The sequence below is a fragment of the Akebia trifoliata genome, chromosome 5 (assembly GCF_017979445.1).
Source record: "Akebia trifoliata isolate Shusen 1 chromosome 5, ASM1797944v1, whole genome shotgun sequence".
NCBI classification, from domain to species: Eukaryota; Viridiplantae; Streptophyta; class Magnoliopsida; order Ranunculales; family Lardizabalaceae; genus Akebia; species Akebia trifoliata.
The window spans coordinates 5,817,235-5,933,926 of record NC_141379.1 but is presented as its reverse complement, the minus strand read 5'-3'; the positions used below and the strand labels follow the sequence as shown (position 1 = coordinate 5,933,926).

The 116,692-nt window shown below is 34.6% G+C and overlaps 6 protein-coding genes and 3 pseudogenes across 24 annotated transcripts; 3 read left to right on the top strand and 6 right to left on the bottom strand.

The window, feature by feature from the left end:
• Positions 1–9,130: 9,130 nt before the first annotated feature.
• On the bottom strand, positions 9,131–10,888 carry LOC147401245 (pentatricopeptide repeat-containing protein DOT4, chloroplastic pseudogene; annotated as a pseudogene).
• A 6,570-nt stretch (positions 10,889–17,458) lies between these two features.
• On the top strand, positions 17,459–23,080 carry LOC147401244 (putative methyltransferase PMT2). Its single transcript, XM_086442449.1, has 7 exons — positions 17,459–17,684; positions 18,577–19,231; positions 19,541–19,751; positions 19,894–20,185; positions 21,208–21,597; positions 21,792–21,869; positions 22,560–23,080. The coding sequence occupies exons 2-7, from the start codon at positions 18,584–18,586 to the stop codon at positions 22,792–22,794; spliced, it is 1,854 nt and encodes a 617-aa protein (XP_086298575.1). The 5' UTR covers positions 17,459–17,684; positions 18,577–18,583; the 3' UTR covers positions 22,795–23,080.
• A 9,478-nt stretch (positions 23,081–32,558) lies between these two features.
• On the bottom strand, positions 32,559–41,183 carry LOC147401243 (GDP-mannose transporter GONST3-like). 8 transcript variants are annotated; one of them, XM_086442441.1, is made up of 6 exons: positions 40,951–41,152; positions 40,602–40,726; positions 40,486–40,518; positions 38,660–38,929; positions 34,051–35,201; positions 32,572–33,420 (listed from the first exon to the last, which is right to left on the bottom strand). In XM_086442441.1, the coding sequence occupies exons 4-6, from the start codon at positions 38,685–38,687 to the stop codon at positions 33,388–33,390; spliced, it is 1,212 nt and encodes a 403-aa protein (XP_086298567.1). In that variant the 5' UTR covers positions 38,688–38,929; positions 40,486–40,518; positions 40,602–40,726; positions 40,951–41,152; the 3' UTR covers positions 32,572–33,387. The 8 variants fall into 8 exon arrangements, 7 of the variants coding, with proteins under 7 accessions (XP_086298574.1, XP_086298567.1, XP_086298568.1 ...); XM_086442442.1 differs by having other exon boundaries at positions 40,602–40,716; XM_086442445.1 differs by having other exon boundaries at positions 40,602–40,637.
• A 1,619-nt stretch (positions 41,184–42,802) lies between these two features.
• On the bottom strand, positions 42,803–51,608 carry LOC147401242 (ATP-dependent 6-phosphofructokinase 5, chloroplastic-like). Its single transcript, XM_086442440.1, has 14 exons — positions 51,347–51,608; positions 49,914–50,268; positions 49,743–49,827; positions 48,535–48,608; positions 47,877–47,988; positions 46,900–46,995; positions 46,705–46,806; positions 46,514–46,588; positions 45,478–45,618; positions 45,233–45,349; positions 45,041–45,145; positions 43,707–43,790; positions 43,400–43,528; positions 42,803–43,305 (listed from the first exon to the last, which is right to left on the bottom strand). Exons 2-14 carry the CDS (start codon positions 50,228–50,230, stop codon positions 43,138–43,140), a joined length of 1,605 nt encoding a protein of 534 aa, XP_086298566.1. The 5' UTR covers positions 50,231–50,268; positions 51,347–51,608; the 3' UTR covers positions 42,803–43,137.
• A 15,216-nt stretch (positions 51,609–66,824) lies between these two features.
• Positions 66,825–68,821, top strand: LOC147401241 (protein PHYTOCHROME KINASE SUBSTRATE 1-like). The gene has a single exon (XM_086441562.1). The coding sequence runs from the start codon at positions 67,227–67,229 to the stop codon at positions 68,628–68,630; it is 1,404 nt and encodes a 467-aa protein (XP_086297688.1). The 5' UTR covers positions 66,825–67,226; the 3' UTR covers positions 68,631–68,821.
• Positions 68,822–72,422: 3,601 nt separating this feature from the next.
• LOC147401240 (sphinganine C4-monooxygenase 1-like) lies at positions 72,423–75,215 on the bottom strand (annotated as a pseudogene).
• A 7,376-nt stretch (positions 75,216–82,591) lies between these two features.
• On the bottom strand, positions 82,592–85,804 carry LOC147401239 (origin of replication complex subunit 6-like; annotated as a pseudogene). The gene is made up of 10 exons (XR_015178379.1): positions 85,506–85,804; positions 85,372–85,418; positions 85,188–85,292; positions 85,030–85,110; positions 83,936–84,047; positions 83,754–83,816; positions 83,560–83,647; positions 83,326–83,417; positions 82,761–82,855; positions 82,592–82,676 (listed from the first exon to the last, which is right to left on the bottom strand). The product of XR_015178379.1 is annotated as an origin of replication complex subunit 6-like (transcript).
• Positions 85,805–92,799: 6,995 nt separating this feature from the next.
• On the top strand, positions 92,800–105,256 carry LOC147401238 (NAP1-related protein 2-like). The gene is made up of 10 exons (XM_086442436.1): positions 92,800–93,027; positions 93,664–93,786; positions 93,923–93,973; positions 94,200–94,271; positions 94,422–94,535; positions 94,630–94,691; positions 100,867–100,927; positions 101,141–101,197; positions 101,349–101,393; positions 104,783–105,256. The coding sequence occupies exons 1-10, from the start codon at positions 92,899–92,901 to the stop codon at positions 104,843–104,845; spliced, it is 777 nt and encodes a 258-aa protein (XP_086298562.1). The 5' UTR covers positions 92,800–92,898; the 3' UTR covers positions 104,846–105,256.
• Positions 105,257–106,811: 1,555 nt separating this feature from the next.
• LOC147401237 (1-deoxy-D-xylulose 5-phosphate reductoisomerase, chloroplastic-like) lies at positions 106,812–113,627 on the bottom strand. Of its 11 annotated transcripts, XR_015178372.1 has the most exons (6): positions 113,041–113,410; positions 111,172–112,901; positions 110,175–110,261; positions 109,958–110,072; positions 109,170–109,244; positions 106,812–107,384 (listed from the first exon to the last, which is right to left on the bottom strand). XR_015178372.1 is itself a non-coding variant. In XM_086442438.1 (5 exons), the coding sequence occupies exons 2-5, from the start codon at positions 110,195–110,197 to the stop codon at positions 107,351–107,353; spliced, it is 243 nt and encodes an 80-aa protein (XP_086298564.1). In that variant the 5' UTR covers positions 110,198–110,261; positions 113,041–113,615; the 3' UTR covers positions 106,812–107,350. The 11 variants fall into 11 exon arrangements, 2 of the variants coding, with proteins under 2 accessions (XP_086298564.1, XP_086298563.1); XR_015178371.1 differs by having other exon boundaries at positions 109,170–109,322; positions 111,172–113,414; XR_015178373.1 differs by having other exon boundaries at positions 109,170–109,322; positions 109,962–110,072; positions 111,172–113,414.
• Between the last annotated feature and the right edge of the window lie 3,065 nt (positions 113,628–116,692).

The following is a 116,692-nucleotide window of genomic DNA, read 5'->3' as shown; positions in this document are numbered from 1 at the left end:
CATCAAAAGAACTTGTTTTTGGATTGTAGTATTTCAATTCATGTGATATAAAAGGGGATTTTCTCGTCTCATAGGCAGGAGTGAGCTTTCTCACTATACAATTACCAACCACTATGAATGAAGGGCCAACGACGATCTTGGAGGAGAAGGAGGAGTAGGAGGAGCTAATTTGGACTCCATCGAAGCGAAACAATTTTGAGTTCATGCCATGACAATCTATTTTATATTCCAGGGGAGTTGGCATTTTAATAATGCATTCATATTCGAGGAAAGTAGCATTCGATGAAACTTTTTCTCACCTTCGAGCGTGCGGACGGGACTGAAAATGGCGATAGGTTCTCTTGTAGATCCTTGTTTCCATGCCAGAAAGACCCTATGATTCTTCAAGTGGGTATTTTGTCTGATCAAGTCCAATAGTGCAATCTAAGTTAGTTAGTGAGGAAGAGTCTCTTACTAATATCATTTGACTTGGGAACAAAATGAGCATTATTGCTCAAACAGCCCAGCCCAGAAAAATTAAAATTGTGAAATCCACGTCTAAAGAACTAGAATTATGTATATTCTTGGAGTTATGTTTATCTTGGGTGAGTTTTGTTGGGTTTATTAGTAACAAGATGAAGAAAAATGATTTTTTATTAAGAATTCTTGGATGAATATCACGTAAGGGTATTTATAAACATTACATCAATCAAGATATATGAAACTAGCTTAATATAAATATTCTAGAATATCCTGATTGATACATTTTAAATATATCATCCCCCATGATAACCTTCCATTTGTGATGAGGTACAGTGGATCTCATGCACTTTAAGACAATGCCTTTTATCCTTTAACACAAGATACATGTTGAGTTCCTTGATAGACGTTCACTCACCTTTTGAGGATTCTACATAACACAGCAAAGCTTATACCTTCATTGATTAATTTTGCACTTTTATTTTCATATGAGCATAATAATTTAATAAGGAAAGAAATTTAGTTAAGAAGGTGGATGAAACAACATATACTTCACAAAGAGCCAATATTTTGTGGCAAATTTTGGAAGATTTTGTGGGTGGGTACTTTAAGCATATTCGTTGGGTTTTGATGAATATTTGAGATACCTCTGAGTTTTCAAACTGCCATGCCTCTTGACCTTGTATAGTAATTTAAAGAGTCGTGATAATCTGAGGGTCTGTTCTTTACAGAAGTCAGCTCCAACTCCAAAAATTGACTTCTAGAAAAAGCATAAGCCAAGAGCCAGAAAAGTCATATTTAGTAGAAGCTTGTTCATTACAAAAGCACAGAAATCAGAAAAACATGTTCGTTTTACAGTTTTTTATTACTGGATTCTGGTAAAATGATCAGAATACCCTTAATGTTGATAATGCCCCAGAATGTATAAAAATGACCAGAATACAATAAATATATAATTACATTAATATATATATATATATATATTAAAATAATTATTTTTAATTTAAATAAATTTATAAATTTTATGATTTTATCGAAATTTCGGCAACATCTCCTCTTAAAAATAGACATATGAAATTTTCCTAATAAAGAAAATACCTACATAATACACAATCTAATAGTATTAAAAATTTGCATATGATTATGAGTGAATAAGTGCATCATTAGCAATACCTCTCAAGCAAAGTTCATCCTAATGGATTCCAAAAGCCAATGAGTATGCCAAACACTAAAAAAAAAAAAAAACCAACAACTCCATTTTTCTTGATTATGGATTTCACTTATCAAAAACAAATAAGCGCATTTTACTTTTGCAATAGTTTGAGAGATAAGATTGAGTTCTGTAAGTTTAATAGAGTGATGGACTAATGGCAATGATTTTTAAATTGACTAGAGATACTTCAGCTCATCAAGTCACAAAACTTGAACCATGCTGACAATCCCATGTAAGACATTTTTGTTTCCATTTCTATTATAAACAGGTAACACAACTTATCAAAAGAAAACATACACATACAACACATGCAATACACTCATTCATTCGGACATACTCATAAGAACTAGGCACAAAATTCTCCATTTTTTTTTTCTAAAAATTCAAAATATTTTTGACTAAGGGACTACCCGATTAAATTGGTGAATCGGCGAATCAATCAGATATTTGTCGATTAATCGTCAAATATTATAATATTTTTACCCTTCACCCTCAAATTTTATGTTCATTCAATAACAAAATCTCAATAACGAGATAAGGTTTTTAGGGAGGTTGAAGATGATGGGTTTTGGTAAGAAACTGAAAAATAATATTCATATCCCCTGACAAAATTTTCACGAAACTTTCCCAAATTTACTAGAATTAATCGAATTGAACCCTCTCTTAATAAATATCAAATCCTAACTTTGTCACCATAATAAGAACCTGCCAAATGGAAAGATTACATCAATGAGATAGGCACTTCTTACAACCAGCTGGAAGAATGGTTAACGCATAATCTCCATTATTATCAAGGAATATCATGTCAGTCAGTCATTTCATCGAACATATAGATAGTATACACAAAGGGGAAACGAGAGAAAATCTGAATTTAACAAATGGGGTAATCTCATATTGGAAATCTAGAATATAACGCATTAACAGATCCAAATATTTTGGCATATTGGTTTGGCTATATATCATTTCCACTAATCAGTCATCTCATCTGATGTATCCATCAAAATATGAAATTAACCAAAATACAAGCTAATAATTAACCAAATAAAAAATCGATACCTTAAATATGAACTCTTCAAAATTATAAACAATCAATCAACTAAACAGGATCCAAGAACTCCCAAACTTGATTCCTAAATTAACTTATCAAAAAAAAAAAAAACTAAAATTACATTACACACATAACTCTTCAAAATTAGAAAAGAAAAAAAAATTAATTAAACAAATAACCACCAAACAAAATGGGAAATAAAACTCCATATCTGAATCCCAAGTTGCAATCCTAAATAAAACCTTTCAAAATACTCATTCAACACTAAACCCCAACATAAAATTCCGAGACATAAAAAATCGATACCTTAATTGGTTGTTAATGGCGAAGAGCAAGAGACGAGATCTGTCTTCTGCCGTTATGACTTTTCGTTTGGTTAGTTGTGAGGAAAATATGAGAGAGAGAGAAGGAAGGGATCTTTACGACAGAGGGAAATATGAGAGAGGCGAGCTGTGACAGTCGATCAACGAACTTGCAGGAGATGAAGAAGAGAAACATAAATTGTTTCCCGATTTCTTATAATGTGAGGGAAAGATGAGAGAGGGGAGAAGGGATCTTGACTGCCGATCGTTTGGGCGAGGCCCTTGTAGTAGACGAAGATGAGAGAGGCGAGAAGGGTCATCACAGTCGATCGATTTAGGTTATATTTTGGTGGGAAATTCGATTAAAGGTGGGGGGCATTTAGGTAATTGTACTTGAATTATTTTTCCTTAAATGGCTTCTCGTAAGAGCCTTACGAAGAAGCGCACACGAGGCGACTCTAAAAAAGAGCCATTTTTTGACTTTTTTTTAATCTATTGGCATGAAACGAACGTAAATGATCAGGGTTTTTATGCTTAAAAGTCAAAAAAGCGAAAAAAAAAAAAAAAAAAAAAAAAAAAAAAAAAAAAAAAGCGGGCTTCAAAAGCCCAAACGAACAGCCCTGACTACCCCATGTGGCACACTCAAGCCACTCTCTGATGTGAAAAGTTCAGGAACTATAGATTTGTACGTCTCAAGATACACAGTTCCCTCAGGATACACTTTTTATGGGGAAGTGCAATTGTGTATCTCGAGGTGCACATATCTACAGTTCTAGAACTTGTCACGTCAGGAGAGTCGATTGAGTGTGCCACATGGGTAGTCAGATTTTCGCGGGCAAACAATATATCCTTGATCTCTCTCTCCTAAAAAAAAAAATTTATCTCCTCATGGTTTAAAGAGCAATTTGTTTTAGTGGCATCATCACTCAACCATCCATGCCAGTCTAGTGTTTTTTTTTTTTTTTATAAAGTCCCATTTGGAGAATTGAAGGTGGTAGAATCTTGAATTGAAGAAGAAAAAAAAATTAGTAGATGTGGAAGACGACATGACTTTTGCTAAAAAGTGTGGAGGGCTTTTGGGGAAAATAAAAAATGAGGGGTATTTAGGGAATTAATATTTCATTACTCACCACTCTCATTACCTTCACCTTTATAATGTGAAGGTGGAGAAAAGGGAGCGGATGCACTATAATTCTATTTTCCAGTAGTTCCATCTAGTGCAATTAGGCGGTTGAGAAACACCACATGTCAACGACATCAAAATTCCTTTATTAGAATTTTTGTTGTTCAATAACCATTCATTTTCAAAGTCTCTAATTTGACTTTATTTTTTATTTTTTTTCCTCAAATTTGATACCACGTGGAATTACAGGAAAATAGAACTACAAAAGATCCATACCCGTAAAGTAGAGGGTTGTTGACACCAAAATTATCTTTCAAAAATACCTATAATATATGAGTCATGATAATTTGACTACCCCATGTGGCACACTCGATCGTGATATGACAAGTTCAATAATCCTAGATTCGTATGCCTTGAGATACACAAATACACTTTCTTATAAAAAAGTATATCCCAAGGAAACAATGTATCTCGAGGTGTAAGAATCTATGATTCCCAAACTTGTTACGTCAAGAGAGTCGATTGAGTGTGACTAGTGGAGTAGTCAAATTATCACAATTCAAAATATACTTAAACTTACTAGCTACTTATCATAATCTTTTAGCCAAAATTAATAAAATTGCAAACAACATGATTTTTTTGCAATTACATACATATATATCGTTTTAATCTTTGATAAGAGTCTCATGCAAAATTAATTTGTGAAAAATGACCCCATCTTGACTTTTATAATGAGAAAAGGAGGAATAAAGGGTCATTTTGGCAACTAAATTTTCTTCTTGCAAACGCATATATACCCACAATAGTTAATTTGTTGAAATTATAAAAACATCCTTTTCATCTTAAATATTATTATAAGAAAAGGGTTAATTTGATGCAAATTCATTGTCCTAAATAATATTTTAAATTACAAATCATCCTATAAAATTAGTTTTATCTATTTTAAATTTCTAAAATAATTGTTTAAATTAATTATATTAAAAAAAAAAAAAAAATTGATCTTACATAATTCCTTATTTTGTTATTACACATGTTTGCTTGCGTACATGTCACCCACAAGAACAAAGATAATTAGCAAAATAAAAAAGCTCAGATTCAACACGAGGAACTAACTATAAATCCTTCCATGTCCATAAAATGATCGAATTCCGATTAGAAGCACACTTCTATAGAACAGCAAAACTCATCAATTTCGCTAGCTGTCATCGACAAAGATGATAGCCAAATCTCATCAATTTCGCTATCTATCAACAAAGATGATGGCCAAAACTCGTCAATTTCACTGTCTGATGAACAAAGCTCATCAGTTTCGCTCACCGAGGATGAGGACAATGAAGAAGAAGAAGGTGTAGAAGAATCCAAAGTACGTTGAATTTCATTTAACTGACAATGAATTTGAAGTAAATCTTGCATTACGTCCTTGAAGTCGTGGATGAATCCTTGTAGTTCCATTTGAAAAACCTTACTTTCTATCAATCTAAATTGTTTCCACAATATCGTAAGCTCTTCCGCCACCTCGATACGTGCCTTCTCTTTCTTGATCTCCCAATCATTATTGAAGTTCTTCTGATCAGTCAATTTCTTTGATCCTGCACTTGCACCATCATTGCTTTCTCCCATTTCGATGTCGAATGATTTCTTTCTCACCAAATTGAAAATAACTGAGAGTTTTTGTTTTATTTATAGATAGTTCTTGACCAGTTGGACTACGTTTAGGATACCAACTCTACACGCTTCAAAGTTCAGTTTCTTTTCTAATTTAATTGAATTTCCGACTTTTTCTAGTATTGGTAAGTAGTTTTAGAAACGAATAATGATTTTCGAACTAGAAAGTCTTCACTCGGTCAATACTCTGCTGACGTGGCACAGAATTATAAATCTGTGTTTTTTTTTTAGATATACAATTGTATATTTTTTATTTCGATTTATACTTGTGTATCTCGAGGAAACAGATCTATGGTTGCCATGTATGTTCTATGTTATTAGAGTTTTTCTAGTTACAATATCAGCACTGTACCAATGGCATGATGCCATGTGTGTTTATTGGTGGATAGAAAATTGCAGGGAGAAAATTTTACGGCTTAGATTTTACTTGCTCTTTTTTTAAGACACGTAGGCTTAGCACATAAATTTTTGAATAGCAAATCTACGTTTGTAATTTTATATGAAAAACACTTCTTTACTATTAGAGTCGTGCCGGAGTGACCTCAAGTTGGAACCTCATAACGCACTTCTTGACTTGAAAGTGAATAGGAACAGTTGATGCTTTTTCACTTGTATCTCGATGAAAAGTATTTATGGTTTCCATACACTTTCACATCTAAAAGTGCAATATGAGATTCTAGTCTGAGGTCACTTCAGTATTATTCTTATTATTATAATGAGAGAAGGTATAAGTGGTTCGACATCAAAATTAGAGTCATTTGCACATGCCACCTTCCAAGGACGGATTTAAAGTGGGGCCAAGGGGGTGGAGTCATGATTTTCTTTTAGTGGGGGCTAACTTATAATTAATTGGAGGGGGAGGGAGCAAAAATTGTAGGGAGATGAGAGAGTGGGGGCAACAAGGTCAAATGGGGCATATTAGTAGTTCAAAATGCAGGGATATCTCGAATTTAAGCATAAATTCAAGGGTATCTAAAATGCTCAAAAAAGTTGAGTGGGGGCAATTGCCCCCAATGTCTCCTTACTAGCTCCGCCCTTGGCGGGGGCATTCTCCTCTATAAGAATTTTCAAAATTTATAAATTAGTGAAATATTGCAATAGATTTTAGTGATGGATAAAAAAAATATGTCACTATTGCCCCTACAATTTTTTTTTCAATCTTAGATGCCATCCCCACAACTTTTTTTTTTTACTCTTAATTCTCCTCGCAAAAAATTTATACTCTTGATTGCCCTCACATGGGCAAAATCATGGCTCTGCCCCTGATATCACCCCTGAGTGGAAGTGGTTCAACACCAAAATTTGAATTTCAAAAATGACCTCAAAAATTATTTTGGTAAAAATTAAGAAAAATCGTAATTCCATATCCATACCCCTAAAATCATAATCATGTTAGTTAATTTTCAAAATTATAAATTATCATTTTTTACTATATAATCTTTTTTTAATTAATATTTTAAATTTCAAATAAACCCTTTTACACTTTCCTTATTAATAGATTTTAAGTCTTACTAATGGTTGGTTTGCTTAAGTCTCTCTTCCCAAAGACTCTTGAAAAGGTTTGTCTATTCATGGACAGCAAATAAGTATATTTATTCATAAAATAAAACATGTATCTATTCATAAAAATTGAAAGGTTGCGACTTTCCATAAATAACCAACCATTGCACCCTTAAAAAAATAGTTGATCAAACACAGATTTTATAAATAAAATCCCAACAGTAGGCTAAAAAAAAAAATAGTTAAATCAAACATAGATTTTATAATTTGACATTCAAATACACTCAACTTTCATACACGAGAAAAAAAATTATGGCTCTGTGCACCTTCCACATCTGTTGAGCATCATTTTTTTTTTATTCAATTTAGCACGGCTACAATCACACTTTTACATACATTGTAAAAATACAGAAAATACTGAAGTAACATTGAAATTGACATTGTTTCACGCACTGCTGGCGTGGATGTGTGTACAGAACCATAGATGCTTTCATCGAGATATGAGTGAGAAGCATCTATGGTTCTATGCACACCAATGTGTGAAACGATGTCAATTTCAATGTTACTCCAACACAATTCTAAAAATATTTACGTGATTCGTTTTTGTAAGTATATAAGTATAGTATTTGACGCATACAAATTATAAGGGAAAAAATGCAAATTTACTTTTATATCCCTTTGGCTTGATTAGAGTAAATGATCACTAGCACTTAAAATGGTATGGATTTTATCCAAAATCCGAGTGATCCGAATCCGAATTTAGCTGGTTTGGTTTTATCAAGGATATCCAAATTAAAATATGGTTCGGATATGAGTTAATGTCCCTTAACCCGAGTCGAATTCGGGTTAGATACGGTTCCATCCCTATATCTGTCAAGATCCGAATTACATATTACTTTACAAGTTGTATGATTTTATTTTTTAAATTATCTTTTATCAACCAATAATGGTTGGGTGTAATGGTCAAGACTTCTCTTTAAAATGGAAAGATCTTGAGTTCAAGTCACCATTTAATCACATTTGATTTCATATTATCCAATTTGATTAACTCAAATCAATTAATTTGATTGAATCGAATTCGGACAAAAAATTTGGATGTGGATATGGATATGAACACACTTATATCCGACCCACCCATTATTATTTTATTTTAAATTTACAAAAGTACCATTTGCAATGGCATTCTCGTTATTATCTTATAAACTAAAATTTTAATGATTAGCATAAGGATATTTCGATTATTTCATATAAAATAATGTATTTTTCAAAATTTATTTTATTTTTTGTGTAAAAGGATAAAGTAAATAAATAATCTATCCTTTTATGAAAATATTTTCAAACTGCATTGGATATGTAAATTCATGAAGATTTAAATCCATTTTCTGCATTCTACCTACGAAAAGAAAATGGCTAAAAATCACTAATAAAATATCTCATTATTTGGGTTCAATCAGTTTGATGACTTTCATCTACTTGATGCATGAGATTTATAGATAATCTGGATCAAGCAGTTCTCCCTTTTTTTTAATATTATTTTTCACTATTTTTGTTAATAATACACACCATTAGAAAAAAAAAGACCATACAGAAGACACCATTACAATAATGGAATGAACTTGGCTGATCGAATTGGTAAACCAGCCACCTAAATGATCAGAGCTGAAATCAACCAAAAATCTGAAATTTCTACATTCTATCTCCAAAAACTGGATTCTTATTGGGTTGGTTCGATTTCTCTGTACATCGTCCAAGATTGTGACGGGAAGTTTAAAATCCCATACTATACAGCTATAATCACGCAACATGAAAAAAAAAATGTCTCACTCTGTTGCATCAGAAATTGAACATTTTCCTGGAATTTTGAGGATTTGTCGGGCTACCATCAATCTTCTTGCACGTAAAACATCATCCCACCTTCCTGCTTCAGCAAAAATGTTGGAAGAAATTACATAATCTTCAGGACCCTGAAACCTATTCAGCTCTATTAGTCCACCAACCAAGCTCAAGCCAAGACCAACATCCCCATGAACCCTACATGCACCAATTAACATCCTCCACACAACTGCATTCGGTTCAACTGGCATGTTTTTAACAAACTCATGGGCAGCCTCCAACATTCCAGCCCGTGCAAGCATATCAACCATACATCCACAATGCTCAATCTTGGGTTCGATACAATAGACATTGCACATAATATCATACAAGTTTCGGCCATCGTTGACCAACCCAGCATGATCACAAGCTGACAGAACTCCAATGAATGTGACAGAGTTAGGCTTGATGCATGCATCGCACATTTGGTGAAAACAAACGAGAGCCTCCTTCCCTTTACCATTAATAGCATAGCCCACGATTATTGACGTCCATGAGATAACATCTCTTTCAGGCATCGTATCAAACATTCTTTTAGCCCCGCTCATGCTACCACATTTTACATACATATCAATAAGAGCATTACACACAACGAGGTCTCGATCAAGGCCACTTGTCACCAAATACGAATGTATCTGTCTGCCATGATTTAGTTCTCCAGAATTTCGACAAGCTGATATCAATCCCAGCATTGTTACTTCATCGGGTTTTAACTTTTCTAATTGAATCAGATCGAACAACTTCAAAGCTTCATCAAACCTCCCACATTCAACATACCCATGAATTATAGAATTCCAAGATACAATATTTTTATCTTGTAATTCATCAAAAACTTCCCTAGAAGATTCTATCAATCCGCATTTGGAGTACATGTTAATCAAAGTGGTCCCGACAGGACCCGTAATCTCTATTCCTCTCATCTTCAAATAAGCATGAACTGCCTTCCCTCTATCAAGATCTCTACTTTGAGCACAAGCAGAAATCAAACTACTTAGACTTAACCCATCACATTCTATATCTTTCGATCTCATTTCTCGAAACAACAACAAAGTTTTTCCATAATTGTTATTCTCTGCATACCCCGCAATCATCGTATTCCAAGATATCAAATCTCTTTGAGGCATTTCTTCAAACAGCCTCTCAGCTTCATCTATACATCCAAATTTAGCGTAAAAATTTATAAGAGCATTAAAAACTGCAATTTGAGAACCTAAAAGTGTTTTGCAGCAATAGGAATGAAGGGTTTTTCCAATACGCGATTCCCCGAGTTGAGTGCAACCTGAGATCAAAATCACTAAAGTAACATTGTTGGGTTTTAATCCAGAGTCATAACAACTACCCAAAACTCGATTAAATAAACTCAAACCAGATTCAAAAAGCTTATTTTTCATAAACCCAGAAATCAAAGAGTTAACCGTGACAATGGTTCTTTGAGGAATTTTATCAAACAGATTGCAAGAGCTTCTAATTGAGTTGGTGGAATTGGAATAGAAGTGAATAAGAGTGTTGAGTATATTTATATTGGAATCAAATCCAAGCCTAAGAACTTGACAATGAACTGCTTTTCCTTCTCGAATTGCTACAGATTTTCCACAAGCTTTGATTGCTGAAGCAAAGATGAAGGGATCAAAATGGGGGTTCTCTCTTATTTTCTGAATGTCTCTGAAGAAAGACAAACACAGATCCGGAGCATGTCGCCGAATCATTATTCGACACGTGGAAACATGGGCTGATGGAGCTCAATCAAACATCAGTCATTTTTTTTTTTTTTCTTAAGTTTACCCGTATCCCTACCCGGCACCTACAGATCTATTGCCACACCACCTTTTATTTAAGGCATTCCAATCCTTCTTGGGATGTTCTAAGAAAAATTTGGTGGAAAAATAAAGATTTATCACAGAATTCTGGGTGTAGTGGTCGGGACCCCCTTTCGAAAGGGAGAGGTCTTGAGTTCATGCCTTCTTGTTGGCACAAGGATTTAGTCCAACTTAAATGTATGTACGATTTTTGTGGGGTATTGCATATACCTAAGGAATTAGATAAGGTATGCTAATCGCTACTATTTGGGCCTATAGTTTAGACACCCCAGTCATCAAAGAAAAAAATAAGATATAATGACATTTGCATTGCACTAACAATGCAAATTTGTCTCAGGTTCTGGTTTATGAGTACTATACCAAATGATTTTTTATATAATGGTGGTTGATTTTTTTTTTTTTTTTTCTTTCCATTGATTTTAATCTTGTAAAAATTAAATCACCTCAAATATTTGAATAACAATTATTGTATTGTAAGATTTGACCTTATCAAGGTGGTCCAATGCATTACGAGTCAACATCCATCAAAGGCATTTCTTATTTGACATATTTTGCAAGCATGTACTATCAGCTTTAGGGTGTGTTTGATAAGAGAAAGTTGTGTGTGATAGTTAGCATAGTAACAAAGTTTGGATTCAATAATTATTCGACAAGGGTTCAATTAGAGAAAGTTTTGTAAAAATATTGGAAATTTTTTGAAGATTATACAAAATATTTTATTCGATTTGTTACCGAAACCTACCATCTTCAACCTCTTTCTTAATCCTATCTTCTTCTTGATGTTTTTGAATGTTGAAAAAATTAAAATCTTGGAAGTGAAAGGTAAAAATGTTACCATATTCCATGATTACTTAAAGGATCGTCGATTAATTTCTCTCTTCACCAAATTAATCTGCTTATTCTTAATTTGGAGAATTTTGTGACTATGATAGTTTGTAACCCACACACATTTCTAAATTTTGTGCATTTGGAAAGGCAACTCACGCAAGTTAACAATTTGCCAACTTTCGAAATCTCTTGTCCTATGCATAGTTCACCATTCACTTTGAGAAGTGAATGTAACAAACATTTGTCATGAAGGTTCCAATGACTTTTCATCTTCATCGTAACATGTACTCTCTCTCTCTCTCTCTCTTTCTCGCATGAGCACGCACCCTAGTCCCAACTCCAACTCCGTCCGCAACCTTCCACCCTCCTCTCTCTCTCTTTCTCTTAAAGAGTTCTACCATGGAAGAAGCATAGAAGTTCTAGGATTGGAAAATGCTTTGAAACAGTCATGGAATTAGGGTTTCGCCATGGAAGAAGGAAATGAGTTTCATGAATCATGATTGATCATGATTTAGGATTTGGAAAGGAAATATGAGTTGGGCCAAGGAGATGATTATGAAAGAGGACTAGGGTTTGAAAGAATTGAGCAAATTGAATAATTTGAAAGGAACATTATAGATTCTTACGAATTTTCTTTAATCTCTCAACAATGGAGTTGAATTTCTTTGCAACTCCACTTTGAATCATTGAAGCTAACCAAACACTAAAGTTAAAATTAACATTCACCTAACAATTTTTTAGTGTTAAAACTTCAAAGACTTGAACTCCTAAAAGTCCAACTTTCAAACTCAACCTTTTATTTTCTAACACACCTTAAGTATTTTACCAATAGTTTGGTAAGAATGCATGTAATCACCATTCGTTAAAGAAAAATTAGTTCTCCAAAATTCTATATAATTTTGACCAAGGAATTATTTATTGGATAAATAATTATTTATGTTTACAAGGATTAATTTACCGGGATTTAAGTGATTTAATAGATCTTTTAATGAAGTCTAGTGACTATAGACCGAACGTATCCAATTTTTAGAATGAAATAGTTGATTCTCCACGGTCCAATTAATTGTACCTCAATGTCCTATATGTCCTATGATAATCAATCAAATTCTATCGTGATGGATGAAAATTCGATAGAGCAAAACTGCAAGATCGCAATAAGCCAATCTCACTATGCTACATCACATTTCTCATTATTTCTCATTGACTAATGTGATCAATCCATTATTTATGGTAGTCTCCCACATACACCACAAGTGGTACGGTACCAAATTTTCACTTACTAGGATGATTTTTATTATTTGGTGGTGGATCACTTTCGAGTGGGACCCTATGCCCATTAGTCTTCCAGTAATGCAAGACTAAGTCTTCTTTGCAATCCAACTTGATGTTTATTGGAAAAAAATAAAAGAAAAGGAATCAAAAGTCCTACTAATAAAATAACCGGAAATTATGGAGTATGGATCTGAGTAGCACAAATGGCAAGTTGTACAGCTAATAGATCTCTTAAGCCACTCTCCCCACAAAGAAATTGAAAATAAATGGCATAAGAAGTTATACAAATTTGCTATATTTCTCCTTACTTTGTTGGTAGGGAGCAGCATTGTACACCGATGATGATCGGGTCAATATGAATTCCCATATAGTGAGGACTTAGTTAGAGAAAATGGCATACCTTCACATTCAAATGGTCTCTAATTTTTAGTCCTCCTTATAGAAATTTGAGTTTTATTAAGAATTTTTGGATGATCATTACATGAACCCTAATAGGGTATTTGTAAAGATTAATTACGTCAACTAAGACGGTAAATTAAGTCTAAAAATCTTAATTAACATAAATTATTACTAATATTTAAATTTATAAATATATTACTTACCAATAATTCTTAAAATAGAAAATACTAATTGATATATTCTAAGTATATCCATCTTTATCACAACCTTCCATTTGTGATGAGATGAACTGATAATGATCCATTGTATCTCATGCGACTTAATACAATCCATCTAATGCTCTAATACTCCTAACCCATGCCTAGGTAATGCAAGCATTTGTCAATGTGTTAATACACCATATCCTAGATAGATTAGCTATCTCAACAGGTTAATTAATTTGCATTAGGATCACATTGTTTGTTAGCATCAAATCGTGTGTTCATGGTGAGTCAATCACTCCTTATTAGAGTTGTGGTGACAGTATTTACTAATGAGTGAGTACCTCCAATCATTTGTCGGGATGACAGTTTTTCTATCACAACGTTAGGGCCCCTTCATTAATACATTGGACTCGGGGCTTCAATTCATCCGAGCCAAGAACACTAGGGATTGTTAGAATATTAGAGTTAGTGGGTTCGATTGAGGCGTTAGAGGAGACCAAACATTTTTCACAGCTCATTACGTGAAAAAGGGATAAATTCGACGTTAAAGTCTATCAATTTAACTAAATCCAAGTAGATTCAACAGACCTTGACATTGAATTTATCATTTTTTCACCTAATATACAACTACAACATATCAACCATTTGTCATTAGACACTATCCCTAGTAAAAGAAGAACAGTTAGTTTGAAAATCACGCCTAATGTAAAATATATTTTGTACCACATTGCAAACTTGAAATGCCTTTGCAATCAAAACATTTATTCAGAAGATCACAATTTCAGAGCACATCATGTTTTCTAAAAAAGAAATTAATTGAAATCCTTTTCTTTTTCCCTCAGTTTAGATGTATCATGTATTGTTTACTGTGCTGAACCGGTCGTCTAGGCCCTACATCATCATTTTCATTAAAGAAAAACATATATTTCTTTATTTAGATCGTGATGTCTATTCTTTAATTCGAGAACAGAATTTTGATGTCTTTACGGTGCTTCAAAGCAGATGTCTCATGAACACGTCCATTTACGTGTTCCACTTCTTGGTATTTATGCCAAAAAAGCAAAAATGCTCCCATGGCACAAATACATTTACTTTCGGGGAAAATTACTTGATAGACCCCAGTGGGCAGTAGGGGACATCTTTCTAAATAGACCCTGAGTTTTATGTGGTATCTTAACATCTCATATTTACTTGCTTAATGACCCCTTAACCCACTGAAACGACGAACACAAATAGTCGAGAATCATTTGCTACCAAGGCGATGATAGTGAAAATGAATGGAAAAAATAAAAGAATGGTTCAAAATGGGTCATTAAATTTGTCGTGACTCCGACCTAAATACACAAAATCAATCAAGGTATTGGCCTGAGCACGATTGACCAATCGTTACACTAACCCATGGCATAGTGTGTTAACTTGGGCACACTATTCAGACCACACAAACATGTCCAAGATAAATTTCATATTAAGGCTATACTTGGTACTATGCAAATCATTTGCAAATGTAAAAGATTTGCTTGCACTAGAAATGATTTGCAGTTTTTTTTGAACTAGAAACTATTTATTGAAATTTATGAAAGACTTAAGAAGTTGATGCAAATAATTTGCAATGCAAAAAAAAAATTAAGAATGTAACCAAGCATCTGTAAATTAGATTTCAACAAATCATTTGTATTTGCAAATGATTTACTTCGTACCAAGCATAACCTAAGTGTTTATTGGCTATGCCCTTGAGCACCAAACTACACACGACCTAGGGAAGAATCGCAAAATCAAGCTTTTACCCAAGTTGTAGTTGCCCTAATTGTAACAAGGCAAAATATGATGAGCGTGACAAGGAAAAAAAAAAAAACTCAATATAATTTGGTTGGTTGGGGGGCGAGGGGAAAAAGGGACAATTCAACAAGTTAAATGTTGATCTCGATGATTCGTGTTCAACGGTCAAGATCAATGATCGACGATTTACAATTTCTGATCTCAATAATTGAACAAATATCGAAGTCAATAATTTGAATTGTTCATCTCTACAATTTAAATAATCGATCTAACCAATTGAAATGGAGGCAGAGACCATTAAAAAAGGAAAAGAGGACTGTTTAAGTTTCCGTGAAAAAATTAGGGACTTTTTAACCTTCCCAGGGGATCTAGTAAATTATTTTCACTTACTTGAGTGGACCCAAAATCATAAAATGTATTTTTACGAGGGATACTTCAATACTTTGAAGTATCTAAGGAACATCAAATTTTTTCTCCAGTCACACCGACTTAATGACACAACCCAAAAAGTCGTACATCTCTACGCGTCACATATAATAATGAACCAAAATCTCCAACATAACCTTTGATTTCGCAGAAATCTCAGCTTTAAATATTAAAAGGTTAAATAAAGCAATTAAAGATTCCTATATAAGAAGAATGCCGATCTTCAACTTCCAAGAGAGGCATAGCTATTTAACTACCTATCTTCATTATATGACGCGTGGACTACAGCTCACGAATATTTTAACTACCATTTGAGAAAGAAAAACCATACTTAACCGCAAGAATTTTAAGAAAAAATTATTTTCATTAAAAAAAGGTTGTTAATCCTAGAAGGCTAATAATGATCTCTAAAAAATGTGTTTTTCATCGAATTACAATTTTTTATTTGATGGAGAGTCAGTTGTGACTAGAAAAATCCCTTAATGATTGATCGTGTGCATAATCACTAAATTCTCCAAATAAAAGATTAATCGATTAAATAAGTTAATCAATGAATAAATTAATGATTTATCAATAATTGTCGAATATGATATAGATATATATATATATACCTTTCAACCTCCAAATTTTCTCCTCTTCAATCTTTAAATCTCAATTATAAGAAGACGATCTTAGGGAGGTTGAAGATGATGAATTTTGGGAAGAAATCCAGAACATCATTTGCATAATATTTATAAAAAAAACATCAATTGTTCATGAAATTTTATCAAACTTATCGGGATTGATAAAATTGGGTCTTTGATGAATAATTTTTCGAGTAAGCATTTGATTGGGAGCAAATCCTTTATAGCTCATTTGTTTCTTCTTATGTAGATCTCTATAGCTATTTTAACTGGTAGAGTTATGTGCTACATCATCAAGATAGTTACCTTTAATAGTTTAAATTTTGAAGTTTATTTACACTTCACCTTGCATTTTCAAACACTTGATTATATAATTTTTTTTTTCTTCCAAAAATGATCTAAACCATGAGAACAAAATGACTAAATTGTAATTTTCGTTAAATATGATGTTCTACGGATCCTAAATCAATAGCTATAGAGAAAATAAACTACAAAGGAACCACTCCTATTTGGTTACTATATTTTGAGTGATGAAGATGATGAAAGAGAGAAAGAACTTCTATTGACATCCCAACTTTTATTTATTACTTAACGACTTAGTAAAAGAAGCGAATGAGAATAGTCATTCTATCAGTTTCGCAAAGACCACAACCTCCTTCTCTTTTGCTCATGAGACAACTTTGCTTCTTCTTGGGAGAGAATACAAGTGTGAAAACGTTTTTCTCATTTTATAACTAATATGCTTTGAGATGTGGTAGTGTTGTGCTAAGTAAAGATAGGGTGGCAATAGAATCTCTAAAAACCAGAAATAAGATAACTATACAACTCCCTAAAGTATAACATCAACATTCCTTATAGAGCACCTCTTTGGCTCTCTCCCATCTCTTCGACGTACTCATACTTGTCTTATTATATTATACAGGTTTTTCTTACAGACAATAATCCTTTTAATCACTTCTTCTCCTCTCTCCTCTCTTCTCTCTTCTCTCTTCTGTTCTTCGAAAGCTAGGGTTTGTTGGGTTTCTTCGTCGCTCTCTCATTTTCTTTTCTGTTCTATCTGTTATTCTCGATTACATAGGAGCGATTGTCGGAACCTAAATGAACTAGGTGCAATTCGTTCTGATCCAGAACCGACTTTCCTCTCTGCATCTGAGTTTGGTAAGAGATCTGAGCTTATTTTACTGATCTAATTATTTTCTTGATCTTTTTTCTCGTTTTTGATTCTTTCTTTTTTTTTACTCCTTATTTTTATTTTTGCTAGAGTTGATTCGACAATGTGTTGTTTAAACGGAAAATTTGGTGTCTTTTTTCGATTCAAGTTTAATTTTATTTTGTTTCCTTGATCTATAGATTCACTAATCTTTTATAGGCTAGATTTGCTTTGTTAAATCAAGATCTTTCAAGAATTAAATATTTCTATCAGATTTTTTCTTTTATTTTTTGATACTTGAATGATTAATCTGAGGAAATTCTTTAGTTCTATCTGTAGAAGCTTAAAAAGGGCAATCCAAGCTAACCCTAACTCTGATGGACAGATGCCATAGTTTTGTTTTTTTTTTTTTCATTTTTATTACTCTCATGGGTAGTTATTGGTATTGTCTTTCTCTCATAATTTTTTACTTGCTTTGAGTTGTGTATTAGCTTTTTTTTTAGTGTGGACATTAGCTTAAATTAATCAAATTATATTCTAATTCCTTGATCACCGTGTTATTTTAATTTACAGATCAGATCTATAAGAATTAGAACAATCATCCCTTAATGGGTAGGGATTTAAAAGAAGAAAAAAAATGTTCCATGGGTTAGAAAGCAATATTCATAATGGTGGCTTAATGGTATTGTTCTAGATGATCCTTCAGAGAAAAAAAATGTATTTTTAATTCTTTTTAAAATACCAATTTTGGCAAAGCCCTATATGAAGATTACTTGGAATTTAAATTTAATCACATTTTTTGCCCTTCATAATTATACCCACTTTGCAGTATTGCACCGAAGTTTTATTCTTGTTTTTTCCCCATATACTTGTACTAAAATAGGCTGGTAATTGTTTTAGGTGCACCATGGCTACAAAAATGAACTCCGGTGACAGTCGTACTAGAAGTTCGGTATCTATATTTATTGTAGTTGGTTTGTGCTGTTTCTTCTATATTTTGGGTGCTTGGCAAAAAAGTGGATTTGGTAAAGGAGATGGCATAGCGCTGGAAATAACCAAGCAAACAGACTGCAGTATTGTCCCAAATCTGAATTTCGAAACTCACCATAGTGGTGAAACTGGAGCAACAATCGATGACACTGAATCAAAGGTCAAAGTGATTGAACCATGTGGTCCTGACTACACTGATTACACACCTTGCCAAGATCAAAGGCGGGCGATGACTTTCCCTAGAGAAAATATGAATTACAGAGAAAGACATTGTCCTCCAGAGGAAGAAAAGCTTCATTGCCTTATCCCTGCACCCAAAGGTTACGTGACCCCATTTCCATGGCCAAAGAGCCGTGATTATGTACCCTATGCAAATGCTCCATACAAGAGCTTGACGGTTGAGAAGGCTGTGCAGAATTGGATCCAATACGAGGGCAGTGTATTTAGATTCCCGGGTGGAGGAACTCAGTTTCCTCAAGGGGCAGATAAATACATCGATCAACTTGCTTCTGTGATCCCAATTGAGAATGGGACCGTTAGAACTGCTCTGGACACTGGTTGTGGGGTATGATAAAGTTTTCATAATGTCTGCTCAATTTTTTTCTCCTCACACATATTGACGGATGACACTATATGGGTTTAAACCCATATCTCAGTTGCTTCGACACATTGCAAAGCAACTTTGAGGTCGTGGGTTCAAGTCCAGCTTACCCATTAAAAAAATCATTATTTATAATATTTTCTATGACTGATCAATGCCTGCGCACAATCTTTGTTTTCACTTTCTATTCATTTCCAGTTTGTTTTAGTTGGTGACCACCTTATTACTTAGATTTTCTATTCGATCCACTAAGAATGGGAAAAATATGCTCAGGTTGCAAGCTGGGGTGCGTACCTTCTAAAAAGAAATGTAATAGCTATGTCATTTGCACCAAGGGACTCACATGAAGCACAAGTGCAGTTTGCTTTGGAAAGAGGCGTGCCTGCAGTTATTGGTGTGCTTGGAACCATTAAGGTCCCATACCCATCAAGAGCATTTGACATGGCTCACTGTTCCCGATGCTTAATTCCATGGGGGGCCAATGGTGAGTATAATTAGCAAGCTTCTTGATATGTGAAAGAATAATCTTTTTCATTAGTAGATAATACTGAACTGTTAACCTTGGAAATCTTTCAGTTGAGTTTTCTGGATTTTAATGGCAGTATTGAGCTTTTCTTTCTTTGCAGATGGCATGTACATGATGGAAGTGGATCGGGTGCTCAGACCTGGTGGTTATTGGGTTCTTTCTGGTCCTCCGATTAATTGGAAGAATAACTATAAAGCATGGCAGCGTCCTATGGAGGAGCTTCAGGAGGAGCAAAGAAAGATTGAGGAGATTGCCAAACAACTTTGCTGGGAAAAGAAACACGAGAAGGGTGAAATTGCTATCTGGAGAAAAAGAATAAATACTGAATCATGTCCTGGTAGAGATGATTCTCGCACTAATATGTGTGAAACCACAGATGCAAATGATGTCTGGTAAGTTATTGCAATAGATATTTCAGTGGAACCAATTTTGTTCCATGTCTACTTTCGCTATTAGATGTTTATGCCTTGTCTTCTGTTGGAGGTGGCTTTGGATGAAGGGACTTGTATATCAACAATGGATTTTTGGGTTTTTTTTTTTTATAAAACCAAGTTCATAATTATCTGCCCTATGGAAAAATATGGTATTTTGGGAAGGAAAAGAAGTTGGTTACATATTGGGTAACCAAAAGGGAGTTTTTTTTTTTTTCCCGGATTGTTCCACCTATACGGTTTTATTAGGGCTGTATTCTTTATCAAACATAGTTAACCTTTCTCATCTCTCATCCATGAAAGTAGGCATAACCGAACCACGTAAATCTTGTGTGTTTCATTAGTTTCTTGTCTATTTGTTATATACATTGCTAGATCTAGGGATCTGCACTCACATAACTTATACCAGAGTATTAGGAAAAAGTTACATCATTATCATCTCTTGTTCAATCTTTCTTCCAAATTGTGTTTTCTGTACCTTTTATTACCTCAAGCGAAGAATCTATTAAAAGGTCTTAATGCCATAGACCAATACGTATCAGGGTGGGATCCACTGCATGTGTGCACATTATTAGTAGCTTCTCCTAGTTTACTGTCCCATCAAGTATCAGGTTTTCCATTCTGTGGTATAGATGTGGAATATCAAGCACATTTAACAAAATGTTATATATAACTTGAGATGGGATCCACTTCATATGTGCACCTTATTTCACACTAGTAGCTTCTCCTGGTTAAATGCTACTCCTATGCAATACCAGGTTTTTCATTCTGTGGTACAGATGTGGAATATCAAGCACATTAACAAAATGTTACATGAGAGAAAAAGAGAAGAAAAAAAAAAACATTTAAGGCTCTTAGTTTTTTTTGTTTTTTTGAGTTGTCTGTTGGTTGAGCATCATCCACATATCATATTTCCAATTTAGGTTTCCTTTTTTATATCATCCACGTTGCAAACCTATGTTTTATCTCTTGTGATCTTGTAGGTACAAGAAGATGGAGGCATGCATAACTCCTTATCCTCAGGTTAACAGTCCTGATGAAGTTGCTGGAGGGGAGCTGAAGGTGTTTCCTGAGAGGCTCAATGCTGTCCCTCCCAGAATAACTAGTGGATCTGTCCCTGGAGTCTCTGTTGAGACATACCTCGAGGACAACAAATTATGGAAGAAGCATGTAAAAGCTTATAAGAGGATAAATAAGATCATTGACTCAGGGAGGTATCGCAACATTATGGATATGAATGCTGGATTGGGAAGTTTTGCTGCAGCAATTGAATCTTCCAAATTATGGGTTATGAATGTTGTGCCTACTATTGCTGAGAAAAGCACTCTTGGTGTTATATATGAGCGAGGATTGATTGGAATATATCATGATTGGTATGACTTTCTAAACTTTAGGCTATTTAAGCTAAAAACGCCATATATGTTTGTTTTGTTTCAGGTGTGATGGTAGTTTATTATTCTTACATGTCCCAGACAATTTAATATTTTTGACCTGATCGTGTTGATTTACTTCATGTTACTCACATAATTTTATTATTCAATTAACTGTGTTTCTTGTTTTGTTTCAGGTGTGAAGCCTTCTCAACATACCCAAGGACCTACGATCTTATTCATGCTAACGGTGTTTTTAGTTTGTACAAGAACAAGTACGTTTGCCAAGGATTTCGGTTTTGCATACATACTGCATCCTTTACATTTGTTTTAATTATTAGTAGTACACAGATTATTGGGTCTAGTTTATACCATTGTGAACAGCAATACCGGCCGCATAACACTGTCCAAGGCCAACCATATACTGGGGTTGGATTCACCATACAATTGTTGCAACTCTGAAGATCTATGCCAAATACACACACACACAAACTTTAGGCTCTTTTTTGGATGATTTTCCTTTTTCAACGTACATTTCCAAAGTTGCTCTTTGAGATCCCCCCTAGCTACCTTGCATGATACGTCTATAATATCTGAGACATTTGTAGACTGGAATGATCAATACCAAGGTTTAAAATATCGTATCGATTGAATGTTTTGGTTAATGAAAAACCCGATACATGGTATTGGCCAATACATTCAATACAAACCAATACGTTCCTATGGCATACCCGATACATTCCTGTCACATTCATTGTTTCAAGTCTGTTTTGTATCGGTCTCTGTCGATACCAGTACGTATCGACCTATACATTCCAATATTTTAAACCATGATCAATAGCATACTTTCAGAATCTTGGATTGCTAGATATCTTGGTTTTTTACTTTAGAATATTAGCTGCATGTACATTTTTTATTGTTACCCCTACCACCACTCTTACATCTATGTAAAAAAATCAAACCAGATGTAATGAGGAAGACATTCTTTTGGAGATGGACCGTATTCTGCGACCAGAAGGGGCAGTCATATTCCGTGATGAAGTCGACGTGTTAATCAAGGTGAAGAAGATTGTGAGTGGCATGAGATGGAGCACAAAGATGGTTGATCACGAGGATGGCCCCCTTGTCCCAGAGAAGATTCTGGTTGCTGTCAAACAGTATTGGGTCGTCGGTGGAAATAACTCCACGTCTTCAGAGTGAATATTGGATGAAATGAGAGGAAAAGGAGGAAGTCCAGCCTTTCAAGCAGGCAATCCTGTTCTCTGGAAGCGGTGGTTGCGAAGCATGAGATTTATTTATTTTATTGCAGAGCATTTTTTCTCAGAGTGCGAGCGCTTGCCCAACCAAGGGTATCTACAGTCGTCTTAATTTACTGAATTATTAAGTAGGCTGATTTTCAGTTGTACGAATAGATAAGCTACACTATCCATGCTTTTAAAACCTTTCTATTGTGAACATTTCTTGTATCCATATTTTGTTTTTTTAAGATCTGATGGTTGATGCCTTTATGAGATTTATTTTTCTTGTCACACTGCAAACAAGAGATTAAGAGTGCAACAACTTTTCTTTCTCTTCTTGAAACAACTAATTTGTATACGTCCTCTTCCACTGTGTTTCCAGCTTTAATAGATTCAGTTTCATGGTGTCACCAATTTGAAAAACAAGTTTCTAAAAGAAACAAGCAAATAGATAATATTATAAACGTGTTTGATTGGATGAGATTGTCGGAAGGCAAACCACGTAGATGCAAACCAAGTATGTAGAGTTGAATGAAAAAGCAAAAGGTGCAAAAGAATACATACATATTGGGAGGTGTATGTGTACTTCATAGAGTAATCTGGCAAATATTTAAACCTAAATTACAATTAGGGTCGCAGATAAAGAAATTTAGGGATTTGATCTCGTCCACGGGTAACTGTTTGCAACACCAATTGTCAAAGGTGTTGCTGAAAATACTTCCAACGATTCAACTGCTAGAAATGGCTCAAATTTTGTATTAATTTCTAGTTTCTTCAAACCTCAAGACTAGAATGAAATGTTAACCCAAAATATTTAATGTTCTGAAATATTTTGTTTAATTTTGTTTTTCTCTCTTGATCAAAATATTGCATAAAAAAAAAAGATTGTAAATGTTTCTGGAAGACTTGAATTTGTTGCTCTCCTATATGTAATAATACTTTGCTGCTATTGCTGTTTTATAAACAAAAACCATATTCTAGACTCTAGACCTATGTACCCTGGTTCCTTGGGCTGCTCAGTTCGAATTTTCTTTTTCCTGTTTGCCATTCTAGAATGACCTTGGTTTGTGGGGTAGGCAAAGATAATTTGTTTCTTTGGTTCATTCGTTAAGATGGTTGTTTATATATATAATTCAAGCACGAGTACAACCATAAGGATAACAAAAATTCTTAGAATACGAAGAGGCATAATTGAGATTTGGCCATTGTCATCATATTATACAGAAATTAGTTTTAACTATCAAAGAAATGTAATTAAATCAAATGGCTAAATATATTATATGCTCATCCTTTGTTTATTGATCCACGGCGGGAGGATAAAAAGGGTATAAACGATCCATATGCCCTAACCATTTGTTTTTCTCAACAACCGGGTATCCCTCTAGACAGTGGACCGACCCATATCTGGGCATTGCCCAGTTCATAGACCATGGTCTTTTTCCAAAGACTAGTCTCAGGGCACGTGCAATGCCCGCACATCACACGCCCAACGTAAGTGAGAGTGCGCCCTTGCAGACAGCCTTTAGGAATTAATGCTCATACCGGTAATTGAACTCAAAACCTCGGACATTGACCGCTTATCGGTCTGAAATTGCCATTGATCCAACCCCTCAAGGTTATGCCCTAACCATTTTTTCCGTGGGCCTTTATGGAGTCATGAACAACCAACGTCTTCTAAGAAAATTACTCAATTTTTCTAGTAATCTTAACATATCCCGAAGCTTCAGTGGAATCAACAAGGCAACAAAATTCTCTTTTGCTTCGCCGCCCATCGAGGTTTCAATGAATTTGGCATCAACGACTTCCTTTTCAATGTTGTTGGTTTCCTTGTTCATATGCATTTCAAGCTGTTTGTAGTTGTTCCTACTCTTCCCTTGTGCTATCAAGTGACTCATGAAAAGAAGGCATGAATGAATCCCATTGGGCCATGATGTATTTTTCATGAGTCATTGTTAGTAAAAACAACGGAAATATACCTGTCATCCTTGTTTTAGATAAGACTCTTATGGCTAATACGCCTCACTTCAAATTTTGCTAAATGAGTTTTAGTTATGAATTGGATTACTATTTTTTTTTTATCACAGTATTTTCACCCGAAACAATCAAACAGTGGTGCTCCAATTGAATGATGGATTAGTTTGCTTGATTGACCTATAAGAGAATAGGTAACATTACATTTTTTGTTTGTAGTAACATAACATTTAGGTGCAAGCTTCATACTATTAGCCTTCTTTTCGAGCAAGACCACCATTAGCCTTAAATCAGCCATGCAATAATAGTTCAAAGAATTTCACACACTACTCTTGAAAAGACAAGAGTGTTCATGCATAATTTTCCTTACCCCTTTATTTGGTAGTATCTTTTTCTTATAAATTATCAGACTTCATTTAATTTTATTGTTTACCAAAGAAGATGATAATTTTATCATAAAAATTTGAGACATTGGAGTATACCAAAGAAATAAGAGAATGTTAAAAATGTGTTGATAACAAGATCAATAGTGTTGATGTACATATAGTTAGGGGTGTCAATGGGTCGGTTCCAAAATAAATAGAATCGGCACCGGAACCGTAAAAAATCATGATAATACATACTCATTTAGCAAAAAATAAATAAAGGGTTAGGATACTTGACTCCTAAGTATCTCAGAGACTTGTGTTATCAAGATATTCATAAAATACATAATCCTAGCACTTTAAATGCAAAATCCGACGATTGAGATTTATCCTCAAGATAAGTATCTCAGAGACTTGTGTTATCAAGATATTCATAAATTTAAATGTTGTTTGAAAGGTTGGGATCGTGTTTTTTTCATGAGTCATTATTAGGAGTCAACGGATCCCAATCCATAAATAAAATAAAACAACCATATTGTTACAATTCTTGATATATACAAGTATATTCTTCTTGTCACTCCCTTTTCTTATTTGAATTCTGTCTTCTTACCTATACTAATCTTCTCACCCTAATATAATGTCCCGAGATAGTTGAGAGAGATGGTTAGATAAAAACATTTCTTGCTTGCAAGAGAAATGCAAGCTAAGTTATTATCATAGATGAGTATACTCCATGGAACACATATAATATTAATGATTTCCATACTCTTTTCTGATCTCATAATTTATAATGAGACCATTTTAAGGTTAAAAAGACCATTGCATTAGGGATGGTGAACTAAAATGGCAGCACAAATTCTTTATAAATACTGATAAAAATTGTATATCAAGCATACTAGTTAGTGGTGATGGATCGATATATGCCATTCTATAGGACACACATCTCTTCTCGTATAGCAAAATTCTGGTTACAATCAAATAGGTGGTTGCTGAACTTTGAAATAGTGAACCAAGTATCACGTTCCCATTTTTTTCTAGTGCCAACCACCCAAGAAGTTGAATCTTTGGTGCCTAACGGATGAAATTTCAAGAATATCCTAGCGTGGGATAAGAAGGTGAAAAACTTTGTAGCACACCATTAAAAATCACATGTAAGATGCCACAGAATTTAAATCACTAATCCATAGCTTCGAATTTTGATTTTGATTTTTTTACATAAACCATCCCAGATCTCAGTCTCTTGGTGATCTCAAACTCTCTTGTCAACATGTTTCTATAAATATTTGGGAGGGGATAAGTTGCCTTCACAAACTATCTATTGTGTCGAAGGCTCTGAAAATGGATTATAAATGAAATCCCAAATTTAAGCCAAATGATTTTACTTCAGGGGGTTCTATTTGCACACTTAAATGTCTCATTGTACCCACTTACTCGCGATATCCACCTTAAAGACAAAATGACTCATTGCACACACGTAATTCATTAATTTTTTTGTCTAGTTCTCATTGTACCTACCAAATAGCCTACCGAACCCATTTCTTCTTCTTCTCTCTCTCTCTCTCTCTCTCTCTTATTTCTTCTTCTTCTTCTTTTTTTCATCTTGAAAAGTTTCAATGAGGATTTTAAGCTTTGATCTTACTTGTTTTTCTTACACTAATACCTCCAATTAACTTGAAGTCATTCATATGAGAATGTTTTGTTCAATAGGGTAGTATGTACTTACCGAATTTGCTAAAATAAGTTCAGTTTGAATTTACCGAACAAAATTTGTCAAAAAATCTCTGAGTTCTTCAATTTAAAATCATCATTTTACCATCTTCCTTAATGATTAAATACAAAAAAGAAAATAAATAAAGATAAAAACAATTTTTTTTTTTAAATGAGATAATTTGAAAAAAAAAACCCTAAAACTTAATCTTCATTGTGATGAGATATACTAATAATGATAGAATGTATTTCTTGTAATAGAATTGCATTTAGTTATCTTACATCATCTCACAATTGCATGGTCCTTTGAAGAAGGAATGCGCATTTGGTTGCATTGAATAATTATTCTTGATCTTATAAGTGACATGCTTATGAATGATCAAAAATTCAATCGTGCTTGTTAGTGATTACCATCTGTCTGTGAAGTTCATCATTGTCGCATCTCGATCAATTTTTAGTCTGTCAGAGCCGATGGCTCACTAGATCATATCTATCCTAATTCTCCTAAGAACATAAGAAGTAGGATGAAGTGGCTTAAAAAGAAAAAAATCTTGTCGGAGAGATATCTTAATTGCTATTGCTACATATATTATTCTTCATCACTACCTTCTTTTTGTGATGAGATATATTGACAATGATACATCCATTTTTGCCAATTTTTTTCTCATAAGGTGTTTGGAGAATAACTAGAAGAATCTTGTGGGATTTAACCAAGTTCTACTCTACTACTGTATACAGCAAATAATATAATTATTAATTAGTTATTGATATATATTTGGGATAAGAAGAAAAGAGATCTCTAGAGATTGATAACCCTATGAAATAAACTCCTACTATACATTTACATCTTCACGATTATAAATTTATAATAAGAGAATGTGGGGAGGGTTATTGACAATAAATTTTTTTTTCTAAAACCTCAATACATTTAAGCTTTACCCATTATCAGGTCTTTGTGGTCAAAATGAATAAAATTGGAACAAATTAACTATTGTAGTTAAAATTACCAAAATATCCTTTTTAATCTTTAATAATATAATATAATGAGAGATAAAGGTGCAATTTCAAAATCTCAATAATTAATATTTTAAATTATAAAATATGATATAAAATTGGATCATCCATCTAAAATTTATAAAAATAATTATTTAAATTAATGATAAAAAATTTAATCTTACATAAATCTAAATTTATGTAATACACATGCAGTTGCACAAATTGTTTTTTACTAAGCAAGCAAAGAACTACATATATTTAGATGAATACAAAAAGGAATTGGGAATAACCCCAATATAGGCTCTCCCCTATGTGACATATGCAACCTAACAAATGTCGTTTTGTGAATTTGGGGTTGCCTCAATACATGAGGGTTGTAAACATCAAAATTTGAACGAGCCCCACGTAAAAACGTCAAAAAAAATACATTAAAATCAAAATGGGCTCAAAAGCCCGCACAAAAAAAAAATATTTGTTTTATTTTAAATAATGGCTTAGGGCCTCTTTGCTTGGCCTATAGGTTAAGAATGGACCACCTCCCACCATAAACCTAAACCCTTGCCACATCATTTCTCAACCCAACCCAATCCTGTACATACCCTAACCTAATCAAATCCAACCCAACTTCTAAGTCCATTAGACCTAAACTAATCATAAATCCAACCCAACATAAACCACTATCCTAATTTATAACCATTCTCCCAACACATTCCTTAAATCACTCCACCACCCTATCCTACTCTACCCCCTACTTTACATTTAATTTATTTTCCACATATCATTCTCACAACCAACCTCCCAAAATTCTAATATAAATTTCATTTCTATGCTCATACAATTGAAAATTTCAAAAGAGAAATAAAATAAAAAAATGATATTTCCATTTATTTTTTGAGTTGGACTCTTTTATCCCCAAAAATCATCCTCTAACTTTATATAAACCCCATAGTCTCACAAATCCAAAAAAAAAAAAGCATACTCTCAACCCTCCCTCTTAACCTAAAATCTCTACTCACCTCAATTTTCTCACATATCTCTTCATCTTCATAAATCTCTTATCCTTACACTATCCATTACTCAACTCCCATATTTACAAACAAGTCCGAAGAAATCAAAGCTCCTTCATTGAAGATCCAAAAAAGTAAATCAAGCTTCAAGGTAGGGTATAGTAAGGATAACGTAACCCCCCTTATCCTTGCACCCTCTTCTTTCTTTCCCCTCCTCTTTTAGGTTTTTTTTTCTTAGTGTCAAAAATATAATTATGCCTCCTTTTCTCAATGAGGGAGACCCCCATGATATGAACCAAAATTAAAGTCCATTCATTTAAGGACATAAATAAAAGGTTTTTTCTTAAATTTTACTTTTTTTTATTTTCCTTTCATCAAAATGGCCATGTTTATAAGGTTACCATCTAAGGTGGAGAAGGAGGGAGGGGTGCCTAACACTTTTTCCAACTTCTAACTGAATCACTTACCAAGATCTCTAGGTAGATTAGTTTCCTTATCCAAACATCGAAGTCACTAATTGCTTAAAAAAATGAACTTTTTAAAATAATTAATCGGGTGATCATTCCCACCATTTTATAAAAAAGAATGGTGACAACTCCAAACCAATATATCATTTGAGGTTCACTCGATAAATTTCTCAAGTCTACAAGGGCTTATGTGATTGGTCAATCTTGGATGTTGTAAGCGCTGTGAGGATTCCACAATTACAAGATTCTAACATTAGGAAAACTCATGTGCATTTGCACATGCCATCTATAGACATTCCATTTTAGCCTAAATCGAGCTCGAGAGTACCAAAAATCTTCCTAAAATGAGCTTGACCCAAGGTATTTCAAGAAAGCTTTAAAACCTAACTTTCAAATAGCCATAGGGCCCAAGGGGTCATTTTAAGTTCAGATTCCAAGCCTAATTGTGGGTATGGTCAGGCCATATTTTAGCTTGGGCGTACCTCACCTATGGCCAAAGTATTTTTTTTGTTTGGCCAAGGGTGACCCATGGCCAAAAAGATATTTTGCCTAGTATGGGGGTTGCCAGGCATAAATTTTTTCTGGCCTTGGCTCACCCAAGGCCAATTATGTTGGTCAGTTACAAGCCCATGTGTACTCGAATTTTTTTTAAGGGAAATTACATTTTAAACCTTCTCCTTAATAACTTTTTCCTCAATAAATTATTTCTTGTAACTCTTTTACCCTTTCTTTAACTCTCTAATAATCCCACCACTTTGGTCTTCTTGTAATTAGTCAATTCTTCTAACAAAGATCCTTGATCAAGTATTAGTCCCCACATGAATGCTACTACCACCCTAACCTCGTCATGTATAGCCTAAATAAATGTGTTTTACTCTTGTGCTCATCGTCCTTAGTTTTAATTCAAGAAAATTTCATGACATTCAATGAAATTAGACTCAATTCAAGAGGTTTTGTGATAATTTTGCCCAACATATAAAATTCTCTAAAACTTGTAAGCAAAACCTCTCTAAACCCTAGGTTGTTAGAGAGCTAGCTCAACTAAAAGTCTAGAATGTTAAAAATCCTATTACCTAATTACAAGTCATCCAATTTAATATTCTAGGATTTGACCTAAAGCCAATGCCTTAGGACCTTTTTAATCCTCCCAATAAAATCTAAAACTTTTTATTTTTTTACAATTATATCATTTGATCATTATGATTGTTTAGACTCATAGGATTGTAAATGACAATCAATGACTCTTTAATGGGGGGTATTTGATATCTTTCATTGAGGTTTTGTTGAGAATACTGATAACTTTAGGATTTAAGACAAGTTTATCCCCAAGGATCTCCCAAAATCATATAAATAGGAAACTCATCCAAGTTAAAGGGGAAAAACTCAAGTGATATAAAATTTTATCATTTTCTCTTCTCAAAACCCTATAGCCTACCAAAACTAGATCCAAATTTTTTCTCAAACACTCAAAAAACTTTAATCAAGAGCAAGAAAAATAAAGAAAAAGAAAAAAAAAAATCAAGGTGGGGTTTAGTTGTAATTTTTTGATTTTTCTATGTAATTCCCCCTCTAAACCTCCATCTTCTCCATATTCCCCTCTTTATATTCAAGCAGATTTACTTTTAAGTTCTCCTTATTTTTAGCAATGTAAATTTTCATCTTCTTTAGCTTGAGGCTTGGGGTAGAGAGTAAAACCTCTTAAAGGTAATCTCCCCCCATAAGCCCCCAAATAGATTTATAAGAGTGTTAGAGTAATTGTTTTTTATTTATTTACTTTTTTTTTACAAGCTTTAAATTCTTAGTATATATGTTTTTTACTTTCTTTTATTCCTTGCAAATTTAAATTCATAAAATAGACATTTTCTTTATTTCTTTCATAATGGCTTAAGAACTAAAGAGTAATCCCTCCTTAGATGTAATCTTCTTTTTTGAAGTTCATTAGATGCATGCATACACCATATGCACACACATCACAATGTGCTTCTCTAAAATGACTAAGGGTCAAAGGTGGGAATCTACCTAGATCTACACCAAACTCTCTAAGTTAACATAAAGCAATCCCAAAGAGGACACAACTTATGCGTAAGGTCTCTAGTCTTTCTTTGATGGTGTTTAACTTATAGACATATCCTAAAAGTTAAACCAACAAAAAGATGCTCCCAAATGAATACATAACCTTCTAAAAAAGCCTTGAAATCTAATAAGGTGAAACTCATGTGAATTTTCACCAAAATCCTAAACTTACAAAAAATTTCAACAAGCAACATTTTCTGATTTAGCTTGTTAATTAGTTTAAATCTTTCATTTCCTAAAACTAGACTATAGTTCTTTTGCTTTCTAATTTTCTCTATAACTCCATTTATTTTCAAAAGCTTAAAAAGAGTTTTCTAACATCACCATTTGGTCAACTATTGGTAACTATCTTAGGATGGGAGGGACAAGGTACGTAACACCTTTCATGTCTCTCAACCAAACCTTATTACCTTAGTTTTCTAAATAGACATTTCCCTCTTTATCTTTTGAATATGTGAGTCACTACAATCCAAGAAAGATAGATTTTAAAAAACATTTTTATAGTGTCCATTCACACTTTAATTGAATAATGACGACTCTTAAACCTACATAGATAAGCTAAAACCTCCCCAAAAGTTTTGAAGCCCACGTATCTATACTATCTACTATACTTTCAAAATCAAATCCTTCATCTTGGTATTTCCATATTAATTCTAGATTTAGATAATCATCATCTAATATTCTCATTTAATCCTACATATTAGAATTTGTACAGATATACATTTGTATGTGTGTATTCTATATCATATAGACCATGAATTTGGGATATATATACATATGTAGAAAGATACCTTGTAAAACTTCTTTTCAATCATTCATTAGCTCTCATCTCACCAGGACAAGGTGAGTTTTCCACAATTCAAAATTTTTTTATGATGTAAGAGCGAGTGAATTTTTGCTCACACAGCTGTGAGCAACCCATTTGACATATTGCACTAATGAAAGCAATAAGAAAGAAAATTTCTCTCTTGCCCATGGGTAAAAAAATGAAATTTCTTGATTAAATCACCTTGTCGCATTTAAAAACGTGATCCAATACCACGGTATTGTAGATGATGAAATTCCATGAATTGCAAAATTTTAAAAAAAAATTAAAAATTAAAAATAGTTATTTTTCCCCGTTGAATTTTAATTTTTAATTTTGGTGCTCGGGAGCCATCTATTTTCAACACCTTGAATCAAACTCGAAAAAACTTTGTTTTATAATTTTTTTTTCTAACCATGATTTTTTAATGAAATCTAAAAGGCTGTGGTGTTAGATTTCCAATATGATAATCCATGTGAGCCTCATATGACCCTTTTCAAAAATTGAAATCTTAAAATTAAAAGTCGTGAGCAGAAGATGTGAGGGTGGGAGAGAGAATTTTTCTCTCTATTGCTTGCGTCATCCGCGCCATATGTCAATCGGTTGTTGAGTTGTGAGAAAAAAAATTACTCTATCAGAGCTCTATGATTTACCTCCATCTCTTACTTGATCCTCTTAAGTATAGCTTCCTCCTCCTTTTCAACCAACTCCTCTCCCACAGCTCCTCATATCACCAGCATCAGCCATCTGGCTAATTTTCATTAAATTGGATGGCCAAACTTATTTCCTATACAAAACTCAGTTAATTCTTCTTTTAACAGGTATGAGCTTGAGAGCTACGTGGATATGGGCTCTTGCCAGCCCTCATTTTCCCTTCCCAACATATCGAGATAAATACAGCTTTAACGTTGTCTATACATCTCGGCAGGCACAAACAAGACCAAATCCTTAGGATGGATAGTTCATCTCTCTCTGAACTTGCTCTTGCCTAAGTTGTAGATCTCTCTTGATCTATATCTGTTTGGCCATGCATTGGAAAGCCAACTTTGTAGTGAATTTGGAGATACATGTTCAACACCATTACAAAGAAAAACAAGAAACAAATTAAAAAACACCAAGATTTACGTGATTCAACAACGATGCCTACATTCACATAGGTCCAGCTCAATCATATAATTTAAAATTCAGCCCTGCAATCTACAAAACAAAAAACTCCCTGGTTGTCACAAGATGACCATCCTCTGTAGAATCTAAAATTTACAAGTACACATACAACGTAGCTTGTTTTTTTTAAGTTATTGAGAAATTAAACAATTGAACTTCTCCCTATAAAACTCCCTGTTTTTTCATCATAATTCATACTAGATGAGAAAATCACTTTCTAGGGTTAAAGAAATGTAATTAATCAAATAGCTATAACTCATATTTCCTCATCCTTTGCTGGTTAATAGCGATTAAAAAAATGCATTTTTCCTTATTTTGGGTCATGGAGTCATAACACACCCAACAACCTCAACTCCATTGTCTTCACCCTAAATTATTTGGCAAAGTTTTTGAGGATTAAAAAAAAAAAAAAAAATCTTCATTTGAGTTCTCATTGATTCCTTTGTTACTAATCCCAACCAGCATATAACCCATTCATTACACCCAAGCGAAATCCATAAGGCAAGAACAGTTATTTGTCTCCACCATCCATCCCCTTGTTCGGATGGACTAAAGAAATCTTTAGAAGAACCCACGAAAAAAATAAAGTAATAATCACTTTCGAGATTCAGATGAATTTGAAAATATAGAAAAGAAAAAGAAGGGCAACTTCCCTCATTTCACCTCTACAGAGTCGACAACCTCCCTTTCAGTGTTGTTGCTTTCTTGGTTCGTCTTCATTTCAAGAAGCTTTAGTTGTTCCTCCTCACTTCCTTGTGCTTTCGCTTCCTCTTTGACGGTCTTAGACTTGTTACTCGTGGACTGCTGATACATAACCCCACCACCCATACAGATCAACAACCCCACTGTCCCCATCACCGTAGAATGCTTATCCCAAATAATCAGATTGATCACGACTGTCAATAGCTTGTTCACTATACCCAACACTGTAAACCCTGTAGCCGATATTGCCTTGCGACAAGAGAACCCGAAAAAAGAGATGGCTAAACCAAACAAGCATGACAAACCCACCGGAAGTACAACTCCAAATGAATACCAATCCGACTCATCTGATATCTCATGTTTTATCTTCTTCAACTCCCCCATTATAAGCAACTCCAATGGGAACAAGAAGAGGGCCTCGAGATTGTTGTAGAGAACAAGACCCCACGTGTTGAGCCCAATCGTCATGACCACATGCTTTATATAAACAAAGTCCACTGACATACTGATCAGGTATGCAAGGGCCCAACTATAGGCGGTCATTGTGAATTGGTAATCTGTTAGGACATAAAGTACACTTCCGCCAAAAATGGTCACAAGCGAGACCCATGTTCTTATTGAAGGCCATGGCTGGTGCAAGTAAAGGGCCTCCCCAATTGCAACAAAAATGGGTACCACAGACCGGAAGACAATAAATGTATCAACATTTGCATGCAACAGTAGCTCACTGTTTGTAAAGAGGGAAATGTAAAATATCAAAGCTGCAGGTAGGAAGCGCCACATGGTTCGTGGATCAAGTGTGTCATGCTCCACGAGCTTGAGCCGCCCACAGAGAAGAACCCCAGCAGCACTTGTGAAGTACTGCAAGGCAGTCAAAGCCCCAGGGTAAGGGAATTTCATGACTGCCCATTTGTTGATGATTGAGAGCAAAGATGCTGAGATGCAGTAACCAGTAGCTATACCATATATTGATGCCTGCTGAAGTAAACAATCATACAAGGTTGGTTTGATTTCACTGGACGACAAAGGGGCAACCACCGAGCTTATTTGTACCTCACTGCCGCATTTGGGATTCTCCTCATCATTCGACATCTGTGAGGTGTGAAAAGTTCCTGTTGTGTGGGTAAAATATATTAGACGACATTTTATGAAAATACTTGACTACTTTACAAGTAAACTTCGAATAGATTAGACTAACTTTATGTTACTCTGGATTTTTTAATAAATCACTGTACAAAATAGGATTTGGAGCATCAAAACACCAAGGCATGTAATATTTTTAACCAAGAAACTATCTAGCTAGGGTAGACTAATCACAGCATGATAGCCATGATAAATTACTTCATTCCAAAGGAGAGGGGAAAAAAAAAAGGACAACCATTTCATTGGCAGTTAGTGAAGCATTTGTGCTTCATGACGACTGAGATGATGAAGTGTTTTATGAATTTGCTTCCTGTATGAATATTATATACAATGGTAAGACCGGATTGCAACTAAAGCAGTTATATACTTGTATATGGTTAGTTTTCAACAAGAACTTGCCTCAGAGTTTAGTCCATCAATATTATTGACAGAGGTAATTCATGGTTTTGGTTAAGCTAAATAAATTTCATAATTGATGATGCACAACATGTAAACAGCTCTAGCGCACGGTCACCAGAGTTTCCCTATAACATGTAAGTGCTAGTTCACAATGTTGTAAGTCTTGGCTGAGCCAACTTGGATTTCAGCTAGTACCGGATCTTATATATGGTTAGTTTTCTACAAGAACTTGCCTCAGCGTTTAGTCCATCAATATTATTGGCCGAGGTAATTCATGGTTTCGGTTAAGCTAAATAAATTTCACAACACCAGAGTTTCCCTACAAAATGTAGTGCTTGTTCACAATGTTTTTTAGTCTTGGCTGAGCTAACTTGGTTTCCAGATAGTACTGGGTCTTAACTATGGGTTTGTCTGATGTGTCTGCTGTGACCCATGTTTCAAATAAGTGCCTCAGTAGTTGATACTCGTGATGGTAATTTCTCTACTAAAAAACCACAAATTTGTCTGAGAGTTGGTCCAAAGAACCATCACCCTGTTAGGTCTTCTCGAGGTGGGAGGAACTATTTCTAATTACAAGTAATATTATCATATTTGACAACCCCAAAATGCACAAGGCGAGTTTAGAATAGGCATAGGATCAGAGTAGGCAATGTTTGTAAGGTGCACTTTTGGGAGGAGTGTTGGTGAGGAGAATCTCCTCGATGCGAGCAATTTCCAGCTCTTTTAATATTTCCACCAAGAAAAACATGTAAATTCAAAATCCTTTGGTAGAGATAGAAATGAATCTTAGGACCTCCGTTTCATAAGGAATTTGAATGATTAGAAAGTGAATTATTTAGCAGCTCTTATTGGATGCATCTCTGACACCCAAAGATGCAACTCCAATAAGGAATCTTGGATGTGGAAGAGGAAATAGATGGCACTTTCTATGCCAAGTCCTATCATATGATTGTCCATCCAAGTGATCTTTTTTTTTTTTTGATAAGTATAATATATTGAAAAAGAGGAGAAAAAGATTACAAGAGGCCGAGAAAGCCTCACAAAGAGCTACACAAAAGAGAAGCAACACAAAGAAAAAGCAAAAGCAAAAGCATCAATGATTACAAACAGAACTCCATCTAAAGACAAAGTCATCAAAAGTAGTCCCTTTGAAATCTAAATTCTGTTTGGCCCAAAGGAACAACAAACCCAAAATCTCCAAGTAGCTGTCACGAGCACTATTCATCTTGCTTTTGAAAACCCCATTATTTCTCTCGGTCCACACCCCCCAAGCAATAGCCGACGGAAGCATAACCCAAAGGAATCTTTTTTTGTGAGAGAAATCAATATTGGCCCACCCTTCAACCAACGAGGAGAACTTACAAGGAAAAACCCACTGAATACGAAATAAACCCAGAAAATATGACCAAATATTATGAGAAAAGGAACAATGGATAAAAATATGATCGACTGACAACAGTTAGGCGTAATCCACCCCCGAACAATCAAATTATCTAATGTTAGAATTTTACCAGGAAAAGCCAACCACATAAAAAATGAAACTTTAGAAGGAATTGAATTGGACCAAATAATGGTTCCCGAGAAGAATCGATCTGCAAAAGGATTGAGTAATATATGAAAAGATTTGACAGAGAATCTTAGTTTCTCTTAGTTTCTCGGTTTCCATAGTCTGGGAATCCAAAGTCCTTACCAAGGTGGCCTTTTTTGTTTGGACAACCGCTCTCGAAATTATGATGTTTGACCATCTATCCCACAAAACAATTGTAGTTTAATTCTGCCCGTTATGCAAAGCAAGTGGTGGATCAACTAATCACTTACTCATGGTCATCAAAACCCCATCTCTGGTCTCATTCCCTTATTTCTAAGGGAAGGGGCTCCATGGTTCATGATATCATCATCATCACTACTAAAGTTCATATTTTTCTTCCTGCTTAAGTTTCTAAAAGAGTTTCTAGGTCTCTTCCTAGAAAACTTTGTTTTTAGATGAGAAAGAATAACCTTGTAACTCTAGTTGAGAGATCTATTTTGTGGTTTTCCTTGTTATAGCTTTTTGTATTCCATGATAGGCAGGTCTTCTCAATCCCCTCTGGTTTTTAGTTTGGATCTCTTCCTATGAAATTTTACAAATCACAAAAGAGAACTACCAAAGAGGGAAGGGGAATACTTATAAAGCATGTGGCAAAAGGAGATGTAGGCAACAACTCTCCATAAAAAGGGAAGGGGGATACAGTACAAAATCGAAGCTAGACCAAATCCAAGATATTTGATGAAAATACTCTTGTTACATAAATATCAAAGTTATGTGATGTTAAAGCAAGCCAACAAGGGTGACATTAGACCTAGTGAGGATTTTCCTTCCTACAAGAAGAATATGTTGCAATTGAATCAAATAATCATACTTCCAATTTCTTTAGTGATGAAATCACTGACATTGTATCAACTACAAATGATGTTGTATCATACAAGCCTTTTTGCTGTGATGCATGGTATATCAATCCTAAAATACAAAAATAAAATGAACACATGTCCAATTCCTTGAGTGATGAAATCACCTACATTGTGTCTTACAAATGATATAGTTTTATACAAGCCTTTGGTTGTGAAGCATGGTATGTCATATCCTAAATCAAACAATAAAATAAGGAAAATAAAAAAGCAAGAACCTCAAGAAATTAATCTAGCATGGAAGAATACAACCCCTTTTTTTTTAACGTGGTTTCCCTGTTGATAGCAGACCGGGCTTGAGCCAGTCATACCCGTCAAAACTAGACAACTGTCACATGCACTCAACACATGCACCATTAATTCAAGAGGTGGTACCCAATTTCGAACTCACGATCAAGAGGAGCACACTCTTGTCACTATGTCTTACTGCTGAGCCACACCCCTGGTGGGTTGAACAATATAACCTTGAGCAGTAGAAACAACAGAAGTGGAAAAAAAAAAAAAAGAGAGAGAGAGAGAGAGGATTCTAGTCCTAAACCAAGCAATGCATATTGAATCTATATAAAGATCTACGGTCTCATACCTTCAACGGTCTCACTTCTTGTATCCATTCACTGCCTTGGCACCATCCCAACCGTCCGAGAGAAAGATTACTGAAGGTATCCCTTGACTAAGTCACACAAACTTTGAATTCTTTTTCAATTCAAATCTTTTTGTCTCCATCTTAGAGGATCAACTTACATTGTCGTACTGCATACTCATCAAAGTTGTTGATAGTCCTGACTAAATCTTAAAATCTTCGGTAATACTAAACTTTAAGGTCAAAAGCTTCCAATCTCTTGATGAGGGTTCACTGGTAGAATCACAAACATCATAAAACAAAAGCTTTATGCACTTCAGTGTCATTTAAGTTGCAAATATGCCCTTAACAGTTTTATAATTCTGAAATTTCATCCATTAAAATAACAACGCAACACAAATAGAAAGCTAATAAATGTACATAGCAAGATCCTACAAGTTCAAACAATCAGTTCACAACCCAAATCTAAATAATAAAATTCTGTTGTTCATGGTTGGTTTGATTTTGTAGTTCTCGGTTCACCATGTGTTTTGGGTGGAATTAAGTGACAACCACCTATATATACACTCAATTTCTATGAGGGAAGCAGTTTTATATCAATAGTTATTAAAACTTCACCTAGGCCTCGCCTAGCGACCACCTCCCATAGCGAATGCCCCTAACACCTAGGCCAACCCTAGATGGGAGCTAATCAATTAGTGAAGACGTAGGTGAATCTAGGTGCTGTAAGACTAGGCGTTAAAGTGCTCACCTACGTGATGCATGCAACTTAATATAGAAAGTCTTGTAAGCTTAGCATTAATAGCTCTGATAGATTAGTTTTCAACCAATTTCTTCCTTTATACAAGTTAACCTTAAGTACAAATAACTTCAATAAATTATATTCAACCCCTTTCTCTTCCATATTCCCATTATAAAGCCCTAAGCCCTTAACTATTTCATTTTCTATTTTAGGAGGGATTGTCTGAGCAACACAAAAAGAGTTAATTATCTTCTTCTTCTTCTTTTTTTCATTTTTGATAGGTAAATAAAATATGGGCAAAGACTCTTCTCTCACTCTCTTTATTATAGTTTAAACAGAGGAATTGTGTCTGCAAACACAAAAGTAGTCCTAGAACTATTTTCTTAATTTCAATTAGCCTTCTTATTTTGCTATTCCATTCTACTTCGGCTTCTTATGGGTAATTTATTACTGTTTTCCACTAATCCTTCAGACATTTTATTGCCATTCTCTGATACTTATGAAATAAGTTATCAATTTAGCATAGCCTAAGCTTCTCCGAGGCATCTTCTTCACTAAAGGACTCCTATTGACTAAGTGTCACCTAACGCTTTTGATTACATTCCTTTATATACATCTCAATGTGGATAAATTATAGTGTTTTTCTTGTTTTCCAGTACAAACAAGAAGTAATTATATAATTCTTTTAGATTTTTATTTATATAAAAATTAACCATAAATTACACTGTTACTGATAAAAAAAAATTGCACTCTAATGCATTATCTTTTATTTCTAATCAAGAATCTCCGAATTATATCAAAAAAATGTATGTATGAATAATATCATTTTGTCGGATTTCGGAACCCCCCCACATATATATTTCCAGTTTTCATAGAAACCCATTAAATAAAATCACCATTAAAGAGAGAGAAAGAGTAGTCCCATTTTGTTTCTAAACAAAAGAATTTCAGTTTTACATAGTAAAGTAAAAAAACACAAGCACTGCAGAAACAAAGCCAACTATCAAGATCTACAATGGAAAAAAGACCTCATTTTATCTGTGCAGGCTTACTTGCGAATCCAAAAGAAGTTAGAAAGGTTTCTTACCCATCCAAAAGAACAATGACACTCCAAAGAGATCTGAAAATGTAAAATTTTCCAAGTTATAAGTAAAACTGATTTCAAGAACCAAGAATTACAGGTTTTAGGGTTCAAATAAATACTTGAAGATCTGGGTTTAGACTGTGTGGGATTGTGCTCTGAAAAGAGATGAATCTCATGTGTTAATTTCTCAAGAGATGGACGTTCGACTGGAACTTCGGATCAGGCGCCGAAGAACTATAAGAAACTAAACAAAGCGAGGTAAAATGAGTTTTAATGGAAGACTCAGTGGGCAACATCTATATATTCTTGTTTCAAAACTCGAAAAATCAACACTCCAAGTTAGATAAATAATTATTAAAATATAATAAATATCTTAAAAATAAGTTAAAAATTAGAGGAAAAAAAAAAAAAACTAATTTAGATTTGATAGTGAACAAGAAGGAGAGAGAGAGAGAGAGAGAATCTCACATTGGATTCCATATACCCATTTTCCATCCTAAATCAGACGAATCCGCTTCAGTCCTCCAAGATTTTGGTGAAGAAAAACGATTTTGATGTTTCGGTAGAAGAAAATATTCTTTGGGAACAAAAATCTTTAAAATGAGAAAAGATGACTCCTTTACGACTCAAGTGTTGTTTACAGACCCAAAACAAAATATTGTTATATTTTGACCCAAATAACCTTTATTTTGAAGAAAAAAAAATTGCAAATCTCCGGAACAAATCGAGTCGACTGGACTTGATGAAGTGGCTGAGTTAGTGAGTCAACTCGCCTAATCATACCAGGACCTCGAGTTTCAAACCAATCGAATTAGATATTCCACGATCATGTGCTCTTGTTAGATACTTAGGTGGAGACCGATTGATAGGTTCCACTAAACAGATATCTGGGAAAATTCCCTTTATATATACTCTAAATTTTGGATTCACAATTTATAAAGCTTTTTTTTTCCTTTAATCTAGCTTTTCATCAAGGATTGCAATTCATTCCAACGATTTGCATAATAATGTACTCATAATTTCAAAGATTTGGATGGGACTCTTGAATGATTTATAACAACAACAAAAAAATGATCAATGAAGAACAAATATAGTCATGATTTTAAAGATTTAGCTATAATTTATTATTTGAATGTTCGTTTCCTATTATTATATATGGACTTTGGGTAAAATTTGTAGGTGAGATCAATGCTTGAAGAATAAAAAAACGTTATATACTTAGTGCTGGAAGATTTTGAAAGCAACAAGGTCATCTCTTGGTGCTTCTAACACACTGTTGGACAGATCTACGTGAATACCCAAAATATGTATATAATAATAATAAAACAGGCACTTGAATTAAAAGTTATATACTGACTAAGATTATCAAACTCCAATCTTAATCAAAGTGAAACTTTTGATCCAAACGTCCATTTCTTTATTATTATAAATGCATTTTAAGTAACTTATGTCTAGGTATTTCAGGTCATCAAGTAATTTTTTAAGATCTGTCCAATGGCAAGCTTAACACTTCAACAAGAAACCACCTTGTCACTTATTGATTTTTCAAACGTCAAACTCATCATTAGATAAAACTTTATAATAAAATAGCTAAGATGCATATTGTGCGGTCAGAATCCGATGGACGGCTTTGATGGACTCTGTCACACTGATCTGAAGTTGCTCCGAGCACCTCTCTTCTCTCGACGGTGTGGTACCTACCCAAGTCACGCTGACGCTCAAGTTAAAGAAATAGAAGATTAGTCTGAGAAATAGAGGATTAGTCTAAGAAAACTGATTAGACCTTTGATCCCTCCAAAAAAGATCCTTTAAATAGTATTTACTATATTATTTATCATCCCTTGTCGTAAATCAGGGTTTCTCGCATTTTAGGCAGTAATCATGGGATATCCATTGACTCTGCGGAGTTATTCACCTAACGAAGATCTTTTGGATTGATCGTACTAAACTGCAAAAATCTCCTTCGAGATCTCTGGGATTGACGTGCGGATATCAATCTTACAATTATTCTATGACCTGCAAATAAGTTTTGTAATTTCAATGTGCAATTTATTTTACATTAATCACTAACTGATTTGGGAGAGTTCGTAAGCCATTCATATTTTCTGTTTTTCATAGATCAGTTCAAACAAATAATCATGATCACTCCCAATAGTTCTATCATTTTTCAGCAACTCCTTTGAAGATTTTACGATCAAGATATCACACAACCGTCATTCTATCAACCAAGATTAATAAAGAAGATTAGGTCTACCAATTTGCCTTTTCTAACATCAAATATTTAGCTGCAAAGGCTTCAACATCAAAAGTAAAGATCAAATTAGAAGGATGAAATTTTATTACTCAAAATGGTAATAATTTTACAATCACAAGGAATCCACATGTTCTTGTGCCATCGACCACAGTTTTTTCACATACATATATATATATATATATGAATCTAAAAGAAGTATAAAAATTGCTAGACTTATAAAACGATCCTTATTTGTGCTCTGATGTCCGTTGCACCAAATGATCTCTCCCTCGAAATTGGTTAAATATAGATCTCCCCGTGCTTAGCGATGTCAAGGGGTAAAAAAAACGGGGAATCGATGATTTATTTGTCAATCGATTCACTGCAATTGAAAATCAGAAAAAGAGATTTCTTTGGGGGCCTTAAAGGAAGTCAGGTTGGCCGGTGGACGTCAAGCAACGATGCCACATTCGACTATTGGGATCCACACGCCTCGGACACGTGATGACTTCTGGAATGGGTAAGTAGACATAGTGAGTGTTGCATATTCCAACACTAATCCCACTGTATCCTGCGAATGCACCATGGACCTGCAAGGATCATGCGCGCCTCAAGATTATATAAATAGGCGACTCAAGCAACGTCCATAATAAACAGAATCAATGGAATTAGATAAACACTTACAGCATTTTGGCCAAGAACAGTGCAGAGGATAGCATCAGAGGCATTCGCACGACACGCTCGAATCATGTAAGTTGGATCAATATATTTTACGTCAGCTGGAATACCAATCTCCTTGAAATGTCTTTTGATCTGTTAAAAAATGTTGATCAATGTTTGAATGTAAGAGGTGCAAAGCAGTTACATAATTTGTGAAACTAGGAATTAGAAAGTAAACCAGCCTTGAAATGGAAGAATAGACGTGTTTAGCCGAACCCCAAATCTTTAAAATAAGGCTTAATGAGGGGATAAACCAGGGAGGTAACCTAACCTGTTGTTGGATGTGCACCCCAATATCTCCGAGTATTACATTCCCAGATGGATCGGTTGCATTTGTCTTTTTTTCTAGCAAATCCTGGATTTAAAAAATAAAAAAATAAAAAAAGAATAATGCTACAATCCAAGCCAATAGATATTTAGTTCCAGGTTACAGTAAAGAGTGAACATTCATATGTAAATTATGCAAATATTGCTCCAAATTAATATAAAATATGAATGCTGAGACATGTACAAATGTTTAATATGGATACAGATATCCCAAACCATGTACTGATGTTCAATTTAATGGTTTTGTTTTTAGGTGGAAGGATTTAGCTTATCATATATCATGCTGTACATTTTCTTTTTCCAGGGATTTGTGTGACTGAGAAACTCTGTAAGATTATCAAATTCTCATTGCTTATCAAGAACAAAGTTACTTCAAAATGTTAGATTTACGTTTAGACCAAGTCAGTTAATTCCATTCAGGACTCCATTGAAGTCCTTGTAGTGTGATACAACACACCTGTTTTACTGTCCCTATACTGCTCCTATTGAGATGACTCTGTAAACCTTCCAAGTAACAGCCTGAGTTGAAGATCCATGCAATTATGTGCTGCTCTAGCAATTACGTTCTGAACTCCAAAGTATGAAGTCGAGAAACTAAAAAGTAGAAAGATGGACAGATTAATGCCACCTAGGTTTTGCAAGTTCAGAAGCTTATGAGTAACAACATTCACTCAACAACAGCAGAACCAGTATGCGAAATCCTCTTTTTAAGATGAGAAATCCTCAATGAGGATATTCTCTGTGTTTCAGAAAATTAAAGCAGAACCCACAGACCCTAGAAACTACTGACCTTCTCCATCAAGAAATTTTTTCGTAGATGTGGCGAGATTGAGGTAAGTGGTTCCTTTTTTTATGTAATTTTTTAATTAATGCCACCTAGAAAGCCAATACTTGAGAGCATATTATTCTTGGGTTCATGTTCTTTTGGTTGATCAATTAGAGAAGTTTAAGGGTGATTTGCTTTGCATTGTTTTCTAGTTTCTTGCCATGTATTCTTCTTTGTTTAAGGTAGGCATTCTCAAATTTTCTCCTTTTGATAGCACACACACACAGTACATAGGAACTTCATTTCGGGTCAGTTTAGATTCTCTGAACATGTGCATCTAAATCCAAGGAAATAATTATAAGTAACACAGTATCACCAAGTAAGAATCCATGAACATTTATGTTAATTGAATTGGAAATACACCTTATATAATGTTAAATCTAACAAACCAAGAAAGATCATAAATGATCGTTGTTGCAATATTGACCAACACTAGGAAAGGTCTCACTTACTTGTCCTGCTCCTTCGGCAACACAAACAACAGCTGATCCTTTAGTCTTTATCAGATGCTCTAAATGCTGTAAGACACCATAAGGCCCCTCTAAATTGAAAAGTACCTACACTTCATCAAGAAATTATCCCCCTAGTAATGGTTACAAAAGAAAAATAGAAAGAAAGAAGTACATATCACAAATGTTACACACCTCGGGAATCAAACACACATCAATCTGCCCACTGGAAAGTGATGCATGCATGGCAATAAAACCACTGCTTCTTCCCATCAATTTTACCACGCCAATGCCATGATATGCACTATGTGCCTGAATAAAACAAATAAAATTCATTGAACATGTCTTGAGCTCAATAGAAGATTCAAGCACATTACATGGCAAAAGAGATCACAGTTTCTTGGTGAATAGCATTACGTAAATGAGGTACACTTGCTTACCTCAATATATGCAGAATTGATTGCTCGCTGAGCTTCTTCAACGGCCGTATCAAACCCAAATGTCTTATCCATTAGAAGTATATCATTATCAATTGTTTTAGGGACACATACAACAGATATTTTCAGTTTCCTCTTGCGGCACTGCATGCAAAGGAAGTATTATGTGGGTCACGTTAGAAAATCATATAGAACAAGAACCATATTAACAAAAATTTATAATAATAATAATAATAACCTAGAGAACTGCTATTGGCACCCCAACTTTTACTTATAACACCCCAATTTCTCCAATTATTATCACACCCCAATTAAAGATTAAAACACACTCTTCAAACGTTACAAATGTTTGGCTCAAATTATAATCTCCATATTACAAATCATTACAACAATCGTTCAAAAAATTTCAATGGTTGTTTACAATTACGATTAGGCTCATATAAAATCCTAAACCCAAAAAATATAAATCTAGCAAAGAGAGAGTTAGAGTTCTATTGGCACCCAACTTTTATTTATTCTCAACCATTCACTCATTTTCTTTATTTTTAATTGGGGTGTAATAAGTAAAATTTGGGGTGCCAATAGTAGCTAACTATCTATCAAAAACTATTACAAGTATTCAGCTATTATGGTTTTCTGTTTTTTCCCCTAACCTGAAAATGAATGTTCAAAGATATTCATCATGAATGACCCAAGGAGAAAATGATAGCAATAGGAAGACCCTTAGTTCCAAATTGGAGAATGACAGGATTCTTTCCCTAGTATCAGCAGCTAATGCCATATTATCATGGCAGTGCAATCATTATTGTAGAATGCGTGTTTAGTGTCAGACATTGTAACCTAAAAAATCAAAGACATGCTGACAAATCAGCTAATGAAAACCATAAGAGGCATGCCCTAGATGGGTATCTGACACAAAAAGGCCTTTTGAAGAAAATTGTCTATGTTTTAGACCCTACAAGGGTATAAGAGAGACGAACAACGAGTAGAATGACATTTCTGAAGTGAACAGAACAGGAAAAAAAAAAGATCTAAATACCTCATTATGTATAGCATCTGCTCCTGCATGAGTGCCATTCCCACCAAGTATAAAAAGCATATCAATTCCCCTGGCCTAAAATAATCAATTTACAATGTGTAACTACTTGACAATTCAATGCAAATACGACAAGAGAAAATAATAACACTTTGCTAACCAAATCATATTATTAAGTAGCAACCATATTTTACCTGAATACTATCCACGATGTCACTGACACTAGCACTACCACGAGAAACTCCCAGCAAACTTCCACCATTAAGATTAATGTTTTGAACCACTTGGCGAGAGAGCTGAGAAATGAAACAAAAAATTCAAGACTCAGAAAAAAAGTATGGCATCAACAATATGACTTCGTGTAATGTACCCAATCAGGCAGTTCTTACCGGTACTTCAGGCAAGCCATGATCAAAAAATCCACGGTAACCAAATGGGATCCCAACAATCTTCTTAACCCCGTATATTTCAAGCGTAAAAACTATCTGCACCAGCATGAAAGGTATGAGAATCTTTTACCCATATATATCTGCACCGCCACAACTCAAAAATAGAAAAACATCGATACTATTTGGCTATTGTTTCTTACTAAAAAATCATTCAACTAACAATATGAAGCAGTAAGTCTGATGTGTAATTATGCAGATTTGGAGAAGGAAAAACATGCTTATAACCATCAAATATATTATACCGATAAAAAAGATATCAAATGTCTTGCACATTCAAGTGTTTTTCATGTTGGCTTACAGTGGAATTCAAGAAAAGAAATGGCACCTTAGTATACTTTATAGAGGATGGAATGGGCTGGGGAAGATATTGGTAAATCCAATGTTGACTTATACAACAATGAAGTGTAGTTACAACAAAAATGTCACCCAACGTAAGATAAAGTCACTTATGAAAAGTGAGAACTATTATAACCTTAAGACCGTTAAACTGACTTCTACTTCTAACAACTAGGACTTTTATGGAGGCAAAGTAAACAAATGTGACACGCAAGGTTCAGAATTCTTCACCCTTTTTACAAAGAAAGAAAATAAAGGCCTATGATCCATGCAGATGATTTGCTCCTAGTTTGAAATTACAAAAATCCAAAAAATAAATAAAATAAAAATAGTTCCACTAACTGACTAGATGTAGCTTATATTTTTTCATTGTTATAGTTGTCATTAATGAACATAAGTTTTCATAGTATCGTTACAGAACAACGGTTTTCATTTTCCATTGTGAGACATGAACAGATGACTTAGCAAGATACATTTAGTCATTTGCTTGAAGGTATCAGACACTTGAAAATGAATACACAAGGATACACTACTACCTCGCAAAAGAACACTATACTGTCAATATTTATAAGCTCGCTAACCTGTCTGATGACATCATTAAGACCAGGACACAGTCCTCCACAAGTAACAATTCCAGCTTTGACTTTCCCAGGTTCAAAGTATATCTGCTTACGTGGCCCCGCACGATGCACCCTGGTAAGATGAAAATGAGTAGTCAATAACAGAATTACTAGCAAGGATACCCGTGATAGTAAAGCATCTACACTCTAGTGAGAGTGTCCCACATTTCAACCCAAATCAACAACAAAAAGAAAAGCATTACTTTACACACTATATACTGATTAAACCAAAATCATAGAAAAGGAAAATCCATGGCAGGCACCATATGCCCTTATGAAGAAACATACGTTACTTTTGACTTGGGTTGTCATACACTTCAACCTAAATTAAAAGAAAAGGCTATATAATACATTGTATGCTCATCATTTATCAAGCCAATTTCATAGAAAGTGTGGCCTTTAAAATATCAACAGAATTTTGTAAAATAATTAGTAATGCTTGAAAAACCATCTAAACCATGCAAAGAAAGACTATTTTCCTGATTAATAAATACTGAAATCATAAAAAAAGAAACAATTAACAAGGACATAACCATCAATGTAAAGTGATTCTTCAACATACAATATCAAAAGGGGGAAAAAAAAGAATAGAGAGAAGGAGAACAGAAGAAGACCAAACCATTGCTCGACCCAGCTACAATCAGGATCAATGCACTCAGCTCCAGCAGAAGTTGGTGAAGAATACTTGATGACCTGATAAAAACCACAAGCAGATAATATGGTACCAAACAATTTAATTTTATGCTTAAATGTAACCATTTATCAAGGAGATCTGGCAAAGACCACCAAATAAATAAATAAAAAAGGTAGGAGATATTTGAAAAGGTCAAATCAAAGATAGTGCATGGCCTATACAATCCTAACAAACAACCAATAACTTCTTATAAAAGCAAGAAAGCAACCCCAGTTAACAACAAGAATGCTTCCTGGAATAGCAATATCAAAAGCAGTAAAACCATTAAAAAGATCTTGTACATGGTGATCAATACAAATGTAATGCTTCCTCTGAGCTGCAAAATCTTTTACATGCCAATGTGTCTTCTAATGAGGTTTTCACATCACCATAGCATATGATTACATGAATAAAACTGTGTTGATTGATTCTTGTGATATCCAATTATTGCTATATGCAATCTATGTCTATTTGAGAAATGTGAAATTGCTTTTTAATTTGTTCCAATTACAGATTTACATTAAAATTAATGGCAAGTCTTCAGTCTTGACATATCTTTCTCCCACCTGTCAGTTCATAAACTGGAATCTTAGAGAATATCAGAGACAACAAATACATATTACTGAACTTGGTGAGCTGATACTTATCACGCAACAAATACACATATTTTTTAGTTAATGCACATGATGATAGTTTGTGTTTTCTAATTTATTGTTTTTTTTTGTGGGTCGTCTAGTTTATTGTAGCTAGCACCAATATTTCATTTTCTTCAATGTTTCAAAGCTGAAGTCTGAAATGTAATAAGATTGATTGATTAAGCAATCCAATTTCAAGTGAGCAAGGACTTCAAGCATCGTTGAGTCATTAGAGTTTCAATCCTTGGTTGCATCCAATATTGGGAATTGAAAGAAAATATAGCTTTGTAATTACATTTGAGTATTTGACATTAAAAGGGATAGCTTTGGATATCACGAAATCATATTATACTGCATTGTTTGGATGGTAAAACATAGTTGTAATCAACTTAAAAAAAGTAATAAGCAGCCAAAAGTAATAACAGCACATTGTATACAACATTGGATCTGAAAGAAATATGTCGTCAATGAGTTAAAAAGAAGGGGAAAAAAATCATTCTGCTCAAGCACGTAACAGACCTTTAAAAGTGCCCTATCTTCATCATTTACAAAGCCATTTTTTCTCTCCACCGGTGCACTTGCACCATCTACTACTTGAGGACCTCTGTGACAACAAACATGGTATAGCAGTTACTATAATGTTACATCATACAAAAAACAAATATTACGTAGACAAATGTGAAGGGTCACCTATTTTTGAGAGAGAATGTAGTGGGGATTGGTTTTAAGTCGAACACATCCCTTAAATGCGGCAAATTGAACCGTTCATCAAAATCACGTTGAAAATGTTGTTTCCAATCAGGATCACTGAAATTGATCTCTGGATTTGCTATAGCACTTCTAACCACCATTGAGGAGGAGCTTTTGTTGTCTGTTTGTTTTTTTGGGGTTTGGAATCTTAAATAATTATAATTAGAGATAAAACAAGAATTGCATCCCTTTGGATGCAAGCTATGCTGCTTTGGATTGATGAAACCAACCCCATTGATTGAGGAAACAAAGGCCATTTGTTAAATGGCCTGACAACTCAGGTCTCTTAATTAACCTGCAGTAAAGGAGTTAAAGGAATAAAAGAAAACATAAGCACCTCAAGATATCTTCCCATAAATGAATTAATTAGGTTAAATTACCATTTCATGCATTGAATATGCGAAAATTCCCATTCCAGTACACTGTTCATTTTAATTCCCAAAACATACTTTTAGCGAGATCGTCACTTTTATAAACCAGCAAGATTGTCACTTTACAAATAAATATCAGGCAATATCACTACTTTTTATCAGCAATCAGTGGCAGATTTGGAGTGGGGGCGCTTACCCCCACAAGAATTTTCAGTCTATGGATTAATGAGCTATTGCGACAGATTTTAGCGGCGGATAAAAAAAATCTGCCACTATTGCCCCAACAAATTTTTTTCCACTTTTAGTTGCCTCGTAATTATTATTTTTCACTCTTAATTGTCCCCACAAAATTTTTTCTATTCTTGGTTGCCCCCACATGAGCAAAATCCTGGATCCGCTCCTGTCAGCAAGATCGTCACTTTAAAATCCCTGCAACCTAGCTTTGCATGTTTTCAAAATTAAAATGAACAGTGTACGGATGGGAATTATAACAAAAGTTGTGCATGTTTTTGGAATTTTCTCAATTAATTACTTGTCTCCAATGTAATTACGCTAGTTGTACGGCTTGAATATTGACTTAAAATCGTAATTTACAGAGGAACATGAGTTTATGGAACAGTTTAGTCATCAATAGAAGCGACGAGAAATTTGAAATTAAGCAAAAGCTCGTTTTTTGATTTCTGAAACACAAACACATAGGCATATAAATTTACACTCAATTGTTTCTCCTAAATTAAAATATTTATGTTAATCGTTCTCTTGCTATCAACTAAAGCCAAACTTCTTCGAATTAAAAGAAAAAAGGAATTTTTTCGCTGTAAAGAAAATTGACCTCCAGCGATAGATCCTTACAGATGAGAAATATGAAATATCTAATCAAACAACACTAAATTGAGTGAAAATCGAACTCACGTCACATATACTCCAGATTCCAGAAAAAAAAGAAACAACAATTGAAACAGAGGATGAAGAATTGATCGAATTGGAACTACTGCACAATACCTGATCGGTTGCGAAGAATCGATGTGAATCAGCAACAGAAGAATCGATCGAATCAAACAAGAATTCGAGATTAAAAAAAATTGTTAATTAGTCGAAGATAGAAACAGAGATGAGTAGCAGACGAATTTGACTTTGAACTCTCCGCTTGTGTTTCGGTTCCTATTGGATATTTTAACAGGCGGCACTGTCTAAAGTTGAAAATAGACCAAAAAGGAGTTGGACTCCTCTTTGGTCAAACACTACTCTCTATGAAAACTCCGGCTTATTTGGAACAAAGGAAAGTCTCGCTTTAGTACTTCTACGAGAATGGAAACACGACATCTCTGTTAATCAAGACCGCTGATATTCTTCGAGATTATAACAGTATATTCGTGGACGATGAACGCTCATGATATAAGTCTTGTTTTTATTGGTGGGAAAGCGGGAAAGTTATTTGGGAAACGGTTTGCACGTTGTTCACGCGCCCTTTGTACTTTTTTCTTACGAACTCGCGCGTCTTTAGTTGGAGCGGTACAATGGTTTAAGGTATCGATCCAGATCCGGATCCGAAACTAGACCCGACGAACCCATACATCAATGTGAACCCGGATCAAATCCCATATATCAATCGTGATTTCAAAACTCATCCGAGACTGAGATGTATCACCTGATTCGTCTCAATATTAGGCATAGACGATACAGATGGAGAAGGTTTTTTAATGTTTGTAAAATCTCATGAGATGAACGATACGTCTCGAATAAGATATAGAAAATCTCGTCTGAAATATTCGAAACGAACGATTTTTACTAGTTTTCATGATTGAAACCATATCATTTCACCCCTAAGTCAAGTTTTGTTCATCTCTTGAACCAAGTGAACCGGAAAAACCAAAGAACAAAAAGTTTGAATCCAAATGGGATAAAAAAAACTTCATCTTCTTCTCAAAATTTTCAGATTTTTTAAATGATTAAAATCCATTGTCTCAATGTCGAAATGAGACGAGACGTATCGTCCGAATCAACTCGATATCAGGCATGGACAAGGCAAGACGCAAAATCAAGTTTTAAAATCATGATATCAATGGTCCAAATCCCTTTAACCGGAGCTAAGGGTGGAATGTCTGGTTTAGTTACAGTAAAATTTACATACTTTTTATGTAGGAATAAATCTTTATAAAGCATATGATTTGCTAAAGTACCTTGATTCAAAGGTATGAAAGAAAAAAAAATGAAAACTTTTGAGAAAAGTATTAATGCGTGCATTGTACTCTAACTTTCCTGTATTTGATGTGGTATAATACTTTTTGTTGTCCCAAAATTATACGAATTTATTTGTACATAATTTATTTACCCATTTTGATTATGTTAAATTTTTTAGTCTCAAAATTTTAAAGTGAAAAATTAAAAAGCTTGAACAAAACTTCATTACATTCGTCTGAAATATCCAAAACGAACGACTTTTACTAGTTTTCATGATTGAAACTCTATCATTTCACCTCCAAGTCAAGTTTTGCTCCTCTCGTAAACCAAGTGAACCGGAAAAACTAGAGAACAAAGGGTTTGAATCCAAATGGGATAAAAAAAACCTTCATCTTCTTCTCAAAATTTTAAGGTTTTTTAAATGATTAAAATCCCTTGTCTCAATGTCGAACGAGACGAGACGTATCGCCCGAATCAACTCGATATCAAGCATGGACAAGACAAGACAAGATGCAAAACTGAGTTTTAAAATCATGATATCAATGGACCAAATCCCTTTAACTGGTACTAAGGGTGGAATGCTTGGTTTAGTTACAGTAAAATTTACATACTTTTATGTGGGAATATATCTTTATAAAGCATATGATTTGCTACAGTACCTCGATTCAAAGGTATGAAAGAAAAAAATGTAAACTTTTGAGAAAAGCAATAATGCGTGCATTGTAGTCTAACTTTTCTTGTATTTGATGTGCTACAATACTTTTTGCTGCCCCAAAATTATACAGATTTATTTGTACATAACTTATTTACCCATTTTGGTTATGTTAAAAATTTTAGTCTCAAAATTTTAAAGTGAAAAATTAAAAAGCTTGAACATAGCTTCATTACATTTGTTCATCTCCCCCCGCCCCCCTTTTATTTGACAAAAATAATTTTCTATATATTTCATGTCCATACTGAATTATACTCGAACTTATATTATACCTTTTGGACATTATAAACACGATCCTCCCAAAATGATCAAACATCTTTATTATTAGAATGATGAGAAAAGTGTACATGCGGGGCGGAGTTAGGATCTTCATATGGAGGGGCAAACTATAGTTGCCTGGTAAGGTTGAAGGACATGAAGATGTGTGGTTTTGAGAGAAAATTCTAGAACTTTTTGTTAGAGACTGAAGAAAATGACACTTAGGTCATTTTTAAGTAATCTATGAGAGGAAGACCTAAGTCAAGAAGTAATATCTTCAATGGGGGTTCGGCAACTGCCAAAAATTTCCTGGGGCCAACATGGGGGAAAACTCAAAATATATCAAATTATCAAGAGGACAATGTGATCTTTTTTAAATTTGTGGGGGCAAGTGCCCCCACTATAAATCAGTCACTAGGTGGATGATTGGAAATAATTTATCAAAATTTATTAGTTTTTAAATTATAAAAATTATCTTGCACATTATGTCTATATCTCAGGTTAACATATACTTATTTTAATTAAAATGGTCTTATATATCTTTACTATTAAAATGAAAGAAGGTGGAGTAAAAGTGGTTCGACACCAAAATTTTAGTGGCCATAAATGCCCTCACTTCTATTAATATAATCAAAGTGGTCATAAGACAAGGTAGGATGGTGCATGAGGCTCACAAAAGCAAAAAAAATTAATATAATCGAAGTCATTTTGGTAAAAAATCAAAAAAATTCAACATAATACCATATAATCATGTGACTAATTTTCAAAATTACAAAATATCATTTTTATAATGTAATCTTCAAAATCCCTTTAATCAATATTTTAAATTACAAATAAGTTTGTTTGATTCATGTGTATTTGCACAAGTCACCTTCTATTTATCAAAAAAATATATTTTTTTACATTTAGGGAATGTTTGATTGCAGGAAAAATATAAAGTGAGTACTAAAGAGTTCATATTTTTTTTTTAGATGAGACTGTTTAGTACATATTTTCAAAAAAATAGGTATTTACGGTCATTGACCCTAATTTATTTAATGTGTATATATAATATATATATAGGGTCCCGTTCGCCACCCTTAGTTTTACCACACACTTTAACAAACGCGTTTTGTCTTTCATGGGTTAGAAGTTTCGGAATGAGCTGATTTTTGGTGAGGATGATCTCTATGGTGAGGAGATCATCCTCACCAAAAATCAGCTCATTCCAAAACTTCTAACCCCATCAAAATTGATTTACAAAAAATGGACGGTCCACGATTTTTCAACTTGTAAACATGGGGCTAAACATTTCGGAATGGGCTGATTTTTGGGGAGGATGATCTTCTAATCATAGAGATCATCCTCACCAAAAATCAGCTCATTCCAAAACTTCTAACCCATGTAGGACAAAAAACGTTTGTTAAAGTGTGTGGTAAAACTTAGGGTGCTGAACATTTTCCATATATATATGGGTCAGGTTAAGCATCCAATGTTAGGGAGTCAATATGGAGCCAACACGTTTGTCCTATCTGGCTTAAAAGTTTTGGATTGAGCTAATTGTTAGGGAGAATGATCTCTATGGTGAAGAGATCATCATCACCAAAAATCAGTCGAAACTAAAACTTCTTAGTCCATCAAAAGTGATTTAGAATTATGAATCATTGATTTTTTATTAAAAATTTATAAGCCATTTTTGATAAACTTAAAATTTTCAATTTCTTCTTATTTTTTATGAGGATGATCTCCTCACCATAGAAATCATCCTCACAAAAAATCAACTCAATCCGAAACGTGTTGGCCCCTAACATGTGTGTGTGTGTGTGTGTGTGTGTGTGTGTTTGTGTGTGTGTGTGTGTATCATAAAAGCCCAACTACTTACATTTTCTTTTTTATATAATCTTCCATCCATCCATATCAAAGCTTCTATGTTCAAGCTATAAACTTGCTCACATGTTAATTTAGGAAGGATGAGCTTATAGACGCTACTTGTACTGTTTGTTAGGTAGCACGATTCATAGAAATTATGAATCATCAAAAATTGAATCAGATGGTATCAAACACATTAATTGAATTGGTCGGGTCTTTTAGGGCTATTAACCTAATGGAACACAAATTATTCCATTAAAATCTTATTAGGGTTCCATAGGATTGATGGGTCCCTAATAAAACCTCAACTGACTTAACTAGCACAATAGTGAACAATAATAGAACCATTGAAGTTCAATTTGGGTTCCATTAGAGTTTTTGGCATCCTAATGGAACCTCATAAGAAGAGAAAAGAAATAGAAGAGGAACAATTAATGATAGAGGAGGTGGTATATGGGTAGAAAAAGGATCTTGATTATATTCTTAGCTCTATCAGAAAATAATTTTTTCAATGACTGAAAATAGTTTTGCTCGCCCTCCTATGTGTGCTTGGCTTTGGGGGCGGAGCTAGAATGTTTTTGTCACTGGGGCAAATTGTAATTAATGGTACACTTAAAGACCTTGAAAATGAATAATTTTAGAGAGAAATTCAGAGATTTTTTTATTGGAAGTCGAAGAAAAGGATATTTAATTCATTTCTAATTAGTCTATAAGAGAAGGCCAATCAAGAGGCAATTTCATCTTCAAAAAAATTGAGGGGGGTGGGCAAAATTTGGAGCGAATTGGAGAGGGAGATGAGGGAGTGGGGGCTAATGAAGTATGAGTTAATTGGTATCTCAAAGTTCTGTGTGGGGCAAGCACTACCTCCACCCTCTGCTTGGCATCCTCACACAAGCCCCATTATAAAGCCCATTAGTAGAATGCATGGACAGGTGAACACATGCAACAAAACATTAGAAGCTCCACTGAATTTATAGGTTTGTTGTTTGTCATAGCTCCAACATTACAATAGATTGACGACATGGTTTGATTTGACGAAGTTACTTAGCATGAAAATTTTGAATTTAAGGGTGTTTGAGTGTAAAGCAAATACAAAAAGTGAGGAAATTGATTTTCCATACGCATGAGATTTGTCACACTGCACTAAATTTGGATCTCATAACTTCCTTCATTTTTACGTTTAAACTTAATACAAGTAATGTTATTTTGGTAAAAAGCTAATAAAATTGCAATTAACAATCTTATAATCATGGTGGTTAGTTTTCAAGACTACAAAAATATTTTGTTTATCATATAATTTTTGAAAAACCTTTAACCAGTATTTTAAATTACAAGTAAACCCTTTTGATACATATGTGTATGCTCATACCACCTTCTAATTTAATTATAAAAATGAGAAATATTTTCCTTACCAACTTAGTAAGATTTAAAATCTCGCCTAGGATCGTCGAACAAATGGATTACCAAATTGGCAAAATCCAATACCATTTCCCACTAGATTTCATGGTAAAACTCAAATTAAAAATATATATATATTGTTTTTGGACTTGATCCAGGGTTTTGAAAATGGACGGGTATTGAGAACTCCCACCAAACCCCCATGTTTAAAATTACAAGTTAATGGTGACAAATAATCTTATTAAGTATATATTTATGAAATTCATAGAATTTTGCCTTCTACATCCCGGTGGCATCGGATCATGTCTTTGGATGCCACAAGGTGTGCTCAACGATCCTTGTAAGATTTGAAATCTAACCAAGTTAATAAAACTGGACTTATTCAAAAAACTAAAAATAAACAACAACAACAACAACAACAAAAATACACTAGGGTGCTTTTTGTTAAACTGAAAAAAAATAAGTGCTGAATAGCATTAAGCGCTGAAACTTATAAGCGCTGAATTTAAGTGCTGAAAAAGTTGTTTGTTTAGATGCTGAATCATGTTTGTTAAACATTGCTAAAGCTGGTAAATTGTCTTTGTTACCCTTACAATCATATTATACATTGTTTGCATGTTTCAAATGCCTATTTCTTATCAAACACAATAAAATATATTATTTCTTATAAAATTAAAATACAATTCATTTTTAAATAATAAATAATACTCAAATCTTCAATTTATAAATAATAATTTCTATTTATAAAAGCCCACAAATTTCAAATTAAAAATAATAATGTCATACAAGTTACGAAAATTTGAAATCAACATTAAAAAAACTTAATTTTGGATGAATAATTTTCGATGGAAATAAAATATGTATAATTATAAAAGCACCCTATGAATTAATAAGGGCAACCCACGCCATAGTCAATTTTTTTTGTTTTATATGGGTTAAAGTTTTTAGAATGAGCAAATTTTTAGTGAGGATGGTCCATATGGTCTAGAGATCATCCTCATAAAAAATCAATCCATTTAGAAACTTCTAACTCGTCAAAAATAGTTTTCAAAAAAAAAAAAGACGATTTACGGTTCTTGAACTTGTTTTGATAGAGTTAGAAGTTTCAGAATGTGCTGATTTTTTGTGAAGATGATCTCCTCATTGTAGAGATCATCCTCATCAAAAATTAACTTATTCCAAAACTTTTAACCCATATAAGATAAAATAATTTAGCCATGGTGTGGGTTTATTAATTTGTGGGGTGCTTATATATTAATGAGGAGATCATTCTCACCAAAAATCAATTCATTCCAAAAAATTTAACCCATATAAGACAAAATAATTTAGACATGGTGTGTTTATTAATTTTTAGGGTGCTTATATACTTATCCATGAGATATAAGAGGTAATATCATTTTAAGAATAAGGGCATACTTGTCCGTGTCGAAAAAAATGAAGTGCTTACCGCTTCAGCACTTTTTTTCAACATTAAAATAGTGCTGAATTTTTTTCACTTATTTTCAGCAATAAGCGCTAAAAATATAGAGTAAACAAAAGCGCTATTTTGACAAAAAGTACTGAATTAAATTTTTTTCAGCAATAAGCGCTGAAAAATAGCGCAAACAAACACTACCTAGGACGCAATTTAAATGAAAGAGTACAAAGAGATTTACAATGCAATTTTCCATAATGTACTCAAACAATGAAGAAGTATTTGTCAAGTAAATATTTGGGACCGCAAAGACCTATTTTTTGAAAATATGTACCAAAAAGTCTTATTTAAAAAAAATATGGACTTACTCACTTTATCAAATATTAGTCTAAAATGAATTTTTGAAGCCAAAATGTCATAATTACCTATTCAACTATTTTTTAGGTTTAAGAAACATGTTTATTTGAGGTATTCCTATGTTTTAAAATCAATGACATGCTCCTTGACCATGATTATCTCTTTTAGATCAATGAAAAAAAGATCTAAACTAAAAATAAATAAAAAATAAAAAATCCTTATTTTCTCTTCTCAAAACTCGTAATCTTATTCACATAGATGATGATAACTACAACAATGATGATGATGATAATGATGATGATGGAGATGAATATGGCAATCATCATCAAATTGATTTAGTCTACATGTGGACACGGGGTTTCGAATGTTTTTCAAACATCCCTCCACTTTGGGGTGTTTTGGAGTCGCCACCATTCAAATTGGTAAAGGGGTGTGAATGGTCACCCGGATTTATATTTTTTGAAAAATCATGTCATTTTGCCATTTTTTGTTGACTCTCGTAAGATAAGGTGTATGGTCCAACCTTTGATTCGAAGGTAAGGGGGTCCATTTATGGAGTAGGGAAGGTGTTAGGCACCCTACTCCATCCACGTAATGTGGTAACCTCGGATTCGGCCATTTTTAAAATAAAAGAAAATAAAATCGAAATTGGTTTGAGGTGTGCCCTCAAGTATGAGGGGCTTTGATATAGATTTAGTCCATTGAGGGCACCCTTATTGAAAAAGGGGCCCTTGAAGGACTCAAATCATTGTGGTGTGTGCAAAGTGTGGGAAAAGGGGAAGTAGAAGAGGGGATGTAGAGGGGGTGTTCCTTTTGTTGAACCCACCTTGACCCTTCCTTGATTTCCTTTGACCTTCCTTTGAGTTGGCTCGGACTTGCTTGAAGTTGTAGGAGAGTGAGTTGAGTTGAGGGTGAGGTGTTGAGAGTAGAGTAGAGAATTTTGATTGTGGAGGATTTTTTTATCAAGTTTTCATTAGGTAGTGTAGGAAGAGAATGGAGGGGTTTTTATAGAAGTTGGGATGTATTTTAGGGGTATAATAGGGTGAGGGTTTAGAATGGTGGATAATGGCATGGGTGTTAGAGGAAAAGGGTATGAAATTTGAGATGAGAATGAGGGTATTTTTGTAATGATGGAAATGGGTTGTGTTTTAACCCAATGGTTTGGATCTTACCCAAATCCATTTGGGTAGAGTGTTTGGTGGGATGAGATGAGTGCTGGTTGATGGGAGGAGTGGTGGTGTAAGGCGTTGTTTCGCGCAAGAGTGTTGAGCTGGTTGAAGAAGTATGGTGTTTGATTTGGAGAGCTGAGTGGTGATTGGTTTGATTTTGAGAGGCTTGAAGGGCTGCTGCCTGTGGCAAATGGAGCGCTGGAGAGATTGGTTGCTTGGTGATGGTGGTTCGATGCTTCGAGAGCCGAGTATGGGAAGTCTGGGTTGAGGTATGGGTTGAGGTGCTTTTCTGGGCGTGTTTTAAGGCCAGTGATGGCTCGCTCTGGGTTGTGCTGTGGGTGGTTCCCCCTGCGGGCTAGGTTAGGGTGTATCGGGCCTGGGTTGCGTTGTGGGTTGTGATGCTGCGCGGCTGGGGGATCGGTTAGGTTAGGGTCGGGTTATGGGTTGAGTTGCTTCGCTGCGGGCGGTGGCCGGCGCTGATGCCCTGTGTCATCTCTTGGTGATTGGTTTGATGAGCTGCTGCTGGGTTAGATTGCGTTTGGGTCCTGGATTAGGCTTTGGGCTTTCGTACTGGATAATGGATTGGGTAGGGTTGTGGGCTTGGATAGAATAGTGTTGAGTTGGGTTTATGTTGAATTGGGCTTGAGTTGGATGGCTTTTGAGAGCGTGGTGAGGTGTGCGGGTCCATGGGCCCGTGAATGGCCTCGAACATTTATTAATTGAAACGTATTGGATTTCGTGTAGGTTTGGGCTTCAGGGCCCATTCCAATTTTCGATTTTTGGGGGCATCTTACGTCGAGGGCCCGCTCAAATTCGGGTGTCTACACTACATATATTATATTTATTAAAATATAAAATAATTTAAATAGTTAAAACGTGATTTTAAAATTCACTTGAATATTCATCGAATTGATTCAATTCAAAAATTAGCAAGTTAAGTCAAATAAGATTATATTGAATTCATGAATAATTTTTAATAAATAAATAAATTATTTTTATTTTTCAAATAAATAATCAAATAAATTGAACAAGTTTTTTATTTGACTCGGTACATTTTTAGATAAAACCACCTTGTAAAATTATTAAAAGGGTATTTCAGATATTTTCCTTGAAATTTTTTTCAAAAGATCCTTAATAGACTAATATTTTATTAAGTAGGACTTAAATGATCCGTATTATTTACTAGAGGGTTTACATGGACTATTTAGTTCAAAAGATTCTCTTCTATTTGTGTCTAAGTAATAAAAATCTGACTCTTTAGTAGCCACATTGCTCAAGTTACCTAACCTAAATATAATGCACCTAACATTGCTACCAAACCACCACAGGTTAGCGAAGTTGGTAAAGTTGATTGGGTTTGCTCCCCAAGTTATGCCTTTGAAATTTTATGTCCTTCCACTAAAAGATGTCTATTATTGTTGTACACGTGTCAGGTGGGATGTCACATGCGGCCCGCCAAAGCAAAAAAACATTGCATAATCAAAATTTCCACACAAGCTCACCACTTTTTAGCTGAAAATAATACATGGGATTCATATCCACAAGGGGAAAACTCCATTTCAAAGGAAACTATTATACAAGCCCATTATGCCAGTAAATTGGCTTCATGAGCACTATTTTTCCTTTTTCTTCTGTGGGGTTATATAGGTGCTGGGAAGAGAGGCAATAGTGCACAGAAACTATAGATTGCATCAAATTTAAGCCTCAAAATCATAAATATGAATGAAGTATTAAGTTCTAAGAGGAGTGACTTTCAGCAATCCATATTAATTTCATGATGAGAATGAAGTGATCAAAGTCCATTATTCTTACTTGATCTCTTAAAAACTCTATATATCTAACTTAATTTATCAATTTTCTTATAAATCACTTGGTGAAATGCTCTGGAGATTAAAGGTTCTTCTGTGGTCCAAGATGTGTGTACTTCTATGACCAACAACCCACGAGATGAGTGACTCATCACCTAAGAAAATAATCAAATTTCACTGGTTACTTGATTAGAAATGACAAGACACTATAACTTCTCCTACACAAAATACAATATGGGGTAATAATTATAGTATCAAATTCTGTTTGACACACAAAATGTCTGCCGCCATTCCATGTTTGCCTTTGCATGCCATATGGCACTCAATTTGGCCCATGACACGATAATATGTGGTTTGCTAATCCCGACAGGGTGGTTCAATGGAAATTTTGGATCCAATAAGCAGTACTAATCCGTAGGTTGTGAGTTTGATATCCAGTATGAGCAATATTTCCTCGGGGGCCAACCATGAGGGTGCACCCTCACTTACCTGGTGCAAGTGATGTTTGGGCGTTGCACGTGCCCGAGGAAGGAACTCATATACCTTGGCTCCGAACCTGGCTCTTTTGATTCCTCTAGATAGACGTAAGTTCGGAAACCCTCATCATAAAAATATATATATGTGGTTCACCAATAGTATACAAATGCATAAAAGTTTAATGTTTCCGGCTTGGAACTTACTAATGTATTAGTATAGAGCCAATTTTTAGACGTGCTTGAATCCAACAGATAAAAGTTGGTCAATTAAACTTAATGGAATTGGACTGTTTGTGTCCAACATCACTGGATCTTACATTTTATTTTTGTTATGTTGTACATGAATGTATTTGAACTATTTGACAATAAATAGTATTGTAAAACTCACTCCAAATGATAATTTGTAATGAAGTTGATTAGTTTGAGTGTGAAAAGAGCTGTGAATTTCCGGAAGAATATGTATTTTGTGGCCATGTATGGAGCCCACCCTATAAAAGACTCCTACTCTTTTTGGTGTTTATGGAATCACAGGACTATGTTGGCTTTCGAAAATGAGAGCTTAGATTTGACAAATGATATGGCGAGCGAATATGATTTTTTTTTTTTTTGTTGTTGTATTTTTCTTGATTGAATTGTCAAGACTTCGTGTGGAAAGAAAATCCGGACAAGGAGACAAGGAGGGCCAGGGGAATCGACACCCCACCTCTTTCTATCCTAATAGATTACATCGAAATCAATCATATTGGCTAGGGGAAGTTGTTATATCAATGTTGTCCTCCAAATGGATCAATTATCTCGCTGTGAAAAACGCACAATTGCCTGTAAAAATAAAATTATAGAGCAATGAAAGAATGAAAAATATAGTATTGAAACACATTATCTGGCCTTTTTTTTAATTTTTATAATCAAGTGAGTTGGTAATTAGAAAGAAGTTGATGCAGGTGAGTTTTGAATTCAGGTTGTGGTATCAACACTTATAGACTTTAATCAACTTTGCAAGTTAACACCTTGGAACACATTCCTTGATTGCCAATGCAGTGTTCACTATATTTGGTTCATTTGGGAGACTAGGACAAGATATTCTATATGGCCCTTACTAATTAAGTTTATTTTATCACTCATGTCATTGGGGTTTTCTTCAATTGGTTCATCTTCTTTTTTTTCTTTTCTTTTTTGATAAAAAAACAAATACAAGAGCATTTATTGGATGTTGGTTTATTTTTATTTTCAAAATTCAAGCTTAAAATTCGATCATGTTAATTGAGAAAACTTTGACCATAGTGAAATGGAGGAACAAGATTCATTTAAGCTTTGAGATAAGGTTTTCTTATAATAGTCAACTTTCTCAATCAATTTATTCAAATCAGTGTCCGTGCATCATGCCTCAATGAAGCATCAATCATCTGCTTTGATATTGATATAATCTCATTCCATCATATGTCATGACAAAATTTAAATTAAAACAATAGATAAATAAAAATGATCAGTTAAGAAAATAGGTGTAATCAAATCAAAAACCAAATAAAAAAACAATCAGAAGATAAGATGCAATCACATAAAGAAACACAAATTTTACATGGTTTCCTCAAAATTGAGGTATGTCCACGGATCATACTGATTTCACTATAAAGAAAAAACCCACAATTACATATTACACCTTTTCGTCAAAACTAAAAAATATAAATACCTTAAGAAACCTAGGATTTTACATACTACTAGTAAAAGCGTGATTTGATTTACAATAGTACCTCTTTGCTCACTAGTACTATCAAACTCCACAAACCACAACATGATCATCCACCAAAGTTAAAGCCATATTCTTCCCTTCTTAAAAATTATTTATCAAATTCACATAAACTTGTAAATTAAATGCCCAATAAACTTAGTACCCACTAGGCCTTTGTACTGTCGCATCAACCTTACGTTGGAAAAATATTTAAAATGAACAAAAGAAGATAAAATTGTAGCATATATGGCTGCTATTTGTACAGAGGAGAGATTGTTGACTATCTACCAAACGGTAAACCTGGATGTTTTCTTGTACCACATGCTCCAAAACACCAATTGACCCACTTGGCTCCACAAAACCATTTGCCTATCAAATTTAATTAGTCTTAAATTTTGATTTAGGAGTACTAGGGCCCATGGTTTTAAATTTTGGTTTTAAAGCAATAGGGCTAGCTTAGCTATAAGGAAAATTTTCCCAAATTTCTAAAAGTTATATTTTCCCAAGATCCTTATTTGATACCCGAATGAAATAAAGAAATGATTATTCCAACCACGGGTTTGCATTTTCCATAATTCTATTTTTTTTTTTTTTCTTTCTTGAGTGTTGAGTTTAGTCCAACATCGGACACTCATTGCCTTGTCTCTCTCCTTATAAGTTCGTAGACCTCTCCACTCAGTGCCAATTGATTTTGAGTTGAACTCCCAAACTTATCATGGTTTCACATGCTTTGGCCCAATCCAACCCACACGTGTGTAGGCATAGTGAGTTTAGTCTACATTGAACACTAATTTCCTTCTTTCTCTTTATAAACTTTTGAGCCTCTTCACTTATTGTCAATTGATTTTTTGTTACACCCCCAAACTTATTGTAGTATTAGAGTGGGCATTTCTCTCCTTCATATCACCTAGTTCATATCTCCATATACTTTGGCTCAATTCAACCCACGCATATAGGAGCTTATAAGGAGAGAGACAAGGCAATGAGTGTCCGATATGAGACTAATCTCAACATGCCCTTGCACGTGTGGGTCGGACTGGGTCAAAGCAAGTGGAGATATGAATTAAGTGATGTGAGGAGGAAAATGTCTACTCTAATATCATGAGAAATTTGGGGGTCCAACTCAAAAAACAATTGGCAATTTGTGGAGAGACTCAATAACTTATATAAGGAGAGAGACAAGCTAATGAAGTGTCCAATGTGGGACTAAACTCAACATTGAGGAAGGAATTTTTTCCTCATCTCAATCATAATTGTGGGGACATAATATTATATAGCATCTAGCAGAGTGTGTATCTCCTTGTTACACTTGATCTAGTATAAATTGGTATTGGTTAGCACGTATTTCATTAACAATAAGGGGGAGCTAGATATTGGCCCTTGGGCCTCAGGTTTCAAAATTGGATTTAAGCCCAAAACCAAAACTAATGTTCACATTCAACATTTATAAATCACCAATCAAACTTATTTTTAGCTAAGATAATCTCATACAAATAAGCATCTTAAGCACAAGATCAAAACACCAGCCACGCGTGTAGAGGTTGAGGGCCTGACATTGGATTGTTCTCACCTAACCAATTATTTGGGTCAAAACGTAACTCAGTCGGATGACAGCAGACCCCTTTCTTTGGATCATTCACTAAGATTGTTTCTCTTTTGGATTTTGTCATTAATACATGTCCCCCTTTGGTCATAAATATATGTCCCCTGTCAAACATTGCCAAGTCACCTTATGAAAATTTGACCCACCACAAATTTCATCGATGGCTTAAGCCCTAAAGTTTTTCACTTCGGATTCAAAAATATTTCTTAGATGCCGACAAAACATTAGTTGTGTGTAGGTCCACCAAGAAGTGGGACAAAACTAATGGGTCAGTGAGCCAAAAGAGCACACTGTTGTATAAGATATCTTCCATTTTGTTTGGGCTTGGGCTGCAAGAGACAAAATTAAAGAGGACCTTTTCAGAAGTGAAGTGGGCTTGATCTGAATTAGAGGAAAAGGCCCCGGTCAGGCTTCTCAACTATGCCCATGCAAGGGTTTGTGGGCACCACTCCTTTGGCAAAAAATTTCAGTTTTTTTTTTTTTTTTTTGCTCGGGAGGTATAAATATGCGTTCTTTAGGGGAAAGTCGTAGGGTTTCTTTCTTTGGGAATAAGGAGAAAAAATTTTCTCTCTTCTCATTTTGCTAGATATCTCTAAGGATATAACTTTAAATAATATAGTGTGATTAGATTTCAATTTGATTCACAGGCGTAGGCACACTTTTGAACCATGTAAATTCTTGTGTTTGTGTGAGATTCTCTTTTTTTTTTTTTTTTTTTTTCACACATCTCACATAATCTAAGAGAGAGTCAATTGAGATAGTTTAGAAGTGGAATAAAGGCCAACTACAATCCCAACTTTTTTTAAAAAGTTTGCAGATCGTTAAGAATTAGTGAAAGATTCAAACTTTCAATAACATAAGTTGTGGAGCTTAGACCCAAAGCTCAGTTGGTTTGATGACTTGCAAAGCAAATTGGAGATCGTTGGTTCAAGTCTAGCTTACTTATAAAAAAAATAAAAATAAAATAATAGAAGTAGTGGCTCTAGGAAGAATGGATCAGAAGAACAAGATTCGTTTAGCCAACTCCAACTCCTTGGGATAAGGTTTTGACGATGATCAATAATCATTGGGGACTTCTTTATGACCCGTTGATCTCCTCTCATCGACTGGTAAGCCGAAAACCTTTCATGATGACTTTAACCATAAATTCTATGGGCCCATGGAATCCTCAATCCTAATCCCCTGATTGTGAGCCACCTGTCATGATGCGTGATTACAGACAATCATTTCCTGTATAAAAATGAGATACCAAATTTACCATATAATGTGCTATAGTAATTAATATTAATAATTATTTCTATAAATAAATACTTCAAAATTCAAATTTTATATGAAATGTTTGGGATGATTAAGATTATGGCTAATGAGATCTATCAATTTCCTGTTGAGAGAAAAATAAATGCCAATTTAGCCCCAGCCCCCAAGCATGTGTCCCTAACTTTGTAATGTCATACATTTGATTCCACTACAAGCCTATTTATAGAACCCATCCTCATGAAGACAACTAATCTCAACTCTCAAGACCTCTCCCAACTCAAACTTTCTTTCCTCTTCTACCATTAAATTGTTTTTTTTTTTCCCCATTTTTAGATTGTCTAAGCTCCTTCACTATCAATCTCTCTTTTGCATCTTTGTGATTTTCCCCTTAAATAAGAGGACCTGGTTTTGTTAGAGCCTTTCAAGCTTCTTATAGCAAAAAATCTTAACTTGGGTCCCTTTTTTCTTGGCCTTTTACAGAGATCTTGTTCTTCTCTCAAATCAATATTCTTCATGAGTTTCTCAGTCTTTTCACCATCAAATATCTTCTTTTGGGCCTTCTCAATTTTCATTTTTCTTCTTGTTGTCTTTCCGGCTTCTCTAACTCTAGTTTCTTCTCTTTAGTCTTCTTTTTTGGTTTTTTGTCTTATAGAGATTACTTCCAACTTCAATTCCATGGATACAATCACATTAATATCACCTTACAAAACAAAATTCTCCCATACCTTGGCTCATGAAAACAATAGTACCCATCTTCATGATGCCTCATTTTCTTCTAATCTCAACAGCGCCGAACCCACCACCGGAAAGAAGACCAAAGATGGTGAAATCAGTATCTTCGATGCTGAAAAGTACTTCAATGGAGGGATAGACGAGGAGAAGAGTGGAATTACCAAGAAGGGTGGAACGAAGCATCAGCCTAAGAACGATGAGAAAATCGATCTAAAAAGCAAGAAACCGAAAATTAAACCAGGAACTCCAAGTAATAATTCAGAAGCGAGTTGGAACAGCCAAAGAGCATTATTGCCTCCAATTCGACGAAACAAGGAGAAAGGAATAAGACTTTTCACCATTTTTAGTTGCAAGTGTTCTTGTTCTGATGACAAATCTGTTGACATTAAAGAAACTGATGGAAAGAACAAAAGCTCGAGCAATTACAAGAAAGCGGACGATTATGATGGAGTTCATAGAAAAGAGATTGCAAAAGTACCCGTTAACATTGATAGTGATCCAATCAGTTTGGTTGGAACTAAGCAAACCCAACCGAACTCCCAGTTTAAAGATGAGATTCTCAGCATTGGGTTACAAAGAGAAGACTGTTTTAGCTTCCCAGTTTTAAATTCTGGAGTGGGAAATATGACAATTGAAAGGGAGTTTAAAGAAGAAAAAGATGAAGAAGAAGAAGAAAAGGCGCGAAACTCATTGGAGGTGTTCGGGTCCCCTGTCGTGGACAAAGGAGACAGAGCTTTGAGCCTTGAGAGGAGGCTGACAATGCTGACTAGGGATCCCAATCCAAGAGTAGACGACATTCAGGACATCGAGAGTGATTCAAGTTCGGACTTATTTGAGATCAAGAGCCTCTCAAGTAACACCCAACCATTTTTCAGGTATCGAGCATCTGATGGTGTGTCAAGCTGTGTGACACCTACTACATGTTATGAACCAAGTGAGGCAAGCATTGAATGGAGTGTCATCACTACTATTGCCCCCAATTGCCCAGCAGTGTCAGATTACGACGAATGTAAGTCAGATGCAATTGTTACAAGTCCTGAAGCAGTGATGATTAGAAGTACAACTACAACCAAGGCCATGAAAGTGCAAAAATGCCGTCCTAGTGCATTGTTGGGATGTAGGAGTCGTGAAGCGGTGAGGGTGGCAGGGCAGATGTCTAAGAAGGCCAAGTCTGACACACGAAGGCGTCATAGATCATCAGATTGCTCCATGCCAACATTGGAAAATTTGCAAGCTGAGACTATGATGACAGATTTCAAGTTTGCACATGGGCAACCAACCTTCACCACGCGCTCACTCTCCCGATCATACTCTGCTCGTGCATCACGCTCTCTCCGCATTAACTAGAATATGTGTTATTTCATGAAAATTGTATGATTTTCATGGTTAATCATGTTTGGGTATGAAAGAAGATTGGTTTTTGGGTAGTGAGAAGCCAATCCTAAGTCCCATTATGAATTGGGAAAGAAAATTTGTTAAGATGTTCTATTTCTAGTTGATTATGTAATATTTTGTGCCCCGTAAATCATTTTGTGCATTTATACCAAATATGGTAAAGATTAATTACGTATCAATATTATTAAGAATATTAATTGCAATTGAAAAACCGAAAAAGAGAAATGTTTTTATCAAAGACAATTCTCTTTGTAATGGTTGTATACTTGTATTCATGGTTCAATGTTTCGTTCTGTTTCTGGATGTTTTAGAAGAACATTTTCGATTTTGGCCAAACCTTCCCTCCACCTCCCAGAGCATCCTATATAACTAGCTAAATGAACAACATTACACAGATTTACGGTGCACCAACAAGGGTTATGCCCATGAAGTCATGAACAACTATGTGAACTAAAAAGAGAGTACTAAATAACCTAAAACAATGTTTTATTAAGTCCCAAACCCTAATTCTAACTCAACATGAAAGTAATTTTAATCATCATAAACATGGTCTCGTCAAGGGTAAATTCAAGGCCAGCAATGGGTGCTTCGTCTTTCTAGCATTGTTTATGCAAGTTCACTCTTACCAAAAAAAAAAAAAAAAACATATTTCCCATTGCAACAAAATGCCCCTAATTTATGCTTTAAGTGCACCCCCCACCCCCACTTCCCTTGAGGGACGTGGAGTAGTCCAACTGGACCCGTTGATTCACAGGGGTCCATAGTGAATTGTGAAATAAATTTCAATTCAGGACACCCAACTCCCATTTAACAGTTTGCACAGGACGAGAGCTTTAGACCCATATCTTCGATGTTATTTAAAAGAGAAACAGCCCTAATGCATCAGTTAATCCACTAGACATTAAAGCCGATTTACAAGGAAAAAATTGGACCCATTTAGGATTTTGGGTGCACAATCCATGTGACTCTCAGCATCCCCTTAACTTGTTAGATGTTAGAGCAGATATTTAGACCCATATCTACCATGTCATTTAAAAGTGAAACAACACAAAATGCATCAGTAAAGCAAGCTAGACATTAAAGACAATTTACAAGGCAAACTGGACCCATATTGGGTTTAATAGCACAAACCCATGCCCACCCTTGTCTAACCCATCTCCTTTCTTTGCTTAGACCCATTTTCCTCTTGTGCAGAAGATTCCATTTGTGGACTTATAAGCCAAAGTTACTTTTTAGACTTACACACTTGTCTATGGACATGCATACAAAGCTGCAAATCTATAGCTTTTAGGTTGGCATGTACATTATGATGATCTAAACCTGAGAGCCCTACAATCTAGATTAGTGCTTTAGAAACACACTTGCAACCATCTGAAATTGCTTCATGGCAATGTCATCGATATTGTGTATGTGACCCACCAACAACACAAGGGATCAGTAGATCAAAAGTCCAAGACATTCGTACTATTACAAGCAAGAAGACAATTACTCAAAAAGATTCACTACATCAAGAGAATGATTCAATGTAGGATTTTTGTAAGTTCTTATGAGAAAATATGGAGTTTGTTGAATGAATCATGTGTTAGCATAGTCCCACATAGCTCGGGTACTCTTGGGTAGCATAATGTATAAAGCGGGAGCAATTCTCTCCTTGTAAGCCGGTTTTCAAGGATGAGTTAGGCCCATGGGCTTTAACATGATATCAAAGCAGGTGTACCTCAGGGATGGGTCAAGTTAGTATCTCCAACCCTATGTGGAGGGGGAGAGCCGAGTGTCTCCAGCCCTGTGCTAAGGGGGAGTGTTAGCATAGTCCTACATTGCTTGGGTACTCTTGGGTTGTGCAATGTATAAAGCAGAGCAACCATCTCCTTGTAAGCAAGGATGAGTTAGGCCCATGGGCTTTAACTTCGTGCTCCTCCATTCAATTGTCTGAAATCATGTCTTATATTTTTGAAAGTATGTTCATATCCGCTTTCACCATCTCAATCCAAATTCTTTTGGATTTGTCTCTCACTCTTTAATAATATTTGTAGCAACCAGATCCTCAGTCAGGGCCCACATTCCATGGTCTTGTTCTTTTGGTTCTCACCGATCTATTGCTATTGGGAGTTGTATTATGTTTGGAGTTGCCACCAGTCAATTGGTCTAGGTGTGAATGGTGACCTATGTTTTTCGATTCTATGGGTCATGTTGTCGTACTATGTTGAGTTTGGTTGAAACTCTGACTAATTTGTCTCTCTCCCTTCAAATTATTTTTCTCCTCAAAATTATCTTTCATCACTCATTTTCTCTCTCCTCTCTTCTAATCATCAATTCGCTTTTCTTTGGATTCTTCGGATTCTAGATTCAAATGTCGTACAATTTTGGGGTGTCTACTACATCCAAGTTGCAAGTTCCTTCTAAGGTTGTAATCAAACTTAGTTCCAACCCACAGCAGATGAAAGGAGAGATGTGTTGCAAAGTCAGGTTGAGGTTCGGTTTTTGTTTGATGATGAGAACTATAGAACAAGGAATGACACTCAAATCATGAAAATTACATTAATCTAGTTTTGGTGTGAAATATATTTCACCTACGATTTTGTATCTCTTTCACGCACAGTAAACTAGGTTGGGAATCTTGTAAATAATGTCCATATCAGATTTAAGCTGATTTAGTCTCTTTTTCAAGACCAAGCATGAGCATTGGCTCCATGTCGGATATGCTGTCCATTACTACAACTGTAGTTTTTGACTCCAAGTCTTTGATCGATGTTTAACAAGGGAACTAAACTATAAATCATTCAGTAAAAAGTGCATAAAGGCCTCTTGGCACTAGTCCGACCAAGACCAACGATGGTCTAACAACATCAAAAAGGCATATTTTGGGGCACTCCATGCCCCCACATGACGAGTGATTTTTTTGCTCACAGTGCTAAGCAAATTTGCTCACAGCCCAACAACAGCTTGACATGTGGCAAAAATGAGATAGAATTTCTCTCTCCTGCCCGCATGTTCTCTGCCCACAATTTTTTATTTTAAGATTTAGAATCTTAAAAAGGTGTCGTTGGGTCGACATGGATTATCACATTAGCAATCTAACACCATAGGCTTCTACATTTCAAAATAAAATTTTAAATATTTTTCGATCTTGATCCAAAGTGTTGAAAATGGATGGCTACCAATGACCCAAATTTAAAATTAATTTTAACGGTGAATATTAAAAACAATTTATCCCTTTTTTTTTTAACTTTTTTCAGTTCATAGAATTTCATCCTCTACAACCCCATTGCATCCAATCATGATTTTGATTTCTACAAGATGATCCAATTAGGGAATTCCCGTTTTCCATCATGGTTAGGAGAGAGAAATTTTCTCTCTTAATGCTCACGTCATTTGCACCACATGTGAAGCCATTGTTGTGCTGAGCAAAAAATCACTCCCACATGACCCTTAATGGTGCGATTCACATTCTCAGTTAGGCAATGTCATTGAAGACGTTTCTATACAACTAACATTTGACACAAGTCCAACACAATTGATGAATGATTCACCAATCAAAATTCTATAAAACAAATATAGGCTTTGAATGTTTCACCTCAACTTTGGTATTCCTTTCTGGAAATCTCCAACTTCAAAGAGATGGTGAAGAACGGAATCACTCAAGAACAATTCCTTTCAAAAGGAAACCAAAATAGGTAATGGAGAGGACAGCAACAATGTACATGATACGATCAAGTGATATTTAAAGTGAAGGTAAATAAGGCATAAAAAATTGTGTCAATTGCACTTAATCCAAGGAGATGGAATTTTTTACAAAAATATAGCAAATGAAGGTTTTTTTTTTTTTTTTTTGCATTTGAAATATTTAGGTAGCCAATAATCTATCACCTTCTATGGTGAGGAACAACATAGCCTTGTGTGGAAACAAGATGAGCTCATGAACTATCAAAGTTTGTAAGGGATGGAAGCATGATCAAAAGAGAAAGTTCGTCGTCATCATCATCAAAGCCTTATCCTAAAGATTAGGAGTCGACTAAATGAATCTTATTCATCCATTCCACTGTCCAGGTTCACATCTTTTGGTATTGAAAGTACGTTCATATCTGCTTTCTTCATCTCCATCCACATTCTTTTGGATCTTCGGCTCTTTTAGGACTTTCAACTTGAATATTTCTTTTAATTGAAACTGAAATCAACCTTCGTGTTGAATGTGTCCACCATCTCAGTCATAGGCATAGTAAAAAAATTAATATAATAAAAGATAAAATAAAATAAAAATAAACGTTGCAGAAAGCAGATTATCCTAAAAAAGTAATGCATGGCTTGTATCCTAACAATTGCTTTACATTGTTCCATCGTAGCCCTACACAATTATAGGTTTTTTGATAGTAATGTGTCTTTAATGTCATGAATCAAGCCACTAGTGCTAGAGTCTATTCTATGAGTCAAGAATCTCTATCCTGTCCAGCATTTATATAATCGAAACAATGAAAACTGATAATGTTCTTATCATGCAAAAAAATGCCTCGGGTTCACATAGGGGCAGTAATGGAATTTCTTAAAACCAAACCAGGAAATCGACTGTTGATAGTTCAGCCTAAACCTAACATGAGAATAATAGAGATCAACATGAGATCCAAGTGGCTAAATAGAGTTAAATAATGACTGAAATTAGTTTAAGGCAATTTAGGAAAAATAGGAGATCAGAGAACACATTTATTAATTTTCAAAGATAGGAAAAACAAATACACAAATGACAGCATTTTGGCACATATATCAAGAACTGTTAACAAATAACCAATGAATGTTCATCAAAGTAGACAATTAATCTTGTGATCTTTTGTTGGTCATGTTTCGAAACCCCCGACCACTCTCTTCTCAAGTGAGTAAAACATGTAGGTTCCGAGAATTCTATACAAAAAACGGCTGTGAGAAGTTATATTTGCTTCCATAGAGGTAATGATGGATATCATGATAATCAGTGTTGTTTCTAAATGATACATGGAATAGATTCCAGGGGAGCCATAATCTGCAGTGGTCATCAACTGTTTTGATAGTCACAAAGTAGAAGAAGAAAACGGAGGCTAGAGGTGACATACTGGAGAGGAGGAAAGATATAAGGCCCCACCAATTGTATCTAAGAGAAGTCCCTCAAAAGGGTGGTTATATAGAGCTCCAAAGGCATATGGAACAACGAGCCGATGGTGCTGAGAATGGATATGTCAGTATAAGAACTTGTTATGATGCATGTATCTATGCATAAAATATTGCCATGTATCCAAAACAAACATCGCAATTAAAAATTGCCTTGCTAGCACAACAAGGGAAGGTTAAAAATCTGTGGCAGTACCACCATCGTTTCCTGTTACCTACGCAAACGCAAAAGAATGCATTTCAACATAGAATCATGTTTGCTATACTAAAATCTGCTAGATACTTTGTGCGTGCTAGGCTTACGTGTTGAGGTTGTTGGCTGAACATTTATCAATAAAAGGTGGGATTGGTGTCTGGAAACCTTGTATGACCTACATTGGAGTGTCTACAAACAAGTGTGCCTTGTGAAACACATGCTTCCAATAGTGAGGCACAGATGACCATACTGCCAAACACCTCACATGTTAAGGCACGCATTGTCATGTGTTACATCCTTAAATCTATTTTGGTTGTTTACTTCATATGGTACCCCACAAAAACTCTATATATTGTTATTTCTTTATTATAAAAATGGGAGCTATGATGCTTGAGAACAGAGTAGACAAGGGCACCAGGATGTTACAGAATAAGGAGAAACAATAGCAAGCGGCAAGGGTAAGAATTGAGAAAATTCAGTACCAGAATATTAACTGCTTTCCTAAATTCATTAAATCAATGTAGTTTTCCTCAAATGACACGAGGAGGAGAGAGATTGAATGATTGTCAAGACATTTAGCGGCAACAGAAACACCTGTAACAGAGTGAAAAAAAAAACAACAAAAAAAAACGCATGTTCATACAGAGGGGAAAAGAATAAGCTGCTGTTACCACAAACAGGAAGAGATTTTATCATTATTGGTCCCATCCAAAAAAAAGGTCCTACCTCCCACCTTGTGAAGAGAGTATCATAGAAAGAAAATGGTTGTTTTTTTATGTTTAATCAGAAAGAAAACAGCTAACTACCATTCAAACTATACAATTATCACATCAATTATATTATTATCTTTTTTTTCTTTTTTTTTTGTCAAGTAGTTAATGAAGCTAACTTAAATAAAACTTAGAGACTAAAACTGAGTAAATTTAGTAGCGTTTGCTTGTGCTATGTTTCATTCCCTAGGGGTCCCAACCAAACAAAGCAATCATCATCATCATCATCAAAACCTTATTATCCCAAGGATTTAGGATCAGCTAAAACGAATCCCAAAGTCAATTGACATGGTTTGGACATGTACAACGAAGACCAATAACAACAACAATGAGGAGTGCTTTGGAGCACACCAAAAGCTCTAAGAGGGCGAGAGGAAGGGCATACATGACATGGATGGACGTAATAACATAAGATATGAAAACACGTGACTTGACCATGGATGTAGCTCAAGATAGAGTTGAATGGCAAAATAAAGTTCAGGTTGCTAACCCCAACATTTGGGATAAGGTATAGAATGAGAATCTATAGATGACTGAAAGTTTCAGTGTCTGGAAAGAAAGAACTAACAGAATCTAGAAAAGACCTAATACAAGAGTGATCTCTTCATAAATTGCTACAAACACTTACATTGCATCATAGTCATCACTATCTCCATACACAAACTCTAATTACCATACCAACTGTTTCCTTTGTATTTAGTTTTGAAAACCGGCCTGTTCAACTATAACTCCCCAAAGAACTATTAGTTCAAAAGATTTCAAAACATCCAACACCTTCATGCATTTTCCTTGTTGGGAATATTCCTTCACTGGTCATAACAACCACCAACCAATGAAATGGCATTAAGAACAACCATGAAAAATTTTTAAATGCAAATTCGTCAACTAATATTCAATTGTTTTAATTTTATTTTTCTCTTATTAACATGGGAAATGCACTTGAACAGTAAAAGCAATTAAATCATAACAATTTAAAGATGCTTAAATTGAACAAGAGGATTGCAACCACAGCCTGAACTATCTGTTGGAGAAGAACACCTTTGACAACTGTTTTTTTTTCGTACCCAAGGTTCTTAACATCTTCCTCTTTCCTCGAGTGCAGCCAATAGTTCTCAAAAGATCCCAACAGAAGACAAATACCCAGTGGCGTACAAAGATTTGACTTTGAGAGATGATTCGATAATTCATGATCTAGGGCTCAATTGTAAGCAACTGGAGTGGAACCCTAACCCTTGATTTTTTTTATTTTTTTATTTTTGATCTCTCAATGGAGATGATGGAATTGAAATTCCAACTCCAGTAAAGCAATCAAACACCAAAGTTAAAAAACTAACTTTCACCTTTAACTTTCGGTTGTCAAACTTGAGAGTTGAACTTCTAATCTCACCCTCAACTAACATTTTCAAACACCCCTAGTCTCTTACTTAGAACTTTAGTCTCTTATTTTAACACATCAAATCAAGAAAATTTAGTCTCTTTCTATTACAACACATCAATCTATAAATTTAATGAATAACTAGAAATGGGGATAATCATTCTTTTTCAATTCACTTATTTCAAAAGATTGAAACATCGAGTCTTGACGATTTTAACTGTTCGACTTTTCAAATTCAGCATTGGATAGATCTTTGCAAAGTGTCTAAAACAAATATATTATAATAGTAAAATAGACACTCAAATCAAACATTATAACTAAATCTTCAAAATTATGATTCTTTGAAAATTGAAACAAATCAAAGGTTATATCTAAAATTTTGAAATTATGTGTATATCATTCTCTATTCGTAATTCACCATCACAAAACATCAGACTGGATCACAATCATTGTTGAAACATAGTCAAATTAAAATAAAAAAGAGAATAGACATAAATAAGGAGACGAGAAAAAAAATGATATTTTGGATACTTTAAATTTTGTCTAAAGATGAGGCCGTGAGGTACCATTTAGAAATAAAAAATTTAAACTTTAAACTACCACCAAAAATTAGGAATTATTTAGAAACAAGTTCCTATATAAAGGTATTCAAATAATTTTCTCAAATGTTTAACCTTGGTGATTAGTTACCTCTCCTCAAATGGCCATAACATTTAATCAAATACTTAGATTGCCCTCCGTCATAAAACTTGGTGCTCCCAGAAATTCCCTTAAGAAATAGCAAAAAACTTTGCAGTGACACAAAGTTTTGCCTATCAAATAAGATAGGCTCACTTATTGGATGGTGCAAATCAATATAAACAGGGATAAGAATTAAGATAAGGATTAGTAATTGTAACAAACAATTCTTTCTTTTTCTTATCTTTTTTCTTGTTCTCATATTATAAAAATGAGATCAATAAGACAATAAGAACTAATGTATGTGGCAACCTTATTCATTTGGTCGCTCATGCTATAAATGACAATGCCATTGAAAGAGTGAAGAAAACCACAACAGACATGATCAATTGGAGTCAACATCACACCAATAGCATGTCAATTGTACTGAATGCCTTTCATTGTGAGGGTTCCTCATATTATATAGAAACTGTTGGGCTGATTACAAGGCTGAATGTCAGCAATTACAAAAATCAAGGAGAGACTAAATAAGGAAACTATAATCTTCCTACTAATTACAAGATATCTACAGCTATAATACAAAATCATACTATAACTAGAGAGACTAATTATGGCTAAATATATATGTTGTATCTGATTGATAGATATCTACAGCCATAATACAAAATCATGCTATAACTAGAGAGAGTAATTCTAGCTAAATATATATGCTGTATCTTACTGACATCCCCCCTCAAATTGATGTTGGGCAATCAAGAAGCATCAATTTGCCCACAAGGAACTGATGGCGTTGTCGTGTCATGGCCTTTGTAAACACATCAGCTATCTGGAGATTAGTGGAAACATGAGGAAGAGAAATAACACGAGTGTCCAAGGCTTCTCGAATAGAATGACAATCCACCTCAATATGCTTCGTACGCTCATGGTAAACGGGATTAGCAGCTATCTGAATAGCACTCGTGTCATCAGCATGAAGAGGAGTAGGATCAGATTGAGAAAAACCAAGCTCAGCCAGAAGCCCACGAAGCCAGACAATCTCAGAACAAGCAGCAGACATTGCACGGTATTCAGATTCAGTAGAAGATTTAGAAACGCGAGCTTGTTTCTTACTTTTCCAAGAGATTAAAGAATCACCAAGGAACATGCACCAACCCGTGACAGACCGCCGAGTATCAGGACATCCGGCCCAATCTGCATCACTATAAGCAACAAGACGAAGAGAAGAGCCAGTTGGAAAGAACAATCCACGACCAGGTGACCCTCGAAGATATCAAATGATACGACGCACGGCAGCTAAATGTAGATGACGTGGAGTTTGCATAAACTGGCTAACTTGCTGTACAGCGAAAGAAATATCAGGCCGAGTAATAGTCAGATAGTTCAAGCTGCCTACCAATTGTCGAAACATAGTAGGATCAGAAAGAAGATCGCCCTCCTCACTACGATATTTCACATTGACTTCCATAGGAGTATCCACCGAAGAAGAATCCTGAAGACCAGCCAGGCTAATCAAATCTTGGGTATATTTGTGTTGATTCAAGAATATACCCGAAGAATCAGTGTGCACTTCCAACCCCAAAAAATACGTAAGAGGACCAAGATCCTTCATATGAAAAGAAGCCTGAAGATGTTGTTGGAGGTGGGTAATCAAGGTAGAGTCACTGCCAGTAATGACAATATCATCCACATACACAAGTAAAAGAACGAGACCAGTCGGTGTCTTGCAAAGAAACAAAGAGGAGTCATATTGGCTTTGGACAAAGGAGAACTGAAGCAGAGTAGACCTGAACTTGTCAAACCATGCCCGGGGAACTTGTTTTAAGCCATAGAGAGACCGCTTCAACTTACACACAGTGGAAGACGAAGAAGAAAACAAGCCTGGAGGAGGAGTCATGTAAATATCCTCTTTGAGATCACCATGAAGAAAAGCATTTTTGACGTCCATCTGGTGAAGTGGCCAACTTTGGGAAGCGGCAATAGAAATAACTGTACGCACTGTAGTCATCTTCGCCACCGGAGCAAATGTCTCATCATAGTCTACCCCATATTCTTGCTTATTCCCAAGGGCAACTAATCGTGCCTTATATCGGTCCAAAGTCCCATCAAAGCGGAGCTTAATCGAGTAAACCCATTTACAACCAATAGCTTTAACATTAGAGGGGCAAGGAACCATGTCCCATGTATGATTCTCTTGGAGAGCCCGAAGTTCCTCATCCATCGCTTTCCGCCAACATTCATGTTTAACAACCTCAGAAAAGCATGTAGGGATGGGAATAGAAGTCAAAGTAGCATTAAAACCATACCAATCAGGGGAACGTGATACTCGGGCAGATCGTCGAGGAGTAGGATCGGGAGGCATGTCAGGCTCGGGAGAACTTATCAAAACTGTCTCAGATGGCGGGTCAATCTCAGGAAAAGTCGTCGAAGCCGTCTCAGATGAAGGGTCAGTCTCGGGAAGGGGTAAAGTTGGTAGACGTCGAGTATACACTATTCCAGGTTTGAAACGTTCAGGGGAAGGAGTCAATTCATCAAAACAAGGTAGAATACTAATATCAGGCAATGACTCAACATGTGTAGAAAAGAAACATTGATTCTCAAAGAAAACAACATTACGAGATATACGAAATTTGTTAGAACAAGGATCATAGCAAACATAACTTTTGTGGGAAATACTATAACCCATAAAGGCACATTTAACAGACTGAGCAGAAAGTTTGTGACGTTCATGAGGAGGTAAATGAACAAAGCAAACACATCCAAAAGTATGCAGATTAAAATAGCTAGGGTGCTGATGATACAAACGATAATATGGAGAATCATAATTCAAGACCTGAGAGGGCAGTCTATTAATTAAGTAAACTGCAGTAGATAATGCCTCAACCCAGAATTTAGAAGGAACAGAGGACTCGAGCAATAAGGTGCGAACAACGTCCAAGAAATGTCCGTTCTTTCGTTCTGCCACACCATTTTGCTGAGGGGTATACGGACAAGAGCACTGAGAAACAATTCCTTTGTGGTTTAGGAAATCATAAAACTCGTGGGACATGTATTCTCCACCAGAATCAAACCTCAAAATCTTAATACTTGTAGAAAATTGGGTCTCAATATATACTACAAAGGTCCGAAAAATAGACAAGACCTCAGATTTGGACCGAAGAAAATAGACCCAAGTATATCGACTAAAATCATCTATGAATGTTACAAAATATTTATATCGAGCATGAGAAATTACAGGAGAAATGCCCCATACATCACTATGCACAATATCAAAGCATTTTGCAGCACGACTACCATGAGGAGGGAACGAAAGAGTCTTACTCTTACCAAGTTTGCATACAAAACAGTCAAATGACAGATTTTTAGAAACTTGTTCTTTATTGCCTAATAAACCAGAGTTTAACATATGAGACAGAACAACAGAGTTTGGATGACCCAAACGTTTGTGCCATACTTCACTTTGAGTGTTAACTGTCATACAAGCTAAAGATAAATAACTAGGAGTTAAAAAGTGCAATGGGAATAGTCTGCCAACTTTAGGTCCCTTCGCGAGTATCTTCCCCGACACCTGATCCTGCACAAGACAACCATCACGAGAGAAATGGACATCACAGTTGTTATCAACTAATTGGCCAACTGAAATAAGACTAGTAGAAAGACCAGGAGACACATAAACATCTTTGAAAGAAGGATTAATATCTCCTACTTTATTAATAGCTAAATGACTCCCATTAGCTATCTGAATATGGGATGAACCATGATATGGACGAACATTGCAAAGTGTATCAGACGATCCGGTCATATGATTGGATGCAGCAGAATCTAAAAGCCAAGATTTAGACGAAGTATTACTATTACCTTGGAGCCCTAAGGCAGAAAAGGCTGACACAATCATCTGCTGGACCATTTCAGGAGTAAGAACAGATGGTCCAGCTACAGAAGAAGAGGCTAAGGACATCTCTGGAGCAGATGAGGTGTTCACTACAGCTTGATAAGCGTTAGCTTGACGATTCTGAGGTCGAGTGGGACATTCTTTGATAAAATGGCCATGTTTCTTACAGTAGTTGCAAGACTTCTTTGCACAGTTGGCAGCAATATGACCATACTCCTTGCAGCTGAAACACTGGACTTTGCGCATGTCCTTCCCTTTCCCATAGGCTGCATAGGCTACTGGATTTGGATTGGAGATTCTGGAATCATGTTGGAACGTAACTTGAGTGAGAAGACGCTGCTCCTCGCGAAGTAATTCTCTAAAACAAACATCCAAGGATGGTGGAGGATCACGGTTCATTAAATTTGAGCGAGTAACCTCAAATTCAGGGCGCAATTTCATCAGGAATTGATCTCTCTTGCTCTGCTCATGAACAGCCTGAACCGCAAAGAGAGATGCAGCAGGTACCTTCGCATAAACCATATCAGAAAATTCTCCCCACAAATTTTGAAAACCAGAAAAATACTCCTGAATAGAGAGATTGCCTTGAGTGTAACCAGCAATCTCATATTCCAATTGAAAACGGCGTGCGGTATTATCTTGGTGATAAACCTTTAGCAAATACTCCCACATGGTCTTCGCAGTCTTATAAGGCTTCAGATTGAGCACAATAAGAGGATCGACAGACCCCAAGATCCAAGACATCACACGTGCATCCTTGACGGTCCACTTAGCCAGCTCCCTAGGCTCCGTAGGGGCTGGATCACTACCGTCGATATGGCCCCACAACTCTTTCCCCGTAACAAACAATTGAAACTGGAATTCCCAAGTAGAATAATTTTTTCCAGTAAAACGGAACCCGAAAGATTCACTAGAAGACATGATGAAACCAATATAACAACAACACCAACTTGAAATCAAAATAAACACCCAAAGCCACTAGGATCAGAAATTGTAAAACCTGATAAAGAAGTAACAGCCCCAAACCCACCAGATTTGTTGGACAGCAAGCCCAAGTCCACCAAACAGCAACCTTTAGAGCCCAAAATCACCAATCAGCAACCCAAACAGCACCAAACAACAGTACTCCAGCATAAAACCCACCAGATTTGTTGGACAGCAAGCCCAAGTCCACCAAACAGCAACCTTTAGAGCCCAAAATCACCAGTCAGCAACCCAAACAGCACCAAACAACAGTACTCCAGCACCAACCGATCCACTCCAACACTGTTCTAGTAAAAAATAACAACCCAAAACCTGCCAACAACCACCACAGACTGCACAGAACTTGTCGACAGCCACCACAAAATTTCCACAATCTCTAAAGAATCTGCCGATAGTCACTAATCACCACAAAAGAGTAGTTTCCAGCAAGAAAGAAACTCTCTGCCCTAAAAAATTGAAACCTAGAACAATCCTAATTTAGATGATTTAGGCTCTGATACCATGTCAATTGTACTGAATGCCTCTCATTGTGAGGGTTCCTCATATTATATAGAAACTGTTGGGCTGATTACAAGGCTGAATGTCAGCAATTACAAAAATCAAAGAGAGACTAAATAAGGAAACTATAATCTTCCTACTAATTACAAGATATCTACAGCTATAATACAAAATCATACTATAACTAGAGAGACTAATTATGGCTAAATATATATGTTGTATCTGATTGATAGATATCTACAGCCATAATACAAAATCATGCTATAACTAGAGAGAGTAATTCTAGCTAAATATATATGCTGTATCTTACTGACATAGCAAAGTCACAAGAATTGAGTGTCAAGCATCATATCCAATTGAATAATTTGGTATGGTGAATGAAAGAATGTGTCATCTTATGAAGCTTCTAACGTAACTGTCTCAGGGGCTTTATTAACAAAGTTGAGTCGTTCTTGCTTCTTTGGCTTGTTGGGCCCTGATAAAAAAAAGGACAGTGTAAGACAACCACTCAACACAGTGCCGGAATGAAATAAGAAAATAAATTGTGTTCCGGACACACCTTCCTTGCATTGGTTATTAGATGCAATTAAGGAGGATTTCTACTTTATCATAAGTGAGTTTATCCATGTGTTTGTGCCTTTTGTAGCTTGGAAGCTGCAAATACACCCCATATCATTAGGATAAAATATCAATCAGAAACATAGTATTATAAAGGAAATCTAAGGTTCCAAGGTACTAATTAGACAAAATGGACAACCTACAATTCAATAAAAAGGATATTCTAATACCAAGATAAACTGTTAATGACCACTATTGCACTCAACTGCAAGTTTTTTGGCCAGGTTTTAACCATTCAAATTTCCATTAATCCCATGGGCAAAGCATTCATACAATAGGCGAAGTTGTATTGTGGAAACCACACTAGAGTTAGGGGCAAGTTGTGGGGTGGGGGATAAGCAAATGAGTTTGTTGTTAGTAATTAATCAATGAATGCAGGTTAGGGGTAGGTTTTCATATCACGCCTTGTATATCTGCACAAGAGTGTAAGAGATGGTGTTAAATAATAACTCTCTTATGTCATTTTCTTGAAGAGGATGGAACAGAAATTATAGAGAACGAAGTACCTCTGGTCCGTCTTCATCATCTACTGACAAGTCCTCAAATAAATCACCATCTACCTCCCGTCTTCTCTTGCCAGGTAATGCATCTGACAATTCTGTTTATCAATATAGAAATTAAAACAAATTCTTAAAAAGCATAGTAAAAATTTTAGCCCATATCTCCAAGTGAGTCATTGAGTTGTGAGAGGGTAAAAGTGGAAACTAAGCAACTATAATGCGAATGAAAAATGTTATTACCTTGGTGCATTTTCACAGTTTTTGGAATTTTCTTTTCCTTAGAAATCCCAAAAACATCAAAGCAGAGATCCTTCATTGATGTTGAAACCTGTGATTATTATTCGAAACAAACTATATCAGCTAAACCTCTGAAGAAGAAAATAATAATAATTAAGATAACACGTGAAACAGCCACAGTAAAAACACTGTCTTACACTAATAAATTCAGATTCTGATGTGCCACTGAGCTCAATCAACTTCAGCTTGTCTACTTTAAGCTGTGAAAGAAGCAAAAAAATTCAATGTTAATTAACAAACTTGTTGAACTTTAAATTACCCTAACCCAAGAAAATAATGGTAATAAGTGAATAAAGAAAATACACACAATATTATCTACCTTGTGTTTTTTTGCACACAAATAGAATGCAACAGCAGTAAATACGGGCCTAGTGAAGTCTGCACTTGCCCGACGAGAAGCTGGCAATGCATCAAGAAATTGAGCCTTGTAGCTGAAAAATAAAATTTAAGGAATTACCTACAAAGAAAGAGAACATGTGTCTGAAACATTTGCTACTAAATGAACAGAAAAACAAAGAGATAAAAAATAGGAAAATACAAAATCAATTCATAGTTTCATATTTGGTCAACCACTCAAAATAGAGTTGAATGGTGAACCAGGATTTTTGTTGGCAGCCTCAATACTTGGGCCTATGTCGTATATGGTGGTAAATGATGATGATACATCTTCAACCTTCCATTTCCATATGGCATGCTTCAAGATCGGTTTTGTTATGATTTGTGGAGCCTGATGATACTGGTCAGGAAGGAGTATTGTTCATCTTTTAACACAGTGGAGACGCCAATCGAGCTGGTTTTATGTAAAACCCTAGTTATGTTTTCTTGGGGTATATATTTCTTTCTTCAGTGAAAGGGTATAATCTATAACTATGAGTTTTCTCTTCATAGCGAAATCGGTGTGATTCGTGGACGTACCTCAATCTTGAGGGAACCATGTGAAATCTTTGTGTTTATGTGTGTGATTGCATCTTGTTTCTTTCTTTTTCGGTCTTCATTTTTCCGGTTTTTCTTAACAAGTTCAAACCAACTGACAGTCCCTACTTGATAGTTGAATCAATTTACTCATTTCTAAACGACAATGATGAGATCTTTCCACTATTTCCATGAAAAAACATGGTTTCAATCTCTCAATCTCATATCCTCTCACAGTAAAACTGAAAATCTCCTTTATAGAAACCTTAATTCGAGTTTTACTAATAATTTGTAGTTCATAGTCCATAAAAAGATGAAATTGTCCCTATTGAAAAGTTACCAAAATTGAAACAAGGCACTACTATAAATGAATTACATATTATATTGATCAAATATAACCATGGAGAAGGGATTCTAACCAAAACCATATACTTAGAATAGTTTAAAACAAAGAAACTCCATAATACATTCAACTATAGAGAACGAAAAGATGGATCTTACAGAGATAATCCTTTCTGCACAAAAGGGATGAGCCTAACACAGCCAAATTGAATCCCAAGTTCTCTCACATCCAACTTTGTCCTACATTAAAATTAATTAAGTTTAATTAGATTTCCCAACCCTAAATCAAAAAATTCATCTTGGACTTAAAAACTCACTTGACACCAAGACCGTTCTGCACCGAATTAAATGACCTATTGTATGCCTTCTCTGACATCCCACTCAACCTAATCGCAATCTCTCGATCAAATAGAACCTGTGCCCTGCAATCATCCAATTCGATCAAACAAGGGGAAAAAATATCAAATAGATATCTCAAGACCATCAAGATTGCAATCAAACCTTGATGCAGCCATCTCCAAGCAAATGATTGATTTACAGATCTCCCCCTGCAATTAGTAACGAGCTCCATAAACATCTTTTGATACTGATAAACGAGTCAAATGAGATCGAATCAAAGAAAGAGCATAGCTTACAACACCAATTATCGATGAATCAAATTGAATATCGATGAGACGCCGAAACTCTTCGGCCTTTCGGATTAAGAGTTTGGTATTTGAAAGCCCTAGCTTTCTGGCAATGTTCGAGAGATCCATTTCACAGGTCCTGATGAAAGAGTTCTAGCGTTTGTTGGTTTGAGTTCGACCGGTGCCTTTGAGAAGAATTGATGTGGCGTAGTGGCGGGAAGGCTGACGTTTTTATTTTTATTTATATATATATATAATTCAGCTTTCATCGCGCCAAAATTGTTGGCGTCATCCAAACTGCATGAGTCTACAACCTCCTCCTTTGTGGAGGTGTGTTTGGAAGTATGAGTTAATTGGAGTTAGTTGTAAATCTTCAAATAAATTCTAATATTTGATTTATCGAATTCAACCTAAGAATTGTAAAAAACCTTCAACCCTTATATTTTGTTAAAATCAGCTATGACTTAGCCAAATCAATTTGATTTTATGTATTTTTTAGGACAAAGGTTTATTTATTAAGCCTGACTTGGCCCGATATTTAGATGGGTTGGGTTAGATCCTAATTTTTTAGTATAAAAAAGTCCGGTCCAACCCGATCCATTGACAAACCCTAATTTATATAATGGAATACTCATGGGAGTCAACTCGATTTTTGAGATTAAAGATTTTTTTTGCTTGGAGCTATAAATCCCACCTGCCTAGGTGGAAGTCGTGACTTCATTGAAAATGGGAGTTGAGGACCTTCTTGTAATTGCAACTCCATGAAATTGGTGAACCAAACAACCAATTATAATATTAAGTTGGGAGTTGCAACTCCAACTCCTATTTCTAGACACGCCCTAAGCGTAGTGATTTTCTAACACCCCCCTTAAACACATGTCCCATCATAGAACCATAAATCATTTGTCGCGAGATGTGCATAATCATAAATCATTTCTTGTGTATCTCGAGGTAAATGATTTACGGTCCTGTAATGGGGTTGTTAGAGGCATGTGTTAGATAGGGATCATATTATCACAGCTCAAGAAATAATAAAGTTGGAAGTATATTATTAAAATAAAATTTTGGGTTGATCAAGTAAAATAATAAAATTGGAGTTGTATTATTAGGAAAGAGGGAGAGGAGAAAATACAATAAAATACGAGGGATAATGTTGGAAAAGAGTGAAAGAATAAAGAGACTAAGTTACTGGTATTTTTAAAAAAAGGAACAAGAGAAAGAGTTGTGTCGGAGTAATCTCAAGCTGGTACCTCGTATCGCACTTCATGACATGAAAGTAGATAGGAACCAGATATGCTTTTCATTGAGCTCAAGGTCACTTCAGCATTATTTTAATAGAAAATGTCAAATTTGTCCTTGATATAATTTCTTTATGGAGTATAAATCTTAAGAGAGAGAGAGTAGAACCTATCGTTGTGTTTTATTATACAGATCTAGGTGTGTCAAGTCAAGTTTTCTTTTACATGTGATTTAAAAATTCATTTCCTTTTGATTTGTGTCAGTCAAAACATTTTGATTCATTTTGTTGAGAAACAAGATAATGGAATCGAATATTGAAACCTGAAATTATCGCTCAATTGCTTATTATTGGATGTCATATAGTTGTGCAAGAACTTAAATTTTCAGTTGTTATTTTCTTCTCGGATGTAGATTTTCAATTTCCTTCAGTTATCTTATATTGGATCTTCACTTGTGATTGGTTTGTTTGTTTTTTTTTTTTTCTTACCCCACTTTTTGGTGTGGTGGCGAAGGAGGATGGAGATGTTAACATTGTTAATAATATTGTTGCTTTTTTAACATATAGAAGTTCGACTTCAACCCTTATTTGAAAATACAAAACTCCCAAAGACATTTTTCTTCTCTAACAAATGAATAGTTAAGATAACTGGCATAACAATCAAGTAGAAGGAGGGCATGGTAAGGGTGATTTCTTGCCACTCCTTCTAGGTATAAATATTGATCTGTGTTCTCAAATACTAGTACATCTTCTACCTTGCATTGTTAAAATTTTGAAGGAAATTGGTAATGGAGGTATTCTCGAGGAAAAAGGGAACAAACAACCATTTTTTAATGAGAGAAAATGATATTAGATATGGGGTATTCAACAAAATAGGATAATTTCCACATGCCATACAGACTTAAATGCATTGATGGAGAATTAGGACACTGAATACCTTTGACATAAATCAACAACTATTCATTCTAGCATTTCCAAAGAGGTATTTCAAAATTTGGTGGAAATGCAAGGGTGTAAGATAAATTCTAAATGCCACGTGTCTTGTACCGAAGAGGGTTCCTTCAAATTTTGAAGCGGACTGCCCACTTCAAAGTTGGACTCCTTGATTTTGTCACATCGTACTTGAAGTCAACATTACTAGTATGGATCTCATGATCCGACTACGACTTTGAAGCGGTTTGCCTATTTCAAAATTTTGAAGGAACCCTCCTCATTACAAGATGATAAGGTCCCAATAACTTGACTTTGGGACCGTAATTTCTCGGATTCTATCACATTATAAATGCTAGTTCCTTTAAATAATTATAAAATTAAATTATTTATCCAAATTAATAGAGCTAATGAGATTTTATTGTTAATTGTAGATAAATAAAGCGCACGTGGAAGTTATCAAATCGCGAAATAATTACGGTTACAATACGCGGGCCGAAAGGAAGTTTCCAGAAAAATCTCGATCGATTTGGGCGCCACGTCACCGCGCCGCGGCTAGCCAAGACCGCGCCGCGGTCATTTCGAGGAATTTATCCTCGAGATTTTTACAGAAGCTTCTAGAAGCTTCGGTGGTTGTAACTGATTGGGCCATTCGAATCGAATTATCCGCCAAATCACCCCGATTACCCGAATACGAATATTATAAATTTGAGGGTTGATTTCAAAGAAGGAGTCCCCTCTTGGGTCCCTCTTAGGCTCTTTTCTTCTATAATTTTCTTTAGTTTCTTCTTTTAATTCTCTGTAATTTTTCTTTTTGGTGAGCTTTTGAGAGGAGTGAGAACATCAAGAGTAATCCATTAGCTTAATTGTAACTCTTTTGGGAAATCATCAAGGAAGGAATTAAGTTGCAACACTATTCTACATTCTCTTCTCCATCTATCATCTTCTTACTTTTATTATTGTTGCAATATGATCCTTGCGATGATCGGCTAGATCCTCTTTAGAGAGATCAAGGATGCCGAAGCAAGTTTATCCCTCTAATGTAGTTTTAATTCCTTATTTTGCTTACATGTTTACTATTCTAGAAATTCTACTTTGATTAGATGATCTACTTATATTTCTGATTTAAACTTTGATAGCCATTACTTAGATAAGTTCAAGAACGACTATGCTCTGTGAAAAATCTGAATATAAGCTAGGCAATCTCAATTAAATCTGAATTTTCATGAATGTCTCTTGGTTACCTTTGATAATTAAACCGCTCCACCTTCCAATCCATGAGCAATGACTTGCTACATGGATTGAGTTATTCTTGGAATTGATCTGCATTATGGATAGTTTGCAAAAGCTGATTTAATTTCTCTAAACCTCCTTTCTTATATCTTCAATCTCTACTTTCTGTTTTTATTTCAAATTGCAAGTTAATTTCCATTTCATTTGTGCAACAAATCTGTTTTGTTTTTAAGAAAAATCTGTTTTCCAATTCTGTTTTGGACTTTTATCCGATTGAATTTTTGAATCCAAACTGTCCCTGTGGAACGAATTCGACTTGCCCAAAGTCTTAATTCAAATCTCTATCTCTGCATCTTTATTGCAAGCTTTACAATCGATCAAAATGGCGCCGCTGCGGGGGACAGCGAGTTGATTCATTTTTCAATTCGGAAAGTATCCGAAACAGTTTCCGAAACAGAACCGAACGTGTTTTGCTTGAAACAGAAGCCAAACGAATAGAAAAAAAATTGAAAAAAATTTCATTACAATTCTCAGGATATCAGAAATCATTTCCAATTTGAAAAATCGATTTTCATCAAAATTTTACCGCGCCGCGGTTGCCCCTTGGTGCGCCGCGGTGACGTGAAAATATTTTCTGCTGATTTTTGTTGAACAAGTTTCTGACATCATGAACATTGTAATGATCATATTGATTTTTTTCCTTAGTATTCTGATTTGAATAAATTTGTTATTTTCAGGTGGAGGACTCAACGGAAGTTAACGAAAATTGGTGAAAAAGGCGACACGTGAAAATTTTATCCATTGAATTGATTTCCTTACTAAGAAGATCAGCAACCTCAAATTTCTCTGCATTTTATTTTTTGTTTAGAAACCAACTTGTATTAGGAACTTGAACTTGTATTAATTTTTAATTTCATCTGAGAAGGCTCGGATTGTAATAGATTTAGGGACGGACGATAGTGGGACGAAACTATCTCAGTCCCTCGGGTTCGTACACCAAATTTGGTGTTGGTGGCCCGAGTCGACTCAACTCGATCATCCCCCGTCTAGAACGGGAGGTAAATTTCGAAACACTCACGCATCACTCGCTAGTGAGTTTTTGTATTGCTTTTGAGTGACTAATCTGTACACATTGGATTGCACCTAGTAATAAGGGCACCCTTACGAGGATGGCACCATAAGATAAGAATCGGATTTCATCACCGATATCTTGCCAGTTTAGGAAAATTGAATTCACAGCCATTTAATTAATTAAAATTTGGTTAGACTGGACTCTAGGTTCCATCGAGCTCATTAAGCAAAGCTAATCAAAAGTTGCACCAATTGCACTTCTTGATCGTGAACAGTGCCTAGCGCAATCTTGCCCTGCAGTTCTACATGAATTCAGGGGATAGACTACGTCTATTCAAGACGAGAGGTGATCTAAGAGTGCCCTTGCTCAGCATTGTGCGCCACCTCTCCTCTGGAGATTAAACTGGCTGTTCCGATTTCAGAGATTTGGGTTGGACGCTTTGATTAATCCTTTGAACCAGTTAGGAGCTGTCTAGTCTTAGGAACCCAGTGATTACGTGTGAATTCCTCCCTCTCTTGTGTGTAAGTCCATAGTGTATGTTACAGTAGATACAGAACCTCGAGCAAATTTATATCGTCATGGAGTTTAGGAGAGAATCATTGATCTTGTGCGGCTTATGTGATAATTATGGTCATTCTCCCGAGCATTGTCCGAGTCAGCCCATGCTACATGCTACATAGGCCAATATGCATCATTCTCAAAACTCGTATTGGATGCCGACACCCAGTTCGTTCGACCAACCATACCACGTAGATAATTTGTTTCCCCAAAATTCCATACCGTGTCAGAACGAGTTCACTCAGGGTAGTCATTTTGGTAACCATGAGGTTTTTTATTTGCATAACACCTCGATGATGAATCCAACCATAATTTCCCAACAATCCTATGATTCTCAACATTTCTCCGATTACAGAGCTATAGAGCCTGAGCCAACATCCACTCACTCATATTTGTCTTCTCCTCAATCGTCGTCATTAGAGTCTATGATGTCTGCTTTCTTAATTCAACAACAACAGTTAATCCAACAACAACAGCTCCATCAACAAATGTTGGTAAATCATCAACAACAGTTGTTAAATCATCAACAACAATGGGATATGGGTCAAGCCTTAGTCAACATAGGAACTCAACTGAGTCACCTAGCGTTATCCTTAGAAGAAGAAAATTTTGATAAATTCAAAAATGAGGATATCACAATCCCAGAAAATCCACCATTCTTTCAAAATAACCTTAGTGACCAGTTCTACTCTTTTGAAGATGTCGATGATTATCCATCAATAATTGATAACCCTGTCTCAATTGAAGTTCAAATTCAAACCAATGAGGTTACAATTCCAACTGAAGCAACGATGGAAGTCCAACTAGGTCAGCTTATTGTGCCCTTAGAAGAAAAAGAGAATGTTCAATTTTCAAATGAGATAACCCATGAGAGCCAACCAATGTTTCAAATTCCTAATGGGCTAACCAATTGTACAAATTTGGCTAAGGAAACTGATCCACCATTTGAGGAGACTGTTGTTCAAGAAGAACCAAGGATGAATTCTAATATATTAGTCACACCAATTCCGACCATTACTGACCTTATCACAAGACACATGTCATTTTATATTTATTTTCGTCATTACATTAATACTTCCTTAGAAATGCCACGTGTAATCCAAAGAAGAGGGTTCGTGTGAAATTTAGAAGCGGGATGGCCGCGTCAAAGTTTTTTCCCTCATAATCCACACTACATTGGCATTAACTCAATTTGAAATAAAATCTGAATGGATTAGTTGTTGATCTCATAATCCACAATATATCGGCATTACATCCAACCCAAACTAAGACAAGTTAGACCTTTAGGTAGAAAAATCATGGGTTTCTAAATCTTTAGTATTATAATGAGAGAAGGCGGAGTAAAAGTGGCTCGACATCAAATTTTGAATCTCATAAATATCCTAGATGTACATTTAATTTAGTATTATAATTATTATTTTTGGTCAAAAACTAAGAATATTGCAATTGACGGTGGTTATTTGTTAAAATTACAAAATAATATTCATTTTACTATGTAATCTTAAAAAATCTTTTAATTTGAATTTAAATTACAGGTAAGTTAATACATGCGTATTTGCACACGCCACCTTCTAATGATATTAAAGACAATGAATTGAATGGATTAAAATTAGTTTATCCTAAAGCTTAATAGTTTGAAGATGAGATTTTTACTGTTTTGTGTTCTCATTTAACCTTCAAACCTCAAGTAAAAGATTTTTGGAAAAGGAGAATGATAGTATTTTGGTGAAAAATAAAGGATTTTTAAAAAAATACATTGAAGATGACGTGGACAATGTTAAAAATAATTTACCCTAAAAGGATAAATAACTTGAAGATGGCAAATCAAAAAACAAGTAGTTTTTTTTTGTGCAAAAGGTCGAAGGAAAGGGCATTTGTGTCATTTTATATTACTCTCAGACAAAACCTAGGTCGAGGAGCATGCCATCAGTCGCATTTCTATATGACGGCGACAATGCATTACGTTGTAGTTTTGCACTAAAACTAAACCAGTGGGTCCCACGTGGTACAATAAATATCGTTATAGCGGCATCACACTATCAATTCTTAATGAACGGAACTCTCCTCGGATCTACGGTTAGGGTTTGCTTAAGTAGTTCATGGTTCATACGAGTTTCGATCCATCGTATCTGACATGTTGGTAGCACACGTGGGTCCCACTCACCATTGAGATTTCAGAATCATTGGAGATCCTTCACAATAAAAACCAAAAAGAAAAAGGAGTTCGCCATAATTATTAGTTTATAAGTTATAACTTATAAACCCTTGCTGTTACTTCACCAGTTTAACAACTACCACTTCATTTCTCTCCTAAAAGAGAAATTTAGGGTTTTAGAAGATTAGGAAACTAGGGTTTTGCGAAGCTTGCCAGTATGGGCGCGGACAAGGGGAAGAAATTAAAGGTTGCAGAGAGAGGTGAAGATGAAGATTCAGATCACATTGATGGAGAGCTCGTTCTCTCTATCGAGAAGTTGCAGGAAGTACAAGACGAGCTTGAGAAGGTGAGTTTTCGAGTTTTTTTTCTTTTTTTTCTTTGAGATGGAGAGAGAGAGAGAGATGTCAATGATGTTTGGCTGTTAAATTCCGACATTTCCTTCTCCCAAGTTCTTATTTTGAGTATCGGAGGTTCTCTTTGTGAGTTTGTTCTGTTTTTTGGATAAAGAGAGTCTTGTTTAGATTTTTGGATTCAGTTGGTGGAAGCTCTTGGTCATTTTGTTCGATTTGTTTTGCATTTTTTAGCGTTTCAGCCTCTCTTATATTAACCAATCGAGCTATGAAAAGTGTCTGAAAGATAGAGGCGAGACCGTCTTCGGCTTTTGCTTGCAATAAGAACGAATAAATATAGCTACTTTAGTTTGAGGCACACTACTTGCATTGGGTTGGATGTTTTTTCCGCCATTTTAAGCCGGAACATTGGAGAGTTCTGTGCCAAATATAGCATTTCTCAGAGAGAGAGAGAGAGAGAGCATTTTTCCACTATTATTGTTTCAAAAAATGAAATTGAGAGAGATATTTTATTTATTTTGTTGGGTCACATGGATTTAGAGTCTGAATGAATAATTTTGAACCATTAGAGATGTTATATAGACTATTGTTTATTAGGCTTGATTGTTATTGGGTTTGTAATTCCCCAATAGGTCAATGAGGAAGCAAGTGACAAAGTGTTGGAAGTTGAGCAGAAGTACAATGAGATACGTAGACCTGTGTATACTAAACGGAATGAAATCATCAAGGCCATCCCCGACTTCTGGTTAACTGCCGTGCGTGGTCCTTCCCTTCTCTATTTTTTCTTTTGGTTTCATTCTTGGAGTATTGAACTTTCCCCTATGATGTCTTTATTTTTCCAGCTATAGCTCTTTCATCCATTTGACTTGTAAAAGATTTCTTTTTCCGCAGTTTTTGAGTCATCCTGCACTTGGTGATCTTTTGAACGAGGAAGACCAGAAGGTTTGGCTATTTTTTCTAAAAACTACATGAATTGGCATGTTTGGCAGCAGTTTTTTGCTTGCCTCCATTTCTCTTACATATATATTAAATATAAATTTATCTTGTTGAGAATCAAGATAATGGAATCAAATATTGAAGCCTGAAATTATTGTTCAAGTTATTATTGGACTTCATATAGGCGTTAAAGAAATAAAATTTGCAGTTGCAATTTTCTTCTTTGACGTAGATTTTCAAGTACCTAAGTTCTCTGGATGTTGAAGATTTCAAAGATGTTAAATCAGGGTACTCTATTACATTTGTGAGTTTCTCTTCCCTCGGTTAGCTTATATTGGATCTTCACTTGTGATTGGTTTGCCTTTTTTTTTCCCCACTCCTCACTTTTGGGTGTTGTGGTAGAGGATGGAGATGTTAACATTGTTAGTAATGCCGTTGCATTTTTAACATACAGAATTTCAACCCCAACCCTTACTTTGAAGATACAAAGCTCACAAAGACATTTTTCTTCTCCGATGAAGGGACGACTAAGATAACTGGCACGGCAATCAAGTGGAAGGAGGGCATGGTGAGGGCGTTTTCTTCCCACTCCTAGGTATAAATATTAATCACTGTTCAATTACTAGTCTAATTTTCTTCCTTGCGTTGTAAAATTTTTGAAGGATATTGCCAATGGAGGAATTCACGAGGAAAAAGGGAAAAAACGACCATTTTCTGATGAGAGGTTGATTTCCCTACCCTATTTATACTTTTAGTTATCAGTTGTTTATTAGTGATGTGGGTTACTTTTTATTGTGAATATTCATGTTTGTTTTTACTAATTTGGCATTATTGATCTGTTTGTTGATAATGGTTTTCACTCGATAACCAAATTCTAATTGAACTGGAGAGCTTTATTGACAATGCTAGACTACTTCTATCTCTATTCCACTAGAGTAGTTTGAATATAAAGCTTTCATATTTTTTTTTTTTCCATTTCGTTCAATAAGAGTTTAAGAGCATCTCTAATGCTAATGCCAAAATTGCTTTTAGCTATTGATACAAGATGGTGAAGGAAGAAGATGAAATACTAGGGGGGTTAGGAGAATTTGGTTTGGGGTTAAGATATAGAGTATAGGGTAGATTCGAAGAAGAGATTAATGGAATAAGGGTTAAAGAAAATGGGAAAGGATTAAGGCTAGAATTAAATGGGTTTCAAGAATTCAATATTCAATATTTCAAGAATTCAAGAATCAAGAACAAGAAAATTCAAAGAAAATAAAAAAAAGGAAAAATAAGATTAAAAGAAAAAGAGATCGGATAGAAGGATAAGATCTTGGAATCATACCAAGGGTTTCTTGGACGACATATTTATCGTGATAGAATTTCTGGTAACGAGTGACTCATTAAAGATTATTTCATTGAGAATCTTGTCTACCCAGTGAATATTTTTCGGAGTCGTTTTCGAATGCGTTCCTACTCTTTTTTCTTTTCCTAAATTTTACCCAACAATATGATTATTTCATCCTAAAAAATGACGTTAATGGAAATATCGTGTTATCCTATCTATACAAAATTATTGTGGCAATTGGGATGTTTACTTACGGCAAGTTTGTCAATGTTGTGGATGAATATGTAAGAATTGGTTTAAGTATGACAATTAAGTCTTTGAAAAGATTTTGTCGAATGATCGTCTCCAATTTCAAAGAAGAATATCTAAGATCACCAAAAGAGGCAGATTTTGCTAGATTTCTATAAGAGGAAGAAATGTGGGTGTTCTGAAATGTTGGGAGAGCTTAGATTACATGCACTGGAAATGGAAAAAATGTTCGGTTGCGTGGCATGAACAATGTACCGACAATCATTCTCGAGACAATAGTGTTGTATGACTTATGGATATGACATACTTTTTTGGTATGCTTGGGTCGTACAATTATCTCAATGTTGTTTTTAATCGGTTCCATGTCTTTTTGGAGCTTGTTGAAGGTTGTGTTCCTCTCATCAACTACATCATCAATGGTCACTAATAAACTATGGGATATTATCTTTCCCATGGGATATATCCTCAATGGGCAAAGATGTAAAAAAAATGTTAGGGGGTTTTACACACGTTTTTCTGTTGTACGAGGGTCAGGTCAATTTTGGAGTCATGAAGATCTTAGTTACATCATGAATACATGTGTTATTTTGCATAACATGATCATTAAAAATAAACTTGATTATTTTATTGATAATGAATATGATACACTTGACAAAGAGCCTCAAGTTCAAGTGTTACGAGAGTCGACATTTTTATTCATTGATCGTCACCGTATGATTCGATCTTCTGCAATTCATCATATACTCCGCAATGACCTTTTCAAACATGTGGTCACGAGAAAGGCTTTGAATGAATGTTTAATTATATGCATTTGCAATATTTATTGATTTGAATGAGTGTTTAATTGTATATGTTATCAAATATTTATTATGTTTTGAATTAAAATACTTTTAATGTGACGTTTGGTATTTTAGAAAGTTTCAATTAATAAAAATTCAAAAAGTTTCAAATTCCTTAAAATTCAAAGTTGTGTAAAATAAAATACATCATAATGGAGGAGGAAGAACATAAAAGTTCATATTTCTTAAACATGCTTCTAGTTTGGCAAAAATGTTAGAAATATCCATCATAATTATGTTATCTTTCTCTTTTTGCTTCATCGCATTCATCTTTTCCAGTACTTTTACTTTTCTTCATTCTATTTTGGCTTTTTTCTCTTCAGTGTCACATGCTTGTTTGTTAAAATTGTCCATTAAATCACAAAAATGAGATCTCGAAACATCTGGAACCTGATTTTTGAATGTGATTCTTTTTCGGCTTTCCTTCTAAAATCTTTTAGTTCTTGGGGAATCGATGCTATATCTTTTTGGATCTTGGTTAGAATCGAGAAAAACGGGTGTTTTAGGAATTTGAGAGGATGGAGATGAGATGAGGCTTATTGTAGGTTTGTCTTTTTAGATGAGCATGGTCTTTTCATTTCATACTATGTTGGAAGATTGTTTAACAATGCTCCAAAGAAAATTTGATTTTCTCCATCTCATGATACAACAATTTTGTTTGAAGAACTTAAAGATGGATTGAAAAATTAGAAACGTAAATACAAGTTAATTATTAGGAATATAAATGAAAATCTCATTTTGTCCATTTTAGTTATTCAACTTTGTTGTCTATTTTCAATACCCATGAAATTTATTATGATTATGCTACAATGAGATTGGATAAAAATTTGTGTCTGTTCAATCAATGTAATTTTGGAACATCTCATTCCAAAAATTGATTTGTGTCTACGAGTTGCCAAGCATTGGATCTTGAGTGATACTCAACTAAGCATTGCAAATTGCGTTATCTTGAGTTACCGTAAATGAGCTTCTCTACTTATTGAATTGGTGATTGTCTTTTATGTTGTAGAGAAAAATTATTTTGTATAAAATGGAACACGAGAAATCTCTAATTTCATAGTGTTTTTATACTAAAATTTGTCATTGAAATGTTCTTGAGGGATAAAATTTTAAGATACATTAAAAATAAGGTTTTATAGTCGTTTGTGGGTATTTATATAAATAACCAATAAATGTTGTTGAAAAAGTCAAAATTTTTGATTTTTCAAAAATTAATGTCGGTGACAATTTTTTAATTAAAATTGCACACGTCATCCATTATCTCAAATTTTGAGTTATGTCAAACATGATTCTATAATTTAAATCAGATTTGGAATATTCTATATTTGAGACTATCGTTAAAACAACTTTTTAGTGATTTGTGTTATATTTTAGAATTGCTACGAGGATATAACACGTCGTTGGAGATGCTTTAAGTTGCTATACTATTTTTTATGGGCAAATCACAACATAATGGAAAGGTCTTTTTGAAGGAGTCAGAGCATTGGGTTGTGAAGGAGATGATTTTATCATCTCCTCTATTGATACTCTAAAGATCTATAACCATGATTTGAATGTTGATATCGTTATTGCCAATGAATATTGATTCTTTTGGTATGATCTCTAGTGAATGGATGAAAAACCTGGGAATCTTGTCCACATCAAAATCTGTGTCTTTTCACTCTTATTTTCATGACGTCAAACTCCATTTCTTTCGCTCGGTCATAGTACGACGCTATTTACCCATCAAGAATAGATATAACACCTTAAAGCATTACAAACATGCTATATTTTTGTAACAATTCTAAAATATAACACGAATTACGAAATAGTTACTCCAACGATCTTTACAAATGTAGAATATTCCAAACTTGAGTTCAAATGTTGAATCAAGTTTGGCATATCTCAAAATTTGAGATAATGAATGACTTGTACAATGTTAATTACAAAATTACCATCAACGACATTAGTTTTTTGAAAAATTAAAGTTTTTGACTTTTTTAACAACATTTATAAAGCCAAACCAATGACTCTAAAATAGATGGTTATTTACATAAGAACCCACAAATTGCTATAAACCTTATTTTAAATGTATTTTGACAATTTTGCCCTCAAGAACATTTTAATGAATTTTTTTATTATAAATATATTATGAAATTAGAGATTTCTCATGTTCCATTTTCTATTGGATTTTATTTTGTTTTTATAATATTTCTTCAATAAGAAAGATAATTAACAATTCAATAAGTGGGAAAAATCATTTATGATGGCTCAAGAAGAATTTTTTGCAATGCTTGATTGAGTAGTACTCAAAATCCAGTTATTGACAACTTGTATACACAAATCAATTTTTGGAATTGGGTGTTCCAAAATTACATCGACAACACCAACGATTAAATTTGACAAACACAAGTTTCTATCCAATTTCATTGTGGCGTAATCATGCGGATCTATATAAATTTTGTGGTTACCTCACAAAGATTGAAATTAAACAACAAAGTTGAATAACTAAAGCAGACAAAATGGGATTTTCATTTATATTTTTAATAATTAACGATTAAATTTGACAAACACAAGTTTCCATCCAATTTCATTGTGGTGTAATATGGATTTGTAATAAATTTCGTGGTTACCTCACAAAGATTGAAAATAAACAATAAAGTTGAATAACTGAAGTAGACAAGATGAGATTTACATTTATATTTCTAATAATTAACATGTGTTTACATTTCTAATTTTTCAATCCAACTTTAAATTTTTCAAGCAAAATTGTTGTAGCATGAGATTGAAAAAATCAAATTTTCTTTGGAGTATTGTTGGGAAATTTTACGACAAGTCCCCTCTCATCTTCATTCGTTCAAGTTCTTGAAATACCTGTTTTTCTTGATTCCGACTAAGATCCATAGAGATGTAGCATTGACTCCCTAGGAACTAAAATGTTTATTGGAAGGAAAGTCGAAAAAGAATTACATTCGAAAAACAAGGTTGCAGATGTTACGAGCTCTCATTTTTGTGATTTAATGGAAAATTTTAACAATCAAGCATGTGACAATGAAGAGGGAAATGCCAAAATAAAATAAAGAAAAATAAAAGTGATGGAAGAGATGAATGAAAGGAAACAAAAAGAGAAAGATGACATAATTATGATGATAAATATTTTCAACATCGAGCATTGAGAAAAAGCTTATTATGAGTATCGAAAGAATGATATCTTGGCCAAACTAGAGGCACGATAAGAAATATGAACTTTTATCTTCCTCATAAAATAAAGAAAGGTAAAGTATGTGACAGTGAAGAGGGAAAGGCCAAAATAAAATAAAGAAAGGTTCAATAAAATAATCTTTGATTAGTCGCTCAATGTCGGGGTTTCTATCACCATAAATGTGTCGTCGACCTTTTGAAGAACCAACATGTTGAGTTGATTGGTTGTCTAGTAACACGTTTATTTTGTAGAACTTTGATGCAAGAAGTTGCACCACATTCATTCTCTGATCTTCATTAGATGAAAAATTAATTGAAGTCTCTTCTCAAAATAGCTTTCTTTAAATTACTTATTGTAGTGTTTGAATATGAATAGAGTCCCCCTAGCCTTACTAAGTTAGTAAGGATTTAACCCTTAATAAGGGTTTTTGGGCTCACCTCTTGGCATCCAAAAACACAATCCGATGCTTCAGAGTTGTAGAGGATGAAATTCTTTGAACTTTGAAGAAAAAATTATTTTTAACCGTTGAATTCCTTTTTTAAGTTTGGGAGTTATGTGGAAGTTCGGTAGCTGTCCATTTTCAAAACCTTGGATTTAGTTTTTCGATGAAACTTAGAGGGCTGTGGTGTTGGATTTCTGATGTCGTAATCCATTTGAGCAAAATGACCCTAAGTAAGGCTCAAAATCTAACTATGTTAATAAGGAAAGGGTTGCACATATGAATATTGATGATAAAAAAATGAAATTTATAGAAAATAGAAGGAATGGTGTTTGTGAATGAATAGTTGTGATTAAAATGACAAAAATGAGAATATGACATTTGAATTTGAGACGATCGAGTTGGTTAGATGTGTGGAGTGTTGTTCCCACGTCCTAGGTTCAAACTCCCTTGAACCTTCACCTTGCTAACTTCTAACCCTTTACCTAACTGTGTAGACTTTTAATTTATGTGAGTATATTCGCTGTTTGTTATTTATTTAATTATTTTATGGTTATATTGTAATAGCATCACAATATTTGCTTTCTTTTGCTAAGTGGTGCCAGTTATACTTTTGGAAGGAGGTAGAGACATTCAAATGGTAATGGTGTAGTGTTTGAACCAGAATTTATTCAAGAAAATTGACAATGTGGAAGTACATCATATCTATAAATCGGCACATTCTCTTATACCAATCTTGATATTCAATTTAAATTTTAGACAATATGCACCCTTTCATTCACCATTTCAATATCGTCGGGATGCCATGCCAAGGCCTAGCTGTGTGCACACAATTCTCATTTTCAACTCTTGTGGATGCAGCTTCTTTAGCTGGTTCGGTGAGACTCAGCAGAAAGATCTTTCAGAAGGATTTCATGATGAGGTAACTTCTATGCCTCTCTTTCACATATTATTTTGTGTCATATATGTGGAGAATGCATGACATCGAGATATTGGGGGGACTTTGTAATTGTTGCATTAATCACCGGTAACAAGGTTTATCATCTGTGTTGCTTACCCTTTTTATCTTTCACACTAAGGAATTCAACTGTGCACTGCTGTGCTCTATTATTTAATTTTGTTTCTACAATGTCAGGTGGCCGATATAATCAAGGAGGATTTATGGCCAAATCCTCTCAAATTTTTCAACAATGTGAGTTGTTTTCCAGTCATTTTCTTTCAAGCATGTACTAATCTTATAGAGACAAATTATATTCCAGCTTTTTTTATTTATTATTCTTCTCTTTCTTTTATTTCTTTTTCAATTTTTTTCTTAAGTCTAATTCAAGATCTAATTGGTGCAGGAGGCTGATGAAGAGGATTTTGATGGCGATGAAGATGATGAAGAGGTAAAAGAAGATAGAATCCCATCTCTTAAATTTTCTAGTGGAGAGAGACATTTGTTACGTGTGAATGAGTCTTGGTCGCCATGAAAAACAATGGGAGAACATTTTTTTTTTTTTTTTTTGAGGTTTGAAATTTATGAAAACAACTTGTCAATCTTCACAGTAGCCATAGACAGATTGTAGGAATGCATTCCTTTGTTATAGTGATATTGGAAATATGATGCCAACATAACAAGCGCAACAATTACTAACTCACCTCCAATGCCCCACAATAAAACCTGTTGTCATAAAATAGATCAATAAAACTGGGCTCTTAGGTTTTTTTTTTCTTGATAGAAAATATTATATTACTTTAAAAAAAAAAATGTATTAACCTCAAAAGAAAGGAGATTGAGAAGACCTACCTGATACAAGGAAAGAGAAAATAAGAAAAGAAAAAAGAAAAAAGAAAAGAAAGCACAAAGGGGAGCAAAAAACCTACGCTAAAGTATAACCTGATGAGCAACTAGCTCGTGGATGAATCATGTTTCTTGTATATTAACCTAGGGGTGTGTTTGATTGCAGGGAAAATATTTACCTGGCAAATGATTTAGAGGCAAATCCATTTCCACCGCTTGAACACATCATGGAAAATCATGTGGAAAACTTGATTAATTTTTATGTTTCAGATTTTTAAATATTATTTTATCATTTAATATATGAAATACCTTTTTTTTTACATTTAAAAAATGTTAAAATTTATTAAATGATAAAAATAAAATTAAAAAAATACTAAAAATAAACTTAATTAGTGATTTTAAATGATAATATACTCATTCATTTATTAAACTATTTAAATGATTTTTTTATTTAGGTTTGCTGCCTAAATTAAAAAATCATTTAAATAAATTACATTTAAAAAAAGAGCTACTATTAGCAGCCCAACTTTTACTCATTACACCCCAACTTCCTAAATTATTTATGACACCAATTAAAGATTAAAACACAATCTTCAAACGTGCAAAGGTTTGACTCAAAACTATAACCTCAACATTACATAACATTATAACACTTTTTCAAACAGTTTCGGTGGTTGTTTACAATTATGGTTTCTGCTCATATAAAATCATAAACACAGAAAATAGAAATCTGGCTAAAAAAAATGAAAGTGAGCTTCTATTGGCACCCCAACTTTTACTTATTCTCAATAATTCACTTATTATTATTACTTTTTTTAATACTGGTGCAATAAGTAAAAGTTAGGGTGCCAATAACAGCTCTCTTAAAAAATGACAACACTTTCAAAATGCTAAAAATAAATACTACAAAGTAATGTTTAAAAATTTTTCTAAAATATGCTTATTTTAAATTAAACTAAAATTAATTGAAAAATGCCTCCTTGTCTTCTACTGCCTCCTAGTCTTCTATGTTTTCTCTTTGTTTAAGTTTTTATTTATTTTTAAATTAAATTAGAAGGTGGAATGTGAAAAACACATGTATCAAAAGGATTTATTTGTAATTAAAAATACAAATAAGGGGGAATTTTGATGATTATATAATAAAAAGGATATTTTTTAGTTTTAATAACTAACCACCTTAAAAATAGGGATCATAGAGTCGTGGGTTTCAATTTTATTGGTTTTTTAGCAAAATGATCCGAATATAGGAACTTTAAACTAAAAATTATGGGCATTTATGTGAACCAAATTTTCTTCTTGTGTGGCAAATCATTTTCCTAGGGGGGAGGGGTGAGAAATGATTTGCCGCCACTGAAGGCAAATCTCGTGCATAAGGAAAATCCTTTTTCCACGAGATTTGTATTTGCCTTGCTGTCAAACACCGATTATTGAAGGAAAAACATTTTCCACAGTGATTTGCTTGCAATCAAACACGTCATAAGTTCAATATCAAACTCCTTATTTTATTATCATATAGTTTAGGATAATGAACAATAAAAATTCGACAGTTTTTAGCATAGCAGAATAAATCATGCGTTATTCATGAATTATACACATCGTCATGCTCATAAAATCAGAAGGAACGTTAAATACATGTGTGTTTGCTTTTATGGCTACTGAATTTTTGAACGAATTTTTCCTGAATTATACTTGAACTTCCTCTTTTGAATGTATGTTATATACGAAAGTATCAATTACGTTAATCTGTGGTTAATCCACCTCTATTTATTTCCCTGGGACATTATTGTATTTTTTTTGTTTTTTTTGTTTTCACTCTTTTCCATTGCCCGACTCTGTAAATGTATATATGGTCGACATTTTCTCTTTTTCTCTGTGATTTGCATAAAAGATAAAATTTGTTGTCTACATACCTGTGAACTACTAGATTCAGAAGTGAGATTTGTTATGTCATCAAATATCTCTACTTTTTGTGTTCTTTCATGTGATCTCTGTTGTAGCACTGTATCTGTTTTTCAGTGCCACAACTTGTAAGCTTCACTCTCCATAATCACAATTGAGAATGAAAATATAAAATTACACTCATGGCTTAACAGAGGTCAATCCAACTAAGTTTGCTACACTATGTCAATATGGTCAATGAAATTTCAGGCAAGATTGAAAGGAAAACCCAAGAGTTTGTAGAATATCTAGGATAGATTGCTTATACAAAAGGGCATTGAGCTCATATGAGCTTGGATGAACTCTTCCTACTAAAGATTCTTTGCTTATCGTGCATATTCCCTTTCATTTTTCAGTCATCTTTAGTAATTTCAATCAACAACTGCAGTTAAGGATTGAATATAGAATACTCATGGGTGAACAGTTGTAAATTATCCAAACCAGCGATAAGAAAATTGTTCTTTAGGTCATTGTTATGCAACATTCAAGTAGTGGTTTGTCATTGAAGCTCCATTTGTATTCTTTTCTTCTTTAATACAATGCCTTTTACGTACCCAAAAAATGTTAGATAGAATTTCTATTGGTTTAGTTATTCTTTGATAGAGTAGAATCTGATGGAGGCTTGACTTGCTTAGTGATTAATTTGATTGGATGACAGCTGCATGTTTACCTATTTCACCAAATGGGTTGCTATGAAATAAAGAAAAGCTGAAACTACTTCTATCATGATGTTTATAATGGGGCTCTTCATTGCCGGACTGAAAGATGTTGTATTATCTTGTTTTAATGACTTCACTACATCTGATGTTGTGTGATAAGAATTGGGGAAGGATTTACCTACTGAGTAACTAAAACTTAGTTTTGTGCAAAGCAAAAGGTCTAGGAAATGTGTGTTTAGGACTCAGTTGTTTCCAAGGAACGTTCAAGCATCTTGTTTTGAAAGTATCTCATCAAAAGAACGATTGGCAAGGCCAACTAATTATGGGGATATGATCTCCATCATATTTTGTTAAATTACGCCCCTCCCCCTCTTTTCTGATTTGTGCATGTTTTCAGGAAAAGGATGGTTTTGAAGAGGATGATGACGATGAGGATGGCGAGGAGGAGGAAGACAACTAAAAATCTCGATGTAGCTACCTCTTCATGTTGTTTGGCTTTCATTTCGTAAGTTATGGCTAATGTGAAGAAAAGTCTACAAATGGTAGCAGAAGGACTAGGTGTTATAGGGAATGATGACACTTCTTAAATGTCTATCAGCTTAGTTTCTTCTATCTTTTATCCAACTGACTGCTACCGTTGTTCTTTAGAAGCTTCTTTTTTTCTTGGTCTTCTTCCTTTCCTCTCATATGGGGTAAACTGTGCAGGTTAAAGGTTTAGATGAGGAGGGGTATGTTGGGGTTGGTAGAGTAAGGTGGTGGTGGGGAAAAAAAGAAATTTTTTTTGGGTTTGAAGCTATATATGCTTCTTGAGTAACTTTATTTGGTTATATATGAGCTATATATATATTGGGTTTCTTCCTTTAGCAGGATACTTAGAACAATCGTACCTTATAATCGTACCATATTAGGTATTGATGTGCCCTTTGTTTTAAATGGATACTTTTGTATTGTTTTACAATTCATGATTCTGTATTTTGAAAATGTTTAGGCTGGGTTGAGCCTGGTTGGGATGTGGTGGATTGATTGAAAGCTTCCACCTTCACCCCATGATAAGCATTCCTCTATACATGTTGAGATGACAGATGGATGATACTTCCACAAGAACTCAGGCCTTTCCCCACCTCCCAAAAGAATCATTTTCAAGTGTAAATTTTTTAATCCTTTGACCAAAATATTGTTTGACTGCTACATGGAAAATGGGTGATTTTGTCAAAAATGGTTTCATTATGGAGATCAATTCCTAAATAAAAGAGCTGTTAATCCCACACCAATTCTTATGTAAATTACCAAAGAACTGCACCGTTGGTGTTATGTTAGCAAAAGTTGGTGGAAATAGCTCTCTAAATAAATTAGCCCATTTTTATATTAAAAGCCTGATGGGACTTGTTTTGCAAGTTGAACGATTAGTCTTTCTTCGCATTTGGGAAGGTTTGGGTTTTGATTTCTTGCACGGGTAATATCATTTCTTAACCACCAAAAAAAAAAAAAAAATTTTGATCGGTTTGATGAGTCATCAAATTTTGGGTCCATTTTTTTGAAGAAAAAAAATATTTCTCTTCAAAGCTGTACAAAAGCTTGTGTGTAGTGCTATCCAAGGGACGATGATTATTGGAAGGTATGAAATTTCTTGGGCAGATTAGGCAATGTAGTTCATTTCTATTGATGAAATGAGGTTTTATTGATACTTAGGTCCAAAGCTTGACATTCATGGGGGACAATTGCTGGCTGTGACTTTTGAGTTATGCAATACTGTGCAGCATCTTCATTACGTTTTTTTTCGAGCCTGCATGGTGTGCCTGTCAATCCTCTTAAAAATCAAAATTTGTGGCTTTTCAATGCTTGCTAGTTTTCATCTCAAATCATGATGAAATTTTATTCAGTAATAAATTGACCTCTGATTGCCAAGAAACTTGGGTCACTAATTTGGGACAACACTGGTGTTCCAAAGAAGCTGTTAACCCGAAAGTTCAATATTTGCGGGTGTAAAACTTTGCGAATTTACGCCATTTAATGGACAAATTATCTTTGGAGAGACCAAGTTTTAAACAATTAGAATACTGACTCCAGGGAAGCACATGGACTGAGCAGGCCAGATGGATACCTGAACCTGACCTGCTTGGCTGCCCGTTTCAAACCCATGGTTCATATCAGGCCTGTTTTGAAGCTGAATAGCACAAACCACTCCAAACCTAATAGCAAGGAAAGTTTAGGGCGCAGGGTTTACTCCACCTGGGAAAATTAAGCATTGAGTAGCAAGGAAAAACCATATAAAACCATTATAAATTATTTGATACTTGTCCTTGATTCCAGTTCATTGGGAAAATTTCATATAAAGCCAGTCTTTTTATGGGAATTGAGATGTTGGTTCCAGAAAACATGCTAAAAGCTCAAGTAATTTTGAGTCCTTAAAGAGTGAGCACACAGCATTAAGCAAAGCAAGTTTTCTGTGTAAATACATATGATGTTTACCATTGCGTGACAATAGAAAATTACATTATCTGATTCAACTGAAAATATACAAAAATGAATATTAATAGACAATTGGTTCATCAAATTATTTGGATCCATATGGTCCCTTGCAGATTCAAGGCTCAAATGCTGTGGCATAGTCCATAAAAAATTATACGCAGCTATTAAGGAATTATTTAGAAATAGAAGTAGCATCAGATGGGTACATACATCCATGAGTATTGGTTACCATGGGTAGCACAAATCGGGCTGAGTCAGATCAGACATGAAGGCCATCTTTCAAAGGAGCAGTCAATCAGAAAAGGGAATGTAGTGTGCGCTAGACAATTCCTATTCTCTCATTTCTATAAAGCTCAATTTGGTTGAATATGAGGCATGTATTGTTGGACTCTAGGCAATACATGTCCAAGGAGTTAAAGAAATAGAACTGTGTTGGAGATTTTGCCCGATCTCAAGATGAATGAAAAACAAGAATCTGTCAAGGAGAGGCCATTCATTATGGAGGTCCTGTGAATGCGTAGCACATTTCCCTGTGACATCCATTACAGACCGTATCATCAGTAAAATCTGAAAATGATATTAATAACTAGGCAATTAGAAGTGCAATACACACACACGAGGAAGAGATTTGCATTTTTCTACAAATATGACTATCACCCACGTGTAAAAGAAGAATAATTAAAAAGATTGCCCAACCTTATTACTCTAGTTGTAGGTGTGTGGTCAAGGCCAAATTACAAAATATAGTGTAAACAAGAAAATGAACTCTAACTAAGTAAGCCATAACCGTGTAGAATTATATTGGTAACCACAACACATACGAATCACTGAATTCAGTGCATGTGACTAAATAATCCTAAAAAAATTGAGGCATCTACAATTGTGAGGTTCAAAACACTTGGGGAGCACCAATTATTAGAAAAGTAACATGACAGTTTTTGTTTTTTTTTTGTTTTTTTTTATAGATAAAGAGAATTATATTTAGAAGAAAAAGGGTGATCGATATGACCAAAACCAAGGGACAAACAAGTCCAGACCCCTTACAAAATTGCTATATTACAAACCCAATCCCATCTACCCACAATTCATTCATCCTCCAATCTTATTTCAAGCATCATACCTTTACTTATCAGGTAAATAGAACATTTGCATTGATTAGTTGTATGCAAAGATATGTTAACACTTCTATAATGTAGCATACAATATCTGACAGCAAATTCATGAAGATTCTAATAAAAACAGAAGCCAAATTTATTTAGATATTGTGGATAGCAACCATCAGGTTTTTTTTTTTTCATTTTCCTGTTTTATTTTTTTTAGAAGATGAGGTCGGGGTAAGTGCTAAAATGCTGGTGAATGAGTAATTCTCGTCTTCTGTCAGTAGGTAATCTTCGTTGAGATGCAAAACCGTGCATCAAAGAGCTCAGAGTCTGGGACTCTAAAACTCAAAACACCAATCATGAGTCGTAAAGTTGACTCGACTTGATGGACATCTAAGCCGAGTTGAGTTTTAAAGTATGGGCATAAATTAAGAGATTAGAATAGGAAATTAAGATTGATTTTTTTCTCTCTGGTCTTGTACTTCTTATAGTGCATTGATTAGTAGAGATAAAACACCATTATCAGTAAAGTTCAATTTTATCAATTCTAATGAAGTTTGCTTAATATCTTGCAGATATGACGACCATGGTGACAAAAGGCTACAAAGCCCAACTCGCATTACCTCTTTTAAGCCATAACAGGAGGTTTTGTCAAAGAATTTTGAGAAGATTCAACAAAACTGTAGAATAGTGCTCTCCCTATTTTGGGATCCATAGGTTCAGAATGTTGGGTTCCCGCATACAGTACAGTTGCAAATGCGATGAGATTTCCAAAATTTGACCACTAAATGCAAAACTATTTGATAGACTTCAAATCTTATTTCTTTTTCTTTTCTTTATAAAATGAAACCATAAAGTGGTGAAAGAAAGAGATCAGAGATATCAACAGGCCACGATGAAGAGGATGATCACAACACTGTCAAAAGAATAATAGCACATTCTTAAATAAGAAAATAACATTAGCAAGTTCAAATCTGTCTTGCTCTGATCCTTTTACAAATCTTGCATTCGTGAAAAAGAAATCTAAGGAGAGGAAAAAATATCAGACTCTGCCAATGCCCACTTGAAAAGCATTTACTGAAAACATTTCAACTTTTCAAAAGAAAATCACACATAACTCTTAATTTTTTTATATTTCGTTCCCGATCAGGCACACACCAACAAGACCTTGAATAAAATTATAAAACATTTATAGAATTGATTAAGATTTTTCACCTGAAGGCCATGCCCGAAGCGGTCAAAAGAATGTGTTGAGGTGCACCCTCCATCACCCTGAATACAGTGGAGAATCTGGAGATAGAAAGAATGAAAGATCTCCCTCAGCTTCTCTTATCAAAATTGATGGAAGTGCGGCAATTTTTTATTTTCCTGATATGAGCATATAATGTTTAAAGAAACAAACAAAAAAAAAAAGAACGCAAAACTTATCTCTGCTTTATCACTATAATAGATGAATTGAATCGGGAACATAAATGGGTAATTCCTGGGAACAATATCCGTACAATATGCTTTCATAGCTGGAAAATTACAGAATATTCTGATTCTGCATAGTATTTATTTATTTATTTTTTACTTTATGAGTGTGCAAGAGGAAGCATAAATGGACCCAGTAGCCTGACCTTAACTAACCCGACTTATTGGTGTTTGTTCAAGTTTCGGGGTGAGCCCAACCAAGCTCTACCTATTGTCACTCCTACTGTGCCTAGAATGATAAAAAGATTGAATATTTGTTCCCGAAGAACATTTGGTAAACATTTCTATTGAGCTGTACATTATCCTACTCAATATTCCATAAAGGGAGGAAGAAATTTCAATGATGATAAAACAAAAGGATTTGCACCTAACTCTATACCTTCAAAGCATTACAACCTATAATTCATTTAACTACTGTGACATCATGTGGTTTGCGAGCGATCTGAAGATTTATTGAAAAAGCATATGTCAAAGAATGAAGTTTTAGCTAAAAATCTACGCCGTTAGGGAGGAAAAAAAATGTAGCTAACCTACATGACTCCTTGCTTTCCTGCTATGGTCTCAGGCTTGTGTCCAGCTTCAGCTAAAGCCTCCGACTCGTTTCTAACAGCAACCAACTGAGGCTTAAAGGTTTTGAGTTTTGACCTGTTCAATGATAAATACTATTACATCAAGGATTCCAAACTCAATGTAGGGGTTGATGGAATTTGAAATCAAACTTTTATCTTTCCTAGCTTTCTTTATCACCTGATCAGCAAGGAGAGAGACATTCGAGCCAGCCTCAAGTGCACAAACTCAGAACTTGTCCAGGTTCTCTGCAACTATTTCCAAAGTCTGAAAATACCAAATTATGATGCCTCAAGTAACTGGAAAAAAGGAACTTGTGCAACAAATACCCGGAATTCATTTATTCAAGAAACAAAAACACCACCAATCTTTTACCTATGGGGATCAAATAAAATGACTTGGGCAACATAAGTTAAGTTGATGCAAGTCCATTTATGGTTTACAAGCTGGGACGAGAAATTAACCGATGATTGATAGGGAAGCACAGTTTATGTAAAAGCTCATGATGATATTTCTGTAGACCATCGGTCAAAATATTGACCCTGGAGCATTGAATGTTTCAGGAATTTATTGGCTGACATAGCATCGGTTTTTTCCTTGACTGAAACATTCTTCTGGTAGGACAGTTTAAACCTTGCTATAGGCAGTCAGCCTTTTATGTCAAAACTTAGACATTACCCTGAAAATTGTGAGTGTCCGCTTCTGACATATTTATAACCTCTCTAAAAGGCTGACAGCTGGCTCTCAAGCCATAGCAGAGGGTCAGCCCATTTTGCAAACATGAATGGTTTGAACTTCGTACAAATAAATAAAGAATCACGACCCAGAACGGTGTCCCATTCTTATAAAAAAAAAGGTTTCTATGTGGCATGTGTTTATTGGAGAATAAACACATTTGGCTGCTTGGCATATAGAAAAATGGCTTGGTTAGGAGCCCAATGTATCTAAAACTCCTACCAAAACATGCAATGTAGACACTGTTCTTATGCCATAGGAACGGGTCACCGTTCTGGATCCTTATTCATAAATAAATGGTGTTCTCCAATTGCAGAATAGGTTAACTACAAGAGCAATCCAAACATTGGAAGACTAAATAAAGCACAAAGAGCAATCCAAGCAAAGTGTCAAAGGATTTTAAGTCCTTCAAAATTTAAATAAAAAAGGAACAGAATGATACCTGGAGACAAATATGTGATTTTGGTCTTCAACATGACAAAGTCCTTGTCAATAATATAGTAATTTTTAAAGTCAAGAATGTGTGATTCTTGAACCATTCTTCACCACACTCCTCCTTGCACGCTTGTGATAGCAATGGACATTTCAGAATGTGGACAAATTGAAGTGTGATAGGCAGTACCAAATCTGGTGAGATTTTGTGACTTGGACATACTGATAGACAACACTTTAAGTGAGACAAGGTTCCACAAGCCCGTTGGCAAGAATTTGAGTTGAGGAAGTCTCCCAATAGACAAGTGTCGAAGAGATATCAGGTGCTGTAGAACCTCATTTGGTTAAAAAATGAGTTGGGGACAATTCCGTAATTCTAATTTTACCATAGATTGGAGGTGTTTCCAATCTTCATCCGCTACCAATGGCACCAACTCTATGCAATGTCAATACACGAAGAGAGAGCAAAAACCTTGGAAGTGCAATCAAACTACTGCAATGCCGAACATTAAGTCTGCGAAGGCAAGGGATATCATCCTCTAGAATGCTACCCCATTCCACTAAATTTGAGATTTATCTGATACAAAGGTCTTCCAAAATGGGAAAGCATTACCAACCATGACAATGCCGTCATGGCAAGTATAAGAAAGGCTACGATAAACAAGGGTAGCATTTGTAGGCATGTTAATCCCCCACTGCTTGGTGACGTCGAAAGAATGTTATATATATAAAAATGAAGATATCGTAGGTTAATTAGGTTTCTTGTATCCTTGGTAACTCAGCAAATCCACATCATTCACTAAGATTTAATGTATACAGGTTATAAAGGATACTTGTTTTTCAGGTAATCTTTTTATGTATATAAGAGAGATCAAGGTATTATAGGTGTTTCGAATTGCCTATTGAATCAGGCAACTATTTAAGAATTGTACCACTTTGCAAATGCTCTTCTCACCACTAGTAGTGTGGGTAGCCTTTTGCATTGTTGGATCATTTGCATGATGAGTACCAAGCCATTTCAAAAAATTGAAATAGTTTGTCATCTTCAATGTTAAAACATTCACCCTCTGAAGCTGATTGTGTCAGATCATGCATTATATATCCCCTCCAAAGGATGTAATAAAACCTTGTCCCACCACAATATGAAAACTTTCTGCCTTTCAAATATATAATCCTTGGGAGATCTGTTACAATATGCAAAGCTGCTTTAGATGTGAGGGCAAATGATGATAACTCAAGCTAAGATATCATTTTCCCTACTTGCTGTAATTTCCATATTTCACTGGACAAAATATCTTTTAATTTTCGTTCTTCTTCTTTCGTACCTTGTAAGAAGCCTACATGTGTCTTTGCAGCCAAAGGTAAACCCTTGCACTTTTTTACATTTTCCTTACCAACTGCTATAAAATTTGGTGGTGACAATGATTTTACTTCCTTCTGCCGCACATCCAAGGGAATTCTTAGGACTTTCCACTTGTTGGAATCTTCGTTCCATACATCATCTAACACAAGTATAAAGTTCTTCCCACTCACTATTTTCTGAATTTGTTCTATGAGTGAGTTTAATTTATCATAATTGGATGTTTCTTTGGCAGTACTCTCTATAATTGCTTTTGACACTCTTATCAAATCAAAATCATCTGACACAAACCCATCCTCTTAGGTCGAAATGCTTCTCAACCCTCTCATCTTTGTAAACAAGCTGAGCAAGAGTTGTTTTCCCGATACCTCTCATACCAACTACGAGAACAACAAACCGTTCCTTTGAAACAGATCCATCATATACCAACAAATTTATTAACTTCTTCTTCTTATGAACTATTTCACGTCGAAATAAAAGCGGATTTGAACTAAAGCAAGACAAGAAGAAATTGCAAACCTTCTTCCTTTCGCCTTCCTCTTTAGATCTTAAAGCTTCGTTTGCAAACTCGTCCAATACGTCTTCGGCATCATATGCTGCATCTTTAAGCTTTCTCATCCAATCTTTCAGCTGGTACGAGTGGATTTTCTTTTCCTCAGATTCTTGGAACAAGGATCGAGTTTTTGAAACAAAACTTGAAATTTTTTCCAAATCTTCCTCAACACCAGAAAAGGATCCAATCTCTTCTATGATTGAAGAGATCAGATTTCCCAAGGATAGATTAAGAAAAGGAAATATGAGTAATTCTTCCATGAAACAGAAAGCGAAGTAGAAGAGGCGATGAAATGGGTACACAGATACAGAGCGAAGAGGAAGACGTCTTCTTTTCTCATTTATATGTGGTTTACTTCAGATTTTAGACCTTAGAGAGTTGAACTTTTGACATACCCTTCTAGGGTTTTGTAAATATTTAGTATTTCCCTTGACCTCAGTCTTCTTTTCTGAGACTGTGAAAAGGACCTACATACCCTCATCTTCAATCTTTAGTCAAAAGAATACCTTTTATTTTCCTTCCAAAATCATTCATCCTCGTCCTCAACATCTATGGTGTTCTTTTTATCCCTCATCTTCAAACTCAAAAGATTTTATTTTTTGAGCCTTCAAACCTCAAAGACAATAAATGATTTTTGAAGTGCCAACTTTGCTAATTTAATAAGATCTAGGGAGTGTTGATTCTACAACTTAAGTTCAAAATTCATCATTAAAGTTGATTTGTTTAGAAAAAAAATGATTTAGGAGATATCGAAAAACAAAAACAAAAAATCAATGATTTTTAATGAGAGGATGGGGACAATGGATTGAACATAATGTATAATAAATAAAAGAAACTTTTAAGAAATTGAAGATAACAGATTCATAATTGATAGAGAAATCAAAGAGTTTTTGGCAAATGGTTGCATGTGAGGGTATTTAAGTTGGAAGTGAGGTTCCATGTGAGGGTGTTTGTATATATATCTTGGAAGACACCATGTCAAGGGTGTATCATCAGTTTTGAAATAGATGATGGTACATCTTAAATATTCAGTAAAACAATGAGGGGTACGTCAAATCTCACCGAAGAAAAGGATAATATAATGAATGGTGGCGAATAAGTGGAGATAGAATCCATCCACCTCAATAATTGAGGTTCACCAGTCAAAAGGAGAGGTGGGCCAAGCATTTTAGATTATTTGAGTTAACGTTACGAAAATGATGAAGTAACTTTTTAAGACAAGAGTCGTTACGTACTTATAAGTTTCTAGAATAACATTACTTTGAAAGTTGTTTTAGTTATTTATTTTTTTGATGTTAGGCAACCCAGCATCGGAGAGTCTTATCTAAGGACTAGTCTCAGGGCATATGCAATGCTCGCACGTCATACACACTAGAAAAGTGAAGGTGCACCCTTGTGAGTATAAAACTCACAACCTACAATTATTAATTGCTTATCAATTTAAAATTATCATTGAGCCAATCCCTCGAAATTTTACTTTGAAAGTTATAGCTTCTAAGTGGGATTAATAAATGCTAAATCACAACATATTATCGTCTATCCACTTAAAAAGCAAAAGTTTTTTTTTTTTTTTTTTTACGTCAAACATTTATTTACGTCAAAAATATTATAAAATGAGTGCTGATTTTCTAATTCAATTTAACAGAATAACTCAAAAACTCACTGACATGAAGTGTAATTGTGTATCCCATACAAATATTTAAATTCTTAAAAGTTGCTGATTTATTTGCACAAAAAATATATTAACATCAATGTCAAGTTTTCAGAAAATTTGATGAAACAAATTTTTTTTTTATATATATAGAGATGATTCAAATATCAGATGAGTTACTGATGATTCACAACAGATTTATCACCTTAGACTTGGCCTTTCCCCCTCCCAATTCCCAAGCAAGCCCTTGTTGGGATACATTTTTGAAGTACCTTGAGTGGGGATTGATATTGTTGGTATTTTTCATGATCCAATGGCATAATAATGCAAATCACAAGACTCTATAAATTTTAAAATGAAAAATTCACCGTTAAATTTTAGTTTTACATTTGCGAATTCAATGACAGCCCATTTTTAAAGTGCAGATGAAATCTAAAACGCAATACTTTCTTTACTAACATATTAAGATCTTAAGCCTTTGTAAGGGTGGTTTTGCTCAAATGGATAACATATCAGCAATCCACGCCACAGCCCTCTAAATTTATTGAAAAACTCAAATTCAAATTCAAATTAAAAAAATATATATATTAATTTCTTTTGAGATTTATGGAAGGCTTTGAAAATAGATTACTATCAAACTTCCACCTAACTCACAAACATAACATTAAAATTCCCAAGAACCCTTGTAAGGGTGAAATCCTAATTTTTTAGAGCTATGGTGTTGGACTGCAAACGTAGCTTGTAGCCCAGTGAGCCCAAGTGAGATTTGGCATCTTACTAGGTTAGTCAGGTTAGCCTGACTCACGAATTTTGATTCTTGTGTATCAACAAGCCTCACTCTTTTGAATGCATTTGTCGCAGCTAAAGTCAGTCAGCGATTATGGCCCACATGGATGGTGGTGAGGAATATCTCATAATGGAGATCATTTTCGAAAGAAATTTGCCTAATTTTATATTTCAGGCCCTATGATTCTAAGAAACGTGGTTTGCAAGTTGAACAATTATCGATCGTCTTTTCTTTTATTAGGTATAAAATATTTAAAGGGTTAGGTTCCGTTGACTTCTAAGAATGATTTGTGTAAAATACACCTAACCCCAGCCTTTTATATACAAAATCTAATGATTCAGATTTATGAGTATCTTGATAATACAAATCTTGAATATAATTATCGTAAAAATAAATCTCAATTATTGATTTTTGCATTTAAAGGATTGGGATCATGTGTTTTTTTTCCACAAATCATTCTTAGGAGTCAAGGGATCTGACTCATATTTAAAACTCTTTCCTTATCAATTTAGTAAGATTTTAAATCTTACTAACAGTCGTTTTGCTCAAATGGGTTATCACATTGGCGATCCAACACCACAACATTCTAGATTTCATGAAAAAACTTAGTGCATGTTTAATTGTAGAAAAAATATTAGTTGGCAAATCATTTTCTGTTGTTTGAGTACAACATGGGAATTTATTTTTGTTGTTTGAATTATATAAATAAAATATTATTTTAATATGACTTTTGTGATAATTATATATAAAATAATGATAAAATCATATTTTTGGGAAAGATTTGAATTATTGCACCCCAATTTCTTAGCTTATTAGAGAACTATTATTGGCACCCAAATTTTTTTTACAGAGCTACTATTTGGCACCTTACATTTTTGTTGTTTGAATTATATAAACAAAATATTATTTTAATTTAACTTTCGTGATAATTATATATATAATAATGATAAAATCATTTTTTTTTTTTTGGAAAGATTTGAATTATTACACCCCAATTTTTTAGCTTATTAGAGAACTATTATTGGCATCCAATTTTTTTTTTTAGAGAGCTACTATTGGCACCTTACATTTTAATTATTCCACCCTAATTTCTTAAATTATTTATCACACCCCATTTAAAGATTAAAACGCATTTTTCAAACGTTACAAAGGTTTGACTCAAATTATAATGCTAACATTA

What these genes read in the sequence shown, in the direction of transcription:
- LOC147401244 (XM_086442449.1), top strand. Translation starts at nt 18,584, where the DNA reads ATGGCTACAAAAATGAACTCCGGTGACAGTCGTACTAGAAGTTCGGTA. An exon ending in AATTCCATGGGGGGCCAATG is followed by an intron (nt 19,752 to 19,893) that starts GTGAGTATAATT and finishes CTTTCTTTGCAG; the next exon opens with ATGGCATGTACATGATGGAA. An exon ending in ACAGATGCAAATGATGTCTG is followed by an intron (nt 20,186 to 21,207) that starts GTAAGTTATTGC and finishes GTGATCTTGTAG; the next exon opens with GTACAAGAAGATGGAGGCAT.
- LOC147401243 (XM_086442441.1), bottom strand. Translation starts at nt 38,687, where the DNA reads ATGGATACAAGAAGTGAGACCGTTGAAG. An exon ending in AAGAAGTGAGACCGTTGAAG is followed by an intron (nt 35,202 to 38,659) that starts GTATGAGACCGT and finishes CCCACACAACAG; the next exon opens with GAACTTTTCACACCTCACAG. An exon ending in AGGTTGTCGACTCTGTAGAG is followed by an intron (nt 33,421 to 34,050) that starts GTGAAATGAGGG and finishes TTTGTTTTGTAG; the next exon opens with ATTGCAGGGCTGAATTTTAA.
- LOC147401242 (XM_086442440.1), bottom strand. Translation starts at nt 50,230, where the DNA reads ATGGCCTTTGTTTCCTCAATCAATGGGGTTGGTTTCATCAATCCAAAG. An exon ending in ACATCGTGGATAGTATTCAG is followed by an intron (nt 46,589 to 46,704) that starts GTAAAATATGGT and finishes TGATTATTTTAG; the next exon opens with GCCAGGGGAATTGATATGCT. An exon ending in CAGATGCTATACATAATGAG is followed by an intron (nt 45,619 to 46,513) that starts GTATTTAGATCT and finishes CTTTGCATGCAG; the next exon opens with TGCCGCAAGAGGAAACTGAA.
- LOC147401241 (XM_086441562.1), top strand. Translation starts at nt 67,227, where the DNA reads ATGGATACAATCACATTAATATCACCTTACAAAACAAAATTCTCCCAT.
- LOC147401238 (XM_086442436.1), top strand. Translation starts at nt 92,899, where the DNA reads ATGGGCGCGGACAAGGGGAAGAAATTAAAGGTTGCAGAGAGAGGTGAA. An exon ending in TACAAGACGAGCTTGAGAAG is followed by an intron (nt 93,028 to 93,663) that starts GTGAGTTTTCGA and finishes ATTCCCCAATAG; the next exon opens with GTCAATGAGGAAGCAAGTGA. An exon ending in TGAACGAGGAAGACCAGAAG is followed by an intron (nt 93,974 to 94,199) that starts GTTTGGCTATTT and finishes TCTTTGACGTAG; the next exon opens with ATTTTCAAGTACCTAAGTTC.
- LOC147401237 (XM_086442438.1), bottom strand. Translation starts at nt 110,197, where the DNA reads ATGTCTCTCTCCTTGCTGATCAG. An exon ending in TCTCTCTCCTTGCTGATCAG is followed by an intron (nt 110,073 to 110,174) that starts GTGATAAAGAAA and finishes ATCATTGAACAG; the next exon opens with GTCAAAACTCAAAACCTTTA. An exon ending in GCTTCGGGCATGGCCTTCAG is followed by an intron (nt 107,385 to 109,169) that starts GTGAAAAATCTT and finishes TGGATGTCACAG; the next exon opens with GGAAATGTGCTACGCATTCA.